Raw genomic sequence first — 144,179 nt, forward strand, 5'->3', positions numbered from 1 at the left:
ATCAAAGCTTACATTACAATTCTGACAGCTTGAGTTCACATGAATTTTCAAAAGAATATAAAAAGCTGTGAAAGTGCTTTAAGCGTTTAAAACATGCGAGTAAAGAATGGAATCAGTAACATGTGAGCCCAGTGAAGTGCATCAAACAAGACAAGCGTGCTAAAGAGAGCCACTCATCCACATCACGGCGTGTCTGCGCCTTAACCTTTGAGGCTCTGTGGGCAGTAATGCTATCATCCCCCAGGTAGTGGGCTCCCAATCTCAGTGTCGGTGTTTCTGACAGATCGGCCTGCGAACCCCTCACAGCCGGACCACAGTCACAGTACAGACATGTTTGGATAATGCAGTCATGCTTCCTCTCTGCTGCCTGTCACTCCTTCTGTTATCAGAAAGACTTTTTTTCCTCTCTAGATTTCTCACTCACTTCCTGTTTACGGACCACCAGTGGGTGGCACCAGCTGTGGCCACTGCCAAACTCCATGCTGAGTTTCAGTCCCCAGTTTACTTTTACACGTTCTACCACCACTGCCAAACCGAGACGCGGCCCGAGTGGGCCGACGCCGCGCACGGAGACGAGATACCTTACGTGTTCGGCGTACCGATGATCGGTGCCACGGACCTGCTCCCGTGCAACTTCTCCAAGAACGATGTGATGCTGAGCGCTGTGGTCATGACTTACTGGACTAACTTCGCAAAGACTGGGTAGGCCTCATGTCACAGTAGTGTAAACTGTACACGTTACTGTATGTTCTCTGACAGCCTTCTAGTCATGTTGAATACTTGAATCTGGGTTGCTAGTTTAATTCCCGTGTGGCTTTGAAGAATTGAACATACTGGTTCACCAAAAGCATCCAGATCCCAGAGCAGCCGGTTGGTCTTAGATAGTTTAAAGGTTGCACAGAGAATGGGCCTCCTGTCTGTATTCAGTGTATTGATGCCACATGTTACTTATAATGGAGACTGAATATAACTTTGAACTGAAACGTTTAACCTTTATGCTCCACCAGGGACCCCAACCTGCCCGTCCCTCAGGACACCGAGTTCATTCATACCAAGCCCAACCGCTTCGAGGAGGTCATCTGGACCAAGTTCAACTGGAAGGACAAGCAGTACCTTCACATCGGTTTGAAACCTCGTGTCAGAGACAACTACAGAGCTAACAAAGTGGCCTTTTGGCTGGAATTAGTCCCTCATCTTCACAGCCTGCACGACGTGCTCTTTCCCACCACTACGCGCTCCCCCGCAGGCCGTGACCCCGGCACCATGAGGCCCAGAAACAACGTTCCTCGAACCACTCGTCATCCTTACCCTACCTTCCCATCAGATCCTGAGCCCGAGGGCTCAGAGCGCCCGCCCCAGGACCTCTTTCCCAGACACACCCGCGACTACTCCACCGAACTGAGCATGACAGTTGCAGTTGGAGCGTCGCTCTTCTTCCTCAACATCCTGGCCTTCGCCGCCCTTTACTACAAGCGTGACAAGCAGCACGAGATGCGCCGGCACCGGCTGTCCCCTCAGCGGGGCGGCCCCGCCAACGACCTGGCTCACAGCCAGGAGGAGGAGATCATGTCCCTGCAGATGAAGGACTGGGAGCACGACGCTCACCACGACATGGAGCCCCTGCGACCCCACGACATCCTGCGGCCCGCCTGCCCTCCCGACTACACCCTGGCGCTGCGCCGCACCCCCGACAACGTGCCGCTGATGACGCCAAACACCATCACCGTGATCCCCAGCACCATCACCAGCATGCAGCCTCTTCACGCCTTCAACACATTCCCCTCCACCGGCCACAACAACACCCTGCCCCACCCCCACTCCACCACCAGGGTATAGTAGGGACAGGCCCGACACAGCGCCACCTAGGGACCAGGAACACTGGCTCTGCTACCGCTCTGGAAGGGAGGCCTCTAGACGTGGGCCTTCGTTCTGTCCTCTTATTCTCTTCTTTCTCCAAAAGCAACTACACCTGCTGCGTCATGTGCTGTGAAACTTGGCAGCTCCCTCCACTGGTGGCATGTGGAGGTGCAACTGAAGTGTCCAGCAGCAGATGAGCAGTTTGGGGTGGGTGACTCAGATCTTTCAAAGATACTGTTTTCAAAGACGGTCTGCTGTTTCCAGGCTCAAGACCTCCAACATTTGTCAAAGGGACGAATGCTCTCTCGCTCCTCGCTGTTTTCTCTTTTTTACGTTGGCGTCATCTCTTTTTCCATCTCCTGTGTGTTATGTGCACATTATGCTTCTCTTTTCTACATCCGTGTTTTATTACTGCTCTCTTCCTCTCATTTGACACGCCTCCCTCCTGCTCTTCTCTAAAAATTCCCGATCTGCTGAGCAGTTTGGAGGCGGGAGGCGTACACTAAACATATAACTATGAAAACACTGATATCTTTCATTCGACCAGCATTTTTAGGTGCCAAGTAAGTACTGCTGTGTTTCATTTCTCATCGAGGGAGAAGAAAAACCAAAGAAGAATAGAGTATCGCTATTTACCGTCAACTAACAGAGTTCTGTCATGTTCTCATGACAAAGTGCCAAACTGGCCTCAGTCGTGATTTTCTTTCTTCCATCTTCTCTCTTTTTGTTGTTTTGTTTGAAGCATTTGTTTAATTGTTGTTTTTTATTGTGTGGAAAGAATTTTTCTGAAAATATAGATATAGAGAAATGATATTATATATAGTTCTATATAAAATGTGTACAAAGGAGAAAGTATATAAAAGGGTTTTCTCAGTGGGGGATCTATGCATGAATTATTTTTAAAGACGCGGGGAAAAGGACACTGTACCTGTCGATGCACGTTTCCCAAAATCTAAACGAGTCATATCGCTCCATGTTTGCTACTTTTGGTTTTTGGTTTTCTCCCGCAGAGTAAGAGCATCGCAGGAGCATCGCAGGAGCATTGCAGGAGCATCGCAGGAGCATCGCAGGAGCATCGCAGGAGCATCGCAGGAGCTCCTGAAGTCAAACGACGCCTCCCAGCACTCATTTATTAAAACGGAGTCGATGCCAAAAGTCTTAAACGTTAGAATCAAAGCAACAGCTGTGAACTCAGTCATGGTGTCATGTGCAGCCTCCGTCTTACTGTCACTACTTTTTCATTTTAGGGTACGTGAGGTAAAGCGTCCGTCAATGTAGCTTGATTGTACAAAATTATTTTTCTACGTTATTAACAAAACAGAGCAGAGACTGATGCTGCTCCTGTCTGACCCCCTTATGTCTGCCACATGTGTATTCTGACTTCATATCATCACTGCTCCCTCCCTCCTCCTCTCTCCATCCTACACCGCCTTTGTTATTTAACACCGACCCCCCCCAAACTGATAATCAGACAAATTCCCAAACAGCTGACTTCACTGTGTCGACACCGTTCCTGACTATTTCTGACCTCAGCTCAGCTCTGCTATTATCCTCACATTAAGGGTTCGTTCACCTGCCTGCAGATGATCTGTGAGCTCGTCAGTTGTAAATTAAACTCTAAGCACACTGAGGGTAACCGGGAGGCGTTCAGGGCCTGCAGTGCAGAGCTGCAACATGAAAAAAAGGGATGGGGGCTCAGATCTCCTGAACAGGGTGGAAACAACACGGTGGGTTTGTGCTGTTTGTGATTCCTGCTCCGTCACTCTGGTGGAGACCACTGCAGCTCAGCAGCGCTCCCTGCTGACCCTCTGATGAAGATGTCAACAGTATGTAAACTGAGCTGATGTGCTGCTGTTTGAGCCCACGTGGTAGCGTACGTCCAGTATGGGAGAACTTAGTCACCGGTGCTGTCTTTGCTTGTGCTCTAGCTTTAGCCTGTTTGATTGTTTGTTTTCTATTTTATTACTGCCTAAAAGGGGAGGTGGGGGAAACACATGCCTGACTTCTCCTGTCAGAGGTTTTGTAAGCTCAGTGGAAGGGAAACGTGCACAATGTAAATCATAAAACAACTGAGTGGGGCTGTGCTGCAGGTGGATCAGTGCTATGGACAGTAGCTGTGGAAAAGAGACTGGACAAAGACTCTCAGCCTTAAATACAGGACAGAGGATGATCCGATCATCTTTCAGCTAACAGTGTCGAGCAGAAGGACGGCCGGCTGATGCGTCCGTACGAACCCTTTTGTACTCACTCCTGTGTATAAGGAGGTGGCGAGGGGTTGTGTAGTTAACCTCAGTGATAGGTTTGTAGCATAAACCTATTCGTTGGAACGTTAAGGACAATTTAATTACATAGCAAAGCAAGACACGAGTAGGCAAAGTTCTTTATGTTTCCCGTGCACGGGAGAGAACCGGACAAACGCCGTTCCTTCGCTTCACCCCAGTTGCTCTCGTCCGCTCCCCCGTAACACTGCTCTTTTATTGAGGTTACATGAATATACATATGACGTTCATTAACATATGACGTCTACATACAAACAAAGAGTACGTTGCCTGTGCGTGCGTGCGTGCGTGCGTGCGTGCGTGCGTGTGTGTGTGTGTGTGTGTGTGTGTGTGTGTGTGGTGGGGGGGGGTCAGAGTGTGACCCCATAAAGACTTCCCTAAACCTGCTGGTCTGGAAGTCCAGCAGTTCATCTAAACAAAAGGCACTTAGCCTAAATCAGATATAGATACATTTATCCTAAATGAACAGAGGGAGTGACTTTAAGTCTGATTTCAGACTATGTCAGTATTAGTTAAGCCAAGAGTCGGGCAAAAGCTTTATGACCCGGAAAGTTCTAATTCCCACAACATATTGTTGGATTAGTAAGCAAAACTTTTCTGTGATGAAGATTTTTGGGGTTGTTGTTTTAGTGATGGGTTCATTCTGTCAGTTAGCTTTGGCTTGTTTTCTTATTTCAATAGAGGGAGTTTTACTAAACATGGACATGTCCAGGAGCGGCTCATTATTTCTGTAACAGTGCACTTAGAGAAAACTGTCAGGTGTCGCCCCCTTTGGTGATGATGTTTTGTGCTCTGATGAGCTAATAATCAGCTCTCTTTTCCTCCTTCTTTGTTCTAAGCAGGCCTGCAAGATTGAATTAACAGCGCTGTAAAACATTGTTGTGAGAGCAAATATAAGGTGAGCTTTTCCAGATTACAATGGGCTGAGGGAAAGGTCACCTGTGGGAACCTGCGAGTTCCTGTCTAAAGGATTGCAGCGAGTCAATCCAGTCCAAGATCATAAAGAACTCTTTTTCTAAAAACAAAAGAAAGAACAAATAAATGAGCTCATATTGATGAGGGTGGAGACTCTGATGCTTTGCACGTGAGGCTCCACTTGTCTGCTGTGCAGCCGTGACAAAGACTGGACCAGCGTTAGGATGAGTAGATGTTGACAAACAATTCACGACGCCGGTAAGAAAAGGGTGGATGCTTTGCTTTGCTTTTGGCAGGAGCACAAGAGAGAGAGAGGGAGACCGAAAGGTTCACATGAGAGTGTGGAGCTGCAGACTCCACCCTTGGGCGGCTAATTTTGGGTTGCTGATGTTTGCTTTAAGAAAATGTTGTTTTATTGACTGGGTTTAGATGATGGTGTCACATTATATTGTTGGGAAAATGCCAAATGCTGAAGGGGAGAAAATGTTTGATATTACTGATGTTACCATTAACCAAAGCAGGCCACTGTAGAAGTCAATGACATTTTATAGAAGGAAAATAGAACCAAAGCCAAATGTAGGAGTTATATAGGGGATTGGTGGACTTGTCACATTCCAAATCCAGTTATGGAATAACAAACACTGGTCCAAGGGAAAGGGCAGGTGATACGAGGTGGTGCTGGAGGAAAACGAGCAAAGTAAAGACAGCAAACCTATTTTGGTTCGATTTGATAAAGTCAGATTAAAAGAAGTACCATGACACTCAGAGGATCAACGTGAAACTAAAACATACGCACATTTTGTATGAAGCACATGACTGATAACTGTTGTGTTTTAAGTTTAGTTTCTTACAGCACAGAGTGGATCACAGTGAGGGAAGGACAGGGGGGGAACTGAGTTTAAATGTGAAGTTGATGCTAATATACAGGTTTTGTTTCTAGGTCGTTCTGGGGATGCAGGCTCTGGGTGGAGCCAGGAGCTGAAAAGATCGAACATGATAATTAAACTGATTTTATTATTTAAACACAGGTTTGCAGGCCCGGAGCAAATATACTCGAGAGGAGAATCGCTGAGGTTTCCTGAGAAATGATCTGATGAACCTTTTTCTTTGAATTTTCTAGTTGTGCTTTTGTTTGACACATGAAGATGTGTCAAAAGGGGGAGTTTTAGGTCTAATTTGAAACAATGGATTATATGATCGATGATGCAATTCTACACTGCAATCATCGAGTCCATCCTCACCTCCTCCATCACCGTGTGGTACGCTGGAGCCACTATCAGGGACAAACAGAGACTGCAGCATGTTGTGCGCTCTGCTGAGAAGGTGATTGGCTGCAGACTCCCATCTCTGCAGGACCTGTACGCCTCCAGGACACTGGGGCGTGCAGCTCAGTCACAGCTGACCCTTCTCACCCTGGACACAGTCTGTTTGACCTGCTCCCCTCAGGCAGGAGGCTCCGGTCCATTCGCACCAGAACCTCTCGCCATAAGAACAGTTTCTTCCCCTCTGCTGTTGGACACATGAACAATAACCGTATGACTGTTCCCACCACTACCACGTGACCCTACGCTGTGTTCACTGCATCATTCCATGTTTGGCCCTGATCACCACCTGCACTCATGTATATATCTATCTACTTAGCACTTTTAATCCTTATTTTTATTTAAGTGTTATATGACAGTATGTTTGCACTGAAGCACCGCAGCAATTTCCTAATGTTGTAAACCTGCTCAACATTTGGCAATAAAACCGTTTTTGATTCTGATTACTGTCAGCATTTTAATCGCTAGTTTAAAGGCTGCAGCTGTTGCTCTAACATAAATGTAACAGGCCTCAGTGCTGGTTCTAATAGTCTGAGCTGCTTCCAGCTTTATTTGTGAAGAGCACAGCAGCTTACAAAACACGTAGCTAGCTCGTACAGCTGCGACGTTAAACTTTCATGAGCTAAGATGACCTTAAAATAACGGGGCTACGTGTGGTGATGCTAGCGTTAGCCACGTTAGCGCGTTAACTTCACAGGTGGTCAGACTGAGTAAACAGGCACTAAGTCAGAGGTTGGGCTCTCCGTTTCGCTGCAGGATCCCTTCATTCATGCAATTTATGCAGTTTATTAAAGTGCAATTGGAAAAAGGATTTTGAAATGCAGTTTTTAAAAGCATTTCAAAAATCAGTTTATTAAATGGGAATTCAAAAATGAATTTACAAATGCAGAATTTATTCTATAATTCATTACTTAAGCACAGAATTCTTTATTTCGATGCGCGTGGCTCTTGTGGTCCTCCATACAGGAGTGAGAACGTGTTGGCATTTGGGTCCTCCTTCCCCTCATCATAGTCTGCCACGCAGGCCGTGACAGAAAAGCCCACTAAAAGAACGCCCACCAGACCAAAGCAATGGTTTTGACTTGATCAGCATTAACCCCGCCCCCTGACTTTGATGGGTGAAGCTGACAAATAAAATGTATTTATGAACAGCGATGCAGGGCCAGGAGTAGCAACGTGAATTAAATAAATACATCATTAAATAATTCATTAAATGTGTCAGTAAAATAATCAAAATAGAAAACAAACCAATAATTGATTAAATATGTAATTAACTAATTTGAATTGTATATAAACAAATATTGAAAAATTTTAAATGAAATTAATGGATAATTCATTATTAATATATATCTTTAATTGATTATGTAGATTTTTTAAATTAATTACTGAAATAGTTCATTCATTAGTGATGCATTTATTTAATGCAACCATAAAATTATTGCTAGTTTAAGTAAAATCAATTTAAGACATCAATATTAAAGGTTAAATTATGATAATGAATACATGCAACTATAACTGATGACATAAAAATGAGGATTTCTTAAGCTGAAGCCAAAGTGCTGACTCATTTGTCATGTTACTCTCAAATGTTTTCCCTAATAACAAGAACATAATTACACTTTAGCCACAAGAGGGCAGCAGCATTAATATAAGTCACATGTATATAAAGGTACAGTGATTATATTACAGTGATTTTGACAAAAACAAAACAGTTGATGGCAGTGTGTTTTTCCATGACAGAATAATTACGCACACCCCACTTTGCAGTTATTTATTTGTAAAAAATGTTTGGAATCATGTATGATTTCCGTTCCACTTTGTGTTGGTCTTTCACGTGGAATTCCAATAAAACTGATTCATGTTTGTGCTGTAATGTGACAAAATGTGGGAAAGTTCAAGGGGGCCAACACTCGGACCGGCGGCCGCCTCGGGTCTCTGCTCCTCCCGCCTCCCCTTTCCCTCATCCACCTGCTGCCTCTGTGGAAGCTCCGCCATAGCCACCACCAAACAACTGACTTATTTCTACACATCGACCAGCATCCGGCCAATCCACCACCTTCCATCGTTTATACCGTTACAAAAAAAAAAAAATCATAAAAAAACATCATTGGCCCAGAAAAACGAAAAATCATCATCGGTATGCCCGATGGCCAGTCCAGCTATGGTCGTGCCATCAGTTAACCCTTCGCTTGCCAGCTGTGACACGCGTGCCCAGGGTTGCCGACCCCTGCTCTAAAGCATCTGATTTGGATTCCTGAGATCAAATATATTTTCCTTTGGCTTTGTTTTCTTCCCATTTGTGGCTTTAATGTAGTGTTACATCCTGTTTGTTTGCTTCCCTCTGTATACATGTCCAGATTCACTGTTATGTTTCTATTCTTACATTGCTGTGTGATCACTGTTCCCTCTGCTGACTGATGTGACCTTTTGTATCTCACACTGATACTTGTCATATTTGTATCTGCGCCTAAAAGATAAAAAGTTTTCCATGCTAAAACACAGCTCCACCTCCTGCAGTTCTCCCTCTGAACCACTAGATGTCTCTGTTATCTAAATGAAGACGTGCAGCACAGCAGCCACAGCAGCGCTCAGATCACACGTGTCCTGTTATTATGTATAAAAGCATGAAACAGGTGAGACAGGTGGGATCAATATTAATGTTGTGGAAATATATGAAAAAGCAACAGAAGAGTGAAAACATTTCGTGTTTCTAGAAAGATCTTTCAGCTCATAGCTGCTCACAGACTGTATTTACAAGTGACAAACTGCAACTCTACAGTACATCTACAGTATATATCAAATATATTCTGTATTCAAATCTATTGAGTGATGTTTGAAAGTCTTTCCAGGTGAGTTTGATCCAGGAGGGTCTGAAGCCAGAGTCAGACAGAGACTGTGCAGAGACTGTAGAAGGACAGAGCAGCAGCAGAGCAGTCCAGATACACTGATGATCCTCTGTCAGATCCAGAGGGACACACAGGGATGATGCTGGACTCTACATTGTGTCTGACAGTGGAGCTGTTCTCAGAGCAGTTCACTCTGCAGCACTGACAGTCATCTGCACTTCTTCTCATTCCTCTGTCAGTCACTGCTGGATGAAGCTCTCCTCTCCACCTCCCAGTAACATGGCCCAGTCAGAGCGTCTCTACACACAAGCTGCTGCTGCTTCAACCTCTCTGGATCATCAGGAAACAGCTCCTCCTCTCTCAGCACACACACCGTCCTGTTTACCATCATAGCCTCCACCTGCAGAGAGAAGAAGGAAGAGCAGAGGAGATAAACGAGTGTTTCCAGAGACTCTTCATCAGCTGTCAGTCAGTGATGCAGCACATCCAGTATAAATCCTGAAGCCTGTCACCATTCTCCTCTCACAGCTTCACTGAGAAGCTGCAGCTTTACAGGAAACACTGGATCTTTGCTTCATACTGACTGTGTTTAGTACAATACTGCTGACAGCACCACCCACTCACTCCATCACTCTACTTACTCCAGAGTCTCCAGTCTGTAGTCTGGACTCTGCTGAAGATCAGACAGCTGCTTCACATCTGGATCCTTCAGGTTGTTTCCTCTCAGGTCCAGCACTCTCAGATGGGAGGGGTTGGACTTCAGTGCTGCTGCCAGATAATCACAGCTGATCTCTGACAAACCACAGCTCCACAATCTGTATAAAGAATGAAAGATGTAAGTTTATTAGACAAAGTGTGAGCTTGAAATCATTCAGTGTTTCATCATCTGTTCAGAGCTGAAGAAGGTTCAGAATGTAGAAGTTTAGAAAATGGAAACTCCAAACAGCTGAAGCCAACAGGAAGCAGCTTCAAACAGGAAACTGTGCAGAGTTTCAGACTATATGTCCTGATGCAGCCAGTTGGATTTTGGAGATTTGAAACTCTGTTCTGTGACTAAGTCCTTGAATCATTTCTTCCAGTTGGTCCAACAAGACAGACTAAGTGTTGGACATGTGTTGTGGCTCGATTAGGGGAGCTTCTAAATGTGATGTGATGGCCCCTCTGGGTCTTTCAGGTCACAGCACTGAAGAGAGCTCAAACTGGGCACACAGTTGTTCCAGTCTGGACCAAAGACTCTATACTGGGACTGAGGGACTGCTTTGACTGCACCCACTGGGACTTTTTAAAGGCTCATGTTCTCACGTAGATCATCGATTTCTACTTACATTTCTTTCTGGGAAAAATGGGGATTACTTTGGAAACAGGAAGTATTTTCCCCAATAAGCAGCCCTGGATTAGTAAATCACTCCAACATGTTCTCAGGCAGAAGAAGCTGTCTTGTTATGAGGGAGAGAAGAAAAAGATTGAGGCACAGAAACTTGTTGAAAGAGAGATAAAGCAGCTAAAATCAGGTGTAAAAGTAAAGCAGAGGATGAGCTGAATAAAGGACACTCAAGGCTGGCTTGGAAAGGAATGAAGTCCATGGTGGGGATGCAGAACAAGGAGCAAAGATGAATGTGATGCTGAATCAACAGAAGACTTGGACTCATTTGATTCCAGCTTTGATATCATTGATTTCAATGAAGAGCTTTGTGATTGTAGCAAAGGGCTGGTAGCTCTGAGAGTCCCACTGATGAGGTGTTTGTGTGGAAATCTCTTAGTGGGACCAAAGAGAGAAAAAGCCCTGGTCCTGATGCTGTGGGAGGGAAATGATTGAAGTGTGCTGTGAGGAACTGATTTTCACACATTTTCCAGTCCTCCTTGGAACAACAGGAAGTTCCCAGCACATGGAAACAAAGGTTAAGTGTCCTATGGCACTCAGTGATGATGGTGCTGTGGCCCCACCACCTCCACCTCTTTGTAAAGGAACTAACTGTCATCTGAAGCTTCAAATGGAACTAAGACTTCCTCCACTAGGTGGCAGTGTCTGATGAGAAAGTGTTAGTGGAGCTGGCCTGGAGTCAGAAACAGGAAGATGCAGGATTTGGGCTGAAATGGGGAAAAGTGGTTCGCACTAGTGCCTTAAAGCAAGAAGGTTGTAGGTTGAAGCTTGTTGGCCTTTCTGTGGAGGTTGGATGTTCTCCCACAGTCCAATGAAATGCTGCTTAGGTTCATTGGTGCTTCTAAATTGGCTGTAGGTGTGGATGTGAGAGAGTGCTTCTCTGTCTCTCTCTGTTGGCCCTGTGATGGACTGCTCACCTGTGCAGGTGGACCACGCCTCTTGCCCTATGACAGCTAGGGCACAGGCTGCAGCCCTGTGAGCCTAAGCTGAATAAACAGTTAGCAAAAATGATCCATAGATGGCCTGAAATCCCCCAGTTAGCAGTTTGCTAGATAGCTATGACATGCTAATCCCATCCAGCAGCTGTATTCTACCTGTAAGCTGATCCCTGCTGAGCCAAAGCACTTTTTCATATACAAATTACAACCTTTAATAGAAACCTATTGGTCAGCATCTTATTAGCCTGCTGTTAGCTTCATTCCACAGAAAACTGAGAGAAACTAACAGAGTTGATAAAGAATAAAGAGAAATGTGCTGATTTAAAGCCTTTGAAGTGCTTCAGATGATCTCTGTCCACTTCTGTCCACTCATTCATTCATGTAAGCTTTCTAATGCAGCTTTGATCTTCACAGTCTGCTTCATGAAACTCATTCTAACCCTGAATGTCAGAGTGTTCCTCCTTCTCTTTCCCATCATTCATGCTGGCAGTGGAGGAGATTTGGATGTTGGACTGTGTTTTGGATGATGTGTGTATGTTTGTGTTGGACTGCTGTCTGTAAAGCAAACGCACATTTTGCTTTGGATTTCAGTGTCAGACAGACTTTAAGGTGGAATGAAGAGTTGGAGAGTTTCACAGTGAATTATCCAGTGGAGGATTTTTCTTCTTCTTTGAAGGTTTGAAATGTGAACATTGTTCTGCTGCAGTCAATGGACTAAACCAGAGAAGAAGAAAACAGACTTTACCATGAAGATCCTCAGTGTGGATCAGTATAATATCAGCCTGATGTCTGCAGTTTAGTGTCAGCACAACTTTCACATCATATTCATCTCAGCACAACTAAAACATGCTGACTGACCTCAGAGTTTCAAGTCCACATCCTGGACTCTCCAGGAAACCACACAGATGCTTCACTCCTGAATCCTGCAGCTTGTTGTTGGAGCTCAGGTGCAGCTCTCTCAGATGGGAGGGGTTGGACTTCAGTGCTGCTGCCAGATAATCACAGCTGATCTCTGACAAACCACAGTTCATCAATCTGTATAAAGAATGAAAGATGTAAGTTTATTAGACAAAGTGTGAGCTTGAAATCATTCAGTGTTTCATCATCTGTTCAGAGCTGAAGAAGGTTCAGAATGTAGAAGTTTAGAAAATGGAAACTCCAAACAGCTGACAGAGTTCATACGCCTTTGTCAGGGTCAAATTCAAGCAAGACCATGTGAAAATTAAAACACATCATCCTAGGTGAACTTAAACACCTTTGTTCCCCTTTTGTTAAGACATAGAAAAGTACACCACACAAAAATACTGCAAAAGGAAACGGTCGCCTTATATACATAGTGTATAAACTCAAAATGCACATTTCACTTCAAATTAAGATTAAGGCTTTGAACAGATCACATAGTTCAGTTCAACATATAAGACTTTAAGAATGCACAAGCATCTACTTAAAATCTATTTAATTTATCATCCATGATATTATTTTGTACAATTCCAATGTATTTTGTTCATCTCCCTTAAATAAACAGGCAGTCTTAAAGTATGAAATATTCATATACAAACACATATAAATGTGTGTACTGTCTCAGTGGCTGATAGTACCCCACAGGCCTCAGTGTGAGCTTGAAGACATTTATAATGTTTAAGTAGTTTAATGTGCAGGTGCTGACGATAAACACATTTTGAATGAAAGCCGGGGAACTTTGGTAGCACAGAAACAAGTGGCTATTCTTTGTGACTATATGGATCACTCACAATACCATTATTTCACACAAAGGCACCAAATTAATACTCAAAAAAGCTGCAGCAATACACACAAATATAAACAGTACTTGGTGACAACTTTGCTTTTAGCCTTTAACCCTTCTTGACTACTTTTGATGTGGCCTCTATATTTTACCTTTAAAAACAGTTTATCTGTTATTTTCTCATTTTGACCAACTGTATCAGCACAATTTATCTAAATTCAGACAAAATTTAAAATACAAGTAGAAAGTGATATTTTGACTGTAAAAACCACACACATGTTTAAGAATCATCTTCATAACTTGAAATGCAAATAGAGATTGTACATTTTTAAAAATACGCACACGTTTGTCAAACAACAAAGTTATATGGTACTATTTACCAAAAAATGCAGCCAAGGCTCAGACGTTTTTCATATAATCATTTCAAACTATTTACAGAACAATCAGGTGTCAAACAATAGTTTGTGTCACTCTAACACATATGAGAACAGCACAGGGATAAACCTGCAGGTCTGACAGCAGGTGTGTCACTCAGCGTTTACACTGCAATCTGCCTTTGTTGGCTTTAAGGCAGCAACTGTGACGATCACTAGTAGAACTGACACACAAAACAAAACAACAGCTACACACTAAATACACAAGACAACAAACTAACTTGAGACCAAACACGGTAAACGTCACAAATCTCTCACGTATCAAAACTCTCTCTCTCTTTCGCTCACTCGCTCTCTCTTGCCGGTCACTCCTAAAACTTCCCCCTTTTGCTAAACAACCAAATGTCATGTTTCCATATCATTTTTGATTGGTCGACATGGTACATTTTCCCACCTATAGGGCTTTGGAGCGTGATGTCACGGGAGATGGGCCATGCCCCCTTCCGCCATGACAGTAGGCCAGCCAAAGGATACCATTTCAGCTATGGATCGTACGTGTTGTGTTGTCGGTTGCAACGTTAGATCACACGATCGTGAAGGCAAGAAGCTGGATAACGGGCTCTCTTTTCATCGTTTTCCATCCTGGAGGCAACGTGAGGGATCCCATGTATCCGATATTACTAAACAAAGACGTCAGGCTTGGATTGCAGCGGTGAGACGAGGGGATATCGAGTTCTCTGCAATCCCCAGCTTTTTGTTGGTTTGCTCACGGCATTTTCTTTCCGGTGAGTTCTAAATTAATTCATAGCACTCTTGAAAGGCTTTTAGTGTGATTTTCAACGTGCTGAGGTCATAGATAATGAGATAAAACATGCTAATGTGTGATGCTGCAGAACCACATCATGTCGACTGAGTAGCTTATGATTTGGCATTATTGCAGGCAAACCAGCATATGAAATGGATGTAACAAATCCAGACTGGGCACCAACACTGCACATGGGGCATGACGACATACCTGTATCAGACTCGGACCGGCACTCAAGGCGTACGCAACGGAAGCGAAAAAGAGCACCCATCGGAGGTAAACAACCCCCCCCCCTCTAAAAACATACTAAATTGCTATCACTGTACACTAATCCGCACATAACTTCCAGATGAATCACACACCTGTCATTGGAATATTGGTGTACATTTACCTTATGTCTAATTTTATCTTACAGGCTTTCGTTATGCAGCTGCAGAGTCTGAAGGTGTGCCCCGTGCAGAAGTGATTGATGAAGATCTGACAGAAGACCAACAGCAAAATCACAATGTCATGGAGGCAGTGAACAGCAGTTGTGTTGGACAAGTGGAGGTTGAGGTACCAGCTGCAAATGTGGATATACTGAAGAAATGTAAACCTTTTAAAATGATGACAGATTACAAACTCTCAGCTGTGTCTGTAATCAAACCTCTGTAACTTTGCTTCACTTCAGCAGCATCAGCTCATGTTCACATGTTGATTCATGGTTTGCTTCAGTTTTTGATGGACTGCAGAATATTTTGAAGGTTATCTGCTATAAAAAGCCAGAACAGGAAAATCTGCTTCATGTGTTTCTGTTTGATCCTCAGTGACTTTGACACAAAGGCCTCTGCTGTGATGATCACACCTCTGATCAAGTCTCACAGTGTCAGCTTTGTTTTTATACATATGGATATGTGCTGATAAATGATCAGAGTTATAATATTTCCCACTGTCTGCTGTGTGCCGTGACCTTTGACCTGCTAAAGACAGTCAGCTGTGGATTATTCATTGTTGTGTCTGATACTTAGAACTGTGAGGAAGAACACTACACAGTTAATCAGGGTCCCCTCTCTCTGAATCAGGAAAGGTGGGCAGGCCGCGTGTGGGCCGCGGGCCATACGTTGAGTCTCACTGTTTGAAATGTGAACATTGTTCTGCTGCAGTCAATGGACTAAACCAGAGAAGAAGAAAACAGACTTTACCATGAAGATCCTCAGTGTGGATCAGTATAATATCAGCCTGATGTCTGCAGTTTAGTGTCAGCACAACTTTCACATCATATTCATCTCAGCACAACTAAAACATGCTGACTGACCTCAGAGTTTCAAGTCCACATCCTGGACTCTCCAGGAAACCACACAGATGCTTCACTCCTGGATCCTGCAGCTTGTTGTTGTTGGTCGAAAACCAGGAGTAGTCATTACTCAGGTCCAGCTGTCTCAGATGGGAGGGGTTGGACTTCAGTGCTGCTGCCAGATAATCACAGCTGATCTCTGACAAACCACAGTCCCTCAATCTGTATAAAGAATGAAAGATGTAAGTTTATTAGACAAAGTGTGAGCTTGAAATCATTCAGTGTTTCATCATCTGTTCAGAGCTGAAGAAGGTTCAGAATGTAGAAGTTTAGAAAATGGAAACTCCAAACAGCTGAAGCCAACAGGAAGCAGCTTCAAACAGGAAACTGTGCAGAGTTTCAGACTATATGTCCTGATGCAGCCAGTTGGATTTTGGAGATTTGAATCTCTGTTCTGTGACTAAGTCCTTGAATCATTTCTTCCAGTTGGTCCAACAAGACAGACTAAGTGTTGGACATGTGTTGTGGCTCCATTAGGGGAGCTTCTAAATGTGATGTGATGGCCCCTCTGGGTCTGTCAGGTCACAGGACTGAAGAGAGCTCAAACTGGGCACACAGTTGTTCCAGTCTGGACCAAAGACTATATACTGGGACTGAGGGACTGCTTTGACTGCACCCACTGGGACTTTTTAAAGGCTCATGTTCTCACTTAGATCATCGATTTCTACTTACATTTCTTTCTGGGAAAAATGGGGATTACTTTGGAAACAGGAAGTATTTTCCCCAATAAGCAGCCCTGGATTAGTAAATCACTCCAACATGTTCTCAGGCAGAAGAAGCTGTCTTGTTATGAGGAAGAGAAGAAAAAGATTGAGGCACAGAAACTTGTTGAAAGAGAGATAAAGCAGCTAAAATCAGGTGTAAAAGTAAAGCAGAGGATGAGCTGAATAAAGGACACTCAAGGCTGGCTTGGAAAGGAATGAAGTCCATGGTGGGGATGCAGAACAAGGAGCAAAGATGAATGTGATGCTGAATCAGCAGAAGACTTGGACTCATTTGATTCCAGCTTTGATATCATTGATTTCAATGAAGAGCTTTGTGATTGTAGCAAAGGGCTGGTAGCTCTGAGAGTCCCACTGATGAGGTGTTTGTGTGGAAATCTCTTAGTGGGACCAAAGAGAGAAAAAGCCCTGGTCCTGATGCTGTGGGAGGGAAATGATTGAAGTGTGCTGTGAGGAACTGACTGGGAGATTTTCACACATTTTCCAGTCCTCCTTGGAACAACAGGAAGTTCCCAGCATATGGAAACAAAGGTTAAGTGTCCTATGGCACTCAGTGATGATGGTGCTGTGGCCCCACCACCTCCACCTCTTTGTAAAGGAACTAACTGTAATCTGAAGCTTCAAATGGGACTAAGACTTCCTCCACTAGGTGGCAGTGTCTGATGAGAAAGTGTTAGTGGAGCTGGCCTGGAGTCAGAAACAGGAAGATGCAGGATTTGGGCTGAAATGGGGAAAAGTGGTTCGCACTAGTGCCTTAAAGCAAGAAGGTTGTAGGTTGAAGCTTGTTGGCCTTTCTGTGGAGGTTGGATGTTCTCCCACAGTCCAATGAAATGCTGCTTAGGTTCATTGGTGCTTCTAAATTGGCTGTAGGTGTGGATGTGAGAGAGTGCTTCTCTGTCTCTCTCTGTTGGCCCTGTGATGGACTGCTCACCTGTGCAGGTGGACCACGCCTCTTGCCCTATGACAGCTAGGGCACAGGCTGCAGCCCTGTGAGCCTAAGCTGAATAAACAGTTAGCAAAAATGATCCATAGATGGCCTGAAATCCCCCAGTTAGCAGTTTGGTAGATAGCTATGACATGCTAATCCCATCCAGCAGCTGTATTCTACCTGTAAGCTGATCCCTGCTGAGCCAAAGCACTTTTTCATATACAAATTACAACCTTTAATAGAAACCTATTGGTCAGCATCTTATTAGCCTGCTGTTAGCTTCATTCCACAGAAAACTGAGAGAAACTAACAGAGTTGATAAAGAATAAAGAGAAATGTGCTGATTTAAAGCCTTTGAAGTGCTTCAGATGATCTCTGTCCACTTCTGTCCACTCATTCATTCATGTAAGCTTTCTAATGCAGCTTTGATCTTCACAGTCTGCTTCATGAAACTCATTCTAACCCTGAATGTCAGAGTGTTCCTCCTTCTCTTTCCCATCATTCATGCTGGCAGTGGAGGAGATTTGGATGTTGGACTGTGTTTTGGATGATGTGTGTATGTTTGTGTTGGACTGCTGTCTGTAAAGCAAACGCACATTTTGCTTTGGATTTCAGTGTCAGACAGACTTTAAGGTGGAATGAAGAGTTGGAGAGTTTCACAGTGAATTATCCAGTGGAGGATTTTTCTTCTTCTTTGAAGGTTTGAAATGTGAACATTGTTCTGCTGCAGTCAATGGACTAAACCAGAGAAGAAGAAAACAGACTTTACCATGAAGATCCTCAGTGTGGATCAGTATAATATCAGCCTGATGTCTGCAGTTTAGTGTCAGCACAACTTTCACATCATATTCATCTCAGCACAACTAAAACATGCTGACTGACCTCAGAGTTTCAAGTCCACATCCTGGACTCTCCAGGAAACCACACAGATGCTTCACTCCTGAATCCTGCAGGTTGTAGTTGATGCTCAGGTCCAGCTCTCTCAGATGGGAGGGGTTGGACTTCAGTGCTGCTGCCAGATAATCACAGCTGATCTCTGACAAACCACAGCCCCCCAATCTGTATAAAGAATGAAAGATGTAAGTTTATTAGACAAAGTGTGAGCTTGAAATCATTCAGTGTTTCATCATCTGTTCAGAGCTGAAGAAGGTTCAGAATGTAGAAGTTTAGAAAATGGAAACTCCAAACAGCTGAAGCCAACAGGAAGCAGCTTCAAACAAACACAACAAGAGAAAAAACTCTGAATGTTTCACATTAAAGTCGTACATTTATCATAAAAACAGGACAAAGACTTGAAAAAGTCGTGTTTTTCCTTCCAGGAACCACAAGGCTTCACTTTTAAAGGTGAAGTGTGAAAGAAATGGACATATTTGAAGTCCAACACCTTTTTCCAGTCACATTATTAAAGCAGACAAACTACAAGCTCATTTTCATTCCAACAAGTCATCTTCTGACCTGGACTAACAACACTGGTCTCTATGTGCAGCTGGCTGTGAGACCAGTGCTCAGGGAGCGTCTACAAAGTGCAACACTGAAAGAACATCGCACTCTAGCTTTGTCCCAAAACGTCGGCTGCATCCTTCGGAGGACCCGGTATTCGCGGTCTACGTGGGCCGGGTCCTTCAAAGACCGAAAAGGCTGGAAGTGCGAGGCTGTGAAATGGGACGGTCTAGCCTTCAGATTTGCGTCACCGCTGTGTTGGTGGAGTTTAATAAACTCGGCCGTCTGCTCCTTGCTATCTAAAATATAACAGGACACTGGCGTAAATTCTCGACCGTCTCACACTTCTGTTTAATCAGTTTCCTGTTTAACGTTTATTCAGCTGTGTGAAAATCCCGGAGGAACTTTGATCTCAGCCAAACCGATTTACTCCGGAACAAATAAAACACAGAAAAAAGGCAAACAATTACATTTTTAAGTTATCCGGGTGACTTGTTTAACCTGAGTAGCGAAAGAGCGGGGTCTGAAAACGATGAAGCCGGGCGTCCGCTGCTCTCGCCGGCTGGAGTGACCATTGAACCCCCCGGCTTGCTAGCGAGCGGGTGGGGAACAGACGTCTCCGAAAACGTCGGCACACTTTTGCAAATATGCGATGTCTTGATAAACCAAGCAGATATTTGAAGTTTACACAGCTACTTTCTCGCCTGAAAATATGTTAAAAGTTTATTTTGTGACCCAGAAAGATTAATAAGAGTAATTTGAAAACTTAGTAGCAGCCGCCATTGTTGGCAGCTGAAATTTGGCTGGGCCGCGCTATGAATTCTGGGATATGGTGGGCCACGAAGGACACACCCGACGAATCCTTCAAATTCGGGGAAATAAAGGACGCATTTGTGCATTTGCATGCGCAAAAGAAGACTTCACACACAACGCGCTCTGTTTAGACCCAGAGCAAAGAATATTGTTTGACAGATGACCCTTAATATGAAGACTTCGGACTTTACGTTTCCCAATTTTTGCTTTAAGTTATTTTGTTATTTACATAATAATGTAGATAACCTAATAATGATCCTTATTGCTGTTTTAGAGGAGCGGTGCTTCAAAGGATAGCTGCAGATTTCTGTCAGAATCTGCAGATTATACAGTACAAATAAAATGTTCACGTTTCTCCAACGTTGTCTTCCCAACAGTTTCACTGACATCTACACGGGATGGCCAGGAAGCGTTCGCGATGTCTTATCGGGCGCTGATAATTGGCGTCTGTCTTGTGTTGGTGACGTAAAAGACGGATTTAATGCGACATGACCGTTCAAACAGCAGTCGCTTTCTAAAACATCGGATATGTATCGGATTCAGTACCACATACGAAAGTGACCCAGGTCGGATTTGAAAATATCGGATTCGCAACGTTCACACTGTCATAGCATGATCGGATATGGGTCGCATAGGGTCAAAAAAGTCAGATTTATAAAGGTCAGAAAAATCGGATTTGATGCGCTTTCGCCTGCAGTGTGAACGTAGCCTTACTCTCAAATCCTCCCTAATAACAAGAACATAATTACACTTTAGCCACAAGAGGGCAGCAGCATTAAGTCGCATGTATATAAAGGTACAGTGATTATATTACAGTGATTTTGACAAAAACAAAACAGAGGTTCATGGCAGTGTGTTTTTCATAACATACCAACCAAATTAAATAATAAAAACTTTATAACTTACAGAGCTTTTTTAGAGGCTTTGACCACTGGCAGCAGCCTCAGAAGAGCCTCCTCTGAAGCAAAGTATTTCTTCAGGTCAAACACATCCAGATCTTTTTCTGATGACAGTAAGATGAAGACCAGAGCTGACCACTGAGCAGGAGACAGTTTATCTGTGGAGAGACTTCCTGATCTCAGGGACTGTTGGATCTCCTCCACTAGAGAACGATCATTCAGTTCATTCAGACAGTGAAACAGATTGATGCTTTTCTCTGCAGACAGATTCTCACTGAGCTTCTTCTTGATGTACTGAACTGCTTCTTGATTGCTCTTTGAGCTACTTCCTGTTTGTGTCATCAGGCCTTGCAAACGAGTTTGATTAGTCTTCAGACCCAAGAGAAAACGAAGGAACAAGTCCAGGTGTCCATTTGGACTCTGTAAGGCCTTGTTCACAGCACTCTGGTGGAGAGATTGGAGTTTTGGTTTATCAAATAATTTAGACCACATGGACGTTGTTTGTTGCTCTTCCAGCAGATTGAGTCCAGAGTTGATGAAGGTCAGGTGGACATGAAGAGCAGCCAGAAACTCCTGAACACTGAGATGAACAAAGCAGAACACCTTGTTCTGGTACAGTTGTTTCTCCTCTTTAAAGATCTGTGTGAACACTCCTGAGTACACTGAGGCTGCTCTGATATCGATGCCACACTCTGTCAGGTCTGGTTCATAGAAGATCAGGTTTCCTTTCTGCAGCTGATCAAAAGCCAGTTTTCCCAGTGACTCAATCATCTTCCTGCTCTCTGGACTCCAGTGTGGATCTGTCTCAGCTCCTCCATCATATTTGATCCTCTTGACTTTGGCCTGAACCACCAGGAAGTGGATGTACATCTCAGTCAGGGTCTTGGGCAGCTCTCCTCCCTCTCTGGTTTCCAGCACATCCTCCAGAACTGTAGCAGTGATCCAGCAGAAGACTGGGATGTGACACATGATGTGGAGGCTTCGAGCTTTCTTGATGTGGGAGATGATCCTGCTGGCCTGCTCCTCATCTCTGAATCTCTTCCTGAAGTACTCCTCCTTCTGTGGGTCAGTGAACCCTCTGACCTCTGTCACCATGTCGACACACTGAGGAGGGATCTGATTGGCTGCTGCAGGTCGTGTTGTTATCCAAAGGCGAGCAGAAGGGAGCAGGTTCCCTCTGATGAGGTTTGTCAGCAGCTCATCCAATGAGGTGGACTTTCTTGTTTCAGTCAGGATTTTAGTTTTGTTGAAGTCCAAATTAAGTCGACACTCATCCAGACCATCAAGTATGAACACAACCTGGAAGTCTTCAAGCCTGCAGATTCCTGATTCGTTAGTTTGATTAAAGAAGTGATGAACAAGCTCCACCAAGCTGAACTTTTCCTCTTTCAGCACATTCAGCTCTCTGAAAGTGAATGGAAATATGAACTGGATGTCCTGGTTGGCTTTGTCTTCAGCCCAGTCCAGGCTGTATTTCTGTGTTAAGACTGTTTTCCCAATGCCAGCCACTCCCTTTGTCAGCACTGTTCTGATTGGTTCGTCTCTTCCTGGTGAGGCTTTAAAGATGTCTTCTTGTCTGATTGTTGTTTCTGGTCTGTCTGGTTTCCTGGATGCTGTTTCAATCTGTCTGACCTCATGTTCCTCATTGACCTCTGCAGTCCCTCCCTCTGTGATGTAGAGCTCTGTGTAGATCTGATTCAGGACGGTTGGGCTTCCTGCTTTAGCGATGCCCTCAAACACACACTGGAACTTCTTCTTCAGTTGGGCTTTAAGTTCTCGTTTACGGAGTGGAGCAAATATTTCTGAAGGTAAGAAATTCAGAAAAAAATATTATATAATAAATATCATAGCCTTTCAGTACCCTGAAAGGATGAATGTCTATTGGTCCATTTCTTGAGCTATTAGGAAAGATCAATATTCAGTCTTTAGAGAAATTCTCTTACTGCTCTGCAGATGGTCAGCCATCTCATGCTGCTTAAGTCTCCTCAAGAAGTGGAGTGTGATCTTCAGAAATGCTTCTCTGCAGCTCTTTCTTTCATCTTCATCCTCACCTTCAAACATCTCCTCATCCTCCATCTGGCTCTTTAAAGTTTCTGGGTGATCTGGACTCAGAAGCTTCTGGATCTTCTTCAGCTCGTTCTTCACAAACATGGTGATGTTGTCCTCCAGCCGCTGGAAAAGAAGACTATATGAATTACCCAGTGGTAAATGGACTGGTTCTTATATAGCTCTCTTTGATACTCTGTGCACACAAAGCATTTATACAACATGCCTCATTCAACCAAGCACATTGTTCTATGCTTAAATACTTTCTTTCACACTCTGATGGATGCATCAGAGGGCAGCTTGGGTTTAGTACGTTACCCAGTACATTTGCCAGCCAGGGTTTGATTCACAAACCTAACTAGTAGCTGACCTGCTCCCCTCCTGAGCTACAGTCACCCCAATCTGACTGAAATCATGGAGCCCAAACTCTGATTTATGTTGGACACACTGACAATCCTCTGGTCCACAAAGTGCAGCATAGAGGTGACTGAAAAGAACAAATGTAAACGTAGTACTACAAACCATAACCACAGAGTCCAGGTGTGTTTGATGTTGCTGTGCAGACTGACCAGTGGAAACCTCTGCTCTCTGCTGGTCCACTCTGTGGAGGAGTAATGTATAATTAGCTCATGTTATGTCTGTCCACACACAGACACAAGCTAGAGGTCCATGAAGTGATGTTTGGATGGGTTCAGTCAATCAGATGACTGTCATGGTGGAGCTTTGCTAGTCCTGCTGATCCCACTGAGAATTAACAACTCAGTTTCCAGATGTCTGTAGTTTTCTGCTCAGTTTCTTTAGTCCCAACAGCTCTTACCATCTCCTGCATAAAGCTTTCCCTCCATGCTCAGATGCCCTGGAACAAGGTGCTCTCTTTATATCAGTGACTGGTTTAAAGGGACAACTTGCAGTGCTCGCCAAACTTTGTGTCAGCAAAAGTAGTTCTAATGTTTCTTACATTTATTACATTTTTTTACATTTTTACACACACAAATCAATGAACGCAAAAACATGAACTTTCCAGATATTTTGTTTCACAATGTTACAAAACTCAGTTCACAACTACACAGTCTGATTTACAAGTACAAAATATTTATGACCACAGTTTGAGCCGATGTATGTCCCGAGTCTGTGGACTCAGTGGTTTTGTTTTGATTGTTATTGTCTTTTGTTACAATTTCATTCTGATTAAGATTTTCTAGTTCTGAGGTTTTGGTTTCTGTGTTCCCTCTGTACTGTGTTAGTATTGTGTCTCTGTGTTCACTTCCTGTTTTATTTTGACAGTGCCATGTCCTACGTTAGTGTGTCTACTTTTGCTTCCCCTTGTCTGGTTATGTCCAATGAATCCTGCTGTGTCTCCCTTTTCTCATTCCCTGATGGCTCTTTTGTGTATATGAGCCCTTTGTTTTCTCCTGCTTGTTGCTGGTTCGTCTGTGTTGTCTCCCCGTGTCTCCGTTTAAGGTTTCAGGTTAGTTTTGTAGTTTTTTCAGTAGAGGTTATCTTAGCTTCTGCACAGGCCATCTCCACTGCACTTCACCGTTTCAATAAAGCTCACTCACTTCACAGCAGTGTCTGCATCTTGGGTCCTTTATTAAATTCAACATGGCTCGCCCCGCTAGCCGTGACATAAGATGTGAAAACAATATCCAAAAAACATGAGGGACAAACAGGGAATAGTTTTAAGGTGCAGGGCCAACAAACTGAGTCTAGCCATGAACTCAGAGTTGATTGAATTAGCATTTTGAATTGGCTGATCTGAGCAATCAAGTCTATGTTCACTTTGAGTTAAGATTATACGTGATTGATGGAAAAGAAAAAAGCCGTCATCAGCAACTGATTCTGATTTAGCAGGTTTTCAAATCTAAACGGTACCCATCGCTAGCTGGCTGTAGTTAAACCTTTACTTAAAAAGCATCCCTAGACCCAGCTGTCTTAGCTAATTATAGGCCAATCTCCAACCTGACAATCCTTGAAAGAGTAGTTGGGGGGCGACAATCAGAGGGGCAGTGTGATGATCTTAGGTTACAAACTACCGCAGTCAAGTCATTAAGGGAAACAGGATCAAACTGCTCTAAGACAGCTGAGCACACAGGAGAAAGACTCTGATCTGAGGCAGCAGTCGGCGAGACAAGAGCCCTAATAGACAGAAGCTTGTTGTTAAAAAATGCTAAAAAGAGTGACGCTGAAAAACTAGTTCATGCATTTATTACTTCCAGGCTGGACGACTGTAATTCATTATTATCAGGATATCCTAAAAACTCAGTGAAAAGCCTTCAGCTGATCCAAAATGCTGCAGCAAGAGTCCTGACAGGGACTAGAAAGAGAGCAGATTTCTCCTGTTTTGGCTTCCCTTCATTGGCTGCTCCTCACATACAAGGTCTTAAATAATCAGGCCCCATCTTATCTTAATGCTGCACCACAACACCTGATCTCTGGTTTCCTCACCTCTTCAATCCCACTTTAATACTTGACTAAACTCATTTTCCTGTTTAGGTGTTGAGGCAAAGCCGCCCATCTACAATGCAGGCAACAGCAAACGGAGCTATTTTTGATTCCCTTTGAGTTTTTTCTACTTTTGTGCTACAAAATGTTCAAGCTGATTAAATTCATTAGAATAAAAGTTCAGATAATTTTCTCATATTAATGTTGGAGGTAGAAATTCAGGTAACTTTGCACAAAAACTGGCAGAAATTTCCTTCAAAGATGGCGTTTTTACTTTAATACTGTGAGTACATTTCAGAGCCTGGACTCTTTTACCTTTACTTGAGTAAAGAAGTTGAATCAGTATTTCAGCTTTAAGAGGGTATTTTAACACAAACATCAGTCCTTCTACTTAAGTATGTTTGACACTTTGTTTAATCATCATTTTTAATGATCAAATATAATTATGTTTGTTATTTGTGGATTTTAAATGTCCTTGACAGAGACAGATGATGATCATTATCCTGCACTGTGGGCTCAGGTTTGGTCGAGCTAGCACAAAGAATGGCTATGTTGAACTTCCTCCTGGGATCTACACTAAGAAGTGAGTCCAACATTAGCAGGGTCTCTTTCCTTTATCTGGATTCACTTTAGCATTCACAGTCACGTGAAGCTTGTTATTAACTCGATAAGTCAACCCAGGGTTTCAGCTGAGCGCTCACATGAAACACATGGTGTTGGCAGCATCTGATCAATCATATTCATGGAGACGTGTATCAGCAACAGAGCAGCTGAGTTTGCAGAAGGAAGTCAAACTAAACCACAGGAACAATATGAGGAGATTACACACATAATAAAATACTAGCAGTAACACAGCTGCTGCAGACAAATCAGTCGTGTGATCGTGTGTGAGAGGAGAAGGACTGTAAAGGAGTTTGGTGTTAAAAGCTCTGTATGAATGTGGGAGACTTTGAAGGGCTTTAAAAAGGCCAATATAAAATAAAAGGCAGCAAAATTGCTGAGTGTGAAAGTCACCAGACTTATCAGAGCTCTGTGATTAAGACCTGTAAGAACACCTGTTTGTACTTGTTGGCATTGTATCAAACACACACGTATATTAAGCCTTTGTTTGAACTCTGGTTGAATTTGTTACTTTCAGACTGTGAAACATCACAGAGGCTGCAGCTGCAGATCTTTTATTCACCTGGAAATTTACTTTAAATGTTAGATGGAAAATGTATTGCTCAGTTTCACCAAAGTAAGAACAAGAATCCATAAACCTTCATAAAGACAAACATCTCCCAGAACATTGAGATGCTGAAGTGTCACTGAAGGGAAAAACTATTTGTCCTCCTCCATCCAGCAACACCTGAAACACCTGAGTGGAAGCTCCTCCCTACACTGTGTTTGAAGCAAAGCACAAAGGAGACACCTGCTGGAGCAGCTGGAGTCCTACAGACACTCAGCCTCTTCACTACACAAACACCTCCTACAACATCCACTCTTTCCACTCTGACTGCTGTGTTTGTGGAAACACTCCAACACACACCGCTTCACATACCAACATAGAAATGTGTGAAAAAGAGCTGAGCTGATATTAAACATGAGGATTTATTCAAAAATACAGAGTCAGGAACAACATCTAGACACACATTACCTCTCAGCAGCAGAAGAACATCCTTTAAAGTTTACACCAAAATCCTTCGACATGTTGCTCTTTAAGGAAACACAGCTGGGTTCAGGTCCAGGAGATTCTGGCCTCTTATTGATCCTAAAAGAAAAACAATAAATGTAACAGCTTCATGAGACAGGAAGGAAAAACTGGAAATATTAAATTAAAGACATGATGAACAATCTCATAAAAATAATGTACTTACTCTTTGTCACATAACAGTCTTTTGTTAAAGTTTACAACAGCATCCTTCGACATGTTGCTCTTTAAGGAAACACAGCTGGGTTCAGGTCCAGGTTCTGGATTAGTTTCAGGGTTATGTCCAGCTGAGCCTGGTACGCCCCACAGCTCTGGGCTTTAAAACAACACACACAGAGGTATGAGTGTGAATAATGATGGAGCAGTGATGTGAGTGCTGAGCTGTGACATGGAGAAGAGTCATGGACAGTTAGAGATGGTCATCTCACCTCTGAGCTTTGGTCTGGCTCTCATGTTCCCCACACAGAGTGCTTTTAGAGGGAGGGACTCCCTCCTCTCTGTCCTCACACTGATCCATGCTGCTCAGTTCACATCAGCTCACACACACTTTCTACCTTCACCTGCAGAGGAAACACAAATCATTCATGTGCACATCAACTGAGAGCTGCAGAGGTCGTGTCTGATGTGTTGGACTAACATCCATCTGAGACGCAGCTTTCATCAGTTCACTACAAAAAGTGTCACAGAGCCCAGTTCAGCCTCCAAATCCTCCATTACTGTAGTCCTACAAAGCAGCAGGTCAAACATGGCTGCAGAGAGCAGCTTTATGTCAGTAACCATGTCCAGGACCGAGCTGACTGCTTACAGAGTTCATACTCTAACTGCTAGCTGCTCTGCTAGCTAAGCTAACTCAGTAACAGTGACTCTGACAGCAGTTACTGTGGAACAGCGGCCGAGCTCAGGACACATTCAGTGTATTTAGTCTGAGTCCTGGACTCTGATTCAATGGATTCAATCCAGCTCAGAGTTTCATGTGTTCATCAGAATAAAATACATGTACTAATATAACAGAAGTAATGCTCTGAATGCAGGACTGTAATGGAGGATAAATAAGGTTTTTACAGCCTGAAAGAAACATTCAGTTCATATATTTGTAGACAGTGAAGCAGTTTTTAATACTGCAGCTGTTTCCTTCACCTGTGTGTGTGTGAGCCACACCTTCATGTGCTGCTTTAGAAATATGTGGTCTGACTGCTCAGACTGAGTCTAGGAGGAAAGTTCACACGCTGGAGAAAGTTTTGTTCCTGACTTTGTCAGAGTTCGGCTCCAAAGACAAAGAAGACGGAGCTCACAGTCTGTAGATGGTCCTCAGTGTGTGTGTGAAGCACACAGGAGTGTGTTTATGTCAGCAAATCAGTGTGTGTGAAGAGTCGGAGGGAGTGTGTGAATGAGACTCAACACTGAACAGTCCAAGAAAAGCGTCTGGACTTCTTTAAGTTTAACTTAAAGAAGTCCAGACGCTTTTCTTTTTGTCTCCATAATGTCTCCATAATGCTGCAATGTTATCTGCCCCAGAAACACACTGTGCAGAAGCTCTGATGGTGACACAGAAAAGTCACAGTGGAGATACTTCTGTCCACCTTTGATCCTCAGACTGATCTTATGTTCATCTAAAACCTCCTGCAGACCAACATCTGCTGAAAGAAAGAAAAACAACGAGACTAAAGAGAAAGAAAACTCTTCAATGTCTGAACAACACAAGAAGTCCAGTTTTCAGAAATGAGTCCATCAGCAGACAGATGTTCAGTCTTACTTTGTACACAGCTGCTCTGACTGCCTGTCTGCAGTCCAGCTCTGCTTCTGGATCTTTCTCCACACTGTGCAGAAGCTCTGATGGTGACACAGAAAAGTCACAGTGGAGATACTTCTGTCCACCTTTGATTAGACTCATTATAAAAAGGAAAACAAAGTTTGAACACAGTCATGTTTCCAGTTCACTGACTTACATTTATTCCATGGACACTCACTCTAACCTGAGCCACAGCTACAACCCAACATTGTTGAGGCCTCATCTCCTCCTTTCCTGACTGTAGAGGTTAAATATGCAACAACCAACAAATAAAAGAATTTGGTTCATTTCAAAGAAATTCACACGGTGACCAAGTAAAGTAACCGTAGTAAAGGAGACAACATCCCGTTGATGGTGGGATTATTTGAAAGATTTGCTTTAGTCACGTCACCAAATGCAGTTGAACCACCCGTGGATCCATGTTTGACCATTCTACCACTCTGAGCTCTGCTTTTGAATCATTTTATTATTATCATCATTCATTTATTCATTCTTTGGAGGGGGGCTATTTCCTAATGCCGCCCTAATAAGCTGATGTTCAAGGGGAAATATAACAGAAACTCTTTCAGTGTTATTCATTAATAAATTAACAGATAAACTGTGAAGAAGAAAAAACTGAGATTTAAAGGAGAGAGTGAGAAACTTGATCATCCATCCTCATAATACATGTTTATCAGTATCTGCTGTGACCATACTGCAGTAATAACTACAAGTCTACATTTCTGTGACTGTTGATCAATCACAGCAGGAATCTGAGCTCATCTCTGCACACAGAGCAGCTTCAGCTCTGGGATAAACTGCTCGCTTCACGTCCTTCTCAGCTCACAGACACTCATCCTGATATTTTCCTTTAACATTTGATGGTATCTGGAATAGTTGGCAGTAATAAGGATGATTTTCTGTAAAATAATATTGATATGAGCCGTGAATTATTCATAGATGAGCATTAGATTAGTTTGATGGGTTAACTCAGAGAGCTGAAGATATGGTGGACATGCTGACCTCGCTCCGTGGTGTACAGGGCCGTTTACCCTCATGATTAATATTCACAATAAAAAAATGAGGCGAACATCATGAAGTCTGTGTGTGTTTCATAGTGTCGAACCACCTTTGTACAGTTAAACCTAACAGTTACTACATGACGGAAACACCAACGTTATTTCTTTTATGTGTTTATCAGGTCACGCTGATTATTGAACAAAAACCCAAACATCAGATGTTAATCGAATCTTTTTGCTCTCTCTCCTCCTTAAACATGTTTTTAATGTTAGTTATAATTCAGAATTGGTGACTGGAACACGTATGACACATACGAACATCAGGAAATAAAAACACGATAAATATAACCTCTGTAAATGAAGTCAGTGTGCAGCGGGGGTTATTACAGCTGTATACCGGGGCCTGCGCTTTGTCGGTGGTAATAACGGCTCGATTGCTTGCGAGGCGAGCGGGTCTGTCCCACGCTTTGCCGTGAGACTGGGCTGGGCAGACATCTCCGAAATCATCGAAGCACTTTTGCAAAGAAGCTGTATCTTGACCAACCGACCACACATCTGAAGATTAAACCGCTACATTCTCGGCTAAAAAATATTAAAACGGTATTTGGTGAGACACAAACAGAGTTTTTCAAAGTTCAGTTCTGTTAGTTTCCACATGGCAGTTGTTGGTGTGCAGTAACGCCTTCTAAAAACAATGGCCACCAGGCCAAAGCAATGGTTCTGACTCGATCAGCATTAACCCCGCCCCCTGGGTTTGATGGGTGAGGTTGACAGATAAAATAAATTTATGGTGAGACCTGAAGGAGTCAACTGTGCCAAAATGAATTAATTAAATACACCATTAAATAATTATTTAAATGTGTCAAAAATATTTATTTAATTATTTATTTCCCATTTTAATTAATTATTTCAAATTTTAATTAATTATTGTCACATTTAATTTATTATTCAATGGTGCATTTGATTAATTCATTATGGCACTCCTGGCGTTCCATACTGTGGTTGGGTCGACTTTACTATATAGATGTTTCACATGTTTCCATCTCAGCAGCCCCGTTGACAGATCACAGTATTATTACTTTTAAACTTAACCCTGAAAATAAAACGCAGTTTAAAAAAAGATTACTGGAAATTAAATGCAGATCTATTAATTGATGACGGGTATGTTAAGATAGTTAAAGAGCTCCTCCATAACATTTACAACAACGTAACAATTGGCAATTACATACATAGATGGGAATTTTTTTAATTTAAAGTTAGAGAATTTTCAACTACGTTTAGTAAAATGAAAAGTAGACAACAGAAGGAATTTGAAAGTAAATTACTTTACGATATAAATAACTATTGTAATAGACATTTTATGTCAGAGGCTGATAAGAAATCCCTGTTGTCTTTACTCAATTAGATGATCTATACAAGAAAAAGGCTCATGGAGCTTACATTAGAGCTCGTGCAAAATGTATAGAAGAAGCTGAAAAAGTGCTTCATATTTCTACAATTTGGAGAAACGGAGGCAAGAAAAGAAATCTATTAATACATTAATCATAAATGGGGAGGAATGCACAAATCATAAGACTGTAGCGGAAGAAAAACATAAATTTTACTCAAATTTATTCTCCTCAAAATATTTAATTACTGATTCATTAACTTTTTGTGATCAGATTGAACCTTATACTCCAAAAATTGATTCTGCATTCAGAGAAATTTGTGATTCTGATATATCACTGGATGACTGAGATCAAGCCTTAAACAAACTGAAAATGACAAAGCTCCTGGTCAGGATGGCTTGACTGAAATCTTTTATAAATTCTTCTGGAAAGAAATAAAAGAATTTTTCTTCAAAACTATTACTGAAATCATTAGTAATGAAATGTTAGCAACGACAATGAAACAGGGTCTTATCTCCCTTATTCCCAAACCTGGTAAAGATAAAAGACTAATCGATAATCTACGACCAATAATATTAGATTGGTTGTAGATCTACTGGATTCTAATCACTTAATTGAAGATGATGGTGTGATTCTTTTTTTAGACTTTTATAAGGCATTTGATACGGTCGAACATCCTTTTATTTTAAAAGCTCTACCCTATTTTGGTTTTGGTAAACAAAACTTCATAGATTTAATTTCTTTATTATACTCTGACTCAATAGTTCTGTTTCTTTACCTTTTGGAACATCTAAACGCTTTAATGTTAGACGAGGAATTGTCAGTTTTTATAGAACATGAATGAAATTTCACTTTTCTCAAAGGCTTCTGGTTTGTACCTGAATATTAGAAAATGCAAATTATTAACTATTTGTGATTGTGACCTAGTAGCTCTCTTAACATAGCTGTTAAAACTGACATTAAATATTTGGGTATTATAATGTCAAAGAACACAAATAATAGAGAAAATCTACATTTTGAGAAAATTACCCAGAAATCAAAAAGATTACAGGCTACAAAGACACCTCTCCATCTTTGGACGTGTCTTGCTTACTAAAACAGAAGGTATCTCTGGATTGATTTATCCATCACAATGTTTATATGTTTCCAATAGTCTAATCAATAATATAAATCAAATTAATTTCAATTACATTTGGAGAAACAAGCAACATTATGTTAGGAAGAATGATATAGTGAAGTCATTTGAAGAAGGAGGTTTGAATGCGATTGATTTTGAAGCAATGATGGTTCCATCAAACTCAAATGGTTGCAATCTTTCATAAATAATTCAAACAGTATTTGGTTTTATTTTCCCAAAGTAATTTTGGAGAAGCTGGGTGGCATTGAATTTCTTATAAAGTGCGACTTTGAAATTTCCAAATTAAATTATCCAATTTTCACAAACAGGTTCTCCAGTACTGGAAAATGATACACAAGCATATTTTTTCTCCACATACAAATTCGATTTGGAACAACAGATGTATACGATAAAAGAAAATCCATCTTTTATAAGGATTGGATGGATCATGGCATTTGGACGGTTTTACACCTTTTAGACAATGACGGAAATGTGTTAACATATAACAAATTCATAGATAATTATGGCATATCATGTACTCAGAGTAAATTCATTAAAGTTGTGAAAGCCATTCCCCCTGCAATGATTCAGATGTCTTCCCCCGACTGAACAACAACCCGTCAACAACATGCTGAGCTGTGACTCTTCTTCCCTCTAAAGTCCTGGTGTTAACACTCACCCTGCATCAGCTTCACCTTTTTTTAATTGTTTTTACTTTTCAAACCGACGGATCATTTGAAGCCAACCATCCAAAAACTGCTTCAGCTGTGTTTGATGTTTATGCTACAGCCTGTTTACCAATATAATCAATATCAGATATCAGAGCAACAGAAACCTCGGTGATCAGGACGCTGGGACTGAGAACAGGAAGTGGCTCAAACGTCACAGTTTCATAACGTCACCCTGAACTCCACTCACGGAGTTTCTGTCGCCATTGTAGTTTTTAAAGTCCCGTGATAAAGGCGGGTCTTTCTGTGAATCCGCACGCTCATTGGCTAATAGGTCGAGATTGACACATCGTTATCCAATGAGCGTGCGGGAACTTCCGACATAAAGTTGTTTCCTTTGAAAAACCAAAGTCTGATTATTTTTGCCTCCACTGACGGAGCCTGTTGTTCCCGCCACAGAGACACAGTAATGTCAGAGCGGTGTTAACACTCACCCTGCCTCAGCACAGCTCTCACTCTCCTCCTGCTCTCTCACACTAAACGGAGGCTCAGCTAAACTCACTTCCTCTCTACTTACAGGAAACCAGCGCTCAGAGGAGCCGACCGGCCTCACATTTCACCCACAGACACGAACAGCGTGGAATTATTTTATGTCATAAGAAGAAACATATTCATGTTAACACTCACCTGCCTCAGCTCCACCTTCCTCCTCCTGCTGCTCTGAACGGAGGCTCAATACTTTCACTTTCACTGCTGCTCCCTAAACACAGAGGATGCTGGGACTTGTAGTTGTTTCCTTCCGGTGCGGTCTTCCTCTTTGTTTGTTTGTGTTTGTGTTCAAGTTATTTCGATCATGTAAACATCAACAGAACACGTGAAGCCACACAGAGTTTGTATGTCGAGGTGGGTAGGAGGGTTTGAGGGTTTGGGGAGGGGTCAGAGGGAAGAGGTCTCTCAGTCTTGACAATCCACATTGATGGCATTGCATCTTTCAGCGTGTTTGTGGGTCGATTTGGATGCTCCAGGTGTGAGAGCAGCCACTCAGCCTCTACTGCAGATGTGTGTCACAAGTTCATCTAGTAGTAGGCTATGGCACTTGGCCACAGGTGGCAGCAGTGGACTGGCCTCCATGTGAGACTGCTCCAGCTGCTATGTGATAGTCCAGCTGCAAACTGAAGATCATATGCAAGTTTTGGAAATTAAACTGTACAATATAAAGCGCCTTGAGGCGACTGTTGCTGTGATTTGGTGCTATGTAAATAAAAATGAATTGAAATTCAGAATATTCTTAACTTAGCTTTAAAACCAACCCAATCTAACTCTCCTCCACACTCACAAACAAAGACAAACCAACTGACACATCTGAGTCCCTCACTTTCTTCAATCCACTCACTCTCACAAGCTCCACTTAGTCACACTGGCTCTGTTTATTACTAATTACTATTGTCTCCCCAGAAACAGTTCAGTTTTCTTTTTTCCTATTTGTGTTTTCGTTTTTTCCTATTTGTATTTTCGTTTTTTCCTATTTGTGTTTTCGTTTTTTGTATTTGTGTTTTCTTTTTTCCTATTTCAGTTGTGTTTTTTGTGCTTTTGCAGCGTTTTTTTTTTTTATTGCTGGTGTTTTCTTAAGTTGCAGTCCATTTGGCCTCTCAGGGCCACCGTAGATAAGGGCCAAAAATAAATGCATAACATCATTTCAAATCAGTTTAAAGGTTTATTTGCAAGACACAAAAACAGAAAAAATTAAAAGTTACAAATGTATTGTGTGTTTGAGGAAACCTCACAAATGTCACAGATGAAATATTTGGTGTTTATTTGCTGGTTTGTCGGTAGCAGCTCCTTCAAAGTAAGTCTACCACACATCTGTTTGACCAACGCCAGTTGATTTGGATCACCGGTCCAAACAATTTGAACGATTGTTGTGTTACCTTTGTGTTGAGTTTGACTGATATTTGCTGGATAGCAAATGTTTTAAAGCTATGCAACCTTTATCTGCACATAGCAGTTAAACTGTTTAGATCAATCTTTATTGATAATATACATTATTTATTTATGAATTACTGTGTACACAAGAATAAGTTAATGTATTAAGATAAACTGGCTGAAAGTTTTGTATTATTCTTGTGATTTTTTTTATTGGCCCTGTTTATTTACAGGCCAGGTGACCCTTTAGGGGTTTAAAATGCCGAGCCAATGAACGGCTGGGAGCAGGAATCTTTCTTCACTGAAGCTTCCACTTCCACGGGTCTGGTAGGAAGTTGTCCAAGCCAACAAATCAAACAGACAAAAAAATCCATCTATCAATCACCTGGATCACCTGTTGAGAAAGAAAAAAGAGAAAACAAGCAAACAAAAGAGAGCAATATAATAAACAACAGCATCGCGATGATCTATGTGAATATAACTGTAAATACTAAATATTGAATATTATTGTGCAGCACGTAAGATCGACAGCGCACAGTGTGCTTTGAGGTAGCAGCCAAAATGCAAGGCAAGTTTATTTATATCGCACAATTCAACAACAAGGTGATCCCAAGTTCTTTACAGAACATTAAAAAACAAAAACGGATAAAAAGCATGATTTAAACGTGACGTGCCCGTGAGCTCCGCCGGCAGCCAGCTGTGCCAGAGTGACCGAGCCCCAGGCTGAGAGGCCAAAGGCACCGCACCCTGAAGGAGCCCGAGCGAGCCCCAGGCTCCAGGCCCCGACAAGCAGTACCTGGACGCCCATCCCCAGACACAAAGAACCACCAATGCACCGATGTCTGAAGGCGTCTGCCACTGGCAGGGGGAGTGGTGGGGGGAGATAAGCCTCCATACCTTGGAGGGCCTGAGATGTCCCCAGAGAGGTGGCGTCTGATACCCGACCTGACATATGGACACAGACAAACAGGCACACACAGATACAAACATCCATTCCCACCCTCATGCTCTCATATGCAATTACTCAGCAGCAGGTAAGCGCATAGCCCCTCCTGGTAGCCCTCAATGTCTACGTGTATTTAAAATTGAGAGGTGGGCAACGGCGCCAGGGGTGAGGTTGTACACCCTGATGGTCTTCTGATCTTGGAAACATTAAAGACATTCATAGCCAGACTGCTGACTTTGTGTTTTTATTCAGTCGCCTAACAGAAGTGCAGTGAGAAACGATTTACCCCATCCTGATTTCTTAGCTATTTGCATATTTGCCACACTTACGTGTTTCAGATCGTGAAGCAAATTTTTATGATAGATAAAGATGACCAGAGTCAGCATAAAATAAAGCTTTTACATGTATTGCTGGGAGGTCGGCAGCTCCCTCCACTGCTTGGCCCTCTGTGAAAAACAACTGGGATCCAGCTTCCCTGTGATGCTGAATTATATAAGTGGACAAAAATAAATAGATAGAAGGATGGATGATTGTATTTTGTGTACAATCGTTGAAGTGTAAAAAGGATTGGCCCTCCGTGGTGCCCTAAGCAAAGTTTGATTTTTGGGGCCCTTTAATAGTGCCAATAATAGTGATTAATGATCACCTACTATAAATGTATTTCATTTTCTAATGTTGATGTTGTTGTAATCCACAGTGAAAAATGTCATAAAAACAGATAACAAATTTGCAACTTTCATGAAAAATGTTTTCATTAATATTAAAAAAAAAAAAAAAAACACCTCCCCCTGCTGGCCACACAGAGAAACAATAGATAAAACCTGAGAGCTGCACAGTTGCAGCAGTGTGGTTTACGTCATTCTGTTGTCAGCCTGTTTTACACATCGGTGGTTTCTTATTGACGTGTAAAAAGATCTGAAATCGTAGTAAATTCAGCTGCTATTGTGGGCTGCGGATGATTTACACTTAACATTTTAATAACTGGGTATTGAATGTCATAGGCCCAATGTTCCCTCTAATTTTTCAGGTGTCTGAGCGAACACACAAACTCCCTGAGCGGTTCCTTGGACCACTGTGAGCGACAGCAGACGTGTGCACTGTGGTCACACCGGCATCGAATCCATCCAAGTTTCATGGTTTATTAAAATAATCAAATTACAGCGTTTACATTTATGTTAGACTACTTTTAATGAACTGCTTCAGCCCATTTACAATGAAAATGTAAAAGAAATCTTGTTCATGACCTGTGTAGTATGTTAACACTATTGGAAGTACAAATAACTTGAACTCCAATTTAGAAAACACAACTTTTTTTTTTTATAAAGCTCTGACTTGTATTATGAGTCCGTGGTCTGGGAGAGAGTCTGTAACTCTCTGTCTCCAAAATACTGTATATAATGACCAAAGCTGGGAAATTAATCAATCAATCAATCTTTATTTATAAAGCACTTTTCATACAAAAAAAGTAGCACAAAGTGCTTTACATGGTTAAAAGCACCCCACCCCGCCCTCCAACTAACCCCCCACACTCTCATTAACATAAACAATCATGAATGCACCCATATCCCCCCCCCCCAGCCAGGCTGAGAGGACCCCCAGAGCCCCAGCAGCCACGGTCGATCACAGCCCCGGTGCAGAGAGCCCCCTCCGAGGAAACACTGGAGATATGTCACAATAGGATATATACAGGGTAAAAAGATAAAGTAAATAAGAACGGGATACAATAGAAATAGTAAGAAGATAAAAAATGAGTAAGAATAAAATCAATAAATATTAGGTAAAACCTAAATTAATAAATAGAATAACAGGATAGAATAAATAAGCATAAAATAAATAAACGTTAGGTGAAAGATAAATTAAAAAGGTGGTCTTGAGCTTGTTCTTAAAAACATGTACGTTCTCTGCGGCCCTGAGCTCCTCCGGCAGGCTGTTCCACAGACGAGGACCATACCACTGAAAAGCTGCCTCTCCGTGAGTATGTGTGCTGTCTTTGGGAACAGTCAAAAGGCCAGTACCAGAGGACCTCAAGGTCCGCGAGGGTTCATATGGTAAAAGCAGATCTGAGAGATAAGACGGCCCAAATCAAATTCAAATTCAAATTTTATTTTTCACGCACACAGTCATACACAGTACGATATGCAGTGAAATGCTTGGACAACTGCTCGTGACCTAAAGAAAAAAAAAAAAGGAAATAAATAGGAAATAAATAGGAAAAATTAAAAAGGGTAAATTTAACTAGGAGGGAATAAGATATAAATTAAGGTTAAAAATGAAATAACTGTACAACACAAATTAGAATGAAGGGTAAATTTAACTGGGAGAATAAGATAAAATATATAAATTAAAGTTGAAAATAAAATAACTGTACAACAAAATACACAATATAGAACTATATAAGAATGTATGAAGAAATATAAATAAATAAATATATACACAATAACAGCCGCTGTACAAGTATTAACTGGAAATGAAGAATATAGTGACCAGTGTTGTGCAATCCACATTATTTAGTGTCTTGTGCAGTGCAAATATGCTTAAAGTGATTTAAGTGATGAAGTGAAAACAATGTCCAGAAAGTCCAGTGTGTGTGTAAGAACTGTATGTGTGGGTCAGTACTGTGTGGTGGTGTGATTGAGAGACCGTATCGCCTGCGGGAAGAAGCTCCTCCTCAGTCTCTCTGTGTTGGTCTTCAGGGAGCGGAATCGCTTTCCTGACCTCAGCAGAGAGAACAGTCTGTTGTTGGGATGGCTGAGGTCCTTCACAATCTTCCTGGCCTTGGTCCAGCACCGCCTGCTGTAGATTGAGTGCAGGTCAGGGAGCTCGGAGCGGATGGTGCGCTCAGCTGACCGCACAACCCTCTGTAGAGCTCGTCTGTCCTGCATGGTGCTGTTCCCGAACCAGGTTAAGATGTTTCCCGTCAGGATGCTCTCTATGGTGCAGGAGTAAAAGTTCCTGAGCACCTTGGAGGGCAGTTGGAAGTCTCTCAAGCGTCTGAGGTGGTAGAGACGCTGTCGGGCCTTTTTCACCACGGTGTTGATGTGACAGGACCATGACAGGTCCAGCGTGATGTGAACTCCGAGGTATTTGAAGCTGTCCACTCTCTCCACTGGGCACTCGTTGATGACAGGGGTCTGGTAGTTCCTCTCCTGCTTAGTGCTGAAGTCCACTATCAGCTCCTTTGTCTTACTGACGTTTAGAAGGAGGTTGTTCCTCTGGCACCAGTTCTCCAGATTCCTAATCTCCTTCAGGTAGGCCGTCTCGTTGTTATCAGAGATCAGGCCCACCACGACGGTGTCGTCAGCAAACTTGATGATGGTGGTGGAGCTGGTAGTGGCCACGCAGTCATATGTGTACAGAGAGTACAGCAGGGGGCTCAGAACACACCCCTGGGGGGCTCCAGTGCTGAGAGTGGTGGAGGCTGAGACATGTCCGCCCATCCTTACTGCCTGTGGTCTGCCAGTTAGGAAGTTGGAGATCCACTGACACATAGATGAGCTGAGTCCCAGATGCTCCAGCTTGGTGGTGAGTGTGGAGGGAATTATGGTATTAAATGCAGAGCTGTAGTCTATGAAGAGCATTTTAACATAATTCCCCCTTCTAGTGTCCAAGTGAGTGAGTGATGTGTGGAGGAGATGAGAGATGGCATCGTCTGTGGAACGATTTGGACGGTAAGCGAACTGTAGTGGGTCCAGTGTGTCTGGTAGTGAAGAAATGATGAAGTCTCTGACCAGGCGTTCAAAGCACTTCATCACTACTGAGGTGAGGGCTACAGGGCGATAGTCATTGAGAGAAGCAGACCATTAAGACATTTAAAAACCAATAAAAGAACTTTAAAATCGATCCTGAAATACACGGGGAGCCAATGCAGCGATTCTAAAACCGGTGTACTGTGGGCCCACCCTCTGGTCTTCGTCAGCACACGAGCTGCAGTTTTGTAAAAGTTGTAAGGGTGATATATTCTTTTTGGGGAGACCAGAGAGCAGGGCGTTACAGCAATCAATGCGACTGGTAATAAAAGCATGTATCAACATATATAGCTGAATTTTTTTAATATTTTGTACACAATAACAGAATAATTTCAGAAAAACACAAAATGACTGGTGTCAATATTATTTGCCCCACAAAAAAGGTCGAATATAAAACAATATTGCAAATATTGCACAGTTGAAAAAAAAAAAGCACTACAGCTCAGTTGTTCCCGCCATCCTTTGTCCTCCTGTTTCCCCTCCCTCTCCCCTCCAACGACGAGTTTGATGGTGTTACGGATTCAAATATTGGGGATGGATACAAGAGGAAAAACCACAATAACAACACTGGTCCGACCGGGTTGAGTCAAACGATGATTTTAATGATCACACGCGTGGGAGATGGACACCGTACGCAGACAGCATCAGATCTCAAAATGGTGGAGCATTGATCAAACTCTTATAGCCTCTAGTGGCCCCCACCTTATCATAAAAGCCTAAACATTCACATGCTTTCTCTCACACGGCGCCTAAGCTACGACCTTGGCTCCCTGTTTATCTGCTCCTGCTGAGATGGGGCAGAAAACTCCAGCATGTTCTGTTCTCTTCTAATCAGACAAATAAGGCGATGACTTTCTGCGAACAGTATTTCTTATAACTCAGCAGTATAATGCATCATGAAACAATATCATTCATTCACAATAAATCAGCAGTCTAATGTAATGCAAATCAGTTTAACAAATGCAATAGTTATCACCTTCTTCTAATTCAGGAGAATAATGCAAACTAAAACTACATAATAATTCACAATCTTCAATTAGGGGTCTAACGTGGCATAAAATAATATTATAATACCACATTGGCAAACTTCTCCCAATGTTTCCACTGAAGGGGTTGAAAGTTAAAAAGCGCCGAAGGTTAAGTTAGGTTTGGAGTAAATCATGGATGTGCGCACGTGTTTGTGTGCAGCTTGTAGTGCAAACGTGCGTGCAGAATTCATGCAGACATGTGTAACTGGTCGTTTTGAGGTAGAAAAGAGTGATGCGCGGTCAAGCTGGTAGTTGAAAGTGTCAGTCAGAGTAGAAGAGCATTGTGTAAAAATGCAAGTAATAACAAAAAAGTGCAAGTCATTAATCGCATCACCCTGAAAAACCCGAGTAAGGAGTGCAGCTCCTGATGAAAGGAGGAGCACTGAAAACCAGGAAATGATGTTTCTGGAACAGTCTGATGACTGAAGCTGGATGTTTGAAGTCTCAGTGAACTGCTTGTCTTTTCTCCACAGCTCCTCCCTCAGCGATGTATATGGCTATATGTTATGAACAATGTGCTGATGTCCGTATCAGGTAACAAACAGCGTGACACAAACGGAGAACATTGTGTCCACTCGATAATATGCTGCTCTAAAAAGGCTCCATCCTGCAGGGAAGTCGTCCCAGCTTTACTCGCACAGCCTGCCAGCTCTGTTTGAACAGAAAGGACATCTGCACAAGAAACACAGCAGCCTGTCACTCAGCACCAACCGCCTCACTGAGCGGATCAGTCTCAGGTACGACACGCCATCACAGATGCAGGGAAACAGGAGCTGTAGGTGCAGCAGTGTTAATAATGTCATGTATGATGCTACCACTTGATTTTGAGGAAGGAGGATACTGTAAACCCAATTTTGTCTGCTTGTTCTGACCTGGATATTCTCTGTTGGCCACAGAAAGTTTACCATATCTGTAAAGATTCCTGACACTAAAGGTTGTAGGAGGTGCAGTGTAGGTAAGCAATGCCGAGTTACTCTGGTCAGTCTGTTTGTTCACGGAGAACAACTGCAGACACTTAGTCCTGCTCTCTCTGTTTCAGCAAGAAACCCATACACAGATAGTACATATATGTGCGGGGCTGTCCCATCTGGCCTGGTTTTACTCTTGTGGTATGAGCCTCTTCAAAAGTTCATGCATCTAAAGGTTTGTACAGATATGTCGAACTTGCCACCTGAATAAATGTCTTCCTTTCTAACTCTAACCCTATTTCCACAATGCAAACCAGTCATTAGACCTGAATTACATAAAAGTAGACAGACAGCATATCAAAATCTGAAGCTGAAGAATGTAATTGATTTTTTTTAATAACATATGCATACTTTTTATTCAAGCCCAACAAGATTTTAGAGACTAAATAAAAGAAACGTTGTATAAACGCCGTCCAAAAACACCAACAGCACCTTCTCTGGGTCCAAGCTCGTGTAACTGAATGGTTACCATGTGTTTTCTGTGCTACAGGAACAGTGTTATCAGCACACAGTTCAACGCCAGCATGCACCATTAGATCACATAGCACAGATAATTGACAGTTTTTTTGTGAATGTCTCGCACATTTCATAACGATAATGTATGTACTGTGAGAACAGAGCTCTGTGTTAAGCCTGTCTGCAGTCCTAACACAGTGCTGCTTGGAGAAACACGCCTGTGCCACAACATTATGGAAAAGTGGCATCAGTCCAAAGACGTGCAGTTAGGGGATGGATGGATGGATGGATGGATGGATGGAAGGATGGATCGACGGGTGGATGGATGGATGGATGGACGGGTGGATGGATGGATGGACGGCTGGATGGATGGATGGATGGATGGATGGATGGAGGGATGGGTGGGTGGGTGGATGGATGGATGGACGGATGGGTGGACGGGTGGATGGATGGATGGATGGATGGATGGATGGGTGGGTGGATGTTTGGACGAACAGATGGACGGGTGGATGGATGGATGGATGGATGGATGGATGGATGGGTGGGTGGATGGATGGATGGATGGATGGGTGGATGGCATCGGTTTATCTTTAATCTCAAGATTTAATAATCATACAAGAATTCTGTTGTGCTGTTTTTGACGGTTGTATGAACAGGTTCAGCTCAGGTTTAACAAGCATCACTTAACCATCCATGAGAATTTATTTAGTTTTTTTTGTTTTCCTTGGTGACTGTTTCACAGCAACTCGCCATCAGACTCCCAGATTCTCTTCTCAGCTGTGTGTTGGAGTGAGAGACTGTAGTAATGATAAACCACCAACCGGCCAACAGCTCAGGTTTGATATTATAGAGCTGAACGGCGCTCCTGTTCCAGTGCCAGGTAGGACCGTTTCTGCGTGTCTCTGCTGACTTCCTGAAGCTTCAAGCTTCAACTTGTTGCAACAAGCTTCCTTCTTTCCGTGCATCAGGAGATAGTGGAGCACTCAGAGTCGTGCAGGTAACCCAGCTGGACCGAGACACTGTTCTCATCACCTTGGAAAGTAAGTCCCCTCGCATATTGTGAATCCTTCAAATGTCTTTCATGCTCATTCTCAATCTGTGTACTGTTTGGACAGGAACTGTAAAGATCGTGAACCTGCAAGGACTTCCATCCAGACAGCTGCCTGCAGAAATAGTCTTTGACTTCCCCATTGAAACACTAGGTAGAAATGATGATGTGACAAACAAAGTGAATGAGAGCTGATGTGTGTCCTGAAAGCTGAGTGACACCTCCTGTTCTGTCAGTCTGCTTGCAGGATAGTGTGCTGGCGTTCTGGAAGCATGGCCTCAAAGGGAGGAGATTCAGATGAGGTGATGAACTAGTAAATTCATCCAACGTTGGCTGAGCTCGTATCATGTGCTTATCATATTAGTTCTAAGTCATTACACATGTGAATTTTCACTTTATGTGCAGGTAACACAAGAAATTACAGATGAGAGTCGTGTGTTCAGAGTTCTGGGAACAAACAGGTATGTTAACTGTATGCTGACAAGAGCTATCAATCACTGTGAGAAACTAGTAATCCTAGTACATCAGAAGTAATCAGGATAGTATTTTTCTTGATACTATTGTTAATAGACCTGGAAGTGATTTTCAGAGTAGCATGTGGAAGTAGCATGAATACTGCTAGCATTAATGGTAGCATTAAAGCAGGAGTCACACTAGAGTGTTTGTTCTGTTGGTTACTCAGATCCAAGGATTTAGGAAATGCAGCCTATGTGTTTGCATGCAGCCCTCCAAAGAAAAACAGCCATTAAAGTTACCAACTACCGTCTACCTGACACTTTGTACAGAAAACTACTTTCCTTAGTGCTAATTTTCTTTATGCTAGTACCAAATCACAACAATAGTCACTTCAAGACACTGTATATTTTAAGGTAAAGGCCCTGCAATTATGGTGCACAAAGGTGAAAAACTCCCTTTTAGCAGGTGAAAACCTGAACCAGGCTGGGGGAGGGGCAGGCATCTGCTGCGATTGGTTGGGGGGGTGAGAGGAGGAAGACGGGACAAAGACAATCTGGGGAAGAGAGCCAGAGAATATTCTCAACTAATGATTGAATGCAGAGAGGTGTTTAAACAGATAGTGAGTGAAAAGGGCGACTGAAGAAGAAACACTTGGTGCATCACGGGAACCCGCCAGCAGCCTAGACTTAGGCTAACTAAGGGAGGATTCAGGGAAGAAAGGAAAGTTTGAAGCCTAATGTTAAAAGTAGAGAGGGTGTCTGTCTCCCAAACCCAAACTGGAAGCTGGTTCCACAGAAGTGGTGGCTGTAGTTCAGGTGGGGGAGCAGGTCACCTACTCCCCGTCTACATGCCAGATATCCTGCATGAAAGTTGCTCTTCGGTGCATCCGTCAGAGTATGAATGGGTGTGAACGGGTGAATGAGGCAAGCTTTGAGTGCTCAGAGTAGAAAACCACTATATAAGAACCGGTCCATTTACCATTTACCAAGAGGGGCCTGGAAACCGAAGGGTCTGGCTCCCATTTTACTTTTAAATACTTGGAACGAAGTGCTCTAATGGGGTGATATGGTACTATAAGGTCATTAAGATAAGACAGGGGCTGATTATTCAAAACCTTTTATGTGAGGATTTTGAATCTTTTATTCTGGATAAAACAGGGAGCCAATAAATGTTCTGTTTCTAGTCCCTGTCAGGACTCTCGCTGCAGCATGTTGCTCAGAGCAGTCTGGAATTGATTTTTGACTAAATAATTAAAACTAATAATAATATATTACTATATTATATTACTAACAAATCCAGGACACCCCTGTTGATCCAGCAGCTCTTAATGAAGTTTGTAATAAGAATCGTGGTGAGTTCATTAGAAATATTTCACTTTTCTTTTTTAAATCAGTCATTACTGGAATCATCTGAAGTGCAAAAACAGTGGGATTATATATGAGAAGGACGGACTCAAAGACTGTCGTGTATCACATATGTATTACATAGATGTCCAAAATCAATGCATCATTAATGAAACTGAAACAAAAGTACTGAATTTCATGTGGAAGACCAAACCTCAGCATTCAGGAAAGTCTTATACAGGAGCAAAGATAATGGACGTTACCCGGAGTTTTCCACTGTGAAACCAGGAATAACAGCTTAAAAATGTTTCTGTGATCTAAATCATTGTCAGCCTGGCAGGCAAATAGCGTGGACACCAAAGTTTGTGAACGTGATAACCTGAGAACAAAGACATGTAGGATTTTAAATCGGTGCCATAGGTGTGTCTACTGGGAGGCTGAGGCTTAGCGCTGGTGGCTGCCAGTACTAAGTATTATTATACAACCCTTATTTAGTTGATCTTATCTTCTTTCCTTGTGTTTCAGTTAGTTTTTACTCAAACTGGGTGTAGAAGGAATCCCTGCAAAGGTTTCTTTTTCTTCTGTGTTATGTTTTATGTATTTCTCAGCTCTTTGCTTCCTTTACTTTAAACTTGTTTGTATGCTGGTGTGTAAATGTTCACACTTATCATAAAGTTTAAAAAAGTAGTAGGCGTGGTGATGAGCAGGAACAGGAGTAAAACTCCAGTAAGTGTACCAGTACTGTACCAGTGTGTAGCATTAAAGTCAAACTACAGTGGTTGTAGTATCAGTAGAGTAGTGTTAGTACTAGAGGTGGGAGGAGTAGAAGCAGGTGGAGGCACTGGCTTTAGGTTAGTACTGCCTTTCTCTGGTTCTCCTTTACAACTCATCTCCTTCTCATTTGCTGACAATGTGCAGAGCCATCATCCTTCAGAGCACACCGACTGATGACCCGTCAGCACTGAGCAGCCTGTACATCCTGACAGGACACGAAAGCAGCTACTGAGAGAGGACACGGGGCTCATTCGACGGTGTTACCAAAGAAAAGCACAGCCTGTCTGTAACTGTGGGGTGGAAACGATGCTCTGTTTCACTGAGGCTGTGCCAGGAAACGGTTCAATGCTGGGAATGACAAATGTTAGGAAGGTATCCTGCTGACTGTCCAGCCTTCACCTGTACACAAGACACCTGTCAAGGTCCTCGCTGGGGTTATAGTTGATAAAGCTTTCTAGCTTTTCTTGTCTATTCAGCTTACCTGCTTAAATCAGACCTTTCTGTTAAAGCTAATGCAGACTCCACTGATCCGCCCGCTCAGTGTGGACGGGAGAATAACCTGAACATGGCCTCTGGGACATCATCGTACTGATGTTATGAAGCGCTCAGTCAGGTTTTCTTCTTGATCAGACTGAGGGGCAGACTGAGTGTGTTTTGGTGCCTCAACATTCAGTCATATTCTGTAAAGCCATTTTCTGTCTGCATGCTGCACATAAACTCTTTGGACCAGAGTGCTGTGACACCTACACCTTACACCTGCAGGAGCTGCTCGGCCATAGAAAGCTGCTCTGTGAAGTGCACGGCTTTTTTGCCAGTGTTGATTTTATGGGTTTAATGTAATAACTAATTTTTCACATCATCGTCTGAGTCGTAATCCCAACGAGGAAACCTGGAATGTAAAACTTGATGGACGCTCCAGCTGAAGAGTGAAGTGTCAGACTTTTAATGGATCTTTCAAGCATTAGCGTACTTACAATGGCAGAAACAGTGCCACGTCTAAAGCATAGGAGCCATCTTCATCTCATTCTTCCCATTTCATGCAAGTTTCTTCTCATCCTCAGATGGACAGAATTTGGTTTGCTGACTTCATTCAGTCACACCATACTAGAGCATAAAAAGTGGAAATAAACTGGTCAGTAAGAAAGTGTGATGCTTGAAAGTATAGCGTAAGGACAGCAGCAGCACTGCATTTACAGCTGATATGATGACTTCAGCATCTTTAAAGAACTGTGAAGGAATTATCAGTGCTAACACAACCTTAAGCACGTGATGTGACCGTATACACTGCTTACACTTTCAGTATCCTTACTTAAAGAGAACATCTCAGAAAAAAGTACAGTTAGCAAGAAGCTTTGAGAACAAGGCAGTGTTATTGTATGCTAACCACCGTGGTGGTGTAGCTTGTCCTGATAAAAAGTGAATGTGGTCACATTATACTTGTTAACTAAAATGAAAAAATAAAATAATTCCACTACATGGGTAAAGATATTTATGATATTTATGGAAAGGATACTATAAAAGTAACACTGGCCTTTCCATGAGAGAAACTTGAAGTACAGTATGCATGTTGAGATTAATGTTTGTTTAATATGTTTTTGCTACTATGTGAAGATGTGATGTTATTAACAACACAGAATAGACAGAAATAAAGATTTTCATACTCTTGGAGTTTTATGAAGAGTTTGTTGGGTTGTTCTTCTTTGAATGTGTGGATCGATGCTTCTGCGATTTATATCTTAATCCTTCAATTTGTAAAAAACATTTTGAATTCCGTTTGAGAAGATAAATGAAGGTTCTTGCGTTCAAGTGGAGGCTCTAGCAGACTGAGAAAGTAACTGCATAACTGGTCAAAGGAGCTTGTAAAGAAAAGCGTCTGGACTTCTTTAAGTTACTTGAAGACGTTTCACCTCTCATCCGAGAAGCTTCTTCAGTTCTAAGGTCAAATGGTGGAGAGTCCCAGATAACTGCATAACTGTGTTATTCCTGCACCCATAGCAGCAAGTAAGTGAAGGCAGTGATGAGGGCTGATGAGTTCTCAGATCACTCAGTCAGTCTCTGAGCGTCACCTTTATTGTGATCGCGCACTTTAAGCTTTCATGCCTGTATTTTTGCACAATTGTGATAATACTGTATTGAAAGAAATCTGTGCACAGACGAACATGGGGTGGCTTTGCTCAGGTAGTAGAGGAAGGTGCTTCAATCCCCGTCTGCATGCCAAATATCCCTGGGCAAGATACCAACCCAGAGTTGCTCTCCGAATGTGTGTGAACATTACACAGAAAGTGCTTACAGAGAAAAGTGCTTGCGTACACCTGAATGAGGCAAGTTCTTTAAAGTGCTTTGAGTACTATATAAGAACCAGTCCATTTACATCGCCAAAGCACTCAATACTCTCTTTACGAAGTTCTCTGTAGTTTGTTTCTCCAGCACCATATTTGACCGCAGTCAAGTGAGCCCTCACTTACGACGACACAGTCAAGCCAGCCGCACCTAAAATGTTGTTGCACTATTCTTATGCATATTACGGTACGGGTGCCGACTGGCTTAGAAATGCAGTCTTTTGTGTCCTGACCAGAGATGGGCAGTAACGCGTTACTTGTAATCCGATTACTTTTTTCAAGTAACAAGTAAAGTAAGGGATTACTATTGCAAAAACGATAATTAGATTACCGTTACTTTCCCGTAGGAACGCTGCGTTACTAAAACAGTGATTTTTTTGCGAGAATGTCTCATGACAGTGACGTAAGCAAGTGCAACGTCCGTGACAACAGCTGTGTGCAGATCAACAATGGATAATATATCGAGTGCGGGAGAGAATATGAGCGTGCAGCGTTTAAAGGGTGGAAGTACTGACCTTACTTTGAGTTTGATTCCATAAAAAGTGACAAAAACATTAGTGTCCGTTGTGCGTGGGAAGAAAACTTCTTTTTACGGCGAAAAAACCCCCTAAACTTCCAAGCAAGCACCGAGTGCGCTACGACGTAATGGGAAAGTCACAGAGAAACTCGCGGATTCTTCAACTGACCGCGGCACACCTGCACCAGGGTAAACCTCCGCCTACCCTACTCCTGCTTTACAGGTGAAAATAGAGCCAAAGGACCGCTAGTCTTTGATTTTATTTATTTTCTGCTGTGTTTTACTTACATCTATTTGAAAGAGTGAGTGTAAACACAAAAAATATTTTATTTTATGTGCTGGAATGGGCAGAAAATAAGTTTAAATATTAAACAAATTTCTTCCAGTCAGAGAATGTTGCATATAATTCAATTTTTGCTTGATGCATAAAGTTAAAAGATTAAAACTAATTAAACAAGTTTTAAAAAGAGAGACTTTTCCATTTGATTACATTTTATATGATGAATTATGCAGAAAAAGTAGAATTGGGCTGAAAGATCTATCGCTTTATCACCTATTCAGGTTGTAAATCGTGTTTTTTAAAAGTAACTAAGTAATTAATTACTTTTGAAAATAAGTAATCAGTAAAGTAACAGGATTACTTTTGGGGGGAAGTAATCAGTAATTAGTTACTGATTACTTTTTTCAAGTAACTTGACCAACTCTGGTCCTGACACTATTGTACTTCACAATCCACTCCCAGTTTTGGTTCATCTCCACTTTTCCACTTTTTCCACTCCACCCTGTGATCCACAGCCCAAATTACTGTACGATTCAGAGAAAATTAACAGTAAAATTTACCCAATTTACTGTACTGTACTCTATATTTTCTCATATTTGAGCTCAGATTACAGGAAAACTGTAAGAGGTGACACTGATATCTCACTAGATTCTGACTCTGGGTGACCCCCACACACCCAAGATTACTGTACGGTTTCTGAGATTGCTTTGTTAACCCTCTCAAGGCAGGCATTGCAGATATGCAACAGTTAAAAGCTAACAACCTGATCACCCCACATACATATTTCATGAGTTTTTTACTCAGAAGTACCACTGCAGGTATTCTTTTGTGCATTAGCAACAAAAACTTAATTTGAGCCTGAGAGGGTTAAGCATGAGTATGACAAAGGCTAAGAAAATATACTGCCTACAATAATATCAAATTTAAACAACAAATTACAAAATTGCCACACCTGCTGTTATTGCCAGGTGTTCGATAGAGCATTATTTAGTCATAAAAAATACATATCACTGAAATATCATCAGTAAAAGAAACACTCTGTCATGGTCCTGGGTCAGTGACCCAGTGCTTTTAGTTATCATTTTCTAGTTTATTATGATGATGATGATTATTATTATTGTTTGAGTTCTATGTGTGATATTCGGTCTGCCTTTGAGTCTGTGTCTCTGTCTGTCTATGGTGTCACCCCATCTGTTTGTGAAGCTGTCTGTTTAGATCTGTGTCTTGTTTGGTTCCCCGTGTCTGAGTTTCCTGTTTTATTGTGAAGGTCTCTGTCTGATGTGAGTATGTTCAGTTTACATTTCCCCTGTCCCATCAGCTCTGATTTCTCCCAGCTGTGTTGCCCTCCTGTCTCTCATCCCCTGATTACTGGTGTGTGTGTATTTAAGCCCTGTGTGTTCTCCTGCATGTTGCCGGTTCGTCTGTATTACTCAGTGTATCCACCGTGCCTTCTCCTTGCTTTTCATCGTCATTCTCCTCTGCTCGTTTTCAATCAGGATTGTGCTCTGTAGTTTAGTTGTTTCCCAGTTTAGTTTAGTTCGAGCCCCGTTTGCTGTTTGTCCACATTCTTTTTGTGTTCAATAAATCACCTTCACTTCTCCACGACTGCCTGTGATTGGATCCTCATTTATTCCGCACGGCTCGCCTCGGCAGCCGTGACACACTCACTATGTAAGACATGTTAGCAAATTCAGTTAATAAATAATGTATCAAATCTATACAGATGTTTGAAGGTATATTGCAAAGCATGTTTGTTTCTTATGGCTTACAAATGTGTTTGCCTTTAACATAATTTACATTTCATTTATACAGTTTCACAGACGAAACAAAATAGGTTTCCTGAACTGTTCTTCGTGGCCTAATTTTGAATCCTTCTGAGGGGGATGCATTATCCATGAAGGTGGGCAATTTGTTCGTCGATCTCTGACCCTCGCTGACTCTGACGCCTCCTAATTCTGCTTCCAGCCTCGCTGATTAATTTGTTGTCACTGATGCTGTCACCAGTTGTACACAACATCTGTTTGTCCACCAGTCTAATCTGTAATTCAGGTGAACCCAGAATTACCTGCATCTTTGTAATGTTTCAGAAAATATACACTATATGTTGATGGGCTTTGTCCCACTTTTCTTTCCTTTATAAGTAAGAATCTCTGTGGTTTTAATGACAATTCATATACAGATTGTGGAGGACATTTTATTCAACACTCAAAAAAGTTCCTCACCAGCAGACTGTAGTACAATTTCAGCCCACAGTTAATAAACCCATCCAATGCAGCGTTATCAGAGAAATTATCCAAGTGTTATGTTTGTATGTACTGGTAATCTATTTATCATTTATCATGATTCCTGCTCTGATGATTACTTTCTTCTCCTTCTGTAATTTTAACAGATAAAGGATGTTGAACATTAAGCTCCAAACAGGATGAATGAGGAAGACCACAGAGGAGAATCGTGGATGTAGTGAAAGAATATATGCAGATGGTTTTTTCATGGTGGAGGAGCAACTTCTGATACCATCTTAAAGAAAAAACACATAAAATTGAAGAGTAAAAATAATGACAACAATATGTCTAAATTTTTTATTAATTCTTTAGAGCAAATGCAGTCTTGTCATGGTCAGAGTTGCCCACTCATATTTAACTAATTCAAATACAATTACTGCATTTAAATGCTTATGTTCTAATAAAAGGCATCGTTTAATACTTCTGCCATGACAACCCAAATAAATCAATGAGAGGGAAACGGGAAGATTAGTCATCAGGCAAGGTTTACTGTTCATTTACCATGCCTTGATAACAGTAAGCTTAACAAAAGAAAAATGTTGGCGACGAGAACCGGTGTGCTGTCAAAACATCCTACCGTAGCGTAAATTTATAGTCTTGTCTATCAATCCGTGCTAACTTATCAGAATATGCTACCTTACGTGGTTAATGGCTCCGTTGTATAGGTAGGGTGTTCAGATGACCCAATCACACTATTAAAACATGCTTCCTGCTGGGATTTATATAGGTAGCGTGTTCAGATGACCCAATCACACTATTAAAACATGCTTCCTGCTGGGATTTATATAGGTAGCGTGTTCAGATGACCCAATCACACTATTAAAACATGCTTCCTGCTGGGATTTATATAGGTAGGGTGTTCAGATGACCCAATCACACTATTAAAACATGCTTCCTGCTGGGATTTATATAGGTAGCATGTTCAGATGGCCCAATCACACTATTAAAACATGCTTCCTGCTGGGATTTATATAGGTAGCATGTTCAGATGGCCCAATCACACTATTAAAACATGCTTCCTGCTGGGATTTATATAGGTAGCATGTTCAGATGACCCAATCACACTATTAAAACATGCTTCCTGCTGGGATTTATATAGGTAGGGTGTTCAGATGACCCAATCACACTATTAAAACATGCTTCCTGCTGGGATTTATATAGGTAGCATGTTCAGATGGCCCAATCACACTATTAAAACATGCTTCCTGCTGGGATTTATATAGGTAGCATGTTCAGATGACCCAATCACACTATTAAAACATGCTTCCTGCTGGGATTTATATAGGTAGGGTGTTCAGATGACCCAATCACACTATTAAAACATGCTTCCTGCTGGGATTTATATAGGTAGCATGTTCAGATGGCCAAATCACACTATTAAAACATGCTTCCTGCTGGGATTTATATAGGTAGGGTGTTCAGATGACCCAATCACACTATTAAAACATGCTTCCTGCTGGGATTTATATAGGTAGCATGTTCAGATGGCCCAATCACACTATTAAAACATGCTTCCTGCTGGGATTTATATAGGTAGGGTGTTCAGATGACCCAATCACACTATTAAAACATGCTTCCTGCTGGGATTTATATAGGTAGCGTGTTCAGATGACCCAATCACACTATTAAAACATGCTTCCTGCTGGGATTTATATAGGTAGGGTGTTCAGATGACCCAATCACACTATTAAAACATGCTTCCTGCTGGGATTTATATAGGTAGCATGTTCAGATGGCCAAATCACACTATTAAAACATGCTTCCTGCTGGGATTTATATAGGTAGCATGTTCAGATGGCCAAATCACACTATTAAAACATGCTTCCTGCTGGGATTTATATAGGTAGCATGTTCAGATGGCCAAATCACACTATTAAAACATGCTTCCTGCTGGGATTTATATAGGTAGCATGTTCAGATGGCCAAATCACACTATACATAACATAAGTGGTGGCTCGTCCGGGATCTTTGGACATTTTAGTGGAGACTGAATGTCAGTTTGTTTTGCTTTTAAGTGGGTGAGTGATGGTGTTCAGTGTAATTGAGCAAACTCCCTTTAGTGTGTTTCAGCTGGGTGACTGTGCTGCCCTTCCATCGAAGCACTTGTTTGTTGTTTTGCTTTATTGTTTTAGTTTGTGTTTGGTGGCTATCCTGGGTGGGGGTACGCTTCAGAGTTTGGTAGGAGACTATATCTCTGGTCTGCTGCCTGCTCTCGAGTTCGCGTTTAAAGTTGCCTCGAGCCTGGTACACCACTGAAGACTAGGGTAGGGAAAGTAAGGGATTTGTTGTTTTTAGTGTACTTTTGGTTTTGTGTTGTAGCAGGTCAGGTAATCATTTTGGGTTTGACTGTTGTGCTCTTTTGTGTTGGTCACATGTTACTTTTTGTGTGTTCAGTGTGGCAACTTCAGATCCTCATGTAGGGGCATCCATGCTTAAAGATGCCAACTTGCTTCAGAGGAACTTTTAATTTGTTTAGGGGTCCTAGAGGAACCCTTTTAAGGGAGGAGGTGTTACGTCCCTCTGCAGCTTCTAATCGTCTCAGTGTTTTCAGCTGGTGCTAATTGGCCACACCTAGTCAGGTGTGGATAAAAGCATACCTGAGGCAAGCTTCCCGGCAGTGCACTAGTCTTTGCCTTGGTGGCACCAGCCATTTTAGCCAACCTGGTTTTCCATTTTAGGATGAAACCTCTTCTCACCCACACTCTGCTATTCATCTCTGTTTTTATGTTGCGGCTTTTGAGCCGGGTCGTAACACTGAAGATTACAAAGATCAACATTAAGACCAGTCTGTGCATTCAAAGCAGTGACAGAAAAGAGTGTGGGGCATTAACCCCCACTCACTGAAATGGCATCCAAGATGCCTTCATAACTTTAAGAAAAGGAAAGAAAAAAGGCAATAAAATGCAACAGCCTTTAAATTTGGTTTTATTTGTAGAGTAAATGTAATAGCGTACATGTTAAATAAACATTTAATTCCCACGAAACATACTAATGATATGGCAGACATCGAAACAGGTAAAAGAAACAATCATATTTATTCATTTTCATTAATTTAAAATACCCTTTACAAAGTATATATATAGAAACATAATCCAACATATGTGGAAAAAAAACAGAAAAAACTGACACCCTGCTTTAAACGCACATATATAAAAGTTACTCTTTTAATAATTTCTACTTTGTTGTCCTGATGACGCAGTCGTTCACCTGCATGTGGTGCAATCCAATTAGGCTGTCAGTAGTACTTCAGGTCTCCCAGCCCTTTGCCAGACAGGAGGAGACACCAACCCCCAGGTAACTCAAACAAAGATGTATTAATATAACATAAAACAGAGCTTTGACCTTGCAAGGTTAATATGTGTGCACGCCATATAAACATTGGAAGGTGTGATGGAAAAATGAATACATTTAATAAAGAAACGATATTGAACAATAAATGGAATATTTTAAAGTAGTGACTGTAAATTAAACTAAAGTGAATCAACGGGTGGTGAGGTGTGGAGCTTACCATGTGTGGCATGCCATCACACATGGCAACTGTCATGACCAACTCAGCGTGGAAACCTGAGATGAACCTAAAAAGTAGAAAACTCAGGGTTTTTTTTTTTTAATAATTCTACTTTTTGTTGGCAGTCGCTGTCCTGATGACGCAGTCGTTCACCTGTGGGGGAGAAAACAAAACAAAATTGTCAAAAATGTTAAAGTTACAGTGAAACTTCAAATCCTTGTACAATTCAGTGGTATTTATACTGTAAACTTAATCCCTATGCTGTAAACTGACATGTAACTCTAGGAATCACTCATTTCAGCCACCTTCGCCACCATTTTCCACATTAATTAGAAGAAGAAATGAAATAAATGAATCTATTAGCTCAAAGAAATTCCACTGCAGACGAGTGTTTTGGTGGTTAAACTGCAAAGCAAGCCACGCACATGGTGCAGGCCACTTCTGTGGGCTCTATCAGGGATTTATGTGACTAGTCGACTAATTGTCACTAGTCTGTATCAGACTTACCAGTCGTTCAATCTAATTGTTAACATTTTAATTGATGCCCAATGCTGGTACATTGTGTTCTAAATGTTAGGCAGCGATCTACCACCAGATGGTGCACTGTTGTTGAGAAACGCCATAAATCTATTAATCTACCCTGATCTTCTTGTTAACACTGAGATCGCAGATACACGCAGAGGAAATTAGTTTCCTGAGAGGTGGAAAACCTCTCCTTTAGGAGAGCAGTTAAGTCAATGGGGGAGGGGCTCAGAGTAGAGTCACTACTCCTTCACATCAAAAGGTGACAGCCACCTTGGCCAGGAGGCTGTTCCAGCTGGGCACGTCCTACCAGTAGGAGGCCCCAGCATCCTTGGTCATGCTAGCCAATTTACATCTATCAGCTGTGGTCAGGAGTAGTCCTTCCTGCTGCCCCCACAACCTGACTAGAAAACGGCTGTATAATGTATTACCTGAATCATTCTCGCCACACTTAGACGTACTTTTAGATTCTCAAATGATTGTCATATTTTAATAGAACATCTTTTGTAGTAATGCATTTTCATTTGTATTTAACAGAATGTGATAAATGGTTTAAGATACCTCTGCGTCTAGTTTGACAGTTTCTATTAATCAGTTCTGAAAATCAACTCAATATCTGAATGTTCCTTAGTTTTACATTAGTTGGTTAGTCTAATTATTTCCCCCTCGATTAGTCGACTAGTAAATAAGACGCCAGGAACATCCCTACTCTTCAGACAAAATGTGAGTATGAATTACACACCAAGGTATTAAAATGGATATGGAGTATGGCTTTGGTTTACCATAAACAGCTGATGTAAGGACATCATTAATGTACTCTGTCCAATGAACACTGGAAACAAGACTGCACTGACCTTGCTGGCAAACCTCAATGAGTTCAGAGTTTCCCCAAAGCTGTCGGGCTCCGGAGCAATGTTAACAAACATCAAGCTGCAAATAAAGACATCCAAAATTAGTGCCAAAGAATAAACAGTCACAATCTGAAGTGATGAGATCAAACGCTGTTAAATATTTTTTGGGGATAAATTCCTTCAGTTTTATGTGTCGTCATTATAAAGATTTGTGATGTCAACAAACTCACGTTTTGCCGTTTCCCCCCCCAAACATCCCTGAAGGAGGTACGTGAGCTTCGAGTTCCTGTAAGCTACGTAAGTCTCCTGGAACACAAAGGCCAAAAAAATCATTAATACTGTAAATGTAAAGAAAGCAGGTGTGACATCTAAGACTACAGAAACTGCAGCTGCAGACCTTTTTGGCCAGAGCGGCGATAACGACGCCCAGGTTGGACAGTGAGCTGTTGATGGCGGTCATCTCTTTGAAACGGTCACCCTGAGACTGGCTCTTCACCATTCGCTCACTGCCAGCCAAGTCCACCAGGCACAGAGTGGCTACACACACAGAGAAAACCAACTCTTATAGGAAGCAGTGATCCGTTTTTCCTTCCATTAAAGGTAGTTTTAATACTTTACAAAACACTTCTTTTAGCGCTCAGGGGCTCAAACATTAACGTTGAGTCATCAGAGCAGATTTTGCACTGGTTACAGTAACAATAACTAACCAGACTAAATATTATAGATCCAAAAAGAAGAAACCACATTCCTGATGCTGGTACTTCCAGTGTGATACATTTGCACTTGACATCCCTGCCGGCATTAACTCCCTCAATATCCAGCTGGAAGACTGAGTGGGAGCGAGACGAGCGGTCATTCTGGGCTGTCTGGGCAGTGGAGCGATTCTGATTGGCCAAAGCAATCAGACGGAGAACCTGAGAGGATGAGGGAACGTTTTAAAACATAGAGCATCGATAAAGTTTGATGTATTTTCAAAGTTTGGTAACAATTTGTCAGCAGATTTGAAATTAATTTGTTCTGAGCTACAGATGTCTGTCTGCTGTACCTGATCCTCATTGGAGACCCGCTCATAGGTGAGATTAGTGATTGTCAATTCGTTGCTGGCTGTCTTGCGGATCTCATGCTCAGGTCTCTTGCTGGACTTGCCGGTGAACACAAGGTCCCTCAGGGTCTCATTGTAAATTTCGACGAAGCTCGCTGTGAACGTGAACTGTGAAGTGAGTGGGGGTTAATGCCCCACACTCTTTTCTGTCACTGCTTTGAATGCACAGACTGGTCTTAATGTTGATCTTTGTAATCTTCAGTGTTACGACCCGGCTCAAAAGCCGCAACATAAAAACAGAGATGAATAGCAGAGTGTGGGTGAGAAGAGGTTTCATCCTAAAATGGAAAACCAGGTTGGCTAAAATGGCTGGTGCCACCAAGGCAAAGACTAGTGCACTGCCGGGAAGCTTGCCTCAGGTATGCTTTTATCCACACCTGACTAGGTGTGGCCAATTAGCACCAGCTGAAAACACTGAGACGATTAGAAGCTGCAGAGGGACGTAACATTCAGTATTGATATTTGTAAATGTAAACTATGAGGATTTATTTATTTTTAATTCTTTTCTTTTTTTTTTTTTCCCTCTTTTTTTCTTTTTCCAAATAAATGTCCCGATTGAGTAATGAAACTAACCCAAAGGAGAATTCTAACAATATTAGACAGGCCATTCAATATGCTTTATCGTGGACAACTCGTGGCTAAAAACCCACACACACACACACACACACACACACACACAAACCTCTAATCAAACATGAAAACGGATAATCCAGCTGAAGCTTCAGACAGCCGTCAGACAGTGAAACACTGCCATCTGCTGGACTCGAATAACAAAGACGCTGCTTTGACGGGTGAGGGAGTTTCAACAAGTCTGCAACGACTCAAGCATCAAACTACAGAACTATTCTAGCGGACATGGTGCTCTAATGACTGCTTCATTAACGCAGGTCAGAAAGGATCAAACATATCAATAAATTATAAAACACAAAACGTCTCTTATTGCCCAGGGCTCAGGAAGTGAGTGTGTTCCTTATAGCCTATTAAACCTTAGCAGGTTATTTTGATGTGTTACAGATGAAACAGCTATCCAGTAACATTCAGCTACAAAAACGCTTTTTTATAATTACTTTTTTACAGCTTCGCACTTTTACACAAGTTTTATCATCAGTGTCACAATGGCTGCTGCTAAAATTGAGTACAAGATATTTGTTGGCCTGATTAAAAGGTCTTGATGCGTGCTCAATCATCAGGGAAGTAAATCTCCAAAAGTTGATTCTGTTCTTCTGGACGTAGCGTTTTCAGTCAGAGAAACCAGCCGACTGAAGGAACAATGGGCTGGGAGGTCAGTTCCTTAATCATGATTATGCAAATTCTCATGACCATTGATCAACAACCACTGATCAATGGTCCTGAGTACCATTCACAGAGAGTTGGAGAACGGCTGCAATCACAGCATTGTAAGATGGTGACAGATGTACCCTTAGGCCCCCTCCTTGATTCAGAGAGGGTCTTTCCCTTTTCACGTAAATGGCCTCCTTGACTCCGCCCTCAAACCAGCGTTCATTGCAGTTATTGTTGACAATCACATTGTGTCGTGTAACCATCCAGCTCACATATTCAATGTAAATGATTTGTTGAACTGAAGACATGATGAATGTTCCTGCATTAAAACACATCCAGCCTAGTGTTCTCACTCTCCCTAAATGGATCTGTTACATTAGTGATATATGGGAGTTGTGTTTCAGTCTTTTCCACATGAGGACATTTACATTTAGTTTTTGCTTTACTGATGAGTGGCTGGTTAACCTGCAGTGGTTGAAGTATGTGTCGGTCGTCTGGAAGAGTAGGTGTAGAAGACGTCTTTAATGAATGTAATGCTCTGAAGGTGTCAGTGATTACTGTGAATTCATTATAAAAGTGGATTTCAGTGAATAAAGTGAATAAAGACAGGCCCTCATGGTGACGCTCAGGTGTCCATAAAGTGTAACAGGAGAGCTTTGTCATACTTTCAGAGATTTTACATGAGCCAGTCTTTCAAAAATTACATAAATAAATAATTCATTCATTCATCCACAGGAAACACAATGCTCATATCTGAAAGTAAACTCTGATATATATCCCCGACTAGAGTTACTACTAAATAAAGGATCGCCCCAAAATGACTAAATATATAAAGACACTCTCCAGAAGAAGTTAAAGGGATTTTATTTATTGTACAAGCAATATCTTCATAAGAATTACAAATTCTGCAGACATATTACCTTCTTACTGAACCTGAACAACTCACACACAGACGTGTCTGCTGCTTATCTTTGTTCAAACATGATGTTTTATCTTCTCTTCAAAACACATTACTCATCTTTCTGGCATCGTGTTACATGAAAACACCTGCATTCTACCTGTGTCATTGTACCACAAAGACAATGATTGCAACACTGTGCTTGCAAAATAGAAGAAATAAGACGACCAGCAAATACATAAAAGATGGTAAAAGTGATTCCATCTTTGTGTCTCCTCCCATTGTTTCCCCAGTCTGTCTAGTTCCCATATTCCCAGGACACCGCTGGACAACAAGTGGGTATTCCAAGACTGAGAGACAGCCAGAGTTGGCAAAAGATCAGACATTCTCCACTTAAGTAGAAGTAAAAATACTATTGTTCCAGTGAAAGTTAAAGTACTGATTCAACTTCATTACTCAGCTAAAGCAAAAAAGTACAGGCTCGAAGCGCTTACAGAGAAAAGCAGACAACAGAATACAACAGAATGCTGATGGCGGCAGTAACACACACTTGGAGGAGAGGCTCCAGCTGTCCATTCCAGCCCTATCCCTAACATTAACTCTAACCATAACTTTAACCTTAACCCTATCAGGTCTTGTTTTACAAAGCGATTCATGATTAGAACAAAAAACACATTTACACATACCGATGATTTGTCACATAGCATCGTTACCTGTTGGGATGAGAACGTGTTGTTTCCAGAGCACCACAAATTGGGGTGTCTGTAGCTCAGGTAGAGCAGGAAACCTACTAATCAGAAAGTTGCTGGTTCAATCCCCGCCTGCTCCAGCCTGCATGCCAAATATCCTTGGGCAAGACGCTAACCCCAAGTTGCTCTCCGATGCATCCATCGGGAGGATGAATGCGTATTAATGTTAGATAGAAAGCACTTACAGAGAAAAAGCATAGAAAAAAGTGAGTGCATGAATGAGGCAAGTTGTAGAGAGTAGAAAGGTTTTATACAAGAACCAGTTCATTTACCGTTATATTTTAGTTTCATTTTCAGTTCTGTACTTTTTACATGTAATATTGATTCATTAGATTGACTACATGCATTAGACCTAACTTGCTGACAGCAAATTTAAACAACCGTAATAATTTATTTTCAGCGTCTGAAATATTTATTTAGTTTGTTTTTTGTTTTCTTTTTGGCTCCTGATATTAGTCAACTACTATTTGTCAATGTTGAACTAATAATGAATCTAAGAAAAGCTATTTGTCACGGTTGGCCAGCGTCAACCGTGGGGATGTGAGGAAGGAGGAGCCAGGCACGGAGCTCTGAATGCAAGCAGTGCGTTTATTTACAGTGAATGGAAAATAACAATAAATCCGCAGTGCGTTCCCGACTCCCGTGAAATGTCCTCTTCCCAGTGCTAGTGTTCCTTGTCTCCGCTCCTCAGTGTCTGAGCACCCCGTGCTCGCTGCCCTCTCGTCTCCACGCTTCTCCTGGGGAGATAACAAACAGGCAGCCGTAAGACACATACAATGCGGCAGACTATCCGTACTGACTGGCCGAGAGACTAACGTGAAGTCACGCAATGATCCAGCGTCAGAGAGAGCGCCACCGCATTCTCAAGTAGCTCCTCCGACAAGGCTTGATCAGCTGTGTGATGGTCTTCAAGTGTGGCCAACCACCTGGCAGGGCCACACCCACCAGGCCTGAAGGTGCCTGTAAACAGGTGCTCTCAGAAACTCCGGCATCCACACACACACACAGATATACCTGCAAGCAGGGAGAACGAGGGACAGCACACCAAAAACACACATGTCCATAACTGCTGGGTCGTTTAGACTCCTGAGCTGTGCACGAGGGGTCGAACACCCACTGGAAGGCCGGGCACTGGTTTTCAACCGTAATATACCTGATGTGCTCAGGTAACCTGTAGCGCCATGAAACCTCTGTCACACCAGGGCGCATAAAAATGATGCTTTAAGAGACTGATGGGATCGGGCAGCAGGGAAAACATCCACAAAATGCTACTTTCAGTTTGACTCCCTAAGACTACCTAAACTAAGTAGAGTCATTACATGCTTGTTAAAAGCAAACTCTCATATAGTTTTTAATGTGCTTCTTTCATTACAATGACTAGATAAAGAATGTGGCCCTGTCTCTATTTAACACTGGCTACCCCAAAATGTTTCCAAACCTACAACCGTAACTTTCACTGAGAGATTTTTAGATACGGTTATTGAAGCTGTGGGGTTAATTTTTTAAGTAACATGAGAGAGAGGCAGCAGCATACTGTTAGATTATAATATTATTTTATGCCATGTTATACCCCTAACTAAAGATTGTGAATTATTATGTAGTTTTAGTTTGCATTATTCTCCTGAATTAGAAGAAGCTGACAACTATTGCATTAGTTAAACTCATTTGCATTAAAGTAGACTGCTGATTTATTGTGGATGAATGATATTGTTTTATGATGCATAATACTGCTGCAGAAAGTCATCGCCTTATTTGTCTGATTAGAAGAGAACAGAGCATGCTGGAGTTTTCTGCCCCAACTCAGCAGGAGCAGATAAACGGGGAGCCAAGGTCGTAGCTTAGGCGCCGTGTGAGAGAAAAGCATGTGAATGTTTAGGCTTTTATGATAAGGTGGGAGAACCAGAGGCTATAAGAGTTTGAGCAATGCTCCACCATTTTGAGATCTGAGGCTGTCTGCATACGGTGTCCATCTCCCACGCGTGTGATCATCATCGTTTGACTCAACCCGACCGGACCAGTGTTGTTATTGTGATTTTTCTCTTGTCTCCATCCCCAGTATTTTGAACCTTAACAGTACCGATTTAAAATCCTACATGTCTTTGTTCTCAGGTTTTCACGTTCACAAACTTTGGTGTCCACGCTATTTGCCTGCCAGGCTGACAATGATTTAGATCACAGAAATCCAACAACATTTTTAAGCTGTTATTCCTGGTTTCACAGTGGAAAACTCCGGGTAACGTCCATTATCTTTGCTCCTGTATAAGACTTTCCTGAATGCTGAGGTTTGGTCTTCCACATGAAATTCAGTACTTTTGTTTCAGTTTCATTAATGATGCATTGATTTTGGACATCTATGTAATACATATGTGATACACGACAGTCTTTGAGTCCGTCCTTCTCATATATAATCCCACTGTTTTTGCACTTCAGATGATTCCAGTAATGACTGATTTAAAAAAGAAAAGTGAAATATTTCTAATGAACTCACCACGATTCTTATTTCAAACTTCATTAAGAGCTGCTGGATCAACAGGGGTGTCCTGGATTTGTTAGTAATATAATATAGTAATATATTATTATTAGTTTTAATTATTTAGTCAAAAATCAATTCCAGACTGCTCTGAGCAACATGCTGCAGCGAGAGTCCTGACAGGGACTAGAAACAGAACATTTATTGGCTCCCTGTTTTATCCAGAATAAAAGATTCTTTTTTCTTTTGTGTGTCCCATTTGGATCTTTAGCCATCAGAATTGTTGTCTTAAGGCCAAGAAAGATGCCAAGAGGATTTATTTTACCAAGTGGGTCATCATGGCCTTGCCATATTGGTCCATTTGATTGACCTTTATTATAATTATGAATTTATTTTATTTTCAGTTGCAAACGGGACAGAAATGACTGTGGGATAGGACAGGGAGAAAGAATGAAAGAAAGAGAGGGAGAGAAAGAAAACCAAAGGGGAGAAGAGACGGTGAGAAGGGGGGGAAGAGAGAAAAAAAAAACAAAACTCCTGGGTCACCTGTATGGAGAAAAAAAAAACAGAAGAGAAAGCAAACAACAAAGAGCAACATAATAAGAAAAAAAAAGCACCATCACAATAAACTAGCTAGCAGTAGATATCAATAGTTACTAAATAATAAACGATATTGTGCAGCACGCAATGTGCTTTGAGGCAGCAGCCAAGAAAGCTGTAGTCCGCGTCTGTGAATACCCATGTGTACACCTGTGTGCATACCTGCGTGGATCAGCATGCTTGTATTCCAAAGGTTTCTCCATGTAACGATCTGCTAGGGAGTGTGTGTGTGTGTGGGGGCACAGCCCCGTCCTCCAGGGCATGAAGCAGGTATGAAGGAGATCAAAACTCGAGACATCCAGAGGCCCCCAGAACACAAGACACCAAGGAAGACCCACAGAGGGGCAGCCGCGCCACTGTCCCAGTAAGAGCTGAGGAGAGTCCCAGATGAGGGCTCATTCAGCAGCCGCAGAGCAGAAGCCAAGGGGAGTTGCAGTGACGCGCCCGTGAGCTCCGCCAGCAGCCAGCTGTGCCTGAGTGACCAAGCCCCAGGCCGAGAGGCCGGGGGCACCCCACCTCCGAAGTGCCCCAGGCTCCAGGCCCCGACAAGCGGCCGCCAAGGAGTGAGCCGGTGTGTACCCGGACGCCCACCCCCAGACACAAAGAACCACCAACGCACCGACACCTGAGGGAGTCCGCCACCGGCATGGGAAGTGGTGGTGGGGGGAGATAGGCCTCCAAACCTTGGAGGGCCTGAGTTGTCCCCAGAGAGGTGGCGTCTGATACCCAACCTGACATATAGACACAGACATACAGGCACACACAGACACAAACATCCATTCCCACCCTCATGCTCTCATATGCACTCACTCCACACTCAACCAACGTGGAGACAGACATAAAGAGACGCTGTATACACGATCCCACTCCCCAAGCGTACTCTACGAACTGGGTCTAGGTACCCTTGCCCCTGGAGGGGGGAACTGCACCCAGACCCAGGTAGTGTTACCCTTTTCCCTGCGGTGGGGAGAGGCAGACCGCCCCGACTCCGCAGCAGCAGGGAGGCCCCACACCCCAGACCGCAGCCGGACGGCCAACTCCTCCTAGCCCCCCCGCTCCAGCAGGCCGCAGAGGATGGGGGTGAGAGATAACTCCAAACCTCCCTCCACCCGCTCATTGTAGTGTTGATGCATGTGTGTTCTAAGGTGTAATTAAAACCCAGGAGGGCATGGAGCTACCTGCCAGAGAGCAGCAGGTAAGCGCATAGTCCCTCCTGCTAGCCCTCAATGTCTACGTGTATTTAAAATTGAGAGGTGGGCAACGATGCCAGGGGTGAGGTGTACACCCTGATGGTAACTTGGACTCCGTGTATCGTGCCCACCCCCAAGATCCTATATGTATGTGTAATGAGGGTGTGAGTAATGTGAATGTCTAAGTTGTGGGATAAAATTGTCCATCTCCCACGCGTGTGATCATTAAAATCATCGTTTGACTTAACCCGGCCGGACCAGTGTTGTTATTGTGGTTTTTTTCTCTTGTCTCCATCCCCATATTTTGAACCATAACAATACACACAGAGCATCAGTGATAGAAAGCTAGGCTAACATAGGGTAGCTACCTGTTCAAGGAGAAACATGTATAGGCCCATCTCAAGTGCCAGTGAACATCTAAATGATTCAGGGAAGACTTTGGAGAAAGTGCTGTGGGGAGATGAAACCAAATTCCAATTATGTGGCTTTAACTGACCTTTTGAAATAGGAGTGTGATGCAAAAAATAGCATCCCCGCAGTCAAGCAGAGAGATGGAAACATTATGATGTGGGCTACAGGACGACTTAGTCGGGGTTCCAAGCAGTCAGGAAATGTGACATCGTCAGACTGCAGGCCACGGATTGGCTTGTCAGTCGCGGCACTCAATGAGTCATGAGACGGTGTCTTTCACTAAAATCAAAACTGCAGTTTTTTAAAAACCCTGCAACAAGGCAAATAGCTGCACAACACCGTGGTTTCCAAGTGTGACAAAAAGCCACAGATACATCATTCACACATTCACACACTGGTGATGGCAGCTACATTGTAGCCACAGCTGCCCTGGGGCGCACTGACAGAACATTGCAGAACCTTCAGCACCTCGTATGAAAAATATTTGACTGTGTGCATGCTTTTAGCACTGTTTGGATTTGAGAAAATCTAAAATAAATCGAAATTTGCTTTTAGAAGTTGTTTTATAAAGTTCAGTGGTATATTATGCATACAATAGGACATCTATTTAGATTTACATCTTCCACAGAAAAAACTGCACATTACTGAAACTTAGTATACTGGACTTTGTTGTTGTCCCACACAGGTTCAATTTCGAGTGGTAGATGGCTCAGTGCTCAGTCAACCAAGATTTTATGATAGTGGGCACAATGAGATAGATAAGCTGCTTGTAAACAGTACTTTTATGCTCTCTTTTTCCATTTGGATAAGAAAGAAAGAACCAGGAAACAAAGGCAAACAAATAATCTGTGCCTTTATCCCAGATTCACATTATAGGAACAGCTGCTCAATGACCACTGTAGTCTTTGCTTACTGCACTTTTATCTAGATCTATGCAAAGTGATCCACTACACCTACTTTTACAGTTAAATCATTTTATGAGCACTGATGCCATTTTAATCTGAGTTTCTACTCAAATACAATCAGTAAAGAAAAACACAGTCTGTGACGTTTGTTTTGAAGGAAAAGGTATTCCCTGCAAATGTTTATCTGTGTGAGACTATTCAGAAAACAGTCATTTTGTTTTATAGGTGAGACACTTGGCCTCTTTTTTCCTTGTTCTACGTTTGTCTTTTGTCCGATTACTCTGGAACACAAGATGGAAAACTGATATTCTCATGTTAAAAATATAGAAAAAGGATTTTATCACCCATAAATGTTAACTTCTCATGCCTCTAAGCACAAGCAGGAGCAGAAGTGCCCTCTGCAGTTTGTGTGTGGAAGTGCAAAAGCTTACAGCACCTGGTTTTCCCAGGCGGTCTCCCATCCAAGTACTGACCAGGCCCGACCCTGCTTAGGTCACGATATCGGGCAAGCAGAGCTGAAGAGGAGGATGCAGGAGGCCTGTGTGTGTTCAGCAGCCTGCTGCATTGGAGTTTGCCTGGTAACAGATGACTCAAACAGCCCACACACCCGCTGGACGTGACCGCAAACATGCCCCCCTACACCTTTTACATAGCCCGGCTGCTCGAGTTCTTTTGCTGGTTTTTCCCGCGACCCCCCACCTTCTTCAAATCCAACAAAAGTGGTATCAAACGTTTATGCTACGTTTGTGCTGTAAAAATTTTTGTTTGTGCTGCTATCATTTTAAAGATATTCAAGAAAATTTCTAGAGGTCCCCAGAGGTCAACCAGCCCCCCCACATTAATTAAATCAAACAAAACTGGTGTCAATCAACTGTGCTACGCTTGTGCTGGTTTGTGCTGCTAAAATTCTCGTTTCTGCTGCTTCTGTTTTAAAGATATTAACGAAAATGTAAAGGTCAAAAGGTCTCTTCAGTATCCTTCCTGATGGCAGCAAACTGAAGACGCTGTTGAAGAGATGAGTGGAGTCACCTGTAATGAAGAGGACCTTTCGAATGAGGCAGGCACAGTAGATCTCCTGGGGAGGGAGGCAAGAGAGGACCCTGCAATCCTCTCCACTGCTCTCACTACCCGTTGTCATATTTTTCCTGCAGGACCCAGTGCAGGAGTCATACCACACAGTGATGCAGTTGGTGAGGATACTTTCAATGGTGCTCTTTAGAAGGTGCTCATAGTGGGGGTTGAATCTCTTGTCAGCAGAGTGAAGAGAATTGTTATGTGCATTATTATTCAGCCCCCTTTGGTCTGAGTGCAGTCAGTTGCCCATAGACATTGCCTGATGAGTGCTAATGACTAAATAGAGTGCACCTGTGTGTAATGTAATGTCAGTACAAATACAGCTGCTCTGTGACGGCCTCAGAGGTTGTCTCAGAGAATACTGGGAGCAGCAACACCATGAAGTCCAAAGAAACACTCTGATGGACGTGTGGACAGCAATGCTGCCTTGAACAGTACCGATGTTTCAGGGCTGGGTGACGTTGTTGGGTGGGACATCTACATCCTGACATATCAAGGTTACTTTACTTTTAGGTCAATTTGCTTTACAGAAAAATAATAGCATTTGTCATCAAGATATTTATATGACTGCACTTGCTCAGGTTTGTCTGGATTTCAAACTGTTCTAAAAGTCTTTTGATTCAAATCTGGGGCTGTGTTATTGAAAGAAGCAGAGAAATCGATGAACTGAAGTCCTTTACTCTCTACATGTTTGACAATCAGGTGAAGTAGAATCAAAAGCACGTCCTCCACTCCTCTATTGGGCTTATGTGCAATCTGCATTGAATCAAGCTGAAGTTCAGTGTCTTCCATAATCACATTTCTGATGATTTTTTCAAAGACTGAGGTGAGGGCAGCAGGCCTGAAGTCGTTTAGAACTTTTGGACGACTAGATTTAGGACCAGGAACCACAACAGCTTCTTTCCAAAGAGAGGGCATGAACGATTTATTCAGAATAACCTAAAATATGGGACTGAGTTGTCTGTGACGGTTCTCAGTCATCCAGGTCATTGTAGACTAAGGAGCTTGCAAAGAAAAGCGTCTGGACTTCTTTGAGTTGCTTGAAGACGTTTCACCTCTCATCTGAGAAGCTTCTTCAGTTCTAAGGGTCAGTTGGTGGGGAGTCCCAGATTTAAACCCAGTGGGAGTTTCCCCCCAAAGAGGGACAAAGGACCCCCTGATGATCCTCTACGTAATCACATGAGCCAAGGTGTGAAAGCGGGTGGGGGTCCTAATCAGCCAGGGTTTCGGGTGAGCTCATTGTGAAACCTGGCCCCACCCTATCATGTGATTTCCTGAGGTCAGATGGCCCAGGATGTGAGTGGGCGTTAAGGTGTCTGGGGAGGGAACTCAAAACTGGATTATAGATTATTTATATTATATATTGATATTATTTATCTGAATATTTATTTATCATAACTCTGTTTCTACACTCACTTTATATGAGTGCTTGTTGTTTCTTGTATATTTGCTGCTATGACAACTCAGTTTCCCTCCTGGATTAATAAAGTTTCTCTGATTCTGAAATACAGTGAGCCATTATATTTGTAGTTTCTAACTAACAATATAAAGGCTCTGCAACCGATAGTGCCACAGCACGTCCCACTGGCAGCTGAAGGAGCTTTTATACAAAGGACTTTGTAATTGAAGCTTTATTTATACAGGTCGGCTCATTGAGACTCAATGTCTCATTTACAAGAGAGACCTGTTCCAGACACACATATTAAAATTACAACAATAAGAGAAAAGTTTGTGTAATGTACTCAGTCACATTAAAAACGAGAACAAGTTCCCAGAGATGGTTTCACAAAAACATGTGTACGTCTTTTGAAGTCTGCAAGTGAAATCAACGGAGAGCCTTAAATCCTTCGGTTATGTTTTCCATGAAGACGGAGCAGAAAAGGAGAACGCCTTCTTCCCAAGCTCTGCATGAACTGATGGAACAGTGGATGTAATGATGTCCTGAGACTGCAGGCTGTGACTAAACTGTTTGCCTAACATGTACTCTGATAAATAGGAGGCAGTAACCCAGAAACAGATTGATAGATAAAATGATACTAATGGACCATCCTGTGTAAGACCAATGAGGACCAGTTAACCAGAGAACACAGAGTATAGTGGTGTTCTTCTGTTGTAGAGAAAGATTAAAAATATAAGACACTGGCTCAGCTATGATATTTGCAGCCAAGTGCAAGAAGGAAGGAGAACGATTGTGAGGACGAGTTTCTGGTGTTGGGGCTATTCAAAGCCTTACAAACCTCTTCTACTGTGACAGGTGTGAAGGAAAAGGTATCAGTAAGCAGGAACTACGAGCAGAGTTGTGTGCAAGAGGTTTACCATCAGATACTGTGCTGAACAAAGAGCAAGAAGCAACAAAGTGTTTGTTAAAGCAACATTTCAGTTTTGTGTGACACAGGAGTGGAGTCGATATTTAAGTGAGGAGGAAGCTCTGAGGAGTCACAGCTGGCAGAGACACTTTATAGTTTGCCAAAACCTCCTACGGTCGTTTGGACTGTCAGTCGTTAAAGTAAAAAATAGTTACATCTTGATGATGGAGGCAGTAATCCGATTACACAGCTAATGAAAACGTAGCCAATCAGCATCAGAGCCAGACTTCCTGCCCAGGCCTGGTTTCTCTCATGTAGGAGATCGGCCGGTACTGAACCAAACCAGGCCTGTCCCGACCTTTCACCCTGACCTGGCAAAAAGGGGCGTGTCTGTCCACAAAGTAGACACAACTCTCCTGTAAATGTTCCCAAACTGACATTGTCAGCCTGTTTAATACGACCCCAGTTCAAACTGATGCGGGCTCGGAGCGTGAGAGTGTTTCTCACAGCACCAACTATGCAGTGATCACTCAGGTCGTTGGCAAAAACTGCAGATGTGGAAAACTTACGCAGCATATTAGTTAAAAAAGGTCAATAAGAGCAGATTTATCTGGGTGTTTAGGATCAAGGCGTGTGAGGCTTTAAATAATTTGAGTCAGTTTTAAAAACAAGCAGCGTGCCTTAAAATCATCAGACACAGAAGAAAGCCAGTCCCAATGAAAATCATCCATCTGAAAGACGTCATTAAAATGCAGCTCAGATAAAAGTTGAACCAGAGACGGTGATGTGCTGGGGGAAGCAGGTGGAGGCTGATAGCAGCCAACAACAGTCTGATTTCCAAACAGATCAATAGTTAAGGCCAAGATTTCAAATGGCTGAGGTGCAGATGGAGAGAACAAGACTTGAGCAGCAAGACAGAGCTTCACATAAACTTCCAGACCTCCGCCTTTTCTGGGACAGTCTGAGTGCTAAATGTTAAATCCATCAGTTGCTACGTTTTTATCCAGTAAAGATTTGGAAAGTCTCAGAAACAACAACGATACCAGCACTGCTTGAACAGCCCAGATTCCAATCATATCCATGTTAGGAAGCACACGACGTGATGCACGTGTAACCCAGACAGTTTTTAACATCTGCTGGTGTTTCACATTCAGCCAGAGGCCCAGGGTTAGGTTGGATACCAGACAATAATAAAAGCATCGTTATTAGACTCTAGAGCTCGTTTATAGCTGACACCACATGTAGAGTTTAAGTTCACACAGAGACGATGACATTTTTCTAAAACCAGCAAACAATAAACAAGAAATGTAACAAGAGTTTCAGAAGAAGCTGTTTTACAGAGAAATGATTCCCTGAAGACAAAATTATTATTATCATCTTTATTTCTCCAGGTGAAAATTTAATTGAGATTAAAAATGTTGTTTTCAAGAGAGACCTGGCATCATGGCAGCAAGAGTCAGAAATACATCATAATTCAAACAAATACAAAATAGGAAAAACATCCTACATAAACTTCATAAAGTTTCATTAACAGACTTTGAACAATGGACTTCAAACTTCCCCCCAAAACAACAGAAACACATTTGAAGACAATGAATGACATTTATCCCTCTAAAGAAGGACTTAGACTACGATTTAATATGAATGAGAACATGTTCATAAATGGATGCAACCAAAGATTTCATCAATCCCTGATTTAGAGACAACAGAACATTTGGTTTGATTTCACAAGATAAGAATGACGACTGAGTTGGAAGATTGTTTTATGTTTAGTCAAATCTTTCATACATAAAGTTGGATTACAAAATCATCCCCTAAGTTTGTTGTTTTATTCAAGGAATTGAAATTATAGAGAAAATCTGTGAAATGACTTAAAGAAAACAAACCACAAAAACTCTATGATACTCTAAACCCCCTGGTTTAGGTCGGACACCTTTCTGATGATGAGTGCATCTAACATTTCCTCAGAAGTCAATGTGCCATATGATTGCATTAGCAATAAATTACACACTATATGCTGTCCTCGCCCTGAGTCTCTTAGTTTCACCAGCTAGACAGCGAGATAACGATGCTCCAATAACCAGACTTATTTTCCTTTTTGCGCTGATTTATTGAAGAATGGCCTCTGACCATTGCCTTCTCTTTGACCATCGTAAAACTGAAAGTACAAAATACTGTATTAGCTAACTAACATTGTAAACTAGCTTGTTACCCTCTTACTGCAAGCTAACAAGATAAAACTTTCAAATGTACAAATTATCGTACCATTTTTACACAAAACAAAAGAATAATTATTTTATCGACACTCATACTTACAGACATATCTTGTCCAAGGCAACAACATTTTAAGGTCCGTATCAGCTTAGAACGATAACATTACGGTATCACTTTCCGCCATCTTTTATTTCTTCTTCACGTTCTCATTTTTTTCCTTTTCCAAAGTAACCGAACCCAAAGCAGCCACTAGAGGGAGCTCTAGGGCAGCTTACAACTATAATATCCGATTTAAGTTATAAAAGGCAGAACACTCCCCGCCTGGTACAATATAATTGTGCCACTAGAACAAACTTTTCTAATAAACATTTTGAACAGTTTAGGGCTATTTCAAACACTTATTTATCACTTGATAAAAGCAAAACCATATCAGCGATGGGTCTCAAAAACACTTTTTCATTTCCATCTTTCACAGTCTTTACTTCTGCTTTTCGAACCTTATTGTCCTTGCTCTCAAATGTTCTTACAACTTTTCCCATGGACCAGTCATTTCTGTGTGCGAGAGCATCTTTCAATAACACAACATCACCAACTTTTATGTTTGTTTTATCATCAGTCCATTTTCTCCTTTGCTGTAGTGTTGAAAGATATTCACTTTTCCACTGTTTCCAAAAAGAGTCTGCCAAACACTGTACTTGCTTCCATTGCTTTGAGTAGAGGTCTGGCGGTCCAAAGCTTCCTGTTGGTGCAGATAATGCATTGACCTTTTGTGTAAGGAGCATTGCTGGAGTGAGAAGGTTTGGTTTGTCTGGATCTGTTGAGACTGGTACAAGTGGTCTTGCATTCATTATTGCCATTACTTCTGCCATGAATGTACTTAACACTTCATGCGTTAGTTGGACATGTACGGCTTTCAACAGAATACCATCTAGGATGCGCCTTGCTACTCCAATAAGTCTCTCCCACGAGCCACCCATGTGTGACGAGTGTGGGGGATTAAACAGCCATGTGCATCCTTTCTCTTGCAGGTATGAGTTTAGTTCTGTGTCCTTGTGATCAATTTGCAACTCATTGCATGCTCCAACAAAATTTGTACCTCTATCAGATCTGAGTATTTGAGCAGGTCCACGGATGCAGAAAAATCTCCTCAGCGCATTGATGAAGCTGGATGTTGACATTGTTTCAATGAGCTCAATGTGCACAGCTCTCGTGGACATGCAGGTGAAAAGCACAGCCCAGCGTTTACTGTCTGCACTCCCTCCTCTGGTGCGACGTGTGGTGACCGTCCAGGGTCCAAAGACATCCAGTCCTACACTAGTGAACGGTGGCGTTGGTGTCAGCCTGTCCACAGGTAAATCTGCCATCTTTTGGGTCTGAAGTCGTCCTCGAAGCTTTCGACAGAGAACACACTTGTAAATAACAGAAGAGACGAGCCGTTTACTGCCAATAATCCAAAATCCAGCACCTCTGAGCGCTCCTTCTGTTAGGTGACGCCCCTGATGCGCTACCTTCTCATGATAGTATCTAATAAGAAGGATGGCTATATGATGAGCATTTGGGATAATGAGTGGGTGTTTCTCATCTTTTGTTAGGTTAGCAGGTGCCAATCGACCTCCTAGTCTGAGGAGCCCATCTTCATCAATAACTGGATTTAACCTTTGAAGACAGCTTTGTTTTGGAAGTGGCAGATTTTCTTTTATGCATCTGTACTCTTCTTTGAACATTTCACTTTGTACTGTGTGGATGATGAACTTTGCTGCTTTAGACACTTCATCTGTGGTGTTAGTTTCACTGAAACACTTCCAGCCTTTACCTTCTGTGTTTGTTTTCTTGAATGATACTGCCACACGCTTTAGTGATGCAATAGTGCGACACAATCTCATCCAATGAGAGAATCTTTCAAAACGGCATGGCTCTAGCTGTGTTACTGAGGCTTTGGTAACAAAACTTGTTATATCAGGTCTGATCTCTGCATCTGTGTCAGGATCGATCAGTGTGAAACTATCACAGTGAGACTTCTCTATGTCGTGTTGTGTCAAAAAGGAAGGACCACTAAACCAGTTTGTAGAAGCCAATGCAGAAGCTGCAATTGGTCTAGTGGCTGTGTCTGCTGGATTGTCACTAGTGGCTATGTAAAACCACTGTGCTGGATGTGTAGTCTTTCTGATTCTAATCACTCGGTTAGCCACGTAAGTGTAGAACCTCTTTGTGTTGTTGTGTATGTAACCAAGAACAATTTTACTGTCTGTGAAAAATCTGACAGTGTCTGCTTCAATGTCAATCTCATCTCTAATAAGTTCGTACATCTCTACAGCTAACACTGCTGCACATAACTCCAATCTAGGAACAGTGTGGGCGGGTCTTGGGGCTACTTTGGACTTGCCCATGATGAAACCTGTGTGCCACTGACCTTCACCATCAATAGCTCTCAGATATGCCACTGCTCCTATGGCCATGGTGGAGGCATCTGAAAATATGCACAGTTCTTTTTTCACAGCAATGGCCTGGGAGAACGAGAGGTAGCACCTCGGTATCTGAAGCCGCTCAAGATCCTTCAATGAGCTTCTCCATCTGCTCCATTCATCTTCTTTTTCTGCAGGAAGTGATTCATCCCAGTCCTTTTGCTCTGAGGTCAATTCACGGAGAAGAGCTTTTCCCTGCATTGTGATGGGTGACACGAAACCCAGCGGGTCATACAGACTGTTAACAGTGGCCAAGACACCTCTCCTGGTGAACGGCTTTTGTTCAGTGGTGACGTGAAAGGTAAAACAGTCCTTTTTAAGATTCCACAGTACCCCCAAGCTCCTTTGCAGGGGTATGTCGTCCAACTCTAAATCCAAGTCTTTTAGATCCTTGGCTCTCTCAGCAGCAGGAAACGCTTCCACTACTTTGTGGTCATTAGAGGCTATTTTATGTAGCCTTAAGTTTGACTGTGCCAGCATCTTTTGAGTGCTTGTGAGTGTCTCAACAGCTTCTTCCACTGTTGCTGTGGATGCGAGACCATCATCAACGTAAAAATGTCTCATTACAAACTGCTTTGCATCATGTCCGTGCTCTTCTTCTCCCTCGACTGCAGCACGCCTCATACAATAAATAGCCACAGCTGGGGAAGGGCTATTCCCAAAAACATGAACCCTCATTCTATAGTCACAAATACCTTGGTCGGGATCATTGTCTTCATACCAAAGGAATCTCAGATAATCCCTATGATCCTCTCTCACTTCAAAACAATAAAACATTTGTTGCACATCAGCTGAAAATGCTACAGGCTCTTTCCTAAAACGCATAAGGACACCCAGCAGTGTGTTATTTAGGTCGGGTCCACTTAATAAGACTTTGTTAAGGGACTGTCCTTCAAATTCTGCACTTGAGTCAAAGACTACTCTCAGCTGATTAGGTTTTTGTGGGTGGTACACACCGAAGGATGGCAAGTACCAGTGTTCTTTGTTTGAGTCCAAAGGTGGAGCGACTTCTGCATGGTCATTGTCCAGCATGTTTTGAATGAATTCGATATATTGTCTTTTCATTTCAGGGTTTCGGTCCAGTGTCTTTCTGAGAGATTGGAGGCGCTTGAATGCTTGCTCTCTGTTACTCGGAAGCTCTGGTCTTGGAGAGCGGAATGGCAAAGGCGCCACCCAGCTGTTACATTCATTTTGATACACCTCCTTCTCCATGATGTCAATGAAGTCTTTGTCCTCTACTGACAGTGCTGGTTTGTCATCATCTTTTGTCCTGTCAAAAACAGTTTCTCCCAGTTGATTGGTGTTTGTGTTTCCCCTGTCCTTTTTGGGGTTAGGTGTGGTGTTTAACTGGTGTTTGATTTGAAACGTGTTAGGACATGGGCAGAGGTAAGAAGCACGGCCATTCTGAAGAATATGTGTTTTGAGAACACTCACACTAGGGGGCTTATGCGTCTTCCCCATGCAGGCTTCTCCAACTATAACCCAGCCTAAATCCAAACGCTGCGCGTAAGGTGTATTGTGTGGCCCATTGATTCTCTCTCTGACTTTGTGTACCTGTATAATGTCTCTTCCCAAAAGCAACAGAATAGGTACTTGTTCTTCTACAGGAGGTACTTTTTCAGCTATCTTCTGTAAGTGTGAGAACTTCATGGCCACTTGTGGAGAGGGAATCTCTCTCCTGTCGTCTGGAATCATGTCACATTCAATCAGGTTTGGGAGTGGGAGCTTTACTTTACTATCCATTGACTCAATCATGAAGTTTACTGCTGTTCTGCCGACATTATCTGACAGTCCTGAGCATGTTCTGAGCTTGTAAGTCTCTGAGCGTGTCTTAATATTAAAGAGCTCAAAAAACTGCGACTTAGCTAGTGACTTGTTACTTTGTTCATCAAGCACTGCGTACATCTTTCTAGCCTGTTCTTTTTCGCCTTCTGGATAGACTAACACAGGACTTATTTTTGAGCATGAATGTGGGCTATCTTCATCACCACAGACTTCTGTGCATTTGGAAACAACTGAGGCATTTGCACTATCCTGTGTCTCCCCGCCATCATCTTTATCAGCTCCAGAGCTCTCAGCTGGAGCAGGGGGTGGACCTGGATGTAGCACTGCTAAATGCCTGTCGCTACCACAGTCCATGCATTTTATTTGAGCCCTGCAGTCCCTTGCTAAATGTTGAGTAGAGCCACAGCATTTAAAACAGATCCTGTTCTCTTTTAAAAATGACTTGCGCTCATCTATGGGCTTTGCTCTAAAACTCTTGCACCTTTTAAGAGGGTGAGGCTTCTTATGTATTGGGCATACCTTGTCAGGGCTTTCTATAGGCTTGCTGTAACTATTTTGAGGTGAACTAGTGTCTGTAGGAATGTCCGTTTTGTGTACACTAATCACTTGCCTGTTACTGCCTCTGAAGCTTTTCTCCTTCTTGAAGCTTGTGTCGGCAGGAGGTGTGATGACAAAGCTTGGGTCGTTTCTTATTTTGGCTTGTTGTCTTACAAACTTTGAAAAGACACTGAAAGGGGGGAAAACAACTTTATGTTCTTCTTTGTACTTTGCTCCTGTTGCAATCCATTTTTCCTGCAGTCCATATGGTAACTTTTCCACAATGGGGTTGACTCCGCGAGCTGTGTCCAAATATGAGAGGCCTGGTAGATATCCTCCATCTTTTGCACATTCTATTTCCTGCAGAACGTCACCCAGCTCTCTTAACTTTGTGTTGTCTCTGTTGTTTAGTTTGGGAAACTGTTCAATCTTTTTTAACAGTGCATTTTCTACCACTTCTGGAGATCCATAACATTCCTCGAGTCTTTGCCACACAAGGTTGAGAGCTGCAGCTGGATTAAAGACATGGACTGATCGGATTCTTTTGGCCTGGTGACCAGACTCCACTCCAAGCCATTTGACCATTAAATCTAGCTCCTCTTGAGCTGTAACGTGCAAGTCTTTAATAGCACTTTGAAATGATGCCTTCCACGCCCAGTAGTTTTCTGGGTGGTCATCAAACTGCAAAAGTCCAGTACTTAACATTTCCCTCCATGTCAGGTACCTTGTAATATCCTGGACACCCTGTGTCTCTGTTGATGTTTGAAGAGTGTTGTACGGATAAGGTTTGGGGGAATCCAGTCTCTCTCTCTGTTGTGTTTGGAGTTCCACTTTAACATTAGCCTTTTGAGCACTGTGTGAGCAGTCATTGTCTATATCTGCATTCATAGCCATTTCGCATTGTTCACGCGCAGCTTTGTGACAGGCAAGTGGATCTACTTTTAATTTGAATCCTTCAAGGCAAATATCTGAGTGTTTTTGTACATACTCTGCTGTGCGTTGTTTTGGACTGGCGGGTGGTCCCACCAATGGATAGCGCAGTTCACTCTTTGAGAGTCCCTCCTCCTCTTCTTCATAAACTGCAACCTCTGCTTCTGCAACTGCAACAGCCTTTTGACAGCTCAAAACATGTAAATTTGCCTCAAGTTCAGTTTTTTGTTTCATTATAGCTGCTTCTCTTTCTGAATACGCCAGCTGTGCACGTGCAGCCTCTGCTTTTGCTCGTGCTTTAAGTGCTGCAGAACTTGTGGACGAACGCTTGGACGTACGCGAGCGTCTAGACTCCGCCTGTGTGTCTGCGTTGCTTGCATTATCCTTGTTCTCCATATCCTCTGCGTTGTGCACTTGTTTTGTTTCTCTTTGGTCTGGTGTTTCTTCCTCTTCTGGAAGATCCAGTTGATATTGCTTTCCTGACCGTAGACTCATAACTGATGTGCTGAAAATAGCTCCTCGTGGTTGTGCCCACTGCGCTAATGTCTTTTTACTATGCTGTCCTCGCCCTGAGTCTCTTAGTTTCACCAGCTAGACAGCGAGATAACGATGCTCCAATAACCAGACTTATTTTCCTTTTTGCGCTGATTTATTGAAGAATGGCCTCTGACCATTGCCTTCTCTTTGACCATCGTAAAACTGAAAGTACAAAATACTGTATTAGCTAACTAACATTGTAAACTAGCTTGTTACCCTCTTACTGCAAGCTAACAAGATAAAACTTTCAAATGTACAAATTATCGTACCATTTTTACACAAAACAAAAGAATAATTATTTTATCGACACTCATACTTACAGACATATCTTGTCCAAGGCAACAACATTTTAAGGTCCGTATCAGCTTAGAACGATAACATTACGGTATCACTTTCCGCCATCTTTTATTTCTTCTTCACGTTCTCATTTTTTTCCTTTTCCAAAGTAACCGAACCCAAAGCAGCCACTAGAGGGAGCTCTAGGGCAGCTTACAACTATAATATCCGATTTAAGTTATAAAAGGCAGAACACACTATATAGAACCACTTTATAGGATCATATTTGTGCACAGATGTTTGCAGCTATCAGCGAATATTTATCAGCTATTTTGAAACAAAGAAAGACTTTTTATCCATAACAGCAAATGAACTGTACAACAGAAAATACAAATGCTATTTATGGTCACCTCACAACAATGATAAGAAAAATAAACTGGGCCAATATGTCATGTTTGTTAATACAGAGACACACATGTTAATGTGATCTCTGGTCTCCTCTGAGTGGGAGTTATTATAACTGACTGTAAAAAGTCAGCACAAGGAAAATAAACTCCACCTAAACTTGGTTTATATCTGACCCAGACAGACTGCAGGTCATAACTTCTTACCTGAAGTTCAGTTCACCTGACACTCGGACCGGCAGCCGCCTCGGGTCTCTGCTCCTCCTGCCTGCCCTTTCCCTCATCCACCTGCTGCCTCTGTGGAAGCTCCGCCATAGCCACCACCAAACAACTGACTTATTTTTACACATCGACCAGCATCCGGCCAATCCGCCATCTTTCATTGTTTATACCGTTACAAAAAAATAAAAAAACATCATCGGCCCATTAAAAACGAAAAATCACCATCAGTATGCCCGATGGCCAGTCCAGCTATGGTCGTGCCATCAGTTAACCCTTCACGTGGCAGCTGTGACACGCGTGCCCAGGGTTGCCGACCCCTGCTCTAAAGCATCTGATTTGGATTCCTGAGATCAAATATATTTTCCTTTGTGTTTGTTTTCTTCACATTTGTGCCTTTAATGTAGTGTTACATCCTGTTTGTTTGCTTCCATCTGTATACATGTCCAGATTCACTGTTATGTTTCTATTCTTACATTGCTGTGTGATCACTGTTCCCTCTGCTGACTGATGTGACCTTTTGTATCTCACACTGATACTTGTCATATTTGTATCTGCGCCTAAAAGATAAAAAGTTTTCCATGCTAAAACACAGCTCCACCTCATGCAGTTCTCCCTCTGAACCACTAGATGTCTCTGTTATCTAAATGAAGACGTGCAGCACAGCAACCACAGCAGCGCTCAGATCACACGTGTCCTGTTATTATGTATAAAAGCATGAAACAGGTGAGACAGGTGGGATCAATATTAATGTTGTGGAAATATATGAAAAAGCAACAGAAGAGTGAAAACATTTCGTGTTTCTAGAAAGATCTTTCAGCTCACAGCTGCTCACAGACTGTATTTACAAGTGACAAACTGCAACTCTAAAGTACATCTACAGTATATATCAAATATATTCTGTATTCAAATCTATTGAGTGATGTTTGAAAGTCTTTCCAGGTGAGTTTGATCCAGGAGGGTCTGAAGCCAGAGTCAGACAGAGACTGTGCAGAGACTGTAGAAGGACAGAGCAGCAGCAGAGCAGTCCAGATACACTGATGATCCTCTGTCAGATCCAGAGGGACACACAGGGATGATGCTGGACTCTACATTGTGTCTGACAGTGGAGCTGTTCTCAGAGCAGTTCACTCTGCAGCACTGACAGTCATCTGCACTTCTTCTCATTCCTCTGTCAGTCACTGCTGGATGAAGCTCTCCTCTCCACCTCCCAGTAACATGGCCCAGTCAGAGCGTCTCTACACACAAGCTGCTGCTGCTTCAACCTCTCTGGATCATCAGGACACAGCTCCTCCTCTCTCAGCACACACACCGTCCTGTTTACCACCAGCTCCACCTGCAGAGAGAAGAAGGAAGAGCAGAGGAGATAAACGAGTGTTTCCAGAGACTCTTCATCAGCTGTCAGTCAGTGATGCAGCACATCCAGTATAAAGAGCAGCAGGGACTTCAGTGCTGGGACTGTACTAGGACTCATTGTTGCTTCACTTTTTCTAATCTTTGGATTTTTATTGAAGTTGATGAAAATGTTTTTCCCTCCTAGTTTGAGTTTGGACTTTCATTCATTAGAAGAACCTTGGTGTGTCCACTCTGAGCTCTGTAGGAACCCCAACAACAAGCCCAACAATCCAGATGGACGGTTCCAGCTGTTAACTGGAGGAATTCCATCCAAACATCTGCTCTCACTAAATTCTTCCTCACCTACAGACTGTGTTCTTCACTGCTTTAAACTTGGAAACGAATGCAGTCATTGGTCTGCGTGCTGCTTTGTTCAGAGAGCTGATTGGCTGTTGACAGTGTTTGATCAGAGCGTGTCAGCCGTTACCATGGTGACCATAAAGGTCAGAAACAGGAAGTGTTTGTGTCCAATCCTGAAGCCTGTCACCATTCTCCTCTCACAGCTTCACTGAGAAGCTGCAGCTTTACAGGAAACACTGGATCTTTGTTTCATACTGACTGTGTTTAGTACAATACTGCTGACAGCACCACCCACTCACTCCATCACTCTACTGACCACAGAGTCTCCAGTCTGTAGTCTGGACTCTGCTGAAGATCAGACAGCTGCTTCACATCTGGATCCTTCAGGTTGTTTAAATGTAGGTCCAGCTCTCTCAGATGGGAGGGGTTGGACTTCAGTGCTGCTGCCAGATAATCACAGCTGATCTTTGACAAACCACAGAGACTCAATCTGTATAAAGAATGAAAGATGTAAGTTTATTAGACAAAGTGTGAGCTTGAAATCATTCAGTGTTTCATCATCTGTTCAGAGCTGAAGAAGGTTCAGAATGTAGAAGTTTAGAAAATGGAAACTCCAAACAGCTGAAGCCAACAGGAAGCAGCTTCAAACAGGAAACTGTGCAGAGTTTCAGACTATATGTCCTGATGCAGCCAGTTGGATTTTGGAGATTTGAATCTCTGTTCTGTGACTAAGTCCTTGAATCATTTCTTCCAGTTGGTCCAACAAGACAGACTAACTATTGGACATGTGTTGTGGCTCCATTAGGGGAGCTTCTAGATGTGATGTGATGGCCCCTCTGGGTCTGTCAGGTCACAGCACTGAAGAGAGCTCAAACTGGGCACACAGTTGTTCCAGTCTGGACCAAAGACTCTATACTGGGACTGAGGGACTGCTTTGACTGCACCCACTCGGACTTTTTAAAGGCTCATGTTCTCACTTAGATCATCGATTTCTACTTACATTTCTTTCTGGGAAAAATGGGGATTACTTTGGAAACAGGAAGTATTTTCCCCAATAAGCAGCCCTGGATTAGTAAATCACTCCAACATGTTCTCAGGCAGAAGAAGCTGTCTTGTTATGAGGAAGAGAAGAAAAAGATTGAGGCACAGAAACTTGTTGAAAGAGAGATAAAGCAGCTAAAATCAGGTGTAAAAGTAAAGCAGAGGATGAGCTGAATAAAGGACACTCAAGGCTGGCTTGGAAAGGAATGAAGTCCATGGTGGGGATGCAGAACAAGGAGCAAAGATGAATGTGATGCTGAATCAGCAGAATACTTGGACTCATTTGATTCCAGCTTTGATATCATTGATTTCAATGAAGAGCTTTGTGATTGTAGCAAAGGGCTGGTAGCTCTGAGAGTCCCACTGATGAGGTGTTTGTGTGGAAATCTCTTAGTGGGATCAAAGAGAGAAAAAGCCCTGGTCCTGATGCTGTGGGAGGGAAATGATTGAAGTGTGCTGTGAGGAACTGACTGGGAGATTTTCACACATTTTCCAGTCCTCCTTGGAACAACAGGAAGTTCCCAGCACATGGAAACAAAGGTTAAGTGTCCTATGGCACTCAGTGATGATGGTGCTGTGGCCCCACCACCTCCACCTCTTTGTAAAGGAACTAACTGTAATCTGAAGCTTCAAATGGAACTAAGACTTCCTCCACTATGTGGCAGTGTCTGATGAGAAAGTGTTAGTGGAGCTGGCCTGGAGTCAGAAACAGGAAGATGCAGGATTTGGGCTGAAATGGGGGAAAGTGGTTCGCACTAGTGCCTTAAAGCAAGAAGGTTGTAGGTTGAAGCTTGTTGGCCTTTCTGTGGAGGTTGGATGTTCTCCCACAGTCCAATGAAATGCTGCTTAGGTTCATTGGTGCTTCTAAATTGGCTGTAGGTGTGGATGTGAGAGAGTGCTTCTCTGTCTCTCTCTGTTGGCCCTGTGATGGACTGCTCACCTGTGCAGGTGGACCACGCCTCTTGCCCTATGACAGCTAGGGCACAGGCTGCAGCCCTGTGAGCCTAAGCTGAATAAACAGTTAGCAAAAATGATCCATAGATGGCCTGAAATCCCCCAGTTAGCAGTTTGGTAGATAGCTATGACATGCTAATCCCATCCAGCAGCTGTATTCTACCTGTAAGCTGATCCCTGCTGAGCCAAAGCACTTTTTCATATACAAATTACAACCTTTAATAGAAACCTATTGGTCAGCATCTTATTAGCCTGCTGTTAGCTTCATTCCACAGAAAACTGAGAGAAACTAACAGAGTTGATAAAGAATAAAGAGAAATGTGCTGATTTAAAGCCTTTGAAGTGCTTCAGATGATCTCTGTCCACTCATTCATTCATGTAAGCTTTCTAATGCAGCTTTGATCTTCACAGTCTGCTTCATGAAACTCATTCTAACCCTGAATGTCAGAGTGTTCCTCCTTCTCTTTCCCATCATTCATGCTGGCAGTGGAGGAGATTTGGATGTTGGACTGTGTTTTGGATGATGTGTGTATGTTTGTGTTGGACTGCTGTCTGTAAAGCAAACGCACATTTTGCTTTGGATTTCAGTGTCAGACAGACTTTAAGGTGGAATGAAGAGTTGGAGAGTTTCACAGTGAATTATCCAGTGGAGGATTTTTCTTCTTCTTTGAAGGTTTGAAATGTGAACATTGTTCTGTTGCAGTCAATGGACTAAACCAGAGAAGAAGAAAACAGACTTTACCATGAAGATCCTCAGTGTGGATCAGTATAATATCAGCCTGATGTCTGCAGTTTAGTGTCAGCACAACTTTCACATCATATTCATCTCAGCACAACTAAAACATGCTGACTGACCTCAGAGTTTCAAGTCCACATCCTGGACTCTCCAGGAAACCACACAGATGCTTCACTCCTGAATCCTGCAGCTTGTTGTTGCAGCTCAGGTCCAGCTCTCTCAGATGGGAGGGGTTGGACTTCAGCGCTGCTGCCAGATAATCACAGCTGATCTCTGACAAACCACAGCCCCTCAATCTGTATAAAGAATGAAAGATGTAAGTTTATTAGACAAAGTGTGAGCTTGAAATCATTCAGTGTTTCATCATCTGTTCAGAGCTGAAGAAGGTTCAGAATGTAGAAGTTTAGAAAATGGAAACTCCAAACAGCTGAAGCCAACAGGAAGCAGCTTCAAACAAACACAACAAGAGAAAAAACTCTGAACGTTTCACATTAAAGTCGTACATTTCTCACAAAGCTCAATTATGTGACAGACATTTCATCCCATGTCAGTTTGGCCTCATCCTGGGCCGGATTATCCAGCACACACTCTGACCACAGGCCCAGGGGCCACGCACAGCTGGGCTCCATCCAAGAGACAGGAAACAAACCAACACAATAATAAAAAGCACCATGTGATCTTCTTACATCTTCAAGACAAACATAGTAAAAACATGAGCATATTTGTTTCCTGATAAAATGATGTGACAGGTAGAACAGAGTAAAGTGGTGGTGTTACAGCCTTTCTCCCCTCTGCTGCCGAGGCTGTTAGTCTCTCCCAAACTCAGCTACAGGACTTCCAAATGAATGAAAGCAGCAGAAGTGGCTTTACAAATGAAAGAGGAAGAGGAGAAGAAGAGGAGAGGGAGGCCACCCTGACCATCACTCCAGCTGAAAACATCACACTTCCATTAAAGTTGGTGAGGAAATGTTGAGCAGGATGAGCTGCTGGCTAATCTGGAGGCTGTAGCAGCAGCTCACAGTCACAGTGGGTTTCCACTCATGAAAAAGCTCTGGCTGCTTCATTTCTCATCTCATATCAGAGACTTTAATGCTTCACTGAAGCTGTACTGTGATGCTTCCATATTCCAGTGAGGCCTCCATAATGATTTCAGCTGTTCTGTACACACACTGTGTGCCCTGTATGGCTCAAAGTCTCTGCAGCCTGTTTTTATCTGCTATCATCAGATCTTCATCATCCTCATTCACATCCCTCACACACTCTACAGCCTCATCAGCACTGACTTCATCTTCACTGACTGATGGAGCACAACATGAACCTGTGGAGGCTGAAACACTGTCCTGTCAAACATCTCCCCGTCACCACTCCACTTCTGTCAGCCTTTAAATGAACCCTGCTCAAGTCTGTCACTTCTGTTTGGAGCCAAAAGGAAAAACTGTTGTTCAGTCCTTTGGAAAGACAACATTTCTGAAAGCACTCAAACTTCTTCACATTTGTCTTCAGACACATCCTGAACATTTAGGAACTAAAGAAAGTTTCAAACATCAATCAAAGACCTGAAATATAGAAAAACAACAACAGCCGCAGTCAGTGAACTCACCTCAGAGTCTCCAGTCCACAGTTTGGACTCTCCAGTCCAGCACACAGAAGCTTCACACCTGAATCCTGCAGGTTGTTGTTGTTACTCATGTCCAGCTCTGTCAGATGGGAGGGGCTGGACTTCAGAGCTGAGGCCACAACTTCACAGTGAGACTCTGAGAGTCGACACTGAGTCAGTCTGTGATGATAGAAAATATAAAATGTGTTATTATAAAAGCAGAAAATCTGCATTATAAACACAGACTGAATGTATATGAAGACAAAACAGAGTGAGGTCATAATCTGATGAATCTGCTCTTCACATCTGTGCTTCAGCTCCTCTTACTGTGTTTGACATGACACAACGATTGAGTCTCTCTCAGACCTGCAGACTTTTAATGAGAATCTTTGTTTGGCTTTAATCTGCAGATTAAGGAGGAAGATGGTGTCACATTTAGGCTTCCATAATGTCCACAGTCTGTCACTGAGATCTGATCCAGAGTCAGAGTGAAGACACACATTTGGACTGTTTCCTGTTTTGACTCCAGAACATTTTGAATGAGTTCAGCTCAGTGAAGAGTTCCAGCTGGAAAGATGATCTCTGTTTGCTACCTGCTGTCAGGTACGACTGTTCACGTCCACACGCAGGAAAAACCTGCTGACTGTTACCAAACGGAGCAGAAATCTCATCACTGGACAATAATGATGAATGAACTCAGAGCTGCTGATATCAGATCTGATTTCAGGGGAACTAAACACAGAAATGATTGGCTCATTTTAGCTTTCTGAGCCATTATCTGCTGCTGTGTCGCTAGTTGGCAGAAAATGATTTGTATTCCTGTTCAGGGCTTCAGTGTTTATGAGTCCAGATCCAGGTGACAGCAAGTCAAAATGATGTTACCTGTCTGTGTCCAGCAGCAGCCTGTATTCACTTTGAATATTGTTATAACCTGACATGGATCAGTTTGTCTTTGATTGGTTTGTAAAGGTCACTGTTTCCATTGGACCTGAGTGACGTACAAAGACAGAGAGGGAGAGAAAGGAGAGAGAGGATGGAGACAGCAAAGAGAGAGCAAACACAAACAGGTGAGAGTGGACAGGTGACCAAGGTCAGCAACCAATCAGAGAGCTTCTGTTTGACCCACAGTCACTGATGATGACTGCACATAACCAAGCAGTGTGTTACTCTGATATCAAATATGGATCCTGCTCTTATAATAATGATCATCAGATGATATTATTGTGTTATTTTGTAGCTGAATACGATGTTTGTGTGATTATCAGTGAAAGAAGCAGTGAGGAGGATGGAGAGAGAGAGAGGACAGAGGGTGAAGTTAGAAACACTAAAAGGATTTTTCATGGATTTCATGGATGATTTGAGTGATTTCCAGCAGGACACTTAAACATGTCAGTGGACGTCCTAAAGAACATATTCACTGATATGAAACGTGTCATTGAACAGGATTAATATCAGTGGAAACATGGTGGAAACAGCTGTGACTGCATGGATGTGACACACTTCAAATCTGTTCTCCACTCTTGGATTTGGGATCCATGGAGCTGCTGCTGAGTCTGTACAATAAAGGAATGGTGTGGAAGGTTGCAGCGTACGGACACAAACACTTTGTGGTTACAATCTGATTTTATTTTCAAAATTAAACTACTAACCTACACTGATCAATGATGTTAATGATCACATCTGGACTCACCGAGCCTTTCTGCAGTTCCTCACAGCTGGAATCAGTCTCTGTCGTCCCCGCTCTGATGTGTTGTACTTCTGCAGGTCCAACTCATCCAGAACCTCCTCTGACATCTGCAGCATGAAGGCCAGAGCTGAGCACTGGATCTCAGAGAGTTCCTTCTTTGATCTGTTCTCTGACTTCAGGAACTCTTGGATCTCCTGATGTACTGAGAGGTCGTTCATCTCCATCAGACAGTGGAAGATGTTGATGCTTCTGTCAGGAGAGATTTCATCACTGTTCATCTTCTTCAGGTTGTTGATGACTCTCTGGATGGTTCCTGGACTGATCTCTGTCTGACCCAGCAGACCTACTAAGAGTCTCTGGTTGGACTCCAGACAGAGGCCATGAAGGAAGCGAACAAACAGGTCCAGGTGGCCATTTTTACTCTGGAGGGATTTATACATGCCTTTAGTCAAAAAGACATCCATTGATGGGAAGCTATAAGACTTGAACATGTTCTTAAAAAAAGATCTGTTTTTGTATTCTTCTCGGAAATTCCCTAGAAAACCTTCTACCACCTCTGTCTTCCTGTTGGTGTGACAGTGGAACATGTAGACAGCAGCCAGAAACTCCTGAATGCTCAGATGAACAAAGCAGTAGACTGGTTTCTGGAAGATCACACACTCTCTTTTGAAGATCTCTGTACAAACTCCTGAGTACACCGAGGCCTCTGTTACATCCAGACCACACTGCTCCAGGTCTTCTTGGTAGAACATGATGTTTCCTTTCTCCAGATGTTCAAATGCCAGCCTCCCCAGCTTCAGAAGAACTTCCCTGTCAGCCTCCGTCAGCTCCTGTGGACTCGTCTCACGTCCCTCATGGTACTTGTTCTTCTTCCTCTTTGTCTGAACCAGCAGGAAGTGTGAGTACATGTCAGTCAGGGTCTTGGGCAGCCCTCCTCTCTGCTCTGTAGTCAACATGTGCTCCAGAACTGTAGCAGTGATCCAGCAGAAGACTGGGATACTACACATGATGTGGAGGCTCCTGGATGTCTTCATGTGGGAGATGATTCTGCTGGACAGCTCTTCATCACTGAATCTCCTCCTGAAGTACTCCTCCTTCTGGGCGTCAGTGAAGCCTCGTACTTCTGTTAGCCTGTCAACACATGTAGGAGGGATCTGATTGGCTGCTGCAGGTCGGGAAGTTATCCAGACGAGAGCCGAGGGAAGCAGATTCCCCTGGATGAGGTTTGTCAGCAGCTGGCTGACTGATGACTTCTGTGTGACATCAGACAGCAGCTTCCTGTTGGTGAAATCCAATGAAAGTCTGCTTTCATCCAGGCCGTCAAAGATGAACAAAAGCTGAGAGACAGCCAGCTTCTCTGCTGTGACCTTCTGTAATGTTGGATGGAAAACATGGAGCAGCTCCAGAAGACTGTACTGCTCATCTCTGATCAGGTTCAGCTCCCTGAATGAAAGCAGAACCACCACACTGACATGTTGGTTCTCCAAGCCCTCTGCCCAGTCCAGAGTGAACTTCTGCACTGAGAAGGTTTTTCCAACACCAGCCACGCCGTTGGTCAGAACCACTCTGACGGGTCTCTGTTGGTCAGGTAAGGCTTTAAAGATGTCCTGGCACCTGATTGGAGCGTCATGGAGGGCGTCCATCTTGGAAGCTGTCTCCAGCTGCCTCACCTCATGTTGGGTATGAACCTCTTCACTCTGTCCCTCTGTGATGTAGAGCTCAGTGTAGATGGTGTTGAGGAGGGTTCTACTTCCTGTTTCATCACTTCCTTCAGTCACACGTTCACATCTCCTCCTCAGACTGATCTTATGTTCATCTAAAACCTCCTGCAGACCAACATCTGCTGAAAGAAAGAAAAACAATGAGACTAAAGAGAAAGAAAACTCTTCAATGTCTGAACAACACAAGAAGTCCAGTTTTCAGAAATGAGTCCATCAGCAGACAGATGTTCAGTCTTACTTTGTACACAGCTGCTCTGACTGGCTGTCTGCAGTCCAGCTGTGGTCCTGGATCTTTCTCCACACTGTGCAGAAGCTCTGATGGTGACACAGAAAAGTCACAGTGGAGATACTTCTGTCCACCTTTGATTAGACTCATTATAAAAAGGAAAACAAAGTTTGAACACAGTCATGTTTCCAGTTCACTGACTTACATTTATTCCATGGACACTCACTCTAACCTGAACCACAGCTACAACCCAACATTGTTGAGGCCTCATCTCCTCCTTTCCTGACTGTAGAGGTTAAATATGCAACAACCGACAAATAAAAGAATTTGGTTCATTTCAAAGAAATTCACACGGTGACCAAGTAAAGTAACCGTAGTAAAGGAGACAACATCCCGTTGATGGTGGGATTATTTGAAAGATTTGCTTTGGTCACGTCACCAAATGCAGTTGAACCACCCGTGGATCCATGTTTGACCATTCTACCACTCTGAGCTCTGCTTTTTAATCATTTTATTATTATCATCATTCATTTATTCATTCTTTGGAGGGGGGCTATTTCCTAATGCCGCCCTAATAAGCTGATGTTCAAGGGGAAATATAACAGAAACTCTTTCAGTGTTATTCATTAATAAATTAACAGATAAACTGTGAAGAAGAAAAAAACTGAGATTTAAAGGAGAGAGTGAGAAACTTGATCATCCATCCTCATAATACATGTTTATCAGTATCTGCTGTGACCATACTGCAGTAATAACTACAAGTCTACATTTCTGTGACTGTTGATCAATCACAGCAGGAATCTGAGCTCATCTCTGCACACAGAGCAGCTTCAGCTCTGGGATAAACTGCTCGCTTCACGTCCTTCTCAGCTCACAGACACTCATCCTGATATTTTCCTTTAACATTTGATGGTATAATTCATCTGAGTTTACACTTTATCTGCATAAATACAGAAAAACAGACCCAAACACCAGAAACCATCAGTTTCACCATGTAGAATATATTGTTGTTTCCTTTTAATTCAGAGAAAAACTCTGATTTGGATTTTCTCTGTTCTCTTTGCCACAGCCCATCCCAGCAGCAGCTGAAGCAGCTGACTGTCACAACACTGAATAACACTTTAGGAGGAATTTCAGAGGTCAGTAAAGCTCCAGTTTCAACATCAGTTAATTAATCATAGTTAATCATAAATGTGAACCTGGCTGGCACACATGTTAATGTTAGCCATTTAAATATTAGCAGTTAGCTGAGGCCACAAGAAGAAGAGGCCCTAGAAGAACAATGGATGATAAGATTAGATTTTCAAGACTGGGCAGAGACGTGTTTTCCTTTACTGTCTCTTACAGAGGAGGGAGCAGATACCAGACGAGGTCACGGAGGTACGGGGAGGATTCGCAGCAGACAGCAAGACTGCCATGTCCATGCGAGAGAGCGATGGCTACGATAATCTCTGTTTTTGTCTCCCTATATAATGTTGTACAGCCCATGTGAGGGTTAACACAGACATCAGTCCTTCTACTTCAGTATGTTTGACACTTTGTTTACACCTAAATTAACTTTACTGTTAACGAGTTTTCATGTTTCTGTAATCCACCAGTGTGCTCATGCTTTTTAAGTGAAAACATATTTTTAAAGATCAAATATAATTATGTTTGTTATTTGTGGATTTTAAATGTCCTTGACAGAGACAGATGATGATCATTATCCTGCACTGTGCTCTCAGGTTTGGTCGAGCTAGCACAAAGAATGGCTATGTTGAACTTCCTCCTGGGATCTACACTAAGAAGTGAGTCCAACATTAGCAGGGTCTCTTTCCTTTATCTGGATTCACTTTAGCATTCACAGTCACGTGAAGCTTGTTATTAACTCGATAAGTCAACCCAGGCTTTCAGCTGAGCGCTCACATGAAACACATGGTGTTGGCAGCATCTGATCAATCATATTCATGGAGACGTGTATCAGCAACAGAGCAGCTGAGTTTGCAGAAGGACGTCAAACTAAACCACAGGAACAATATGAGGAGATTACACACATAATAAAATACTAGCAGTAACACAGCTGCTGCAGACAAATCAGTCGTGTGATCGTGTGTGAGAGGAGAAGGACTGTAAAGGAGTTTGGTGTTAAAAGCTCTGTATGAATGTGGGAGACTTTGAAGGGCTTTAAAAAGGCCAATATAAAATAAAAGGCAGCAAAATTGCTGAGTGTGAAAGTCACCAGACTTATCAGAGCTCTGTGATTAAGACCTGTAAGAACACCTGTTTGTACTTGTTGGCATTATATCAAACACACACGTATATTAAGCCTTTGTTTGAACTCTGGTTGAATTTGTTACTTTCAGACTGTGAAACATCACAGAGGCTGCAGCTGCAGATCTTTTATTCACCTGGAAATTTACTTTAAATGTTAGATGGAAAATGTATTGCTCAGTTTCACCAAAGTAAGAACAAGAATCCATAAACCTTCATAAAGACAAACATCTCCCAGAACATTGAGCTGCTGAAGTGTCACTGAAGGGAAAAACTATTTGTCCTCCTCCATCCAGCAACACCTGAAACACCTGAGTGGAAGCTCCTCCCTACACTGTGTTTGAAGCAAAGCACAAAGGAGACACCTGCTGGAGCAGCTGGAGTCCTACAGACACTCAGCCTCTTCACTACACAAACACCTCCTACAACATCCACTCTTTCCACTCTGACTGCTGTGTTTGTGGAAACACTCCAACACACACCGCTTCACATACCAACATAGAAATGTGTGAAAAAGAGCTGAGCTGATATTAAACATGAGGATTTATTCAAAAATACAGAGTCAGGAACAACATCTAGACACAGATTACCTCTCAGCAGCAGAAGAACAGCCTTTAAAGTTTATATAAAAATCCTTCGAGTCGTTGCTCTTTAAGGAAACACAGCTGGGTTCAGGTCCAGGAGATTCTGGCCTCTTATTGATCCTAAAAGAAAAACAATAAATGTCACAGCTTCATGAGACAGGAAGGAAAAACTGGAAATATTAAATTAAAGACATGATGAACAATCTCATAAAAATAATGTACTTACTCTTTGTCACATAACAGTCTTTTGTTAAAGTTTACACCAACATCCTTCGAGTAGTTGCTCTTTAAGGAAACACAGCTGGGTTCAGGTCCAGGCTCTGGATTAGTTTCAGGGTTATGTCCAGCTGAGCCTGGTACGCCCCACAGCTCTGGGCTTTAAAACAACACACACAGAGGTATGAGTGTGAATAATGATGGAGCAGTGATGTGAGTGCTGAGCTGTGACATGGAGAAGAGTCATGGACAGTTAGAGATGGTCATCTCACCTCTGAGCTTTGGTCTGGCTCTCATGTTCCCCACACAGAGTGCTTTTAGAGGGAGGGACTCCCTCCTCTCTGTCCTCACACTGATCCATGCTGCTCAATTCACATCAGCTCACACACACTTTCTACCTTCACCTGCAGAGGAAACACAAATCATTCATGTGCACATAAACCAAAATCCTCCTTTCCATCATGTGTGCTGTCCAAATATCAGCTGAATGCAGTCAGACAGCAGTGTGAGGCACAGGAAGCTGCCATCAGCTGCTCTACTTCTACTATCAGTCCACTAGATGGAGCCATGAAGCACACATGATGCATTCACTGACACACACTGATTCACTGTGACTGGAAGTTTAAGTACATTAAGCCTCCACTCATCTACATTGTGCTTACAACCCACTGCCCCCCATCTCCCACCCCCATCAACCTCCTGGGGCCAGGAATGACTGGAACTGAATTGGAAACGGGCGTAATCAAACATAAATCTGTTATTCTTATCCATAGGTGTTAAACTCTGGCCCGCGGGCCAAATTTGGCCCACAGCCTAATTACATTTGGCCCGCGAAGCCAATACTAAATTATTATTAGAGCTGGCCTACTGGTATTATACAGCTAATATATATATTGTTTAGTATTAAGCTTTGCTTGTTCCATATTCAGTTTTTCAGCAAAACTTGTTTGAGTCCATAAGAAAAGATTCATTCTTAAATCTGGAGGAAGATTTTTTTTTTCAGTAAATATTAACGTTAGCCCGCGACCTTGTTCCAGTTTTGAATTTTGGCCCACTGTGTATTTGAGTTTGACACCCCTGTTCTTATCCAACCTGTCTGCCTGGACACAGTTTGCTGACCGATCATGGAGCCTATGATTCGCTTGGACAACAACTTCATGAATGTGGAAATGAAACTGAGTGTCAGCTCAGTGTCGAGCAGAAGAGGAATCAGAGAAAAGTGACAGAGCTGCTGACTTTACAAAGAAAACTAAAACCATGTTGAAGAGATTAAACAGATAATACAAGCTAACAACAACACAGCTGCTGCTGCAGACAAAACACATGTATGAGTGTGTGACAGGAAAAGCACTGAACAGAAGTTTACTATTAAAAATGCAGCATGTTGTAAAAAGTTTGGTCAGTGAGACTGAAAAATGGCTGCATGAGTTACTATTGTGAACAAACCCCTATAAGAACCCTGATATTACCTGAATAAGATCAAATCCTGATACGTAGTGCAGACCTTGGTAAGAGATACGGTCCAACTGGAATATAAACCTTTGGTGTGTTTAATCCAGTCAGTCTCTGAGTAACTGCACTCCTCTGCTTTCTGTTGGAAGAGACAAAAGTTTGTAGCACGATCCTTTTCCTCAGAGGCCTGTGTTGGATTTATATTACATCTAAGATAAAAAATAATTCACAAAGTCTGCTCTGTCCTCCTGTCCTCCCTGCAGTCTCTGTGAGCTCCGCAGAGTGATTATAAAGACCCGGAGCTCAGAGTTTCTCCAACACCGTGGTCAAGTGTGAGCCACGCCTGCCACCCGTTATCTGCCAAACTTGAGCTTCAACGCTAAGTTTTACGGTAGTGCTGCTTCTTATCCCTTTTTGCTGATCACACACATAACAACACACATGGTTTTCAGGAAGTTAACAGAAATAAAGCCACAGTGTCATTTGTTTTTCACTCAAGTTGTCTTTTCTTCTTAATTTTTCTGGTAATGCTTCTTCATTCATGATTCATTCAAATCTAAAATAACTTCAAAAAATGTAAAATATTTCTGAAAATCATCTCTTATAGTTGAAATTCAGTTGTCATTTGGCTCAGCTGCTCTTTCATGTATCCATAGTTTCACCTCAAACTGCTGCTTGAGACACGAGAAATTAAAGAACAACTCTGTTCAAACGGAGAAACTTTGAAGGAACTCAATAATGTCATTTAAATGGTTTCAGGTAGGTGTATGAAGGTTCTGTATTCAATCATATATGATAGTTGACATGAAATTCTGAATTCATCTTCTTTGACACCCACACTGCATAATTCTGTAGAAATGAAATTAGTCGTTTCTAATCAATTTCAACATCAAATATCATAACATTGCATCAAAATGCGTAAAAATGATTCTTGATAGCTGACCTTAAAGTCTCTGTGCATTCTTCCTCTGGGTTACCTTCTCTATATATTTGCAGTTTAACCACCAAAAGCTGCAAGGTTTCAGAGAAATAAAAGGAGCGTTCTACTCAAATTTAATAAGATTCATTTAATAAACAATAGAAAAAAAACTTTGACAGTTGTCATAAAATTCTTAACAAACTCCTCTTCTGTCTGTAGCTCAGGAGTTAGAGCAGGGGCCCGTTCTTCGTACGTCACTTACTACATCCAAGACCAAATCATCGCGCTAACCGTGAGCTCGCTAATCCGGTTCTCCGAACACACCTGCTGTTGACGATTAGTACAGCTGGATGAAGTAATGTGAGATCACTGGGTGGCTTAACAGGGGCTACGCATCGATAGTAGAAACATTGATCGGCAACCCTTTGATTGGTCGGCGAAAATGTCGAAGGAGCACGCTCGGTATTTTTCGGCAGCAGAGCAAGAACTCTTGAGTGAGGGATTTCAGGAGTTTCAGAGTTTAATCAGAACGCAAGGGAACACTGCAAAGGCTGCAAAAGCAAGGAGAGAGGGCTGGCAGGAAGTTGCTGACAAATTAAACTCGTAAGTAATTTCATATCACACTATATTATCCAATATTATATTACATTATATTATATTATATTATATTATGTTATATTATATCCCCTTTCACATTAGAGCCACAACAGGACCCACTAGAACATGGGAACAAGTAAAAGTGTAATATAAGAATATTCTACAGAATGGTAATATTTATCACTTATATTGCTTTTCGTCTCTTGGAAAGAGACCCTGGAATAATCTGTTTGTTTATAACAGCAACCAAGAAAAGGGCAGAGCAAAAAAAGACAGGTGGTGGTCCTGCACCCCCTCGTCAACAAGTTGGTTAAGTGAATAATACCCTCACGGGAAAATCGATATCTCTCTATGAGCACACTGCCGCACTGAGCTAAAGGATCCTGTCTATCCCGCAATATACGCTGAATTCTGAAAACTCTCCTTATCAATCTTGCACCTTCCGCAATGGGTGGCTCGCGTATACGGACAGGACATGGCTGCGACAGGCTTCCCAAATCCACCTTCGCTTTTATAGCCGTGGTCTCTCATCTTGATTACACGAAGTAATTTACAATTACTACTCTGAAATATGAATTACATCTGTAATAATCACATACATGTAATAGAATGTTAATAGTACATTTCCCTTTTTTAGGAAATGACCTGTATGTATCTGTGTGACATCAATAAAAGGATCAAGTGCTGCATTATCTTTAGTTACATTGATGTTATTTATTTATGGTGAAACAGTGGTGAAATATCGCTGTTGCTTTCGTATAAATGAAGCGGACATACCTGCGTGGCCGTGATCTAATCCTGTTTACATAAAGTAAACCTGCTCCCGAGCAGGTTTACGCTTACGGCTCTGTTGCTACGACAGCAAGTCCCGGATGAGCTTCGGGGAACCGAACGATCCAAGATCAGGCGAAATCGTCAACAATCAAATCCAGTTAACTTACTTAGCGAGGTACGAAGAACAGGCCCCTGGTCACGAAGTAACTGGAAGGTTGGTTGTTTGATACGAGATACTAACCCCAAGATAGAAAACTCTTCTGCACAGGAAAAGTCCTTGAATGAGTCATTTGTATGAAGCACTTTGAATGCTCAGAGTAGAAAAGCACCATATCAGAACCAGCCTCACCCACTTGTGATGGGTGGGTGGCTGTGGCTCAGGTGGTAGAGCAGATCAGCTGCTGATTGGAAGGTTGGTGGCTCGAACCTTGGCTTCCCCAGCCTGCATGCCAAATATCCTTGGGCAAGATACTAACCCCAAGTTGCCCTCTGATGATTAGTTTGCACTTGTGTTTAGAAGTGCTTGTGTGAATGAGGCCTGTTGTATAGAGCACTTTGAGAACTCCAGGAGAGTAGAAAAGCACTATATAAGAATCAGTCCATTTACTACATGTCCGCAAAGTTTCATCTCCAACCACTGCAATATTATTTGTTAGGATCGCTGTTCTCTCCGGGTACTCCGGCTTCCTCCCACCGTCCAAAGACATGCAGCTTGTGGGGATATTTAGTTGGATAATCCAAATTGCCACTAGGTGTGAATGTGTGAGTGAATGTGAGTGCGAATCGTTGTCTATCCCTGTGTGTTAGCCCTGCGACAGACTGGCGACCTGTCCAGGGTGTACCCCGCCTCTCGCCCTATGACAGCTGGGATAGGCTCCAGCGCCCCCGCGACCCTGAAAAGGATAAGCTGAAGCTGATGGAGGATCGCTGTTTTTTTCCTCAGGGTTTTGTGATGCCTTTTTGTTTTTGAGAGTCTTTTGTGTTTTAGTTTGGCTCTTTGTATATAAGGATGGTTAATAGTTTGCTTTAGGATTTACTATATCCCATGTACCCTGTTTTCATATTGTAGTTTGTCTTCTTGGTTTTGTAACACTAAATATCTGCTTTTGTGATCCCTTTCTGTACTTCAGTTATGTCTCTTTGTCTGTCTTGTCTCTCTGTTTGTCTGTCATTGTCTGATTTCCCCATCTGTCATGTTTCCCATTCACTTATATTTTCCTTTCTGTTTTCTACATGTCTGCGTATGTCTCTGTGTATCATTTCCTCTTTTTTATCGTCTCATGTCTTGTGAACTTAGCTTTGAGTTTTACTTCCCCCATTTGGTTAATGATTTGTTCCCATCAGTGTCTCAGTCTCGTCTGCATTTATCTAGCTCATGTTCCCCTGTCCAGTCTGTTCTCCTCTATGTAATTTAAGCCTTGTTCTCCATGTTTTCCTGTTTTATTGTTTTAACTGTTGCTTCCTGTGACTATTGTAGTTTTCTCCTGCATCATGTCTCTCACCCGTTGCCTCTCGTCTCATTATCCAGTGTGTATTTATTGTCCCCGTCTTCTTGTGTACTTTGTGCTTTCCTTGCTCTGTGTTCCCATGGTTTTGGGGGCGGTGGTGTGGGATTGATTAAGGAAATGGTTGGGTTAATAGGAATGACCAAAATGAGAAAAATAAATCGATCTTCAATAAGAGAAAGGATTATTCTAAGAAGGAATATTTTTGATGGATCAGAATTATATAATGAAATATGAACAAAATATTTTGTTAATCATTGTTTATTAACTGAACCTTGTTGAATTTGAGTAGAACTGTTTTTTAATTTGGCAGAAACACGGCAGCAGTTTGAAATTAAACTATCCAGGCTGTAGAGTAGACGAGCAAAGTCAAGAATCCACTGAGATTTTCATGACAATAACTAAGAAGGATTTCTTAAATGAATTGTTGATACGCTGTTATGATAATCCACTGAGCTTATTGAATTTGGGGAGAAATGTCCTTTAATGTGCAATCACACAGTGGGCTGAGATGAAACTGCACACAGTGTGGGTGTCCCAGAAGAGGAATCAGTTAGAAATTTAGTGTCAGCTAGTAAGCAAGAATTTAAAAAATATTTTTAAAGATATTAAATTTGTTCTGTTATATAAAACTCTAATTTATACTAGTCAGGTGGATCATCAACAATCATCAATCAGTGCAGTACCAGCAAAATTCAGACAGACACACAAACACACACATGCACAATTTTACTGTCTTAACACAGTATCATAAATCTAATTAGAATATGCTATAGTCCTTTAAATACCAATTTAAATATATTTCAAAAATATATTACAGCTTTTTTCAGTCTGTTGAACAAAAATCCCCAAAGAAGAAGAAGCACTACCATAAAACTTTGTGTAAAAGTGCAAGAAAGTTTAAGAGGCTTACAAATGACGGCTCACATAACTGCGGTGTTACAAGTCAACCTCGTTGATATCTGTCATCATGAACAATGCTATGGTTTGTGCTGGAGCGAAGCTGCACACAGCTGATATTATCAGAAAAAAATACATACTGATTCGATTACCTTCACACGCAGATTCACACAAAGACGACCAGCTGCATCAGCGAAGTTTAGAGAACAGACAGTGAAACTAAAAAAAGGAAACAGACAGATTTGTGGGAATGCTGGGGCTGGGGAACATTAGTAATTAGAAACACAAAATGTTTCTAAGCATTTGTAAATGTTTGTTGGAGGGTTTAGAGGAGCTGAATCATTTGTGTGAAAGTTAAAGTCAAACACACTCTTAGTAGAGAGAGACTGTGTCTGCAGATCAAACAGGTCTCACTGTGATGTCCCTTTAGTCAGACTCTGTCTCTGCTACATTAATGACTGAAAGTTGTCACGTTCTTATTTAGTTAATACTCTTTAAACCAGGTGTACACTTTGTTTAATACATTATAGATTCTCTGATGAAGAAATACGGTATATATATGTAACCTGATGAAGCGGTATCTAAAATGTTTTTATGTTTGACATACCAAGACTGTTTCACACTGCAGGAGTTGCAGATGATAAAACAAAGACTGTAAAGCGAAGCAGCTTGTTTGCTGTTTATCACTGCCTGTCCATTAGTCAAATTAATATTACTTTTATCAAAAATAATTTCCCGTCTGTATTCGTCGTCTCCTTGTGATTCACTCAGTGTCCCCATGTCGGTCCCTGTGTGTCGAGCCGTGTCTCTTAGTTTGTATCCTGTTTTATTTGGAAAGTCTTGTGTCCTGTGTTCAGTGTGTTCAGTTTTGCTTTCTCCTGTCTCATCACATCTAATTTGTCCCTGCTGTGTCCTCATGTGTTTCCACTTCCCTTATCATCCCTCTGTGTATATATTGTGTGACTTTCCTTTTGTTCATTGTCCCTACATTGTTTAGTTTCACTTTAGCCATGGCATCATTATGTTCATTTCAGTCAGCTGTTCCCCCGTGTGTTTCCATTTCCCCTGATCACCTCCTGTCTGTATTTAAGTCCTCTGTCTTTCTTTATTCAGTGTCAGGTCGTCTGCGTTGCCTCCCTTCAGGTCTTATCACAGTTGATTCAAAGTTATCACAGTTTTGTCACAGTCAGTTAGTTTTCCTAGTTTGGTTTCAGTTTAGTTTTTGCCACTGCTCATGATGCTTTCATTTTGTATTCACGTTTATAGCCTAAATAAACAGCTTGCCTTTTTTTTCAAAACTTAGTTCTGCCTCCTTCCCTGTCTGCACTTGGGTCCACTTCATCATAACACTGGTGTACCCCACCATGACAGTTATGTCCAAGTTTTCCATGTTCCCAGTGTTTAGTTTCCCCACTTTAGTCTTGGTTAGTTTTCCTTTAGTTTGCTCCTGCCTTTTGTTTTGTTTTGCTCACCAGCCTTGAATAAACGGTTCGCTTTTGGTTAAACTTTTGTTTCCACGCGTCTGCTTCTGGGTCCACACTTCAACCTCCACATAGTCCACAGCCCACACTGTGGTTGGGGTCAGGTCACAGAGTTTTGGACTTTAACTGGCATTTTATGCAAGGTTTCATTATTTTCCTGGAATTTACTTCCCATGTTTTGCTGGCTGTGTGTTATGACTCTGGAAATTATTCTAAAAAATATTAATTTGTGATTGTTTCATGACCAGATCCTACAGACTCTTTACAGTCATTATGGGATGGTTTTACAGGTGGGGGACACTGATATTTTTCCTCCTCATACCAGTGTCACTACTGGTATGAGAAGAGACCAGTAACCTGTACTTGTATCTGACAAAACAATCAGAAACAGATTTTATAAGGGTGGCCTGAGGGCCTGATGTCCTCTAGCAGGCCCTGTACTCACTGACTGGAACCATGCACGATTGACATTTGCCATAGAATACCAGAATTATCAGGCCACCACTGGCAGACTGTGTTTTTCACCCTGAACACATATGACAGATATGAAAGGGTCCAGAGAAGTTGTAACATCGTTCTGCGTGGCCAGTTTGATAGTGGGCCAGTAATGACCCAAGAGGCATATCAGTGGAGGGAGGCACAGACATCTATGGGCTGGCAGCATCACCCTGACTGCAATTAGGCATCAGCATGAAGTTTCTGGACCTCTGGACTGATTACCAAACTCTACGCTGGTGCAGTGGTTGCTCCTCCTGCTGCAAGACAATGACACCAAACACACCTCCAGGCTGTGTGAGGGCTGTTTGACCAAGAAGGAGCGTGATGGAGTGCTGACCAGATGGTCTGGCCTCCACAGTCACCTGACCTAAACCCAGTGGAGATGGTTTGGGATGAGATGGAGCTCAGAGTGAAGGCAAAGGACCAATAAGTGCTCAGCATCTCTGGGAACTCCTTCAAGACTGTTGGAAACCATTTCAGGTGATGACCTCATGAAGCTCATGGAGAGAACGCCAAGAGTGAGCAAAGCAGGAATCAAAGCAAACATTAAATTTTAGTAAGCTCTTTGGGATCCACTAAGGTTTTTGAAATTCCGTCATATTTTGTTTGAGATATCTTTTTTCTCTGCTGATCAAACTGGAGAGTCTCACTGTAATGTGCCGGCGAGTCACACTCAATTTTACTTTTAGTTTGGAAACTGAACAGACTTTCAGTAAAAATAATGATTCAGCAATGTACAATGTTGGGAACTAATACATTTATAACTATTTTCTAAAGGATCATTTAATGCCACTACAGGCAAGCTAAAGTCTAGCTATCATTTCATAATTCCCACAGCAAAAGTAAGGTGACAGGTGACCACAATGTGGCAACAAGACTGAATTAAGACTGGAAACCTGCACCATCATCTCATCCATCCTCTCAGTTTGCAAAGTAGACCTACACCATTGTCTCAAAGGTATACTCTTCTGTTGGATAATTTGTTGGTTTGTTAAAAACCGACAGAGGAAGCTGTACAAACACATCACATGTCAGTTTTCAGCAGAAGTGTAGGAGAGGACAAAATGTAAGCGCTGAGAACTTCAGAATCTGAGATTTGTCCAGATTTATAGAGGAACAGATCAGATTTATTTTGTTTATATCATGTTCAGTCTTTCAAAATTAGAAAAGGCAGAATTTGTGCTGTTCAAACACACTGATTCCACAAAAAGACAAAAATGTGAAATTGCCTAGCTAACAGTTACAGAGTGTTACGAGTTCAAAATTGGGGATGGAGACAAGAGAAAAAACCACAATAACAACACTGGTCCGGCCGGGTTGAGTCAAACGATGATTTTAATGATCACACGCGTGGGAGATGGACACAGTCAGTTATGCCTGAGATAGAGAGATGATTATAACAGAGTAAAGATAGCATTAAAATGTTGGTGACAGAAGTAATGCTAAAATCTCAACAAGCCAAAGTTACATACATGCTAAAGAGAAAGATCAAACAGTACTGAAATGAAGAAGTGGGCATTACGGGGCTTCCCCAGTGAAATAACTGAACTTGGAGCACAAAATAATAAATAACATACCAGTAATGCGCGGAGGGAAGGCTTCTGAGAAAATGTATAAGTTCACAGGAAATTTCTACAATAGCACGAGTTAGATGTGGGCAGATTGATGCAGTTATCAATAGTATTGATACCAATGCTGGTATTGTTACTGGAGATATACTACTGCAATAGGATTGGTACTTTGTTTCTGTCCTGTAAGTTCAGTATGTACCTCAGTGAATTCTGTTATGTAGTTGTTGTTGTTTTTTTTAAATGAAACATAAAACACGGACTATGAAAGCCTCTTATTTTGTTTGTGCAGTGATACAAGCACAGCAGACTGTGCTGGCTGCAGTGGGAGAAGATGCTGAATTCAGCTGTCAGCTCTCGGAGACTAAATACATCCTTCAGGTCACATGACAGAAAATCTTACAAGATGTGGAGACAAATGTTGACACCTACAGCTTTACTGAATTTTCAAAATGCAGAAAAAAATGATTGCGTTTGCTGATTAAAACACTGATGAAACTCTACTGCACTGGGAAGTTTTTGTACTTTACTTGGTACAGTTGATCATTCTAACATGCCTTGGAATGTCCCACAAGGAAGGGAGATTCTTCCTTCCTTCGGGGACATTTGAGTTTTCAATAATTTGGCTATTGTACGACGTTGTTTCAATACGTGGTACAATAGCCAGTGGGGACACAGAGACGTGCACCATGTCAGACTGTGGGATTCTGTGTTTGTTTTTTCTTTTTATGGCCTTTTCAAAAGGTAAGTTTTATTCCGTATTGTTGTTTTTGTTTTTTAAAGTTATTTATTGTGACAAGAGAAAAAAAAAGAAAACAAGAACCTTCACTCGTAATAATTAAAAATTGATCCTAAAATGTGAGAACTTTTCTCTGAAGTGACAAAGAGATTGTCTTTAGACAGAATTAGAGGGAGATACAATTACTGAAGAGTTTAGATTTTGTTTGAATGAGTGACAAAATGTTTCTCCCACTGAACACTCAGCCTAATAAAAGAGAACAAAATCAACTTTCTGTGTCATGAGTTGTTCATCATTCAGATTAATGAGACTGTTTTGAGAGCTGTGTGAAAACAGCTTTAGACTGTTTTGTTAAAGGTTGCCCCATGCCTATTCATATTACGATGAAAGCAATAGATAAACCACATGTTTGTGTGTTATGTATGTATGGTTGGTAAATTAACAAAAATTGGGTTGTATGTGGCCTACAATGTAAAAGACGTTTCACAACCCCAATGTAGTTAAAAACAAGAAGGCACTCATTTCCATTAGACAGAGATGGAGTTCAGGTCATAAGTAGTTTACTGACAATTATTTAACATTTGAAATGAAAAGATCCGTCAGTCCATTCACATATATACTGTTCAGAGAAGGAATGTAGTTTAGAGCAAAGTGTAGTAGTGTGAAGTGGCTAAACACACTCACCAATTGTTCTAAAATAAACAATTTATCAAAACATTAACAGTCTTTCACACATACATACGGTTTATACACTATTTTAAAAAGAAGGGGTTGAAGACCTGATTGATTACAAAAAGTCTATTAAAATGTTCTGGGTAACCACAGAAATCTTAGTCAGTTATGTCTGAGAGAGAATGTTTATGACAGAAGTAATGCCAAAATCTCAACAAACCAAAGTTACATACATGCTAAAGAGAAAGATCAAACTGTACTGAAATTAGGAAGTGGGCAATATAGGGCTTCCCCAGTGAAATAACTGATCTGAAATAACTGAGGCACAAATTAATAAATAACATACTAGTAATCCACAGAAGGGGAGGCCTCTGGGAAAATGTAGAAAATCAATGGGAATTTCTACAGTAGCACGAGTTACCAGTCAATACCAGTCCTGGTATTGGTTATGTTGAAGTGATGGGTTTTATAATTCATTTTTGGTCCACTGAAGGGATTGTTTTGTAACCCCAATATTGATATTTTGTAAATAAAAAATATGACCTCAATTAAACCTTTAAATTCCCTGCACTTGTCATAGATATCTACATGATGTCCAACAAATATACATCAAGTCCAAGGTTCTAATGTTGAACGCCATATTGATGTCCAGCTTAAATCATGGTTGGACCTCCAAATTGTTGAAAAAGTTCAAATGCAGTACAGACCTCCAGAATTGGTCATGGACCAACAGAACCAATATAGACACGATCTGTACATCTATCTGACTTTCTTTGTTTAGTTGGTAGCTAACTGAATTGTCTTACTTTTTTTTTATAGATGAAAGAAAATGTCCCTGAAACATACAGTATGAAACAATGAGTGTCAGGTTTATATTTATAGTCTACATCACATTTAAGTGGTACCCATATGTCAATTTGTTTGAGCCTAAAACACAGACTACTCCATGACCCGAATGATTGTTTAATCCTTCCCATCAATACCTCTCAGTTCCACATCTCTAACTCATGTTATTCTCCATGCAGCTCTAACAGCAGTGGTCCAAACACAGCAGACTGTGCTGGCTGCAGTGGGAGAAGATGCTGAATTCAGCTGTCAGCTCTTGGACACTAAAGACGTCCTTCAGGTCACATGGCAGAAAATCTCACGTGATGTGGAGACAAATGTTGCCACCTACAGCAAGTACTATGGTCAGAGAGTGAATGATGGCTTTAACGATAAAGTCAAGTTTAAATACACTGGACTACAGAACTGCTCCATAGTCATCAGGAATGTGACGGAGCAGGATGAAGGATGCTATCACTGTCTGTTTAACACTTATCCTGAAGGCTCCTTCACTGGTAGAACCTGCTTCCAAGTCTATGGTAAGAACTTTTGCATTAATGTGTTTAAATGTGCTAGAAACTGATTTCCTTTCAACAACATATTCCTTGCAATATCTCCTGATCCTTCACAGAGCTGCATGAACCTGTTGTTGATGTCAGAGAGTCAAACTCTGCTGAAGAGTGGGTTGTTTCCTGTTCAGCCACTGGTCGACCTGCTCCCACTGTAACACTCTCACAACAAGACCTCAGCTTCTCACAGTACAACACTGTCAGTGTGTCCAACACCAACGCTACATTCACTGTCACCACTACAGCTGTGCTCTCAGGTTCACGTAAACACAGCACACAGGTGGGATGTGCAGCACGAGTGCTCTCTGCTCCTCACAGAGAGGTGATGGAGACGATTCCTGAGGTCCAGCAGACGTCAGATTATCAGTGATGGTGAGAAACTGAGATGCAATAACAATGCATTGTGGTAGTATGCATTTTCTCTTTGATCAATAATTGATGTATTCATTTTGATCAGTGTCACATTTTTCCTGCTTTTTCAAGTTTCCTCCTGGATCATTGTATTAGCTGCAGTATTGGTGATGATGGTCTTTGTCAGTGTTGCTGCTCTGCAGTAGGCTACTCTTTAAAGAAAAAGACCAGATAACTTTCATTTTTCATTTCTTGTCATTTTTTTCTACACCAAAATCTATCCAATAATATCTGCTTAACATTTTCTACTTGTGATTTAGTTATTAATTCTTTGCTTCATGATTCAATCGGTCTTTGTCTAGTATTAAATTTTATGTTTCCCATTTAATCCCACTGGCTTTAAAGTGTTTCACCAGATTTTTACGAAGTATTTCCAGTCTTTTGTTGTCTCTGTCCCAAATGTTCTGAAATGTGTTGCATGTATTAAAAGAAGTTGGACCAAAAAATGTACTATGTACTTATAAACTTACATTTATGAAAGCTGAACAAACATTGATGTACTTGACTTTTGTAACAGTGAAAAGGCGATCTGTTTTTATTGATAAATATATATGTTTGCATTACTGTTATTTAGATTGCCATGTTAGAGCGTAGCAAACAACATTGTTTGTTCCTCTATGGTTTCTTTATTTTTACAAATCTAAATGTTTTTGGTCAAAAGATTAATAATTTCATATTGAGGTCAGATGGTCAGCAGTTTTGATGTTTTTGCAGAGATTTTATTTTTTTGCAAAATAGCACAAGTAAACATTAAAAGTAGTTCCTAAATCAAGGAATTTATTATTAAGGCGGCCATTATTATGGCCCTGTGTGGAAAAAGTGATTGCCCCCTAAACCTAATAACTGGTTGGGCCACCCTGAGTAGAAACATCTGCAATAAAGCGTTTGGGATAACTGGCAATGAGTCCTTTACGAGGTGCTGGAAGAATTTCTGCCCACTCATCTTTGCAAAATTGTTGTAATTCAGCCACACTGGAGGGTTTTTGAGTATGAACCACCTTTCCAAGGTCACAGCACCTCAATCAGATTCACGTATGAACTTTGGCTAAGCCATTCCAAAGTCTTTCTTTTGTTTTACTTAAGCTGCTTAGAGGTGGACTTGTTGGTGTGCTTTGGATCAAGTGCACTTCAGCTTGTGGTCGTGAACAGATGGCCAGACATTCTCCTTCAGGATCCCAGAAACTGGATTCTGTTCATCTTGACGTTGCATCTCCAGACTGAGAGATCTCAATTACTTTGTTTCTTATTTGCTTCTGAATTTCCTTGGATTGCGCCATGATGTGTAGTTTTTGAGGATCTTTTGGTCTACTCTACTTTGTCAGACAGGCCCTGTTTAAGTGATTGATTCAGCACAGGTTTGGCAGTAATCGGGCCTGGCTATGACTATGGAAAAATTGTATATTTTCTATTGATAAATGCAAATATTTTATGTCTGTTATGTGCATTGCCGTGTGGAGAATATAAGGAAAACAATTGTGTGGTTTACCTTGTTTCTTCCTCTTAGATTTCTTGATTTTTTTTTAAATTGCAATAACTTTATGTTAATTTCAGTGCACTTTCACATTTCTTTAAATTCAAACTACAGTCCTGTGAATAACTAGAAACACTTCTAGCAGCACAAATGTGAGCTAATTGTTTTCTGCTTGACTTTATCAGTCTCTCATATTGTTGTGGAGGAATGTTGGCCCACTCTTCATTACAACGTTGCTTCAGTTCTTTGAGCTTTGTGGGCATTTATTTAAGCACAGCTCTCTGAATGTCCCAGGTTGAGGTCTGCACTTTGCTTTTCAGCTATTCTGCTGTAGATTTGCTGCTGTGTTTGGGATCATTGTTCGACTGCAAGACCTAAACTTTACCTATTAAACAGTTAACTCTGTATTTTACACTTTATGTGAATATTGTTGCAGATTTCAATTATTAATGTTTTTATAACTTTGTTCTTTCTTATATTTAATATTATACAATATTTATACTTCATGTCTCTGTCTTCTTTTGAACACTCCAGCACAGCATCACTATAACTTTGTCCTCACTGACAATAAAGCTGTTTTATATATTTCATTGCAAATGTTTCAAGCAATTTGTAGCTGTATCTTAAGATATTTTGTTAATAATTTAGTATTTTATATTGTTTTTTTCCCCATATTTGAGAAATATTTAACATGTAAAAGTCTGTTTATGTACAATTTGGTGATATTAGCCCTGATTATTGGAGGAACTTGTACATGAAGCAGATTTCTGAGACTTCAGATTTGAAGGTTGTTGTCATATAATCTAAATGATGGCAGATTAACGTTCCCTACCTCTGTCCTACAACCACAGGACTCCTTTGCATTCGACTGATAGAAATTTCAAGCTCAGTGTTAATGAAGATTTCAAAGGCCTTAGTGCAGGGGTAGGGAACGTCTAAAACCTGCAGGGACACCGGCCCTCGAGGCCTGGAGTTCCCTACCGCTGCCTTAGTGTGAAAGGAATGAAGCTGTAGCGCCTCCCAGTGGTTGAAAAGAGGTACACAAGAGGTTAGAAATAAGAGGCTGTAGAAATAACATTACAGAAAAGCAGGACATGCTCAAGCAAAACATTATAGAAAGTCTGTCACGGTTCTGGCTCAGTTTGACCCAGTATTTTGAGTTGTCATGTTTTTGCAGGTTTAGTTTAGTTCCATGTGTCATTTTCTGTCTCTCTCTCTATGTCGAGTCTGCGTCTTAGTGTGATGGTTTCTTGTTCCTGTTTTATTGTGAAGGTCTGCGTCTCATGTGAGTGTGTTCAGTTTGACCTGTCTCGTCTTGTTGATTATTCCCAGCTGTGTCCACCACCTGTGTGTAATTCCCCTGTGTTTCTCTGTGTATTTAAGTCGTGTCCTCTGTCATTGTAGTTGCTGGTCCGTCTGTGTATCCACCATGTCTCACCTGTGTGTTCTCCCTGCTGTCCATCTCCTCTGCTCGTTCTTGTCCAGGTTTGTGCTCTGTAGTTTAGTTGTTTCCAGTCTAGTTTACTTCGTGCTCCATTTGCTGTTTGTCCATATTTATTTTTGTGTTCAATAAACCACCTTCACTTCTCCACTACTGCCTGCGATTGGATCCTCATTTATTATTTTCACACGGCTCTCCTCACCCGCCGTGACAGTACGGACCAGCCAGATATGGATCCAGCGGCAGTCACCCCACCTAGGGAGCTTCAGGAGGCCGTTATCGACTCTGCTTCTAAATTGATTTACCAGCTGTTAGAGCATGAGGGAGAAGTGTCTCTTTACACTGTGGAAGCCAACCTACAACACCTTATTTCCAGTTACCCCTGGTTATTGGACTCACTGCGTCCGCTCGTACAGAATTTTGTTCTTCACGAGCTTCACCTACACCCCCCCGCCGCTACCGCTCGCCTGCTCATGCAGTGATATCATCAGTGACAAGTCAGGTGATAGAGGCTAATGCAAAATGGTGTTTCAGTGAGGCACAATTTATTATGACAATACATTTTTTTAAAAATACTCAGTATGAATTAAACAGGTTAAAGGTCAATGCTCTGTTGTAATATAAAGACAAAATGATTGACAGCAGCCCAGCAATATCAGTAAAACACAAATTAGCCACATGGTGCAATGTAAGGAGCTCTGTGATTGGTTAGGAAAGGACAGACTGGCCACCTCGATTTTTCTTCACTGCACATTGATCCATAGCTTTGCTCTGTAAAGGCTAACAAAGTGCTTTTGCTTTACAAAGACATTCAGCGTCGGTATTCACTCTTTTAAAATGCCACTGAACACTGGAGTGAAATGGAGCCCTGATCCTCAGAGTTTTATTGTTGCTAACATTTCTTATAGATAGCACAGATAGTGCCCCACTGCAGTAATCACTCATGTCTAGATATTCCTGTTAAAAAGGAGTTTTTCCTCCCCACTGTAACATGGCAAACATAGCAAACGGATAATCCAGCTGAAGCTTCAGACAGCCGTCAGACAGTGAAACACTGCCATCTGCTGGACGCGAATAACAAAGACGCTGCTTTGACGGGTGAGGGAGTTTCAACAAGTCTGCAACGACTCAAGCATCAAACTACAGAACTATTCTAGCGGACATGGTGCTCTAATGACTGCTTCATTAACGCAGGTCAGAAAGGATAATAGAAACTCAATAAATTATGAAATACAAAACTTACTGGTTCACTGCACACACAAAACGTCTCTTATTAGCACAACACTGCTCAGGGCTCAGAGGATATTCCTTATAACCTATTAAACCTCAGCATGTTATTTTGAAGTGTTACAGGTGAAACAGCCAACCAGTGAAGTTGCCTGTAATTTCAACATTGAGCTACAAAAATGTTTTTTTTTTTATTTCTTTTTACAGTTTTGCAATTTTACACGAGTTTTATCATCAGTGTCACAATGACTGCTGCTAAAATTGAGTATGAGCTTGTTGTTGGTCTGATTAAAAGGTTAACTGTAAAAGCATAATTTAAACATGTGATGTGAGGTCATTAATTACAGTGCAGGTGTCCTGCTTTAGGATCATAAATTAATACTTCCAAAACAGTAAAGTTGTAGAGAATCTATGTTCATTATCGTTGCTAATCATGGAAAGACAAAGACATCAGACTCTGCTGAAAAATTTTACACTCCTACTCTCTGCACACAGCGGTCTGAGGGACCTTCCAGGATCGGGGATTTTATTTATTTTGTTCTTTTTTGGTCTTACTGGTTAGTAGGTGGTGATTTTGTACCTGGTGATCTCACATTTGGAACATAAATTGTCATGGAGCAGATTAGGTTCAAAGGATAACTTGGCTCTTGAAGTTAGCCGGATAAGACAGCGTTCTGCTTCACAGTTGAGGCCTCAGAGAGTTGTTGCTAACCAAAGTCTATCTTGTACGGCCATGCAGCATCTTATGACATTTTGTAACCTGAGCAGTGAAATGATTGCTGTTTTAGTGCACATACACAGTGTGGGGATCAGTATCAGGACAATAAAATTATGGTGCAAAAAGCTGCATCTGGTCAGAAGGAAAAGCACGCACACTTGGAAGACTTGACCATTTGCACAAAATGAATGGCTGACACTGGACAGATGAGAGAATGTGGATGGTCACACCCTCGTGCATTAAAGAGGGCTTTCAGTTCATTGAAAACACAAAACCAAACACACAAAAGACACAATGAGACAGCTGATCAGTTTGCTTCACTAAATCATCGACACAAGCCGTGTTGTAGAGGGTACTGCAGCCGTGGCAGGTTATCATCTTAATGTGGCCCTGACACTCCATCGTACGCCACAAAGCTGTGAATAAATGAAAAGCAAAGAGGCATCATCACTAACATAATAACTGTAGAAGTTATCCCGCTGCATTACATTTATCAGGATATCGTAATAAATGTTCATATGTTGCTTTGACCCATCATTGTTGTCATTAATATCGGTACGTGACACTGGACACTTCCTGTCATTCATATGTCCTGACTTTGTGATCAGTGTCGCAGCTTGAAAATAACTGCTTGGTTAACAGCAGGTGTACAGGCAGGTGCTCTGATCAAATAACATGTTTGGCTAAAGAAACAGAAAATAAAAACATGTAAATAGGAACACCCACATCTCTACTTCTTCTTCTATTTTCCATTTCACACTTACAAAAAAGTTCTCCTGCGTAGGTGTTGAGACAAATATATGTCAATTTAATACTTCAGACAGGCCCCAGAGCAGGTCTGACCAATTAGTCCACTTAAAATCAAAACTGCAATTTGAAACCATGCAATTAGCAATTTTGCAAAGAAAACTTGGCTAGGCTAAGCTAAGCTAACTGTTAGACAAAGTAGAGGAGTTGGAAGAGTAAAGGATTCTGGTTAACTCCAGTTAAACTTAACATTAAATTAAACTGACAAATATCATGTTTATATTCATATCTTAGTCTTCTGATGAGCTCTATCTTATAAATCTATTAGACTCAGACGAGGTCGGCACAGGGACAGGCCTCGGGGGTCCAGGCCCACCCGGTGAAGTCCTTCTTCCCCAACATCTTCTGATGTACTTCATTTATACATTTTGGTAATGAAGTACTTAAACTACCACCTCACTGATTAGTTATTGCAGTGTGAGCTCAGTTCAATTAATCAGGTCACAGTAGTTTAGCACTTCTACAGCAATCATGCAACCAGCATGACTGAGGAGGACACTGGGTGGACGGGCTTTGCAGGTCAGACTTTGAAACTATCTTTTATTGTCATTACGCCAAAAGCAGTGAAATTATATGCTGTCCCATTCAGTGCAAATAAAGAATCTGTGTTTACTGACAGGACAAAGCACTGAACATGATTTCATCTGTTAACCTGGACAAATTCCAAAACAATTCCTTATTATTTCTTTTTCTTAAGTAAAACCAGTAAAAGCTTCTACTTCAAAAATATGGACTTAACACTGAGATCCTGATATTTTAGACCAGTTGAATTTAGATGATCTTTTTTAGTTCGTTCAGTTTGCTGGTTCTAACGACGACGGTCTTCATCAGTTTTAATGTCACTGTGACTCATATCTCTGCATGGCTGTTTTGTTCTGAGTGCACTGTGACAATGAAGTTAAGATCCGGTGATCAGCACAGCAGCCTGGGAGTGACTGCTTGGTTAACGACAAGGTTTACAAGACCTGATCAAATGTCACACTGGAAATATTTTGCAAGTGAAACAGCAAATGAAAAAATGTAAATATGTTAACTGGACCACCTACATTGTTTCGAGAGCAGAACTAAAGAGTGCGACCCATCACTTCAGTTTCAGCATATAATTTCTATTTAACACTCAAAAAAATCTGTTGTACAAGTATTAAAAATATATTCACAAATGAAATTGACATGCCTGAGATGAAAACATTACTCATACAAGTTGTCAGGTAAAGTCTATAGCACTGTTACATCTAAATATGGACACGGAGCTGGGACGATGTCACAGATCTGAGCCTCTGCACCTTCACTATACGTTTGTGTATGTCAGGCCTGTCCTGTATCTCTCCACCACCTGATCCAACACACCACCAAATCCTGATCAGCTGATCATCTCTGCTCCTCTAATCACCTGAATATCCAAGTATCCGAAAGTGTCCATCGATCTGACAATACAATTGTAAAACCGATCACTGACCTGTGCCCTAATGTGTTCTGTGCACTTGTGAACACACTTCCTTATGGAGTACATTTATTAAGGACACTCTTTCATTAGCACACAGGTTCAATAACACAACAAATAACCTCCAATAAACCTTTTAATAAACTGTCATTGGAGGCTGATGTGTTCTCTCTTGGCTTGTTTTCTTGTTGTGTGCCACACAGAAAATAAATGCATGGTGTCTTAACTCACTGATACGGGGATATCAATGAGCACAGAGTCCAGCCAACGATGGCACAAAGTCAAACCTCCTTCAAGGAAACTGGAGAGTCCAACACTGGCATTGAGGCTACCCCAACAATATCAATATGGTGTAACTTCCTGCTCTAACTCAGGCTCCTTCCCCACAAGAAAGATGATATTTTATGTACTCGAAGTCAGACCTGGAATCTGCGGGTCAGACTTCCTGGGCCCCCGACCCCTGACCTCTGAGATTTTCATGTCTTGTATTTTATAATATTTATCTTTTGTTCTCCTGCCAAAATTGTAAACACTGTCATCATGCCATATTGCACTGTTGTTCGATCAGCTTCATTAAATATACTTTTATATATACTTTTATCCTTTGTTTTGTTATACATCCATTTAAACCCTCATATGAAATTATTACAACCAACTGGTAGTAAAACAAAAATAAAAAGATTGTTCAACATTTTAACTGCAAATGGTCAAAACACTCACTTTATTTGCCAAAAATTATACTTAAAAAGGGGAAAAAAGAAGTGTTAATAGTTTATTTGAAAGGTCAAAATATACCAACACATCTTTTTATTTTAAATCTATTTGTTTGTGCATTAATTTTTTTTCTAAAGCCAGATGTGGAAAAACAGGCTGCATCTACATGCAGGTTCTTGTGGTCAGTGGTCATCATATTTGCATTATCTTTCTGAGTCACAAGCAGGGAAGTGTTAAAGTTTCCTAGAAGTGGTGGGCCAGTGATGTAGGTGTGGATGCAAAGGATTATTTGAGGTGGTGCTGATCAGAAGTATAAACATCAAAGTGTCCAGATCCAAACACACTTTGTTCCTCTGTGACAGAAGTGAACTAGAACTCACAGCAGCATCTGAACTGCAGAAGAGATCTCTGCTCATCTCCGTCTGCATTCCTCTTTTGGTAAGAACTTATTATGTATCATTTAAAATGATTTTCCTTTTAAAGCTGGGCAGCAGGCTCACGTTGAACATCTCCATAAACTGTCATAATTCTGCTGCTACACTAAACACTGCATTCGGTGAGCACACTAAACTTACGTAAGCTGTATATTTGCACGGTGAGAGACCTGTTTTTGCTGATTTGTGTTCAAATACAACAAGATCTTATTTAAACTGACTGTCAGATGTTGCCTATCCAGTTATGTAATGAACCCACTATATACATTAACCACAGACCCTTCACCACATCTTCATCACCTGCTGTTCCAGACAACCAACTTATACCTGAACCACTGCAGGTTAATCATCATCATTAGTAAAGGAAAAAAAGGTGAGTGTCTTATTATTTTTATTTTGCAGTGTGTCACTGTTACTACAGAGCACACTGAAACATGTGACAGGAAAGAATAACTGAGTGCAGAAAGGCTTTTATATTAAATCGGATTTAAACTTTGTTCTTAATGAACCGGATCTATTATGACCTGGACTTTTATCTATAAAATGGGCTTGTGAAACCCAGAGAAAACTCTCTCAATATATCTGTAGATATAAATATATATTTATCCAAATCACATCAAGTAAAAAAGGCAAAATGACAAAATTAAAAAAAAGAATAACAAAAAGTATAAATGAAAACACAAAATTTTAAGGCAAAAACAAATATCTTGATGTCTTAATACGATGAATATAAAATATAAAGTAATACAACAAGGTTAAATATCTAAACATTTAAACTACTTCAGCTTTTCAAAGCTTCTTTTTCCAGTTGAAAATGACATCATCACGCCTGAATCTGCTTCCAGGAGCCGTCCAGATCAGGCTTGTTCAGGATATTTAGAAATCGTCCTAACAGTTGAAAAATAAAAAATAAACAGAGAACAAAGTAATATATATGATTAGAAATAAATAAAAAAGAAAACTATAAATAAAACGACTTCTTTCATTTAAAGAAAAAGGTCTATCAGTCCTCTTGTCGTGTGTGTTTGCAGCTCACAAAGACGACTTACTGAGCTTCAGGATCCAAAAGGATGTATCTGCCAAATTCTTAATGTGGAAAAATGTCCATGTGTTTTCTTCTCCAGGAGACGATGAAGACACTGTTTGTCTGCACGATGCTCGTGCTGCTCTTTGCTTCCGGATTTTCCAAAGTGAACAATTTTCAACCAAGCGAGCACCGACCTGAAGAAACACCTTATGAAAAGTTTAGAAGACAGCATGTAGATGCTAAGATGACTGAAAAGCTGTGTAACACAGAAATATCAAATAGGAATATCTACAAACTTGACAACAGTTGTAAGGAAACCAACACATTCATCCTCAGCATTCCAGCAAAGGTCAAATCCATTTGTAGAGGTGATAAAATAAATTGGAAAATATAGATGTGTCATTATTTCATATAGATTTCAAATAACATACCATTTGATGTCAACATGTTTTAGTTGCATTTGCAGTGCTCGTGCTGTTATATTCTTATGATTCTGTTCATTTTATGAGTGTATCCTTCAGCCTTGCTTCACATATTTACTGCTGCTTGATCAGCTTTAGTCCTGCTAGCATCAGCACAGGTAGAAACAGATCACACATCAGAGAATCGGCCGTGCATCTAAATGCAAATGGAAACTAAAAATGAAAACATAGATAACTGAGCTGAACTTCATAGATCTGAAAGTTGACCAATGCATACATAGTGCTAAAAATCAGGTATCGGGAAAACACATTATTTTATATTATGCTGATGTCAGGGCTCTGAGTGCGGGCAGGTGGAAATGTGGATCCAAATGCAGGACTCCGAGACGAAATGTAACTAAAACCACAGCTTTTATTGCTGGCATGAAACAAAAACAGAAACCAAACCATGAAACCAAGCAGGAACACACAGGCAGGGTCTGAGGGTACGACGCGACACCAAGCGTGGGAAAACACAGGGCTTAAATACACAGGGTAGTAATGAGGGAATGGGCCACAGAAGGGAGACACAGCTGGGGGAGCTGAACTTCATAGATCTGAAAGTTGACCAATGCATACATAGTGACAACACATTATTTTATATTATGCTGAAGTCAGTTTTTATCCAATTTTATAACTATATCATATAATAAAGTCTGTTTTGAAGTTTACTATGGTAACAATTCATCTTTTTAGGCTTTTCAGAAACACTGTAACTTCATAGGTATGAACCAACAAACCATTTTTCATCATGACAATAAAAAATAAATCTAAAGGAGATAAACATCACAACTGTTCAACCAAGCATTAAGTCCATTTTGAAACAAAGAACGATGTACACTCAGCCAATCACATGGCAGCAACTCAATGCAGTGTAAAAGGTGAGATGTAAAATAAAACAATTAAAAATATTAATTAATCTTAATCAATCTTAAAATATGAAGCAATCTTCTAACTCCCCTTTACATACAAAGCTGTGGCCAACCTTACAAACCATTTTGAATTTTTTCCAGCCGAGGCGTTCAAAATAACCAAACTGCTAATAGTCACGGTTTAATTTGGGCAGCTGCCTGCCTAATATAATGTAAAATCATCACAATATTTTACACAAAGAGAGTAAATGTATCCTTGTACTCAGCTAAGACAGCTGGGCTGCTGTGGCTTGTGTTTATGTTCAGAGTGACATCTGATTTAAAAGCAGACTGTCATGGTTGCGGCTGTGTGCAGGCAGGATGAGGACCCAAACGCAAGCTCACGGAGGCAGGAATGAACTCAAAACACAGCTTTATTGCTGGAGAGAGAAACCATACAACCTAAACGAGGAAACTATAACGTAATACACAGAGAAACACACGGCCATGAATGAGGGAGAACGCGACACAGAACTGAGGGAGACGCAGACATAAATACACAGAGGGTTAACGAGGGACGTGGGAGCACACGGGGAACACAGGTGACACTGATAATCATAACAAGACACGGCAGGAGTGAACGCAACACTGACGGGAGACTGTCAAAGTAAAACAGGAAGTACACGGAGGTTCAGAGAGGAGGAGAGACAGCACGGGGAGAGCACGGACATAACGGGCTGGGAAAACATGGAATAAAACTCAAGGAGGGGAAACGAGGGCTCACAGATAAACAGAGGGGCACACAGGAGGTAATCAAATAAGGAACATCTTAACAGAAACCATGGCATAAATAAAGAACAACACACAAAACATATGAAAACTAAGAATGCTGGGCCAACATGGCCCAGGATCATGACAGACAGCAAAAGACACTGAGCAGCATATCAGTCAGCATGGGAAAAATGCCATAGATTTAAGGAACCAGGCTAAAATAATTGGTTTCTAGTGGGTTCTATTGTAAGTGCTCTATATTTCAGCATGACATACTGTATGCATCCTACACTGAGAACCCTTGAAGCTGATCATCAGGGTATGCTGTGTACTTCTTACACAGAAGATAAAATAACATGCAAAGATTTTAGATGGTTGTGGTTGGTCCTTACACACAGATGTAAGGTCAAAAAAAAAATCACCCACAATGGATCGTTCACAGACGCTGGTCCAGTGGAACCCACTTCCACAAAGGCTGCACCTGCTCTGGCAGAACAGGAAGCATCAACTACAGAGTAGCTATTTTCATAATTAAGACATCAACTATAGGTGTTCCCAAAATGTGCCATGTTGTCTGCACACCTGACAGTTCAATAAGTCCTGTGTTGGTTACAGATGGTGGTTGTTTCCAGAAACAGCACTTGCATAAAACAAGTACAGAGCACTTTATGAGCCAACCTGCTTCTTTAATGAGCATTTAGGTTGTTTGTATTCAGTGTTCACAGATAATATGCTCATTAAAAGGGGGGATCCACTATGTCCTTCTTCACAATCCTGTCTGCCAACTTTAAGAAGAAATCAGAGTGACGCAGAAGCTTTAAAACAGTGTTCAGAATAATCAGTGATGCTTTTATCTGAACTGATGACAGATAAAGATGAACGTGAGTGTGACAGAAGAGTCAGTTCTCCCTCTTTCTTGGAAGTATACAAAAGTCTGTTGTTTCTAAAAAGTTAATAAACAAACAACAAGTTCTTACAGAACAAGACGTGAAGCCTGGAGACGAGCAGTTCAGACACGCTGTTATTAAATTCTACCTGAGCAGGTTATAGTTCACCTCAGTTACGGAAGAACAAATAACACTTGGCTCTGGGAGCTTCAGTTTTTATACACTGTCGTAGCACCACCCTAAGCCATCATTTGCATCAACACCTACATCACTAGCCCAGCAGTTCTAAGAAACTTCTCTGTTTGTGGTTCAGAACCTAATGTGACACCAATGAGCACAACAGCATGCAGCTGCAGGTTGTTGTTCATACCTGGCTTTACAATAAAGAGCCATGTTTGCAGGCAGCTGTTTGAAGTTTTGTGTAAAATATCATTTTTATAGAAATAAACCAAATGTGTCTAAATATATTAAGTAAACAATCAGAATAAGAACATTTTGAAATAAAATCCAAAAACTGCATCTGGCTTAGTTTTTGTTGAATAAATAATGACTCTGTGTAATATGTCATGTGTTGTATATGTAAGTTGTATTTGTACAATGAAGCCAGGCTTTCTTTGTGTTAGCTGCCTGACAAAACCTAAAACTCTAGTCAGAGATTGCAGGTGTCACAACAGACATGATCAGCTTTCTCTGTCGATCCTATCTTTCTGTTTCACACTCTGTGCACTCATAGAAAAAAATCTTTAAAAAAAATATCACATGACTCTTCTTCCACACAACATGATCCCTGAGTGCCGCCTGCTCCAACCAGACATGTTCTCACAGCGACGATGGTGATAATTAAAATCTACAAAGAACGTGATAAACATTATTAAAATGCAGCACTGTTAAAGCAACGTGATTAATGCTGCATTAAAATGAGCCTTTAACACATAGAGATGATTCAACAGTTTCATTTGACTTCATTGTTTCTAAGGCAGATGCTACACCAGTGAAGGTGCACTTAGTTTTCACACACTGCTTCTGCATTGTGTCTTAGTTTTAGTGGATTAAATAATGACACAGTGTTTGTTTGTTTTTCTTTAGTAACAAATGACCTCAGACCAGCTTATAATATTTTATAAACAAATAAGCATAAATGCATAAACTCAGCCTGGAATCACATGGGATAAACATGGGATGTGCATTTTTTTTATTTGTTTTGTGTTACTGAGTCTTGCAAGAATGCCAACCTTACCAGCAGCAGCTTGGTTTTTTTGTTTGTTGTTTTTTTAATTGAATGAGTGCTGAAAGTTGAGCAACAGCTGTGACAACGAGAGAAGATGGAGCCAATCAGAAACAACTGTGAAAATGTACAATATGCAAGCTAAGAAAGCAAAGTGTAGCAATGTTGCCATCATTTTTGTTATTGTGGGATTTTTTTCAACATTCACTGAAAATCACTTCTCTCATATTTCCTCTATTATTTTCATCACTGTTTAAGAAACGTAACAAAGTCTTATAAAGCATCTAAACCAGCATCATGAAGTGATGTTTAAAGATGGCAGCAAGCTCACAGCATCTCTCAACTCAAGAGCAACATTCAAAGTGCACAGGCTGAAGGAAAGTATTGATTTTATCACATGCAATTACAATACGCCTTTTCATCCGTATCTGTGTGTACAATGGGTATCGTTGTTTGTCCCAGCAGTTTACAATACAGAATGTGCACGTCTGTGGGGCTTTTATAAAGATTTCTATTTGCATTGATACGATTGCTTGGATCACAAATTGTTCTAACTTGATTAAAGTCACCAATGATAAAGGTATTCTTGCGCTTACAGTTACCATTATTATCTCTGTTTGCTATCAGATCATCACATCCCCCTTGTGGGATCATGTTGATGATCTGCTGGTTTTCTGAACACGTCCGTTAGTCATGCAGAGCACAGTGCCAGAGAGCGCCACCAGCAGGAACATGGAAGTCTTCATTGTATTTCTATATGGAAAAAGTAAACAGAGTGAATATATAAATCAGTATTATTTCATTTCATTTATTAACTTGTTTATTTTTCCATTTTCCTAAATGTTAATCGTGCTTAACTATTAAAGTAAAAATACAGATAGATAGGAAACTCTCTGAAAAGTCAAACTGTTTTCAGTGAGTTTATATATTTGCCAGAGGAAAGGTCAGAATCTGCATATCTGACCACTTTGAATCAATTTATATCTAAACAGAAATCAGTAAAAGTTCAAATCAGTTTATCAATATCCTCACTTATGAGGATATTGATATCCGTATAACTGGAGTTATTATAGATTTTCATACATGACATTTGTGAAAAAGGCGAGGGTGTCAGGGTCCCTGTGTCTACCCGCTCGCCTCAGTGTGGCTACATGTGTTTTTTTGTTTTGATTTTGTCCCCGCTCTCTCCCTCCCTCCTTCTCTCACTGCCTGGGCGGAGCTCATCTGTGGGCTCCTGCCCTTGGCCCCACGCACCTGGTGACACCTGTGGCTCATCACCCAACAGTGTTCCAGTCCCCTTATAAGATGGCAGCCCTGTATTTCTCGTCGCTGGACCGTTGCCGACTCTCGTCAGTGTTAACCCCAGCTCAGTTCGTTCTCGTGTTTCCCTAGCGATCTTCTTACAGTAACCTTTTGCATCTCTGTGAATAGATTTCCCTGGACCTGCCCCTGTGTTACCTGAGCGATCAAGTGTGTGAGGATTGGAGCGAGCTTTTGTGTTTCTTGTGGAGTGTGAAGAGGAGCGTGGAGCGTGGATGGAGTGAGGACTTTGGAGCGTGTGTGGACTGCAAGTGTCTTTCCCCCCTCCTGTTCGTGTGTGGATTCCCGGAACCCGTCTTTTCCCCACTGTGTAAATAGATCACCTGGTGCTTCTGTAAATAAAAAACCTTTATTGTTCCCTACTCAGAGCCTACGCGTGAGTCCGTTCAGTCCCGTTGTGACAGAGGGTAAGGACGTAAATCGACTGGTAAAGAGGGACTGGTGAAGAGTCTGCAGCCGCAGCACCGATCCATCTGTCCATCTCCTGTTCCCTTCTCTGATCACTCGTGAACAAGACTGCGAGTTTTGTAACTTAATAAAAGCAGTAATTTGTTTGCCAGAGGGCCCCTTCCACGTCACACCCTGTTCTTTCCTTCTTGTCTTATATGAAAATTCACTTTGTGTAGCTTTTTGGGAAATTGTTAAACTTCAGGAAGATTCTGAACATGCCCCATCGTTTAGCCAGCTCTTTGGAGCTGAGCAGGTTCAGGCCTGTTGTTGTAAGTTTTATAAAACGATCTCATTTAAACGAATAATCCAGCTGAAGCTTCAGACAGCCGTCAGACAGTGAAACACTGCCATCTGCTGGACTCGAATAACAAAGACGCTGCTTTGACGGGTGAGGGAGTTTCAACAAGTCTGCAACGACTCAAGCATCAAACTACAGAACTATTCTAGCGGACATGGTGCTCTAATGACTGCTTCATTAACGCAGCTCAGAAAGGATCAAACATATCAATAAATTTTGAGATAAAAAAAATTACTGTTTCACTGCACACACAAACCTTCTCTCATTAGCACAACACTGCCCAGGCCTCAGAGTGTATTCCTTATAGACTATTAAACCTTAGCATGTTATTTTAATGTCTTACAGGTGAAACAGCCAACCAGTAATCCTAACTGTAATTTAAAATATTCAGCTGCAAAAATGCTTTTAGCAAATAGTTTTTTATGACTGTGCTAAGATTCAATACTAGATTTTTGCTGGTCTGATTAAAAGGTTAAATGTAGAAGTTTTGGGATCATATATTAATACTTCCAAAACAATAAAGTTGTTGTAGAGAATCTATGTTCATTATTGTTGCTCATCATGGAAAGACAAAGACATCAGACTCTGCTGAAAGATTTTACACTCCTACTCTCTGCACACAGCGGTCTGAGGGACCTTCCAGGATTGGGATTGGGTTATTTATTTTGTTCTTTTTCGGTCTTACTGGTTAGTAGGTTGTGATTTTCTACCTGTTGATCTCTCATTTGGAACATGATTTGCTCTGGAGCAGATTAGGTTCAAAGCATGAGTTGACCTGGCATTATGTCTTGGATTACAAAAAACTCCCACATTAAACCTTGAAGTTAGCCGGATAAGACAGCGTTCTGTTTCACAGTAAAGGCCTCAGAGAGTTGTTGCTAACCAAAGTCTATCTTGTACAGCCATGCAGCATCTAATGACGTTTTGTAACCTGTCACTACAAAGGAGCAGTGAAAGCTCCCGGCCCAGACGGCGTGACTCCTGCCACCCTCAGACACTGTGCAAACGAGCTGGCCCCAGTGTTTTCTGGCATTTTCAACTCTTCACTGCAGGCATGTCATGTGCCTGCCTGCTTCAAGTCCTCTACCATAATCCCTGTCCCCAAGAAACCTAGGATCACTGGACTAAATGACTACAGACCCGTGGCTCTGACATCTGTGGTCATGAAGTCATTTGAGCGCCTGGTTCTCTCCCATCTCAAGACCCTCACGGCCCCCCTCCTGGACCCCCTGCAGTTTGCATATAGAGCCAACAGGTCTGTAGACGACGCCATCAACATGGCCCTACACTTCATCCTGCAGCATCTGGACTCCCCAGGAACCTACGCCAGGATCCTGTTTGTGGACTTCAGCTCTGCCTTCAACACCATCCTTCCAGACCATCTCCGACGCAAGCTTTCCCAGATGAATGTGCCTGATCCCATCTGCCGGTGGATCACTGACTTCCTGACGGACAGGAAGCAGCATGTGAGGCTGGGAAAGAATGTCTCAGACTCCCGGACCATCAGCACCGGCTCCCCTCAGGGCTGTGTTCTTTCTCCTCTGCTCTTCTCCCTGTACACCAACTGCTGCACCTCCACCCACCAGTCTGTCAAGCTAATCAAGTTCGCAGATGACACCACCGTCATTGGGCTCATCTCTGACGGGGATGAGTCTGCCTACAGGAGGGAGGTTGAACGTCTGGTGACCTGGTGCAGCCACAACAACCTGGTGCTGAATGCCCAGAAGACAGTGGAGATTATTGTGGACTTCAGGAAGCACACAGCCCCACTCCCCCCCATCATCCTGACTGACACCCCCATCACCTCTGTGGACTCATTCCGCTTCCTGGGTACCACCATCACCCAGGACCTGAAGTGGGAGCCCACCATCACCTCCGTCATCAAGAAAGCCCAGCAGAGGATGTACTTCCTGAGGCAGCTGAAGAAATTCAACCTGCCAACACGGACGATGATGCAGTTCTACACTGCAATCATCGAGTCCATCCTCACCTCCTCCATCACCGTGTGGTACGCTGGAGCCACTATCAGGGACAAACAGAGACTGCAGCGTGTTGTGCGCTCTGCTGAGAAGGTGATTGGCTGCAGACTCCCATCTCTGCAGGACCTGTACACCTCCAGGACACTGCGGCGTGCAGCCCGGATCTCAGCTGACCCTTCTCACCCTGGACACAGTCTGTTTGACCTGCTCCCCTCAGGCAGGAGGCTCCGGTCCATTCGCACCAGAACCTCTCGCCATAAGAACAGTTTCTTCCCCTCTGCTGTTGGACACATGAACAATAACCACATGACTGTCCCCGCCACTAACACATGACCCTACGCTGTGTCACTGCATCATTTCATGTTTGGCACTGATCATCACCTGCACTCATGTATATATGTTTCTACGTAGCACTCTTAATTCTTATTCTCATGTATATATGCATGTATATCTCATGCACATATCTTTCTTTCTACATAGCACTTTAATTCTTATTGTTTGTACTGAAGCACCGCAGCAATTTCCTAATGTTGTAAACCTCAACATCTGGCAATAAACCCCATTCTGATTCTGATTCTGAAATGATTGCTGTTTTAGTGCACATACACAGTGTGGTGATCAGTATAAGGACATTAAAGTGATGTTGCAGAAAGCTGCATCTGGTCAGAAGGAAAAAAAACACGCACACTTGGAAGACTTGGCCAGATTTGCACAAAATGAATGGCTGACAGTGGACAGATACAAGGATGTGGATGGTCACACCCTCGTGCATTAAAGAGGCCGTTCACAAAACCAAACACTAAACAGACACTGATCAGTTTGCCTCACTAACTCATCTACACAAGGCGTGTTGTAGAAGTAGAGCAGGGCGATATGGCCAAAAATATTCATCACGATAGAAATTTGAAAATGTGCGATAACGATATAACTGACACGAGACAAAATACTTTACAACTCCACTTCATTTGTGCAAAAAAAAAAAACCAATCAATGTATTTTCACTTAAATAAGCAGCTGCTTTTCATGTGCATTAAACTTATATAAAAATGTAACAGTGCAAATGCAAATTCCTCCCTGACAGTTTAACCAAAAGGCATTTCCAGTGGAAACTGGCCGACATATCCTCAGCACAACCATGTATAATATCCACAAAACTTAAAAAGAGGTTAAACAAACACACAATACAGTAATATTATGTTGAAGCACAGTACGTATCACTGTCGATTTCCAGAAAAATCAAATTTGCTGTATTGCCAGGCCTGAACCAACCTGTTAAACTTATCAAATTATTGTCATAGATATGAACCTATTGACTGAAACAGAATAATCCATTCAAGCCTCCATCATCATCCAAGATCACTGTTAGTATTCAGATTATTTTATCTCTATTTTCCTCTAGAATGTTTTGAAAATCAGTATTTGATCAACAGACTTTTTAAAAGTGTATTTTGATCCTATTGTTTACGCGTGTAATTGCATTTTTATTGACATTTTGACAGGAAAACCCTTAATCAAATTGTATCTTTGGTATCTAATAATAATATTAACAATAAAAGTAATGTTACATATGCAATATGCACACAATAATGATGTGCAAACAAACAAGAAAAATAGAAAAAAATGACAATTTAAAAAAAATAATACCCTGTTTATAAAAACCACATATGACCACGACTCCAAATGTGCAATTGTCACTGCATCTAAACATGACAGATGACATATTACAAACAGGTAGAAACGTATAATATACAACATGTTGTGAAGCTGCTACTGGTGCAGTTAGCTTTGCTTTAGGCTCCCATACACAGCACTGCTGACCCTAATCACCTCATACAAGATGTTACTTACTTTACGTGCAGTGCAGTATTGCTTTAACTTGCAATATGTTACAATAGCCAAGTCACTTCTATATTTATGAGGATGTAGACAATAATGTTGGCTGATATGTAAAACTATGAGATATCGAGTGCTGGGAAGATATTATTGATGGATCAGATTCATGAGTGTTTTATGTACTTAAGCCACAGTTAGAGAGTGAAACAGAGACTGACACTGGTTAGAATTGTACAGTAAATATCTTATTTTGAACTTTTATGCTGAACTACAAACTGTGAACTGTGCGATCTCTGCGACCTGTGGTGCCTGGTTTACTGTGTGTAAAACTGCGCACGTTCCCATGTGTCATCCCACACTTTGCCACTGTCAGGAGAAAAACACAACAAACAACAACCACACACACAAAATAGGATCATTTAGGTTGTGACATATGACAATTTTTTAGGATGAAATATCTTCTATATTCATGTCATGCTTTATACACCTTCATTGTAATATAAATGAATCAAATCAAGTCAGAGAGTAATAATATATGAAGCAGACGTCAAGCAGGACCACAGCAGCAGCCACGATCCTTCAGAACCTGCTGGATGAGAGAGCACAGAAACTCCAGGGAAGAAGTTTAGTTAGTAACATGCATGAACTGCATTACTGAGACATGTATGTTTACAGATGGTGGTGAGGGAGAGGGGGAGAGTTTTGTAGTAACAAAGTTGTTACTACATACCATGTTGAGCAGGGCTTCCACTTGACTTTAACTTCTTCTTTTTCCTGAAAAACATGATATAAACAAACATTTAGTTAAGAAAGACATGCAAGTTGCATACAAAAAGGAGCTTATAAACATTTGTGTACTATTGAATGGCTCAATATATTATACAATTAGTTTACAAAAACATAAGAACCACTACAATGCTTGTACTGCCAGCATCGAGTGCATGTCAGCAAAGCAACACTGCTTACATTGTGGCTCACAAGCAAAACTAACTGAAGCAGATGTTACTGAATGGGAAGGAGCACCTCCACATCAATCACTCCTTCTGAGCATGATGTCAGGAGGACTTTAAAGAACGTAAACATCAGGAAGGCAGCACGACCAGGTCGTATCAGGTGGTATGTTCTTATTTAATGTCCTATTTGGAGCAAAATCCAGACTCAGTGGCTGAATTAGTGAAGATTCATCAAATACAAAAGCTTATGGATAGTCAGTCAGGCACAGTTCAAATCCGGGAAGTCCAAAGATGCAAACAAATCTGCACAGCAGCAGGCTAAATTACTTACATTTACAACTCTCCTGTCTACTATCTCTTCATATTTGAAAATCTTCTGTGTACGGTGTTTTCAGCATTCTGAAAAATAACAAAGGAAATATTTACATGAGGTCTGTAAAACTGGAGAAAATGAAAGAATGAAACAAAATGAAAAAAGAAATCTTATCAAACTTAACGAACCTGTCATGTGTTTCGTACATTTACAATAACATAACGTCTAACCTTTCCTTTTCCTTTTTTTGGTTGGGACATCCGAGGTGTACGCCGTAGAAATTGAGGGAGATGCAGGAGGATGCAGAAGGAAGCAGAGATGAAGAGGAGGATGCAGTAGCAAGCAGAGATGAAGAGGAGGATGTAGGAGGAAGCAGAGACGAAGTGGAGGATGCAGGAGGAAGCACAGACAAAGAGGATGCAGGAGGAAGCAGAGATTAAGAGTGATAGGTTTGTAGCTTGAACCCATCCGCTGGAACGTTGAAGACAATATAATTACACTGCAAAGCAAGACACAAGTAGGCAAAGTTCTTCATGATTCTATAGTAAGACCTATAGTAAACGTTTGACCTCTGTTATTGCCAACAAAGGTTATGTTACAAAGTATTGAGTTGTATTTTTGTTATTGACCAAATACTTATTTTCCACCCTGATTTACGAATAAATTCTTTACAAATCCTACCATGTGGATTCATGGATTTTTTTTCCACATTCTGTCTCTCACAGTTGAAGTGTACCTCTGGTGCAAATTACTGACCTCTGTCATCATTTTAAGTGGGGGAACTTGCACAATCGGTGGCTGACTAAATACTTTTTTGCCCCACTGTAAATACCATAAAATTGCTAATTTACTCAAAATAAATTTAAGACATCAATATTAAAGGTTAAATTATGATAATGAATACATGCAACTATAACTGATGACATAAAAATGAGGATTTCTTAAGCTGAAGCCAAAGTGCTGACTCATTTTTCATGTTACTCTCAAATGTTTTCCCTAATAACAATAACATAATTACACTTTAGCCACAAGAGGGCAGCAGCATTAATACAAGTCACATGTATATAAAGGTACAGTGATTATATTACAGTGATTTTAACAAAAACAAAGCAGAAGTTGATGGCAGTGTGTTTTTCCATGACAGAATAATTACGCACACCCCACTTTGCAGTTATTTATTTGTAAAAAATGTTTGGAATCATGTATGATTTCCGTTCCACTTTGTGTTGGTCTTTCACGTGGAATTCCAATAAAACTGATTCATGTTTGTGCTGTAATGTGACAAAATGTGGGAAAGTTCAAGGGGGCCAACACTCGGACCGGCGGCCGCCTCGGGGCTCTCCTCCTGCCTCCCCTTTCCCTCATCCACCTGCTGCCTCTGTGGAAGCTCCGCCATAGCCACCACCAAACAACTGACTTATTTCTACACATCGACCAGCATCCGGCCAATCCACCACCTTCCATCGTTTATACCGTTACAAAAAAAAAAAAATCATAAAAAAAACATCATTGGCCCAGAAAAACGAAAAATCATCATCGGTATGCCCGATGGCCAGTCCAGCTATGGTCGTGCCATCAGTTAACCCTTCGCTTGCCAGCTGTGACACGCGTGCCCAGGGTTGCCGACCCCTGCTCTAAAGCATCTGATTTGGATTCCTGAGATCAAATATATTTTCCTTTGTGTTTGTTTTCTTCACATTTGTGGCTTTAATGTAGTGTTACATCCTGTTTGTTTGCTTCCATCTGTATACATGTACAGATTCACTGTTATGTTTCTATTCTTACATTGCTGTGTGATCACTGTTCCCTCTGCTGACTGATGTGACCTTTTGTATCTCACACTGATACTTGTCATATTTGTATCTGCGCCTAAAAGATAAAAAGTTTTCCATGCTAAAACACAGCTCCACCTCCTGCAGTTCTCCCTCTGAACCACTAGATGTCTCTGTTATCTAAATGAAGACGTGCAGCACAGCAACCACAGCAGCGCTCAGATCACACGTGTCCTGTTATTATGTATAAAAGCATGAAACAGGTGAGACAGGTGGGATCAATATTAATGTTGTGGAAATATATGAAAAAGCAACAGAAGAGTGAAAACATTTCCTGTTTCTAGAAAGATCTTTCAGCTCACAGCTGCTCACAGACTGTATTTACAAGTGACAAACTGCAACTCTACAGTACATCTACAGTATATATCAAATATATTCTGTATTCAAATCTATTGAGTGATGTTTGAAAGTCTTTCCAGGTGAGTTTGATCCAGGAGGGTCTGAAGCCAGAGTCAGACAGAGACTGTGCAGAGACTGTAGAAGGACAGAGCAGCAGCAGAGCAGTCCAGATACACTGATGATCCTCTGTCAGATCCAGAGGGACACACAGGGATGATGCTGGACTCTACATTGTGTCTGACAGTGGAGCTGTTCTCAGAGCAGTTCACTCTGCAGCACTGACAGTCATCTGCACTTCTTCTCATTCCTCTGTCAGTCACTGCTGGATGAAGCTCTCCTCTCCACCTCCCAGTAACATGGCCCAGTCAGAGCGTCTCTACACACAAGCTGCTGCTGCTTCAACCTCTCTGGATCATCAGGACACAGCTCCTCCTCTCTCAGCACACACACCGTCCTGTTTACCATCATCACCACCTGCAGAGAGAAGAAGGAAGAGCAGAGGAGATAAACGAGTGTTTCCAGAGACTCTTCATCAGCTGTCAGTCAGTGATGCAGCACATCCAGTATAAAGAGCAGCAGGGACTTCAGTGCTGGGACTGTACTAGGACTCATTGTTGCTTCACTTTTTCTAATCTTTGGATTTTTATTGAAGTTGATGAAAATGTTTTTCCCTCCTAGTTCGAGTTTGGACTTTCATTCATTAGAAGAACCTTGGTGTGTCCACTCTGAGCTCTGTAGGAACCCCAACAACAAGCCCAACAATCCAGATGGACGGTTCCAGCTGTTAACTGGAGGAATTCCATCCAAACATCTGCTCTCACTAAATTCTTCCTCACCTACAGACTGTGTTCTTCACTGCTTTAAACTTGGAAATGAATGCAGTCATTGGTCTGCGTGCTGCTTTGTTCAGAGAGCTGATTGGCTGTTGACAGTGTTTGATCAGAGCGTGTCAGCCGTTACTATGGTGACCATAAAGGTGATAAACAGGAAGTGTTTGTGTCCAATCCTGAAGCCTGTCACCATTCTCCTCTCACAGCTTCACTGAGAAGCTGCAGCTTTACAGGAAACACTGGATCTTTGTTTCATACTGACTGTGTTTAGTACAATACTGCTGACAGCACCACCCACTCACTCCATCACTCTACTGACCTCAGAGTCTCCAGTCTGTAGTCTGGACTCTGCTGAAGATCAGACAGCTGCTTCACTCCTGAATCCTGCAGCTTGTTGTTGTAGCTCAGCTCCAGCTCTCTCAGATGGGAGGGGTTGGACTTCAGTGCTGCTGCCAGATAATCACAGCTGATCTTTGACAAACCACAGAGACTCAATCTGTATAAAGAATGAAAGATGTAAGTTTATTAGACAAAGTGTGAGCTTGAAATCATTCAGTGTTTCATCATCTGTTCAGAGCTGAAGAAGGTTCAGAATGTAGAAGTTTAGAAAATGGAAACTCCAAACAGCTGAAGCCAACAGGAAGCAGCTTCAAACAGGAAACTGTGCAGAGTTTCAGACTATATGTCCTGATGCAGCCAGTTGGATTTTGGAGATTTGAATCTCTGTTCTGTGACTAAGTCCTTGAATCATTTCTTCCAGTTGGTCCAACAAGACAGACTAAGTGTTGGACATGTGTTGTGGCTCCATTAGGGGAGCTTCTAAATGTGATGTGATGGCCCCTCTGGGTCAGGTGTAAGCCATAGGTGTCAAACTCTGGGCAGCGGGACAAATTTGGCCCACGAAGCCATAAAAAATAACTATAAAAAAGAAATGCAGAAAACAGGAGCTTTCTGGACAGGTGGGAGAATATGATGAAAATTTGATAAAATGATAAAATTTAATTCAGAAGGCTGCAAATACATTTTTTATTTAAGAAATGAATTCCACTGATGTGTTATTTAATGTGTGTAATATTAAGTTATATATATTGTTTAGTATTAAGCTTTGCTTGTTCCATATTCAGTTTTTCAGCAAAACTTGTTTGACTCCATAAGAAAAGATTCCTTGTTATATTTGGAGGAAGATTTTTTTTCAATGAATATTAATGTTAGCCCGCGACTTTGATCCAGTTTTGAATTTTGGCCCACTGTGTATTTGAGTTTGACACCCCTGATGTAAGCTTTCTAATGCAGCTTTGATCTTCACAGTCTGCTTCATGAAACTCATTCTAACCCTGAATGTCAGAGTGTTCCTCCTTCTCTTTCCCATCATTCATGCTGGCAGTGGAGGAGATTTGGATGTTGGACTGTGTTTTGGATGATGTGTGTATGTTTGTGTTGGACTGCTGTCTGTAAAGCAAACGCACATTTTGCTTTGGATTTCAGTGTCAGACAGACTTTAAGGTGGAATGAAGAGTTGGAGAGTTTCACAGTGAATTATCCAGTGGAGGATTTTTCTTCTTCTTTGAAGGTTTGAAATGTGAACATTGTTCTGCTGCAGTCAATGGACTAAACCAGAGAAGAAGAAAACAGACTTTACCATGAAGATCCTCAGTGTGGATCAGTATAATATCAGCCTGATGTCTGCAGTTTAGTGTCAGCACAACTTTCACATCATATTCATCTCAGCACAACTAAAACATGCTGACTGACCCCAGAGTTTCAAGTCCACATCCTGGACTCTCCAGGAAACCACACAGATGCTTCACTCCTGAATCCTGCAGCTTGTTCACGCTCAGGTCCAGCTGTCTCAGATGGGAGGGGTTGGACTTCAGTGCTGCTGCCAGATAATCACAGCTGATCTCTGACAAACCACAGCCCCTCAATCTGTATAATGAATGAAAGATGTAAGTTTATTAGACAAAGTGTGAGCTTGAAATCATTCAGTGTTTCATCATCTGTTCAGAGCTGAAGAAGGTTCAGAATGTAGAAGTTTAGAAAATGGAAACTCCAAACAGCTGAAGCCAACAGGAAGCAGCTTCAAACAAACACAACAAGAGAAAAAACTCTGAATGTTTCAGATTAAAGTCGTACATTTATCATAAAAACAGGACAAAGACTTGAAAAAGTCGTGTTTTTCCTTCCAGGAACCACAAGGCTTCACTTTTAAAGGTGAAGTGTGAAAGAAATGGACATATTTGAAGTCCAACACCTTTTTCCAGTCACATTATTAAAGCAGACAAACTACAAGCTCATTTTCATTCCAACAAGTCATCTTCTGACCTGGACTAACAACACTGGTCTCTATGTGCAGCTGGCTGTGAGACCAGTGCTCAGGGAGCGTCTACAAAGTGCAACACTGAAAGAACATCACACACTCATTTGCTTCCATCATCCAACCTGAAGAGGAAACAGAGACGCCACCCCTTCAAAGTAAAAGCTGCTCCTTTTGGACACAGTATCAAAGAAAGTCTACAGTATAACATAGAAAAGACAGAACAAAGTTTTGGTTGTTTTTAAATTGTGCAGAAATGAAACTACACTAAGCTCAATTATGTGACAGACATTTCATCCCATGTCAGTTTGGCCTCATCCTGGGCCGGATTATCCAGCACACACTCTGACCACAGGCCCAGGGGCCACGCACAGCTGGGCTCCATCCAAGAGACAGGAAACAAACCAACACAATAATAAAAAGCACCATGTGATCTTCTTACATCTTCAAGACAAACATAGTAAAAACATGAGCATATTTGTTTCCTGATAAAATGATGTGACAGGTAGAACAGAGTAAAGTGGTGGTGTTACAGCCTTTCTCCCCTCTGCTGCCGAGGCTGTTAGTCTCTCCCAAACTCAGCTACAGGACTTCCAAATGAATGAAAGCAGCAGAAGTGGCTTTACAAATGAAAGAGGAAGAGGAGAAGAAGAGGAGAGGGAGGCCACCCTGACCATCACTCCAGCTGAAAACATCACACTTCCATTAAAGTTGGTGAGAAAATGTTGAGCAGGATGAGCTGCTGGCTAATCTGGAGGCTGTAGCAGCAGCTCACAGTCACAGTGGATTTCCACTCATGAAAAAGCTCTGGCTGCTTCATTTCTCATCTCATATCAGAGACTTTAAAGCTTCACTGAAGCTGTACTATGATGCTTCCATATCCCAGTGAGGCCTCCATAATGATTTCAGCTGTTCTGTACACACACTGTGTGCCCTGTATGGCTCAAAGTCTCTGCAGCCTGTTTTTATCTGCTATCATCAGATCTTCATCATCCTCATTCACATCCCTCACACACTCTACAGCCTCATCAGCACTGACTTCATCTTCACTGACTGATGGAGCACAACATGAACCTGTGGAGGCTGAAACACTGTCCTGTCAAACATCTCCCCGTCACCACTCCACTTCTGTCAGCCTTTAAATGAACCCTGCTCAAGTCTGTCACTTCTGTTTGGAGCCAAAAGGAAAAACTGTTGTTCAGTCGTTTAGAAAGACAACATTTCTTAAAGCACTCAAACTTCTTCACATTTGTCTTCAGACACATCCTGAACATTTAGGAACTGAAGAAAGTTTCAAACATCAAAGACCTGAAATATAGAAAAACAACAACAGCCGCAGTCAGTGAACTCACCTCAGAGTCTCCAGTCGACAGTTTGGACTCTCCAGTCCAGCACACAGAAGCTTCACACCTGAATCCTGGAGGTTGTAGTAGTCATCATTCCAACTCATGTCCAGCTGTGTCAGATGGGAGGGGTTGGACTTCAGAGCTGAGGCCACAACTTCACAGTGAGACTCTGAGAGTTGACACCGAGTCAGTCTGTGATGATAGAAAATATAAAATGTGTTATTATAAAAGCAGAAAATCTGCATTATAAACACAGACTGAATGTATATGAAGACAAAACAGAGTGAGGTCATAATCTGATGAATCTGCTCTTCACATCTGTGCTTCAGCTCCTCTTACTGTGTTTGACATGACACAACGATTGAGTCTCTCTCAGACCTGCAGACTTTTAATGAGAATCTTTGTTTGGCTTTAATCTGCAGATGAAGGAGGAAGATGGTGTCACATTTAGGCTTCCATAATGTCCACAGTCTGTCACTGAGATCTGATCCAGAGTCAGAGTGAAGACACACATTTGGACTGTTTCCTGTTTTGACTCCAGAACATTTTGAATGAGTTCAGCTCAGTGAAGAGTTCCAGCTGGAAAGATGATCTCTGTTTGCTACCTGCTGTCAGGTACGACTGTTCACGTCCACACGCAGGAAAAACCTGCTGACTGTTACCAAACGGAGCAGAAATCTCATCACTGGACAATAATGATAAATGAACTCAGAGCTGCTGATATCAGATCTGATTTCAGGGGAACTAAACACAGAAATGATTGGCTCATTTGAGCTTTCTGAGCCATTATCTGCTGCTGTGTCGCTAGTTGGCAGAAAATGATTTGTATTCCTGTTCAGGGCTTCAGTGTTTATGAGTCCAGATCCAGGTGACAGCAAGTCAAAATGATGTTACCTGTCTGTGTCCAGCAGCAGCCTGTATTCACTTTGAATATTGTTATAACCTGACATGGATCAGTTTGTCTTTGATTGGTTTGTAAATGTCACTGTTTCCATTGGACCTGAGTGACGTACAAAGACAGAGAGGGAGAGAAAGGAGAGAGAGGATGGAGACAGCAAAGAGAGAGCAAACACAAACAGGTGAGAGTGGACAGGTGACCAAGGTCAGCAACCAATCAGAGAGCTTCTGTTTGACCCACAGTCACTGATGATGACTGCACATAACCAAGCAGTGTGTTACTCTGATATCAAATATGGATCCTGCTCTTATAATAATGATCATCAGATGATATTATTGTGTTATTTTGTAGCTGAATACGATGTTTGTGTGATTATCAGTGAAAGAAGCAGTGAGGAGGATGGAGAGAGAGAGAGGACAGAGGGTGAAGTTAGAATCACTAAAAGGATTTTTCATGGATTTCATGGATGATTTGAGTGATTTCCAGCAGGACACTTAAACATGTCAGTGGACGTCCTAAAGAACATATTCACTGATATGAAACGTGTCATTGAACAGGATTAATATCAGTGGAAACATGGTGGAAACAGCTGTGACTGCATGGATGTGACACACTTCAAATCTGTTCTCCACTCTTGGATTTGGGATCCATGGAGCTGCTGCTGAGTCTGTACAATAAAGGAATGGTGTGGAAGGTTGCAGCGTACGGACACAAACACTTTGTGGTTACAATCTGATTTTATTTTCAACATTAAACTACTAACCTACACTGATCAATGATGTTAATGATCACATCTGGACTCACCCAGCCTTTCTGCAGTTCCTCACAGCTGGAATCAGTCTCTGTCGTCCATGCCATGATGTGTTGTACTTCTGCAGGTCCAACTCATCCAGAACCTCCTCTGACATCTGCAGCATGAAGACCAGAGCTGAGCACTGGATCTCAGAGAGTTTCTTCTCTGATCTGTTCTCTGACTTCAGGAACTCTTGGATCTCCTGAAATAATGAGAGGTGGTTCATCTCCATCAGACAGTGGAAGATGTTGATGCTTCTGTCAGGAGAGATTTCATCACTGTTCATCTTCTTCAGGTTGTTGATGACTCTCTGGATGGTTCCTGGACTGATCTCTGTCTGACCCAGCAGACCTACTAAGAGTCTCTGGTTGGACTCCAGACAGAGGCCATGAAGGAAGCGAACAAACAGGTCCAGGTGGCCATTTTTACTCTGGAGGGATTTCTTAATGGCTCGTTTAAGGAAATCATCCAGAGAGGACTCGTTGTATTTTTGTCCCAAAAAGTTCTTCAGCACCTTTGTCTTCCTGTTGGTGTGACAGTGGAACATGTAGACTGCAGCCAGAAACTCCTGAATGCTCAGATGAACAAAGCAGTAGACTGGTTTCTGGAAGATCACACACTCTCTTTTGAAGATCTCTGTACAAACTCCTGAGTACACCGAGGCCTCTGTCACATCCAGACCACACTGCTCCAGGTCTTCTTGGTAGAACATGATGTTTCCTTTCTCCAGATGTTCAAACGCCAGCCTCCCCAGCTTCAGAAGAACTTCCCTGTCAGCCTCCGTCAGCTCCCGTGGACTCGTCTCACGTCCCTCATGGTACTTGTTCTTCTTCCTCTTTGTCTGAACCAGCAGGAAGTGTGAGTACATGTCAGTCAGGGTCTTGGGCAGCTCTCCTCTCTGCTCTGTAGTCAACATGTGCTCCAGAACTGTAGCAGTGATCCAGCAGAAGACTGGGATTCTACACATGATGTGGAGGCTCCTGGATGTCTTCATGTGGGAGATGATTCTTCTGGACAGCTCTTCATCACTGAATCTCCTCCTGAAGTACTCCTCCTTCTGGGCGTCAGTGAAGCCTCGTACTTCTGTTAGCCTGTCAACACATGTAGGAGGGATCTGATTGGCTGCTGCGGGTCGGGAAGTTATCCAGACGAGAGCCGAGGGAAGCAGATTCCCCTGGATGAGGTTTGTCAGCAGCTGGCTGACTGATGACTTCTGTGTGACATCAGACAGCAGCTTCCTGTTGGTGAAATCCAATGAAAGTCTGCTTTCATCCAGGCCATCAAAGATGAACAAAAGCTGAGAGACAGCCAGCTTCTCTGCTGTGACCTTCTGTAATGTTGGATGGAAAACATGGAGCAGCTCCAGAAGACTGTACTGCTCATCTCTGATCAGGTTCAGCTCCCTGAATGAAAGCAGAACCACCACACTGACATGTTGGTTCTCCAAGCCCTCTGCCCAGTCCAGAGTGAACTTCTGCACTGAGAAGGTTTTTCCAACACCAGCCACGCCGTTGGTCAGAACCACTCTGATGGGTCTCTGTTGGTCAGGTAAGGCTTTAAAGATGTCCTGGCACCTGATTGGAGCGTCATGGAGGGCGTCCATCTTGGAAGCTGTCTCCAGCTGCCTCACCTCATGTTGGGTATGAACCTCTTCACTCTGTCCCTCTGTGATGTAGAGCTCAGTGTAGATCCTGTTGAGGAGGGTTCTACTTCCTGTTTCATCACTTCCTTCAGTCACACGTTCACATCTCCTCCTCAGACTGATCTTATGTTCATCTAAAACCTCCTGCAGACCAACATCTGCTGAAAGAAAGAAAAACAATGAGACTAAAGAGAAAGAAAACTCTTCAATGTCTGAACAACACAAGAAGTCCAGTTTTCAGAAATGAGTCCATCAGCAGACAGATGTTCAGTCTTACTTTGTACACAGCTGCTCTGACTGGCTGTCTGCAGTCCAGCTCTGCTTCTGGATCTTTCTCCACACTGTGCAGAAGCTCTGATGGTGACACAGAAAAGTCACAGTGGAGATACTTCTATCCACCTTTGATTAGACTCATTATAAAAAGGAAAACAAAGTTTGAACACAGTCATGTTTCCAGTTCACTGACTTACATTTATTCCATGGACACTCACTCTAACCTGAACCACAGCTACAACCCAACATTGTTGAGGCCTCATCTCCTCCTTTCCTGACTGTAGAGGTTAAATATGCAACAACCAACAAATAAAAGAATTTGGTTCATTTCAAAGAAACTTACACGGTGACAAAGTAAAGTAACCGTAGTAAAGGAGACAACATCCCGTTGATGGTGGGATTATTTGAAAGATTTGCTTTAGTCACGTCACCAAATGCAGTTGAACCACCCGTGGATCCATGTTTGACCATTCTACCACTCTGAGCTCTGCTTTTGAATCATTTTATTATTATCATCATTCATTTATTCATTCTTTGGAGGGGGGCTATTTCCTAATGCCGCCCTAATAAGCTGATGTTCAAGGGGAAATATAACAGAAACTCTTTCAGTGTTATTCATTAATAAATTAACAGATAAACTGTGAAGAAGAAAAAACTGAGATTTAAAGGAGAGAGTGAGAAACTTGATCATCCATCCTCATAATACATGTTTATCAGTATCTGCTGTGACCAGTGTTGGGAAGGTTACTTTTAAAATGTATTCCATTACAGAATACAGAATACATGCCCCAAAATGTATTCTGTAACGTATTCCGTTACGTTACTCAATGACAGTAACGTATTCTGAATACTTTGGATTACTTAATATATTATCGTGCTTTTTACAACAACGTGAATGTACTATTGCTGTGTGATTTATTACTATTACTGAAGGTCCGCGACTCCGAACTGTAGTAAAGGGCCTCTGACTAATACGGCGGGGTCCCTGTCGGCTCGTAGCTGAAAAATAGCTTTACTTTGTTGTGTGGGTCAACTTTTCTTGCGAGAGACAGAGAGAGGCGTTGAAAGGCTGCTCCAACGGAACTTATTGTTTTCGGAGGAAAACACGAACACAGCGTACAGTCGAGTCTTAATAGCTTACTTACAACTGGGCTCGTCAGGCACTCTTCTTGGCTGCAGTGGTTATTTTTATATTTACATGCTTCCAGCTCCCGTTTTTTCTCGATGACTGCTCGTACGTTTCCACTCCCCTTTTTCTCCCTCCTCGCGCTCACAGACACATAACGTGTATGGCAGTCCATTCTCCCTGCAACACGGACTACACTGCCCATGATGCTACATTCTTTAGAGGTATGCTTGTAGCATTCTGCCTGTTAGCTTAGCACAACAACAACAACGAAAAGGCGCTCTCTCACCCAGGAAACACACAGTCGCAGAGAGAGAGAGAGTGTCGCCCTGTAACCATGGCAACCGCAACGCTGCCGCCTGGAACAACAGAACGTAGCTGTCAAACAAAACCCAAACAGTCCTGACCCACGACAAAATGAAACAGGAAAGTACCGCAGTGTAATCCATTTATTTCAACAAAGTAACTGTATTCTGAATACCACCTTTTTAAACGGTAACTGTAACGGAATACAGTTACTCATATTTTGTATTTTAAATACGTAACGGCGGTACATGTATTCCGTTACTCCCCAACACTGGCTGTGACCATACTGCAGTAATAACTACAAGTCTACATTTCTGTGACTGTTGATCAATCACAGCAGGAATCTGAGCTCATCTCTGCACACAGAGCAGCTTCAGCTCTGGGATAAACTGCTCGCTTCACGTCCTTCTCAGCTCACAGACACTCATCCTCATATTTTCCTTTAACATTTGATGGTATAATTCATCTGAGTTTAGACTTTATCTGCATGAATACAGAAAAACAGACCCAAACACCATAAACCATCAGTTTCACCATGTAGAATATATTGTTGTTTCCTTGCTTTTAATTCAGAGAAAAACTCTGATTTGGATTTTCTCTGTTCTCTTTGCCACAGCCCATCCCAGCAGCAGCTGAAGCAGCTGACTGTCACAACACTGAATAACACTTTAGGAGGAATTTCAGAGGTCAGTAAAGCTCCAGTTTCAACATCAGTTAATTAATCATAGTTCATCATAAATGTTAACCTGGCTGGCACACATGTTAATGTTAGCCATTTAAATATTAGCAGTTAGCTGAGGCCACAAGAAGAAGAGGCCCTAGAAGAACAATGGATGATAAGATTAGATTTTCAAGACTAGGCAGAGACATGTTTTCCTTTACTGTCTCTTACAGAGGAGGGAGCAGATACCAGACGAGGTCACGGAGGTACGGGGAGGATTCGCAGCAGACAGCAAGACTGCCACGTCCATGCGAGAGAGCGATGGCTACGATAATCTCTGTTTTTGTCTCCCTATATAATGTTGTACAGCCCATGTGAGGGTTATCCTCTCTGTGAACCAGATGCTTGATTTCACACAGAGGTCCACCAACTGAATTTGATCAGTTATGGAACGATTTACCTCGACAGGCTCCTTCACTCGCTGCTTTTAAACCTCCTTTAAAACACACTTTTACTCCCTGACCTTTGACGCACGCACGAACACATCCTCCAACCACACACACCCATATTTTGCTCCATTGCGGTTTATTTCACACCTCAAACATTTAGAAAAATATTAAGCAAATACAAGTGATCTGCAATAAATTACAGGTAGTAAGAAAATAAACTAACTATTTTACACTACGTCCGCACCTACACGGGTATTTTTCAAAACGCAGCTGTTTCGTCCACGTAAACGGCGTTTCGAATCACCGAACACTGAGATTTTTTAAAACTCCTTTTTTGCGTTGACATCTGGACGAGGAATACAGAGTTCATCACGCAACGTCAAAGGTATGTGCCTTTTTTCACATCACGCTGTGCACCACGTTATTTTTTACATGAGATGAATTGCAGAATGGCAGATAGTCAGTATTTTGTCTGTATCTGCAGGTTTTACACACTTACATACACACACGCAGTTAATGTCCCACTATTTAGAAAGGTATAGGCGTCATGGTGTGATTATTTTACGTGTAGTTGTTTTTTTCCTGTGTAATAATATTCAACATTGCTGTCAATACATTTGTCAAAAAATGCCTCTCTGTGCAAAATGGGTTTAAAAACATAAACAGCTGTGGGATCCTGTTTGTCCGTGATTTAGACAGGGGGAACAAATCGTGGCAGGCTCAGCCTGATGTTATTTGGATCCCACTGTAACTTTACTGTATGAAGAGCTAACATCTCCAAAATGTCAGGAGTAGTTAGTCATTACAACAAGTGTTTGTGAAATAAAAATCAAGAATGTGGGATACTGTTTGTGATTTGGAGAGCCCAGTGCTGCTCCTGACGCAGGGAAAAGCAATTCTGCAGGGGAGACCTACATTGGCACTTGTGCAGGTGAAGCCAAAGGGAAGATATGCTTCACCATATTTCCTAGTCTTTGGCTTGGAAGGAAGTTGGTTTGGATGCTTCATCTCCCCCTTTGCGTTTTTTTGACAGGTTTTTGACGGGAGCCCCGTCAAAAACCTGTCAATTATGCTAGCAGCATCCAAGCATTCTTTCTTTTTTTTTTTCCTTTTCATACAGTGCCCCCCCCGCAATGGCTCTGCGCCCCCCCAGAGGGCGGGCCCCAAACTTTGGAAAGCTCTGTACTAGCTAAGCTTAAAAATAAAGTTGGATATAGAAATATAGCCCAACAATCATGTTTTTACAGTCCCTTGGTCTCAGCCTCAGATACTCAACAAATCAAAACATCTGATAAAAAAAAACATTTTTTTTCCTTCATTTCTGTCAAATAATTCTGTATGAAATGTTTCTAGCTGTTAGTGTCATGGTTGCTAGGCAACCTGAGCAGTGCGATGGAAGTTAGATCATTTTGCAAGTCTCGGACTTCCGCCCTTCTCGCTCTTCGGAGTACTCCGAAGTGTGTCTGGTGGGCCTTCACCATCAAAGACTCAGAAACAAACTGTGACAGGAAGAGATCTGGCAGACCCAAAGACACAACTGAATCAGAGAACAATTTTCTGAGAGTTAACAGCTTGCGTGATAGGCGGCTCACAGGACAACAGCTTCAATCGCAGCTTTATAATGATCCTAGTAAGTCTCAGTTTCAGCTGTGAAGAAAAGACTTCGACTTTGTACAGAGTGAGAGGCACCCGGAACCAAACAGCTACCACAGCATTCTGCAGCATCATACAATACAGAGGCTGAAGCTGCAGATCTTTTTTCTACTACCTGGAAATTTACTTTAAATGTTAGATGGAAAATGTATTGCTCAGTTTAACCAAAGTAAGAACAAGAATCCATAAACCTTCATAAAGACAAACATCTCCCAGAACATTGAGCTGCTGAAGTGTCACTGAAGGGAAAAACTATTTGTCCTCCTCCATCCAGCAACACCTGAAACACCTGAGTGGAAGCTCCTCCCTACACTGTGTTTGAAGCAAAGCACCGATATCCTTCGACCTGTTGCTCTTTAAGGAAACACAGCTGGGTTCAGGTCCAGGCTCTGGATTAGTTTCAGGGTTATGTCCAGCTGAGCCTGGTACGCCCCACAGCTCTGGGCTTTAAAACAACACACACAGAGGTATGAGTGTGAATAATGATGGAGCAGTGATGTGAGTGCTGAGCTGTGACATGGAGAAGAGTCATGGACAGTTAGAGATGGTCATCTCACCTCTGAGCTTTGGTCTGGCTCTCATGTTCCCCACACAGAGTGCTTTTAGAGGGAGGGACTCCCTCCTCTCTGTCCTCACACTGATCCATGCTGCTGAAAACGTCCAGATGAACAGAATCAACTCTTTGGGGATTTACTGGATGATTGAGCATCCAGACACTTTTTAATATTTTACTATTTTCTGAAGCTTTTTACCAACTTTGTTCAAATTGGTCTGCTGTCATTTTATTGTTGACAAAAAGAGATTTTGAGTTTGAGTGTTGACGTTTCCATGTGGGACTGTTGCTGCAACACCAGGATGTTACTACAGAATACACTTTATATTGTGAGCACTTGGATGTTAGTCCAGTGGTCCTAAACTGACACACCTGCACCTGGATTCATTCTGACCAGATTTTAACCCAACAGTGTTTCATACTTAATACATCAGACACAAACTCTGCAGCTGTCATTGTGTGCAGTGTGTGTGCAGTGTGTGTGCAGTGTGTGTGCAGTGTGTGTGCAGTGTGTGTGCAGCGGGTCACTGTGTCCTATGAGTGTTATACTACAATAAACAGAGCCTGACCGCGGGCATAAAGAGGGCAAAAACCCACTTATGCTCTAAAGATGAAGTTCTGTTTCTCTTCAAATGAGCCTCAGAGCATGTGGAGGGTCATTGAACGCATCACAGATGACCTCAAGAACAACAGGCTGAAGAACATAAAAACAAACGCAGAGTTTCTGTCTGACGGTTTGAACATGAAACAGGAATTATTGAGCAAAAACGGCCAGTTTACTAATTTATGATCAATCATCAACGCATTCACCTACAATACACGAATGAACATCAGCAGTTAAACTGAAAATAACCTGCATACAAATACGACAGCAGACTATAGCGAACGAGCAGAGAAATGCATTTTATAGATGAAGTGTTGGCAGCGACTCTTAGGACAGCCTGTCTCACTGTCAGCAGTTAAACAACATCCACACACTGGAAGCCCGTTTGCGTCACTAAAAAAAAGAAGGATCCAGAACTCGAAATTTCGATTTATTTTATCGTAATTTCGACTTATTAACTTGGAATTTTGAAAAAACTAACTCAAAATTAAGAGTTAGTGCTGTCAATCAGTCATTTACGTGAATGACGTAATTTCCTTCTAACCCGGAAGCTGAAGCCCTCAGCTACAAATGCTACAGCTAAGACACCAGAATTACAGCCAGTCATAAATGCACAAGTCGCTGATTATTGTCTGTGTGGCTTCACAAATGATGAAATCCTTCTGTTATCAGCTGAATCACATGGCGTTAATATCAGCTAACGTACTCTCGAAAGCGCCGATTTGTTGCGATGCGGGTTTGAGTGCGCATTGTAGCTGGATTACTGATTGGCAGAACTAACTCGAAATTTCGAGCTACTTTTCTCAAAATTTTCGAGTTATAAGTCGAAATTTCGAGAATGGATCCTTTTTTGTGGCGGAAACGGGCTTCCATAACAGACTGATGGAGGCAGGAGAAGCTGCCTACAGACATCAGTCAGTGGATCCACAGTAACATCGAGTTCAGCTGCTGATCATCAACTGTTTCTGTCTCGTTCCCAGACTCTGATCTCACATAAAACGAAGCAGATTTATGCTGAAACTAAGCTGCACACAGCTGATGTTAGCCAGGAAAACAGTACAGACTGCTAACGTTACCTTAACATGGAGACGATCAACTGCGCCACAACATTCACGAAAGCGAAAGTAAAAGCGACGGAAGGAAACGCCCAGAGAGGCGTTTGAGGGACGGTCAGAGTCAGGAACCTCAGAAACGCATCAGGCTGGAGTTTAATTCTGTTTTCATCTTTAGAAACATCTGGAAATAGTTATAAAAACGCTGCGTAATAAAGAAAAATAGTGTAGATTAGTTTGAGTTGTGTTTAGCTGAGCTGTGTCTTTAATCTGAAGTTCATTTTGTGGAGGAGCAGCAAGACTTTCAGTGTTACTCTCAGAGAAAGCCTCCCAAATGTCTGTTGTCTTAATAGTGGAATTATCTGGAAAATGAACCAGTTCTTATGAGCTGCTTTTCTGTATGAGCAGTCAAAGCATTTTATACAGCGTGCTTCATTCACACAAGCACTTCTTTTTCTAACAATGACACTATGATGGATGCATCGGAGAGCAAGTCGGGGTTCCACATCTTGCCCAAGGATACCGTGGCGTGCAGACTGGAGCAGCCAGGGATCAAACCTCCAACCTTCCAGTTAGTAATTCTACCTGCTGAGCTACAGTCTGTACTTCCTGAACAACACACCCTCCTTTTGTTTCTTTATTTCCAGTAGCAACCAGGACCATAATGAACCCTGACTCCAACAGACACTCAGGAGCCACCTGCCCAGTAAGTCACCCGCTAACTGCAACTATCAGAGCCCTGACCTTCTGCAGAGACGAGTCACACTGAACACAGCAAGTGTCCCTGCTCTCAGATACAAACTCTGCCTTTAAAAGTTCAGAGTAATGAAATCAGCAGTTCTGGTTCTAGAATTTGTAGTCTCACACACATGTGCAGAGCACTTTTGTTGTTTTGGTTCACATCGGTTGATATTCTGCTGCAAACAACTAATGAGGACATTTTCTAAAAGCTTTGAGTGTCCATCAGGATCCTGTAGAAACAGCTTCTGGCTGCAGCTGCTGTGGAGCTCCACAGTAACCGGAAACACGTAACTTCAGTTAAATCGACTTTGACAGCGAAACTAAATTGCGTTTTTGTTACTATTGATGCTGCTGAGAAATAAAAATGGTTTTAAGTTTTTTTTAACACTCTGGGTTTGTTCAAAAAAATTCCCCTAAATTGTTCGTGGCCAAAAGTGACACTTGCTGTTTCGCTGATTCATTTATTTTTTTTACAGTACATCGTGTTGTGCGTTCTGATTGCTGTAGACCATTGTCAATCAATCTAGTCCAGTGTCTCCTGTACAGGAGCGGTCCCTAATAGGCCCACGGACCGGTCCTGGTCCGTGAGTCTTTTGGTACCGTTCCGCGAGAGTTGATCCTCCGGTGTGAAATGTATGGTTGTAGTTGTGTCTTATTTTGAAAGAACTATTTACGCGTTACCATAGCGACCAGAGAGCATTAAAAAGCAGAGAGGAGGATGTCACTGTCATTGTTGTTGGCGCACAGCTCAAGTCACGTTTATTATTATATTTACAAAATACCACAGTTTCTTTTTTTTATTCTTTTGTTGTATTTATCCGCGACACCTTAAAGGTCGTTCCCTGAAAATATCGTCTGACATTAAAGTGGTCTGTGGTGCAAAAAGGTTGGGGACTCCTGCTGTACAGTACAGAATGCGTTTAGCTTGTCGAATTTACATAAATCTTCGATCGCTAGCAGTGTAACTCTGAAGTGCTGCACTGTGTGTTTGTACGTTTTCTCCCAAACAAACACAACAATGCCGACGAAACGTTTTGCACCCTCAAATGCACCTTTAGGTTTCATTCCATGATACTGGACTTATGTTTCTACGAAGGTTTGAACTCTAAGAGTGTTTAACATGATAGTGATTTATTGATTCTAACCCTAAATCTATCCAGTAATGTCTGCACATATTTTCAGTACTGATTTTAAAGTGTTTTAATCCTTCTGTCACTCAGGGAACCCAATAAGGATTCAAATACTTCAAAAGTCAACCAATGACATTGATGTGTAAGACTATTTAATAATTATTTATTGTTTATATTTCATTTATTCATTCATTCTTTGCACTGTGATTTAACCCATCTTTGTGTAAAGCAGGGGTGTCAAACTCCAGGCCTTGAGAGCCAGCGTCCTGAAGCTTTTAAATGTATCTCTGCTGCAACACACCTGAATAAAATTATTAGGTCATTAGCATGACTCTACCCTACTCAAGTAAATTTAAATAAATGTAAGTACATACCACCAGGTAGCTCCACTCATACCCAGTGTAACGGGAAGTGAGAGGGTTAGGTTTTGGCGCTTTGAATGTTCAGTTGTGTGATGCAGCGATTAACGTTTGAGTAAAATATCGGGCTCCCTCGTGTCTTCCCTACATTCCTCCACAATGTCCGTTTTTGCAAAAATGTACTTCTAGAAGTACTTTTATTGCACGATGTTCATTCACTCATGAGCTGCTGCAACATGAATCAAATGGCTGAACTGCCACCTTGGCGTGCAGTCAAGTTCTACAGTCTGCTAATGATCTAATAATAAGTATTAATATTCCTCACTCACCTTACTAAATGTTTGTGAACACAGCCAGAAACATTTGCATCACAAACACAGACTAGTGTTTATTAGCAGAAGCTTTTGGGTGGTTGCTCTCAAACCTGTGTACAAGTTGAAGCATTAATGGTCCCTTCACTGATTTCCAGGTATCCAATGTCAGGGCTAACAGATGGATTCAGACGCAGGCAGCGTTCTGGCAAGCAAAGGGTTGACAATTTATTAACACAGAAGGGAAACCACAGTGATGTGTATATACAGTGAATGGGGCAGGGCTTCAGGGCTCCAGGGGAAGGAATCCACACTCGCTCTCCACTCGGCCCAAACTCCGCCACTCCTCTTCTTACGCACACTCGCTTCTCCACAGCCACTCTCGCTCCAATTTCCACTTATGTTGACACACACAGGGATCACAGGTCAGGGTCCGCCACCAGTTCCGGGGAGATCTAAACACAAAGAGTCCAATTAAATCAATACGCCACACAACACTGAGAGAGTTTGTCTTAGGAGAGCTGAGAGCACGAACATGGGAGGTTCAACATTCCAGTGCCGAATACTCCGTGCCGCAGCGTTAAATAGGCAAGGGGGACGCCGCCTGATCAGCAACAGGTGTAGAAATCACCGCAGATACGTGGGCCAAGGGTGAGAG

General features: G+C 41.8%; 5 protein-coding genes and 2 pseudogenes across 5 annotated transcripts; 3 read left to right on the top strand and 4 right to left on the bottom strand.

The window, feature by feature from the left end:
* Nucleotides 1-586: 586 nt before the first annotated feature.
* On the top strand, nt 587-1,892 carry LOC146577542 (neuroligin-4, X-linked-like). Its single transcript, XM_085268383.1, has 2 exons — nt 587-702; nt 1,008-1,892. The coding sequence occupies exons 1-2, from the start codon at nt 602-604 to the stop codon at nt 1,834-1,836; spliced, it is 930 nt and encodes a 309-aa protein (XP_085124509.1). The 5' UTR covers nt 587-601; the 3' UTR covers nt 1,837-1,892.
* Nucleotides 1,893-8,129: 6,237 nt separating this feature from the next.
* Nucleotides 8,130-90,831, bottom strand: LOC146577543 (NACHT, LRR and PYD domains-containing protein 12-like). The gene is made up of 10 exons (XM_085267673.1): nt 90,824-90,831; nt 90,569-90,682; nt 87,741-87,817; nt 85,785-87,624; nt 84,098-84,274; nt 82,617-82,793; nt 15,756-15,956; nt 12,397-12,573; nt 9,861-10,034; nt 8,130-9,619 (listed from the first exon to the last, which is right to left on the bottom strand). Exons 1-10 carry the CDS (start codon nt 90,829-90,831, stop codon nt 9,607-9,609), a joined length of 2,958 nt encoding a protein of 985 aa, XP_085123799.1. The 3' UTR covers nt 8,130-9,606.
* Nucleotides 20,600-23,196, bottom strand: LOC146577544 (protein NLRC3-like). The gene is made up of 3 exons (XM_085268351.1): nt 23,165-23,196; nt 22,540-22,768; nt 20,600-22,398 (listed from the first exon to the last, which is right to left on the bottom strand). The coding sequence occupies exons 1-3, from the start codon at nt 23,165-23,167 to the stop codon at nt 20,600-20,602; spliced, it is 2,031 nt and encodes a 676-aa protein (XP_085124477.1). The 5' UTR covers nt 23,168-23,196.
* LOC146577545 (mitogen-activated protein kinase kinase kinase kinase 2-like) lies at nt 42,361-47,090 on the top strand (annotated as a pseudogene).
* On the bottom strand, nt 53,349-70,858 carry LOC146577546 (carboxy-terminal kinesin 2-like; annotated as a pseudogene).
* A 10,253-nt stretch (nt 90,832-101,084) lies between the features above and the next one.
* Nucleotides 101,085-103,647, top strand: LOC146577547 (OX-2 membrane glycoprotein-like). The gene is made up of 3 exons (XM_085267674.1): nt 101,085-101,216; nt 102,909-103,247; nt 103,340-103,647. The coding sequence occupies exons 1-3, from the start codon at nt 101,162-101,164 to the stop codon at nt 103,645-103,647; spliced, it is 702 nt and encodes a 233-aa protein (XP_085123800.1). The 5' UTR covers nt 101,085-101,161.
* Nucleotides 103,648-122,154: 18,507 nt separating this feature from the next.
* Nucleotides 122,155-134,386, bottom strand: LOC146577548 (protein NLRC3-like). Its single transcript, XM_085268306.1, has 6 exons — nt 132,673-134,386; nt 130,977-131,162; nt 129,063-129,236; nt 127,630-127,806; nt 124,328-126,954; nt 122,155-123,817 (listed from the first exon to the last, which is right to left on the bottom strand). Exons 1-5 carry the CDS (start codon nt 134,262-134,264, stop codon nt 126,948-126,950), a joined length of 2,136 nt encoding a protein of 711 aa, XP_085124432.1. The 5' UTR covers nt 134,265-134,386; the 3' UTR covers nt 122,155-123,817; nt 124,328-126,947.
* Between the last annotated feature and the right edge of the window lie 9,793 nt (nt 134,387-144,179).

Source organism: Mchenga conophoros, linkage group LG3 (genome assembly GCF_057382185.1).
Source record: "Mchenga conophoros isolate Kocher_MC1m ecotype Shallow Benthic linkage group LG3, M_conophoros_male_GT1.1, whole genome shotgun sequence".
NCBI lineage: Eukaryota > Metazoa > Chordata > Actinopteri > Cichliformes > Cichlidae > Mchenga > Mchenga conophoros.

Excerpts from the sequence above, each read along its gene's own strand:
- LOC146577542 (XM_085268383.1), top strand. The coding sequence starts at position 602 with ATGATCGGTGCCACGGACCTGCTCCCGTGCAACTTCTCCAAGAACGAT. Across the intron at positions 703-1,007 it reads ACTAACTTCGCAAAGACTGG|GGACCCCAACCTGCCCGTCC; the intron begins GTAGGCCTCATG and ends ATGCTCCACCAG.
- LOC146577544 (XM_085268351.1), bottom strand. Across the intron at positions 22,399-22,539 it reads GGCTGACCATCTGCAGAGCA|AAATATTTGCTCCACTCCGT; the intron begins GTAAGAGAATTT and ends TCTTACCTTCAG.
- LOC146577543 (XM_085267673.1), bottom strand. Across the intron at positions 87,818-90,568 it reads TGTTCTTCTGCTGCTGAGAG|AGCTTCTGCACAGTGTGGAG; the intron begins GTAATCTGTGTC and ends TGTCACCATCAG. Across the intron at positions 12,574-15,755 it reads TGTGGACTTGAAACTCTGAG|ATTGATGAACTGTGGTTTGT; the intron begins GTCAGTCAGCAT and ends TTCTTTATACAG.
- LOC146577547 (XM_085267674.1), top strand. The coding sequence starts at position 101,162 with ATGTCAGACTGTGGGATTCTGTGTTTGTTTTTTCTTTTTATGGCCTTT. Across the intron at positions 101,217-102,908 it reads TTTTATGGCCTTTTCAAAAG|CTCTAACAGCAGTGGTCCAA; the intron begins GTAAGTTTTATT and ends TTCTCCATGCAG. Across the intron at positions 103,248-103,339 it reads AACCTGCTTCCAAGTCTATG|AGCTGCATGAACCTGTTGTT; the intron begins GTAAGAACTTTT and ends GATCCTTCACAG.
- LOC146577548 (XM_085268306.1), bottom strand. The coding sequence starts at position 134,264 with ATGGACGCCCTCCATGACGCTCCAATCAGGTGCCAGGACATCTTTAAA. Across the intron at positions 131,163-132,672 it reads AGGAACTGCAGAAAGGCTGG|ACTGACTCGGTGTCAACTCT; the intron begins GTGAGTCCAGAT and ends CTATCATCACAG. Across the intron at positions 127,807-129,062 it reads TGTGGACTTGAAACTCTGGG|ATTGAGTCTCTGTGGTTTGT; the intron begins GTCAGTCAGCAT and ends TTCTTTATACAG.